This window comes from Corapipo altera, unplaced genomic scaffold (genome assembly GCF_003945725.1).
Source record: "Corapipo altera isolate COAL_440 unplaced genomic scaffold, ASM394572v1 75, whole genome shotgun sequence".
In the NCBI taxonomy this organism is placed as follows: Eukaryota; Metazoa; Chordata; class Aves; order Passeriformes; family Pipridae; genus Corapipo; species Corapipo altera.
In genome coordinates this window covers 5,379,238-5,515,879 of record NW_020884887.1, presented here as the reverse complement: position 1 = coordinate 5,515,879, position 136,642 = coordinate 5,379,238, and the positions used below count along the sequence as shown (strand labels likewise).

Below are 136,642 nucleotides of genomic sequence, written 5' to 3'. Positions count from 1 at the left end.
CCCAGACGTGCAGAGTGTCCAGAGTTTCTGGGAGGTGAACACCAACAATGAGAGCTGATGGAAGCTTGGAATCATTTGTGCCCTGTCTGAGTGCTGCCTGCAAGTGCCTCACGATTACCTCTGCATGTTCCTAGGCCAACAACCTGGAAGTGGTATGAGCAGACATAGACTGTGTAGACTGCAGAAGAAACACCCTTCCTCAGGCTTATAGAGGCAGTAAGCATCCCTTTGAAGTATCCAGTCCATGCTGCCATCAGCGTGTCTGATGGCTCTTTAAAGCTCCTGTTTTGATGTGGGGAGAAGGTGTTGCTTTGTATTTCCAGGCCTAGGAACTGGGACCGTTGCTGTAGGGGGAGGGTTGTTAAGCTGGCATATCAGAAAAGGGATTGTGGGTTGCTGTGATGGCCTCTGTGGGGTATGTCACTGCACGCTGCCTCTTACTACAAGAGCTTCTCTCTTATTTGTTCTGTTGACCATGATGGAAATACTATTAAGTTGCTCATTTTTGCTCGGCTGTATCAAATACTGTGTTGGCAGCATGTTATTAAAGTAATTCAGTTTGCAAAAGTCAGTGGCAATTGATTTTGTCCTAAAGTTGAGAACACAATAGGAACTGCAACAAAACTAAGCAGCAGCGATGCTGATCTTGGCTCTAAGGCAGCAGCTTTTGCCTCTGCCCATCCTGTCCAATCAAAGGCATCCGATGCAGAAGCAAAACTGCCTGTGCCATGTGTGGTCTGGATTAGTAAATTTTTATGCTTGTCCAAACACCTTGGGGAGGAAGAGATGATATTCCTGCCTGTTGCTTGTGGTTCTGCTGCCTTCAGACACAGTTATTTGCATGAAGCAGCCCAAGCAGAAGCTCTTTACCCCAGCAGGGACAGTGAAAAACCTTGAGGGATGCTACAGGTTTGCATATGCTAAAATACATTCACGTTCAGTTTTGACAGCTCAAGGTTCCACCTGGAATGCAAATATTGCGCAGTGTTTGATTTCAGATCAAATGTCTGCTTTTCTCTGCAAACGGTGAAGGAAAGGCAGATGAGGCTGGGCACGGCCCCTCCAGCCTTGACCTCCAGCCTAGAGTACGGAACAAAAACCTGGTGTTTTTAATACCGACATTGTCAGGGATCCTCCAGCCTTCCCAGCTGCAATTACCTCCCAGACACACCCGAACACCAAAACAAACATTGTGGAGGGATTTTAAAAGACTAATTTTTTACGAATCCTTGTGGTACCTCAGAGGAAAAAGGGGCCCTTTCTTCTGTCAGACCCTGTTGCAGTTTCCCTATCTGTGGAAAGTTTAAACTCACTTTTACCTCGCGTTACCAACCCTAATCAATCTTTCAACTTAGAAGCGTGACTTCCCCTGCCTGAAACGTGGGTTCCTCAACAGCGGAGCGGGTTCCTCGCTGCAGGGCGGGTTTTTTCCCCGGCTACAGGAACAGGAACAGAACCGGGGAGCCACTCTCCGCTCCAGCCATCCCGCGGGCCCCTCCTAACTCGGACCACACGCGGCACCCATTCGGCAGCGGGGCAGGGCGGGCGGGCTGAGGGGCGCGGCCCTGCCCGTCCTCCCTGCCCGCCGCTCCCGGCCCCTCGCGGGGCGGTGCCGCCGGGAGCCGCCGCGCTCGGTCCGCCCGTCCGTCTGTCCGTCTGTCCCACCCGCCCGAGGTCTGCAGCAGCCGCCGGCGGCCCCGCGGTGAGTGGCGAGGGAGGGGAGGCGGCCCGGGCCGGGCAGGGGGTCGGGGCGGCAGCGGCGTCCGGCTGCGGACCCTCCTCGGCTGCTGCTCACAGCCCCCCCGGGAGCGGCTCCGCAGGGTAAGAGAAGGAAAGCGGCAGATGGAAGCCGCGGGTCCATAGCGAGAGCTCCTGCCGAGGCGGGAGCGGAGGGGCTGGATGTGAAGGCAGTGAATGTTGTATTCGGGACCCTGCGGGTGAAAGTGAATGTTGCTTTACAAACTAAAATGCTGCTGTGACTTACTTCCCTTTCGCCCTCCCGGCGGCGTAAGTTGCTGGTTGGTTGGCTCCCAGAGCGACACACGAGCTCTCAGCAAAACTTCGCAGTTTCAGGAGTGTAAACAACGCGTGGGGTTTCTCTTCTTGGTGTCTCTTCTTCTTGCAGGGTTTTGTTAACATAAAAAAACCCCAGCCAGCTCAACAAACAGCATTCTTGTAAGCACGCCGTTACCCAGCACGATCCCAGTGCGCGGGTTTCCACTGGGAGCCGGACGGGCTCTCTCCCTGCTGCCCTGCGGATGGAGCTGGGCTGGGGCCGTGGTGGGCAGCTGAGCTGGCGGCCACTGCCCGAGGAAATACCTTTGGGCAGCTCTCCCACCGCCCATCCTCCTCATCGCCCGACACAGCAGCTCTTCAGTGCTTCACCTCTGCTTGCCAACGGCGAGGGCGGGAGGAGGGCCCTGACTTGTTGGAAGTACTTATTAGCAAACTCTCCGTAAAAAAATCCAGTTCGGATGGAACCTGCCGGAGCACTGCGCGAGACTGTAGCTGGTGTGCAGGAGGGATCTGCTTCACACAGGGCAGGGCAGAGCAGCCAACACACTCGTACAGCTGCTCTCCGAGGTGAGATGACCTTCCTGGAAAGGCTGGCTGCCCCCGGGGCTGCCGATTCCGTGGGATCTTCCCCAGAGATGCTGGTGAGCGGCTTTGCTGCTGCTGCTCAGGAGACCCGACATTTGAAGTAGGAGGAGATTACATATTTCACACAAGCGAGGTTTTGTTGTCTGGCTTTGCAGGTTTTCCCGCGTGATTGAATGGCTGGTGGTTATTGTGCCAAAAGTAAGGTCGTTCTGCTCCCAAATGTATTGCTTAAACATGGTATGTCTTTTTTTTGGTATTCACATTATTTTAAGTCCTTTGTTGAAGTAAATGTTTGTGGCTTGAATGTTTTGTTGGAGGATGTTAAGTATTTTGTCAAATTCCAAGGTGCACACAGTGCTGTTCCAGTGCTTATCTCGGTGTTATCATGGCAATATTGAATTTCCTTGTTGCTCCACTATAGTTAAGACATTATTTGAAAAAGGCTGTTGTCCAACAAAAGTAAGATCAGAGATTTACTTGTCAAAATACTGTGTTATGCTCTCCTTTTATACTCTTAGGGGCAGATTTTCAAAGGACCCAGAGGTAGTAGCCCAGCTCTGGTTCAGTTCATGGATTTCTGATTCACCTGCTTCTCCTTTACAGCTTTTCAGGAATTGTTCATGTCTCTTTATATCATGTGTTTATACATTCGTTTTTAACTTTTCATGTCTAGCAAAACAGGTACATGAGAGTGGGTAGTGATCACATACAGTGTCAACTCGTGCACATGAAATGTAGAAAAATAATCTGGAAAACTGAGATGAGTGTAATAGAAGGAATACTTCTGATTAACCTTTGATTTAGTTTCTGTTCTTAAATGCTCACATCTTCAGTTTAAGCTTGTAGTACATTATTTCAGTAGGTGAATGAGCTTCACAATCAATTTTTCCCTTACTGTCAAGTGACTGTGATCTGTGACAGAGGAATGTGGAAGCCAGCCCTGTGCTGCAGGTTGTGTTCCCCCAAAGACAGATGCCGGGCAGGTGGTAGCTCACCTCTGCTATGTCATGGGATCAGAAAGAAAGGCCCAGATGGGCTCCAGAAAGAGTCTGTAAAAGTCATCAGATCTCCAGAACTGCAGAACCTCCCCATATCTTTAGTCACTGATAAGTGACTGGCAGTCACTTATAAGAGAGAGATACTGGAAAATTCCTCAGTTCTGTGTTGTAGTCTTTTTCTTTTTATCTTGAGTAAAGTTTGTGGCAAACAGACACACCCTGAAGACCTTACTCAAGCCAAAAGGAACTGATAAAAGTGAATTCTAGGCATATGAAGTTGTACATAAATAGCAGCTTTCAAAATCAAAAACACAGTGGCTCCTTTTCCCATCTAAATATACAGAATATCCTTCAATGTCCTATCCATTAAACCAATGGGGTTTTCTATTTTTTTTTTTTTTTTTTATGTTTAGGAATAAAATCCAGTTTTCTTAGGCAAACTTGGGCTAACGGTTATAAAAATAACACAGAGCAACACTGAGGCAGAAGAGGGTGAAAAGGGGAGTTAGAAATTGTGTCATTTCCTTTTATCCTGACATGGGGAGAGGCAGGGACTGTGTGATGAAAGGCCCTTTTCATGCCACGTAGAGAAAGCTGTCATGCAAGTCAACACAAAGACCCAGTATATGCTCAGAGGTTCGTAGCCAAAGAGATTTTTACTTAGAACATTTCTCTGCTTTCTGGACATGACCACAACCCAGGCGTCATCTACCACACAAATGTTTTACAGCAGAACTAATCCGAGCTGTCTGGGTTTTGTGTTGGAGTTCCCTGGCACATTAGAAAACCCCAGGTTTAAAAGAGCTGTCTACAAGTCCTGCATGAGGGAGAGTGCAATCAGGAGGATTTTCATCACTAAAATCTAGAAATCAAACTCATTCAAATAATTTACTACACATAAAAGGTAGTGTGAGGTGATTTTTTTTTCTCCCTCACCTTTTACAGCTGAGCTTTGAGTGAGTGAAAAGCTTTTTGATTTGTAACTCTGTGCTTGTAAAATGAATAAAACTTCTTGAGCAAATACAACTCTAGAATGTGCAAACACAGGCTTTTGTAATACTTCATTCTCACCGTGTAATATTTGGAGGCAGTTTTGTGAGTGCTGTAAATTATCCCTGAGCACAGTTTGGAGTCCTGTAAAGGTGGGTGAGATTAGATACCTGAAAGGTAGAGGGGGGGATCTCCTCCGAGCGTGATCATTGTGTAATTTTGAGCATATAACGTCTTGCAGTGCATTTTTCCTCCTTGTAAAGATCCTGATTCTTCACATGGCTCTTCTGAGCCCATGATTATTCTAAAACACGTTTAAGATACTGAATTGGAAAACATTAGACAAGGGAAGTTAGCTTAAGCACCACACAGATTCACTTCTGTCACTTCTCCCCTCCCATGTTTTTGAGAGAGTTGCTGAAGTGATAGCAGCAGTGAGTGTTAGGAAAAATTTCTTCACTGAGAGGGTTGTCCAGCCCTAGCACAGGCTGCCCAGGGAACTGGTGGAGTCACCATCCCTGGAGAGATTTAAAAGCTGTGTAGATGTAGTACTTGGGGACATGGGTTATTGGGACTTGGCAGTGCTGGAGGAATGGTTGGACTCTGTGATCTTAGAGGGATTTTCCAACCTGAATGACTCTACAATTCTGTGATTTTATGTCTAGTTGTGAAATGGTGATTAAGTGAACATATTTCGAGGCAGACTCTTTGTGGCATCCTCAGCACTGTTACTTCCAGTAGCAATTTGGTAATTAATTCAGTGGTAAACACTGCACAGACAGTAGTTTGTTTGATGTTTGCGCTGCACAGAGGAGACATAAGTAGCATGTAAGAGGTAGGTTGTTACTGGCACTCTGGGACTGCAGTGGTCGAAAGGGAAGCCTGGCAGTGAGACTTTTCAGGGTTCTCTTGCTGTCTCTCACCTTGACTCCACTGTAGCACCAGGCCAGTGGGTTTCTGGCTGAAAGTTATCAACCTCAGAATGCTGGTTGTAGCAGGTATTGTGGCTGAAAGAGTTTTCTGGAGGATTCTGGATGCTTTCTGGAAATGGGAGTGCTGTGTAAATGCTGACAGTCACTTTTTACTGTCAACTTTCATTATAGCTTATCTTATCAAGACTGTGCTCTTTCATAGTCAGGCAATATGTTTCCAGTATTAAATGTGCTTTGTTATAAACACCCTGGTTTACTGTTTGTGGGCAGCTTGGACAGAGCAGAAGTTATAGTGGTACTGTTCCACTTATCTTTCCTTGTGCCCATTAATATGTTTTCCAGTGGTGTGTATTGTTTTAGTCAGTTGTAATTTACTTGAAAAACCAGCTTTTAAAAGGCATGAAGAACACTTTTTTCCCCCCCAGTGTGTCCCTGGCTGAAATAATGCCACGTCTCAGGTAACAAGTCTTTACAGTATTTGGCAGGTGCAATCACTGCATTAAAAAAAATAATCTACAAGAGATTTAGACCAAGCTGTACATTGCTAGAAATATACCATTTTTAGTTAATTTGCAGCAACTGTATTGAAATTTCTGTTGGACTACAATAAACCCTGTGTCTGTCTTTGCATGGTGAAACAGGCTGCAGATAAAGATTTTCTCAAGGAAGACTCCCAGAGGAGCAGTGCTGCTGCATTCCTTTCCATTTCACAACATTGCCAGCAGCAGGTGTATTCTAGGGGATATCAGCTTCCCTCCTAGGAAAGGTCATTCCTTGATTAACAGGGATAAGATGGGGAGGATCTTTCCCAAATTGCTTGGAAATTGCTTTCTCTCTGCTGAACTAACACTTTCAGCCCTTACTTTCCATAAATACTGTGTTCACTCTCTGAAAAATGTCTCACAGAGTACATTCATTTATGGTTTAATGCAGGTGGTCCTTCTTTGTGTTTTTAGTAAGTCCTCGCGATGGCAGCAATGACAGAAACCAACAACATCCATGCAGTGACTGAGGGGCTGGAAGGAGATGATGCCAAATGCAGTTTCCATCACAGAATGTTCTTGGAACCCCAAGAGAAGAAGAGGAGCATGAAGGCTCTGGTGGTTAAGCAAGCAAAGAAAACCTGCAGCTGCACTCCAACCAAAGTTAAAGACTGGGTTTTTGGTTTCTTTCCCATCTTACAGTGGCTTCCTAAATACAAAGTAAGGGAGGATCTCCTGGGAGATTTAATGTCCGGGGTGATCGTGGGGGTCTTACTAGTCCCACAGTCAATTGCTTATTCTCTCTTGGCTGGAGTGGAGCCTATTTATGGCCTCTATACGTCCTTTTTTGCGAGCCTTATTTATTGCATATTTGGAACCTCCCGCCACATCTCGGTTAGCATCTTTGGTGTGACCTGCCTGATGATGGGACAAGTGGTGGATCGTGAAATGGAGAGAGCTGGCTATGACGTGGAGCCAGCTGTGCTCAGTGTCCCCCCAGGTGCAGCAGCACATGTGAACACCACCCTTTCACCAGTGAATGGCACATGGCAGGAGCTGCTCTGTGACAGGAGCTGCTACGCGATTACAGTGGCAGTCACCGTGAGCTTCTTAGCTGGAGTTTATCAGGTAAGAGGAGGTGGACAAACAGGTATGATGTGGAAACAGTTATAATTCTTCTTTAGGTGGTTGTGCCCGTAAACACCCTGCTGGGTTTGCATGTATCCTCAATCTGTGTCTCAGGGCAGTGGATGTGGGGAGGGCTGGAGTTACTGTGGTGCAGGAAACTCCTCTGGGTGCTTTCCATTTTTTAACAGCATTTTGGGCTTTCATTCCTTCTCTATTGTGGACTGCAAGGACCTGCACACCCCACTTACTGCTCTCACAGTCTGCTCACCACCTTCTTTGCTGTGGCCTGAAGTTTTATTTTTTTTTTTCTAGCTTATAGCTTATACCCCCATTTCATTGGGCCAAAACGTACATCAGCTCTTAATTCCAGACTTCAATCATTTGCCTTTTAACAAAAAAAAAAAAATTTGGATCTCCAGTTTCTTTTTATTTATCACTGTGCTTGTAAAACTTTGCTGTTTGCCCATTTAAAGTCAAAACAATGCCATTGTATGGAAAGGACACTACTGAGAGGATACAATGTACTTGAAATGAAACTTCAAATTATTACCGTATAAAAATATATTAACAATATTTTACCAGTTCATCTCTACTTACTTCCTAGAATTCACTGCTTGCTGAAATTAAAGCAGGTATGTTTGTTTTACAGTGTCATGCATTAACCAGAATGGGATTAGTTTTAATGGTACTGCAGAGCTGTGGTATTTGAGTTTGTGAGTTCACATTCATTTGTTCTTAAATGTCCAGGGTGATAGCTAATTAAACTGTATGGGAGGGGAAAAGAAACACAGCTGTGATACTCTAAAACACTGGGTTTAGACACAACCTGGAACTTTTTCTTGTTCTACAAGTTCGAGTTGAGCAATTTCAGAAATATCCTGGACCTCCTGATCTGCACTGGCTTTTGTTTTTCATCACATGGATGAGGTTTTGGAGTTGTGAATTGCACTTAATATTCTTTGCAAGTACAATTAGGTTTCTTTATATGAAGAAGTTAAATTACTTTATATTCAGTCCCTCTGAATGTCAGGCATATTCTACTTGCTGTCTCCCTGAAGACCAACCAATAGGTCTTCACACCCTCATTTTTTTTTGAAGCTCCAACCAAAATCACATGTTCTTTGTAGCAGAAACTTTACAATCAAATCATAAAAAGCAAGTCTTCTCACACCAGTTGCCTACAACATAATTAGGTTATGCCAATTATTGTTAATGTTTTACACTTAGAAAAACCTTGAATTAATTTAATTACCAAGGCTGTAAGGGAGTTGGGTTTTTTTGGTTTTGTTTTTGGTTGGTTTTTTTTTTTAGAGCTTGGCTCTGAGCTGATTTCCTGTCAGTCCGGGTCCTGCCTTCTCTTCAGTAGTACTTTATGGTTCTCATGGAAATCCCAGCCTTCTTTATTTTTTGCCTTAACTACCTAAGGGGATATATCAAGTTGACACCTCTGAAAGTTTAATACCTGTAAGTTCTGGCCTACAGTCTTGAGATAACAGCCCCGTTGGCCAGCACAGGGAATTAAAATGTTTCTGCCAAATTGCTGTGAGAAGGTCCTTTCTCCATTTGGCATGAAGTGTGATGGGGAGGAAGGGACATTTACCAGGTGTGAAGAGGCATGTGCAGAGTAGGTGTCCATAAAACCAGTCATCCAATGAAAGACATTTGTCCATTCAAATAGCATTAATAAAAATTAATGGCAAGACACTTAAAAAATTATCTCTGTTTATATGATCTGCATCACAGGAGTTTGCAGCTCATATACTGAGTCAGATGCACTAAACCTTATGCAGTGCAAAGGACAGCTGTTACACCATAAGCTGTGGTTTTATTGCAGGCTGTGAACTCCAGTGTAAGAGAGACAAAGGCCACTAGAAAAGTTTTTAGATCCCTGCAGAGTTCACAGAGGTTAAAAGAACTGAGAGAGAAATGGAAAAAGCAGTCAGTATTTCAAATGTGGCGGTTTTTGCCAGGCTGTCTTTTTTCCCCACCGGGATAACCAGCAGTTACAGCTGGACCCATGAGCAAACAATAAACACATGTCCAGAGTATGAAGACCCCCCCAAAAAAAGCCTGCTTTGGTTGCTGGAGACTCTTTTCTCCATGCTCAGACCATGCCTTGTCCTCCAGGGCCGTGCACAGTAGGTTTATTTTACTGCAGCTCCCTCCAGAGCCCCACATGGACAAAATCCACAAGATCTGTGTCCTAATCTGTTGTGTGTGATCGACTCCTTCCAGGTGGCCATGGGTTTCTTTCAAGTGGGCTTTGTCTCAGTGTACCTCTCCGATTCGTTGCTGAGTGGATTTGTCACGGGTGCCTCCTACACCGTCCTAACCTCACAAGTCAAGTATCTCCTGGGCCTGGACATCCCACGGAGCGGAGGCATCGGCTCTCTCATAATCACCTGGATAAACATCTTCAAAAACATACACAAGACCAACATCTGTGATCTCATCACCAGCTTCTTGTGCTTTCTTGTGCTTATCCCAGCCAAAGAGATTAATGAACGTTTTAAATCCAAGCTCAAGGCTCCGATACCAGTTGAACTATTTGTGGTTGTGGCAGCTACTCTGGCATCTCACTTTGGGAAACTGAAAGAGACTTACGGCTCGAGCATTTCTGGGCACATCCCAACTGGGTTTCTGCCACCCCGCCCTCCAGATTGGACCCTCATTCCCAGTGTGGCTTTGGATGCTGTTGCCATCGCTGTCATTGGCTTTGCCATCACGGTCTCCCTCTCGGAGATGTTTGCCAAGAAGCATGGTTACTCTGTGAGGGCCAACCAGGAAATGTATGCCATTGGCTTCTGCAACATCATTCCCTCCTTCTTCCATTGCTTCACAACCAGCGCAGCTCTTGCCAAGACTCTTGTCAAGGAGTCCACAGGCTGTAGGACGCAAGTCTCTGGCATGGTGACTAGTTTGGTAATCCTGTTAGTCCTCCTTGTGATTGCACCTTTATTTTATTCCCTTCAGAAATGTGTCCTTGCTGTCATAACCATCGTGAACCTCAGAGGAGCCCTGCGGAAGTTCAGGGACCTGCCGAAAATGTGGCACTTGAGCAGAGTGGACACAGTGATCTGGGGAGTTACCATGGCAGCCACAGCACTCATCAGCACCGAGATTGGTCTTTTGGTTGGCGTTTGCTTCTCCATGCTCTGCGTCATCTTCCGAACTCAGAGGCCAGAGGCACCTCTGCTTGGCTGGGTGGCAGAGTCCGAGACCTACGAATCCCTGTCTGCTTACAAGAACCTGCAAACCAAGCCAGGGATCGTGGTGTTCCGTTTCGAAGCCCCGCTCTACTACATCAACAAGGAGTGCTTCAAATCCACCCTGTACAAGCAAACTGGGGTCAACCCAGTCTGGGTGAAGGCAGCAAAGAAAAAGGCAGCAAAAAGAATGCTTAGGGAGAAAAAGGTGGGTTCTGGTGACAACCAGACCAGCATCTCCATGGATTTTGTGTCTGAACCTCTGGAGTTTCACACAATAGTGATTGACTGTTGTGCAGTGCAGTTTTTGGACACGGCAGGAATATGCACGCTCAAGGAGGTCTGCAAGGACTACAAGGAGATAGATGTCCATGTGCTCCTGGCCCAGTGCAATCCTTCAGTGAGGAGTTCCCTGATCCGAGGGGAATTCTTTAAAGAGGGGGAGGACCACCTTCTCTTCCACAGTGTGCACCAGGCTGTGGACTTTGCATTGGGCACCCAGGGACACGGTGGGACCAGTGCTTCTAAGGACTAGCTGTGGAAAGACAGCAAGTTGGAACAAAGCCTGGGAAAAAGTGTCTGTGGGTCTGTATATCTATGCAATCAATATATGTGCACTCAGATAAAAAGGGCAGGGTGGTTCTTAGCATGCTGGTTGCTGTGCAGTCTGCTTAGATGCTTTAAATTTGCCTGCCAGGTGTAGTGATCCAATAAGCAGTACTGAACAAAGGCAATTCTTAGCTTGAATGTGGCTGATCTGTGACTCTTAAAGAGTTTTCATGCGGTTGTTCATCTCATCTTTCTCTTCTCTCTTGAACTTTCAGTGTCTCAGTTCCCCTCTAAGTTTTGATCATCAGCATTGAAGTTTTTATTGCAACCCTTTCTTTATGGTTGGGGCAGGATTCTAAAGTAGTCTGGTCATCCTGTCCAGCTGAAGAATGAGGCAGCTCATTTCTTGTCCCTCGTTTTGGCATTGCTTTTCCATCTCCACACCCTTATGTTTGCTAAGGAATGACTGACAGGGACTTTTTGCTCTGGTCTTTACTGTGCAGTGTTTGATTTTTTTAACCTTCCTGAAGGTAAATAACAGATAGATAAATCAAATCTAAACATGCATGAAAAGATCTTCATGAATAGCTTCTAACCAACCACCTATCACCTCCAGAGGCTTTGGCACTGTCTCCTAATGTAGCCAGGCCACGGGGGCATGGTTATCTTATTTTTCCAGGCCTTTATGTGCCTGTGCCTATGGAAATGTTACCTCTAGTTTGATTTTAATTATTTTTATTCAGAGGTGACTGCTTAGAAGTCTGGTTCAGTCAGCTGTTTTCCTAATATTTAGGAGCTCTTTAGGATTGTGGACATTAGATATGGAAAATATCTAGCTCTTGAGTTTCAACAGAAAACAGTCCCTTATAGGCAGCTTTATATGCCAGGCAAACAGAAGCACAGGCACCAAAATGGAAAGGGCCAAATAGATTATCCAATATCTATCCAAATGTGTTCATGTCACACAGACTTTGGGTGTGAATGCAGGTTTTATTGACCATAGACCCTTTGCACGTGCTCTGCCAGGGACTTTATGCAAGGGGGATGCACAGACCAAGAAATACAGTCATTGGAAAAGGAGCCAAGAAAAGTCTTTACTGAATTTTGTTTCACTAGGTCAGTGTAAATAGAACTTTTTACTTGGATTTTAAATTGTTCAGAACAGTGAAGAGTGCCTCTTCTTCATGCTGAAATACAAGCACTGGGTAGGAAGAGGTTCTCTTTCCTTACAGTGATAGAATACAATTATGAAGGCAGAATGGAGAGATTAACAGTTTTTGCTGAGTACCAGTTATACACAGCACACAGTACATCTTTGGAAGATGGTACTTTCTCCCAGGGGAGTTTACAGTCTGAATTGTAGGTGCTTCACAGCTTTCAAAAGGGAAAGGTGCTGTTTACTGACAATATTCTCATCCTTAATCATTCAAAAATAAGTCAGGAGTCAAAAAAGGCATAAAATGCAATATGAATTGTGAAACGTTTACTAAATAGGAATATATTTTGAGTTTAGACTGTTTTCTTCTTTTTTTTTCTGATCAAGGACCAGTAACTATTCTCTTCTTTCTATGAAAGCTGAATGTCACGTAACACTGTACTCTAGGAGGTGGGACCTCAAGAGAAGGACGAGACAGCAGGAAGATGAGTCCTTTATATGTTAACTGAACATGCTACATTTTTTTAGGACATCATAGCAGCCTATAGAAATACTGGGGGAAGTGGGGGGGTGGCTGTAGCACATATTGAAAAGAAGCATATAACTGAGATCTGTGCATTGCATGTCCTGGAACTTGCACTGTTAAGGAAAGAAGCCTCTGTGTATCAGAGAGAAAATACTAAAGCTTCTGCAGTATTCAACCCCCACAATTATTGTTCTGTTTGAGGCTTGTTTATAAGGAGATGAATCCCAAATTCTGCTGAATTTTCTCCTTTTCTGCGTGAATTTTTTTATTCTGGGCTAAGAATCCTTTATGCAGTTTGGGTAATTGTAATTACTGAATTGGCATTACCAGAGCAGATTAGCCTGAGCTGTATAAAAGCAGTGAGTGCAGTTAGTGCAGGATGGAATTTATGCTTTAGTTCCTAACCAAACCTGGTTTGTGTTGAGTTCTCAATCAGAGACCCTGGGTGGGAAGGTTGGTCCCCACAGGGGGCCATGGCCTGGGGGGGAGTCCCTTTTCAACACAGTTTGTTCACAGAGTCTCTGGAACTTTGAACAAAAGCCTCAGTATAATTTCTAAATGCTGATTTTTAACTACTATAATGCCAGAGGGCAGAGCAGTGCTAGAAACACTTAAAACCCTGATGAAAAATTACAGCATGTTGTTATTGTAATTCTCCTGCCTACCTGCAGCTACTTGTTCTCACTCCTTTTTCTTTCAGGCATGGGCAGGAGAGAGGGAGAGGAGGAAGGAGCAGCTGGCCAGGAGACTTAAAGGCTGGTCAGCCACAACTGGGACAGAAGTCAAGTAGAAATTTCTCTGGGTGATTCTTTCCTCTTTCCCTCTCTCCCGTACTCCTTCCATGCTGTCCAGGTGTAAATCATCTGATCTGTGACCATGCACAGGTTTTTGTAGCCAAATTCTAACTGAGAAGGGGAAAACCTTTATTTATTAAGTGATGTTTTTTCAAATCCATTTCTACCTGTGTCAGGAAGGGAGGAATAGCAGTGTTAATTTTAATGTTAATACTTTCTACATCGAGCAGAATAGGTATTTGTAGCTCCTGGGTATTTATTTACATAGAAGCTCAATAAAACAGCTATGAATTGATTTTCCCAATAATTAAATTACATTATAGGTAAAAGATACACTGAAGTGATTTATGTTTAACTAGAGCACATTGTATTTGTCCTCAGTGCTGTTTGCACAGCCATAACTGGGAATGCAGCTTCCAAATTCCATAAAGGCAAACACAAGAACTAAAATGCAACAGCAAAAACAGCCAGGCAACCCAAAGAAAAACTTCTAATGTTCTTATTTAAGATAACATCCAGAGGTCATAGTATTAATAAGTCTATATTAATGCACGCTGCCCTTTTTAAAAGGAACCAAAATAAATGCTATTTGCCAGACGGTTCAGTGTAATAGAATCCTTTGGAATTAACTGAAGATTAGAGCTTATTATGGCTGGAATTTCTTAGAACACTGGATTTCAGCCATTTCCTTTTAGGCCTAGAATAACTTTTTAGCAGTGACATGAATCTGATTTAAGCCTACTGGCAAGAAGCACATTTTGCTTGAATATGTTTATGGACCATTTAAAGTAATCCAATTTCATCTTTAGGAATCAGGGACCACTGGTTGAAAGCTATTGCCCTAAAGAATTTGTTTTATAAAGGAATTTCATATATATCCACACACACATCTATATGTGTATGTATATATTTGTGTGTGTACATATATATATATATATGTATCTTTTGCTGCTGTGTGGTGGTTGCAGCAGCTGTATATATCCAGTTATGCTTTTGTGATACTCCTGCTTCTGTCCTGGAAAGGGCTCTTCTGCCTTCTACTGTTCTAAAGGAACAGTGGCGAACATGTACCAGATTTTTTAAGGGGAAATCTCACTGCCTTCTCTCCTCCCTACCTCACAGCTGAATGTAAACTATGGGAAGAGGGACTCTCAGAACAATTGGGTTTGGGTTTATGCATCTGTCCAGAACTGGAATGTTCCTCCCAGGTGCAAACTTCAGAACCCCAAGCTAGACTGGAAGACGGTATAAATCATTTTATCTCCATTCCCAAAGGTACTAATCAGCAATTATCACTCTAAATGAAGAATTACGAGATCATTAGCACATTCATTAATGACAACAACATGGCATTATGGAAATTAACACTCACAGCCTCAGCTGTACTAAAGACTCCTAGAAATGTCTTTAACAATCTCCTGCTAAATGTCAGGCTCTTTTTTCCTCTTGTGTTGCTGCCATAGATAGTAGTGTCAGTTCCTCTTAACGTGGCAGCTGCACTAATAAAAGTTTCACTTGTGTGAGTGTTTTGACATGAAAACCATTTTAGGTCCACTTCACAAAACAGGGAAAGGCATTGCAGTGGTGCTTATTTTTGGATTCATAATGACATTGTCAACCTTAGTCTTGTGTGATTTAGTGATCCTGATTTCCTTGTGAGCCATTGCAGTTCCACCTGCTCCTAATTCACTCCTAATTCACCCACCTCCAGCTTCTTGATGCTTCTTTCTGTGTTTTGCTGCAAGACATTGCATATAGTTGACTGTAAATAGAAGAATCATTGGTTTTGTGTGTGTTGCTGTTACATGTGACCTGCTGCTCAGTTTTCATGGCAGATCTTTTGATAAGGCTAAAGCTCCTGAACAGAGAGAGGAAAACAACCCCAAAACCCCACGAATCCTGTGGGTGCTGGGACTGGAAGAAAGGGGGCTGTGGGCAGCTGATAGGGGAGCACTTCTGTGTGTGTCCCCATGCTGGAGCCTCAGCCTGGTTTGGGACTGGGAGAGGGTTTGTGTAACTGTTGGTCCTGTCCAGGAATGACAAATTAACCTTTAATGTCTTTATTATGGGGCTGCTGGGACATGGTGTTGTGCATCCCTTTGCCTTTCTCCACAGGGAGTGTAATAACAACACGGGACCTGGTTCCTCAGTGCTCTGCTCAGTTCCTCCTCAGTCACTGTCCTGAGATACATATGTGAGGGATTTCTGGTTTTATGGTTATTTTTTTCAGTCTAATTTTAATCTCAGTCTCTCCCAGGCAGGGCAGCAGAGCTGCCACAACTGCTCCATGCCCATGGAAGGCTGTCTCTCTTGGGAGAAAGCCCACAGCCACGCTTTTGGCTCTGCTCACTCCTGCTGGCTTTTGTCAAGAGACATTAAAATCCACTGACAATGGGTTTGAAAAGTAGAGGTGAGGTACTGCAGGCAGGAAAACATCCTGGCTGCCACACTGGGGTTTTAAGCTGCTCCATACCCAACTGCCTCCCACAGCCTTGTGCTGAGGTTGGCCCTGAACTCTGCCTGTGCTTGGTCCTAGATGTATTTGAGGGTGAAACTCGTCAGGCAAATAGTCTCTTTCAGGGCATTATCTTCTGTTTTGGGGGGTTTTTTACATGCTTTAGAAAAGTGATTTAAATGCTTGAGGTGATTTACATTTTTAATTTTTTTTTTCATTGACATAGCTAAGCCAGTGAAGCTGTGATGCAAATATTCATCTGCTGCTCATGCCGTACAAGGTGCTTTGTGTAGCTTAGTTGGTTCTGCTGAGTCTCAGTGTAGGATGCTGTTGTGAGACTTCAATATTGATTTAACTCTCCACATGAGAAGGGCATTGCATTTCTCTGCTGGCATAGCCAAAGGGAGTCATGTCTTTAGTGCAGACTTTGCACTGTGAATGACCTTGGTAAATCCCAAGAATTACTTGCACTGGGTCATCATGTTCATAAGCCTTTGTAGGATCAACTGCTCATGTGAAAATCAACCTGATCTTTACCATTTCAGTCAAATTCTGCCTGAAGTAAAAATAATTCTGAATCTTGTTTTTTCATTTGAGATCCTTGCAATGCTAGAAATGAGGCCTCTCGTTAGGTAAAATGGCAAATATTTTATATATATATATATATATATATATATATATATATATATATTTAGTTCATAGTATAATTAGTACCTTTCTATTTTATTTTCTAGAGATCTATAAGCTGAGGCATGTTGGTATTATTTAATATGCAAATGCACAAAATATTTCAGCATTGAATGGAGAATCAAATCTCCATTGAGGTAAATTTACTGCTAAAAATATTTGAATTGCAGCTCTCTCCAGCTCTGAAAGCACTTAGCTCTTAGTCCAGCTCCCAGATGATCCCAATAATCCACAAGAAGATAGGAAACAAACTTTGCTGAACTTGGGTCCAAGTTTTTGATACCTGATTTTTTACCTAAAGAAGTAAATTTTATGTATATTTGAAATGCAGCTGAAACATGGTTAAGGAGAGGTAAAATGTCACTTTTTCTGAAAAGCATGAGTCATCAGTCTTCTCTCCCTGACCATCATCTCTAGTACCTTGGTATATTCTGGGGTATGGTTTGTTGAATTATTTTAAATTCAGAATAATTTTAGATATTTGTGATGTAATCTTTTGCAGAACAAACTAAATGGCAAACTTTGCCAACAGGACCTCAGAACTGGAAAAGATCACATTGGTCAGCTGACCAGTTTACAGAATAGTTTATGTGTTATTTGAATAAAATGTGTGAAAGTCATATAATATCTATAAAAAGTCCCCTTATTTGGTGGCATCAGTTTTATTTTTTCAGTAGTCATCTGTGTTCTGCTGTCATTTCTGGTGTCTGTCCTCTGCGTGGTGTTGGCTCTCCTTTACAGTGTCTCTGTCTGAGCTGTATCAGTTGTTATTTTTAAATGCTAATGTGCCTTATTGCCATTGTAGAAGATTTGTTAGCATGAGAATTTTCTATCAAATATGGTAAAATCATTGGGTTTCTTTAGCACAATTAAAATATGGTATTTATGGTTTTTTCTGTTGTTGGATGTGTGCTTGATCACAGAATCACAGGATGGGGAAAATTTGGGAGGGACCACAGTGGGTCACCTGGTCCACCTCCCTGCTCCAGCAGGGTCATCCCAGAGCACATGGCACAGGATTGTCTCCTGATGGTTCTGGAATATCCCCAGTGAGGGAGACTCCACACCCTCTCTGGACAATCTGTCACTTGCACAGTAAAGAAGCTCTTCCTTGTGTTCATGTGGAACTTCCTGGGCATCAGTTCCTGCCCGTTGCCTCCTGTCCCATTGCTGGACACCCCCGAGCAGAGCCTGGTCCAACCTCTGAGCCCTCCCTGCAGACACTGACAGACATTGTTCAGGTCCCCTCTCAGTGTCTCCTCTCAGGGATGAACAGCCCCGGCTCCCTCAGCCTTTCCTCGTCAGGGAGATGTTCCATCTCTTCATCATCTCCCCAGCCTCTGCTGAACCTGCTCCAGGAGCTCCATGTCCCTGCTGTCCTGAGGAGCCCAGACCTGGACACAGCACTGCAGATGTGTCTCACCAGGGCTCAGCAGAGGGGCAGGATCACCTCCCTGACTTGCTGGCAATGCTCGTCCTAATGCACCCCAGGATACCATTGGCCTTGGCCCCCAGGACACACTGCAGGTCACTTGTTATCCAGCAGGACCCCCAGGTCCTTCCCTGCAGAGCTGCTCTCCAGCGGGTCAGCTCCCAACTTGTACGGGTGCCCAGGGTTGTTCCTCCCCAGGTGCAGGCATTTGCCCTTGCTGAATTTCAGAGGGCTCCTCTCTGCCTGTCTCTGTCTCTCCAACCTCTCGCGGTCCCTTGAAGGGCTGCACAGCCCTCTGGGGGATCAGCCACTCCTCCAGCTTTGTGGCAGTGAACTTGCTGAGGAGACATTGACCCCTTCATCTGAGTCATTGATGAGTAAGTTAAACAATGCTGGGCCCAGCACTGAACCCTGATGGACACCTCTGGTGACAGGCCTCTAAACTAGACCCTGATTACGATCCTCTGGGATCTGCCATTCAGCCAGGTCTCAATCCACCTCGCTGTCTGCTTATCCCACCCACACTACCTGAGTTTGCTGAGAGAAGGTGTCAAAAGCCTCCCTGAAGCTCATTAGACAATATCCACTGCTCTGCCTCAGAAGATGCTGCAGCTATAACTTTCGGAAAGAAGAGCCACACGTGTTTGGTGAGTCCTCAGTCCCTGTTTCCCCTGACAGGGTCCCTGTTGCAATGCATGGTGTACACACAGATGTGTGTTCTGTTCTCCCACACCATGTTGCACACACATAGGCACTCAGGGAGGTTCCCTGCCCACGTAAACCAGGGCAGTGATTGATGATTCGTGGCTTTCACCTTGTTCTGACCCTGCTGCTCTGTGCATCCCAGCTGTGGCTTGTTTCAGGATTAATAAACAGGTAATCAGCAATGTGGTGACAGTGATGTGCCATGTACCAGGGAGCAGCATCCTCCTGTGGGTCAGAACCATATTCCTAAAATGAAAGAAATGACAGAGTTAGTCAAGTTTGATGCTACTTATACTTTACAATATGTGTAGTTACAGCGCCTGGTATTACATACTCAGCCTTATGAAATTGCTGTCATGTATTTCACTGTTACTTGACATAATATGAAGCTGTCTCAGGGGAGGGTTAGGCTGGATATTGGGAAAAGGTTCTTCCCCTAGAGGGTGGTTGGGCACTGAACAGGCTCCCCAGGGCAGTGATCATGGCCCCAAGGCTGACAGAGCTCAAGCAGTGTTTGGTCAATACTCTCAGGGTCAGGGTGGAATTGTCCTGTGCAGGGCCAGGAGCTGGATTTTGATGATCCTTGTGGGTCCCTTCCTTTTGATTCTGTGATTGTATACCAGGTTATATGCCTTCTTCAGGTCATGGCCAGTAAGAGTCAGAGCAAAACTGAGAGCAGCTCTGCATGCAGTTCTGAGCAGTTACTGTGAACATTATGTCTTGCATACTGTGTGTCCTTGAATTATGGAAAAGATTTTCATGACCCAGCATGGCTCAGCTTTTACCCGAGGATACCTTTTACCTTAGGAGACCTCAGAGCACATGCTGCAATTTTTGTGTTGCCAACATAGTAGGAGCACTCAATTCTGGGGAATGCCTGCAGGAGCTTTCTCTTGAAAAGCACAGGACAGGCATTGCCTTGAGCAAAACGAGTCTGGTTCCTGCTGATACAGAGCTGAGATGACCAGATTCAGTCAGCAGCACCCTTTACCTGTGTTGTTTAAAGCTCTGCCTTACCTGAGAATAACAAATTCTTGCCATACATTCTCCTGTACTAGATGGGACCTCTCCAGCCCCATCTTCAAGGTCACAGCCTGATTGAGTCTCCTTGGGAAAAGTGTCCAGGAGTCCAGCTCATGCAAAGCCCTCCCAGCACCTGGAAAGCAGCAGGTTAGAAACTTCTTGAGCACTGAGACCTTTATTAGAACTTTTTCAGCACTTCTTCATGAAGCTTCCCAACCCCTTTTCTTGAACCTGTTGACTCCCACCACACCTTGTGACAGTCTGTCCAAACCTCTGAGCTCTGGGAAAAAGCTTCTCCTTCTGTTTGAAGTATCATAGCAGATCCAGTATTGTCACACAGCAGGTAGCTGGAGATTAGATTAGGTATTAGGAAAGAATTCTTTACTGGGTTGGAAGGGACTTTAAAGATCATCCAGTCCCACCTCCCTGCCATGGGCAGGGACACCTTCCTCTAGACCAGGTGTCTCAGAGTTCAGTCCAGCCTGGCCTTGAACGCTTCCAGGAATGGGGCAGCCACAATTTTTCCAGGCAACCTGTGCCAGGGCCTCACCACCCTAAATAATGCCAAGCAGCCTGGGCTGAATGCCAGTTCAGTATGAGAGAGAAATGTGTCTCCAGTTTTTATTGCACTGTATTTATCTGTAATCAGTTTAATCTGTTTGCAGATCCTTTATAGCATTCAATGATTAGCTTGATAATTTGGAAAAGAGTCAAAAGCACTGGACGTTTGTTGTGCAGGGAAAAACATGGAGACACTAACAAAGTGTTGCAGAAGTTGCCAAGGAATGTTTTTCGTCCTTGTTACATAAGTGGGGAGTGCTCCTTGAATCCTCTAGCTGATGTGGTTGGAAGTGATCTTTTTTTCCATCTTCTAGGAGCGAAGATGCTCTTTATCAGTGTTTATTTGTAGGTTCCTTGGTCCCTCTCAAATCTCAGAGTGGTGTGACTGCATTTCCACGTGCAATCAAAGGGTCAGTGACACTTTTGGCCTCACAATATTTGTGTTTTCTTTGTCCTGCAAGCTCTGCTGTGCCCCCTGCATGGTAGCACAAACTGCCCTGCCAAATAACAGGTGGCTGCAAAAGCTGTTCTGTTTTCTGGGACGTGTTGTCTCTTGCAGAAATGTGAATAATCGCTTCCCAAGAAACTACTGGAGAGGTTCTATTCAGCTTTTTTGTCCTCAGGTGCCTTTGTTGCATTTTGCCATATCTCAGCAGTGGGACCAATTCTGAGCTTGTCTCCTTTTCCTTGTTTTTTCCTTAAAAAGGATGATGTTTTGCAGATGTCTATGTATTGAAAATACATTTCCAAGCAGAACTGAACCAACAGCCATCTGAAAATACTGTCAAGTCCCAAATCTGAAGGTAAGGAAAAGCATCTGTCTTAGATACCTGGCACCATTATCATTTTTATTTAAATAAAGTTGCATGTGATCTGAATAATAGGGAGCAGTGGGGTGCATCCATGTACTACCAGTTTATAGCCTGTTTATGAAGCCAAGACATGTAGGATGTTACTTCAAAGGCTTTCAGAAGCTAAATAGTCATGAGGATATTTACAAACCTTAAATCAAATAAAAAATCCTTGTGCAGTGCAGTTAGCTCTGTTCCAAAGAAAACGAGATGCCAGCTTGTCCTATAAAACAAAAGTGATGCATTGGCACACCAGCAGAGACTTGAATTTGCTACATTTGCCCACTGCAAAATGCCTGAATAACAATCACAGACCCAGAAAATTTCTTTCTTTTTTTTTTTTTAACTTTAGGATAGAAAACTGCAACGGGCCACTACTGCATTTTCCTTGCACCTGGAGCTTGTTTCCACTGCTCTGTGTTCAGCTGGCCGCAGTGGCTGTGGCATAGATGGGTCTTAAATTGGTCACATACCATGCCAGGAATGAAAACTTGGATTTCATGATTCCTGTTTAAAAACCAGAGAGTGCCAGGCAACATCCTGTCTGCACTTGCATTGTTCAAGATAAAACCATGTGTCCAGCCCAGCCTTGCCCAGGATGGAGCTAAACAGTTAGATGAGTTTATAGTGGCAACAAAGAACAACCCTGAAAGATGCATTTGAAAACAAACAGTTTCAGCAGTCAGCTGTAGTGACCTTGCTTTGGAAGGCAGCACAACCTTGGACAGCTCAAGGTCACCTGAAGTTCTGTTGTGGGTTTCTTTTTTTAAGCTTTCAGCTACATATTTTCCAGAGCAAATGTGAAGTGTTTGCAGTTTCTGCCCTTGACTCACCTCATACAGTAAAAGTGATTTCAGGGATGTGCACAGTGTCACCAAGTATGTTTCTACATCCTCTCTGCCAGGATGGATAACAGAAAGTGGCCTCTCCTCAGTGCCCACAGCTGGAATTTCCAGCACAGAGAGGACCATGCAGAGAGCCAAACACCTTGGAAAGCCAGATGGGACAAGGAGCCTGAGAACTGCAGGGAAAATATGGAATATTTTAAAGCTAAGTATACAAAAGCAATGGGGAATTTGCACATAAGAAAAGGGAGAAAAAAATTTTAAGGAAGGATGGCTGGGGAGGTTTGGAGACAGAAGGAATGGGAAAAAGAACTGCTTACGAAAGCCTCTACCTTGGAGATGTGGAAGACTATGGCTATATCAAGGCTTACCAAGCTATATCAGGTGGTAAAGGAAATCATAGTAAACAAAAGAGTTCCAGAATATATAAGTGAGGATGGAATTTGGAAGAAAAAACAGCATCAGCAACAATGGCAGGGTGGAGGTTAAGGGTAACCCAGATACTGTCACAAATAAAAAAAATGCTTTGTCCCACTTTCATGGTGGACAAATCAGAGTCCAGAACTGGACCTTCCTAAATAAGATCAAATCCCACAGAGGGATTGTGCTCAGATGTGTTTCATCCCAGTGAACGAGCTGACTTAGAAGACCAGCCTGGCCAGCTCTTCAATGACTGACTCATCAGCTTTTCAGTGACTGAATTTCAAGATGAAGGATTAATACAGAAAATGGAATTTTGGGTCATTTGCTAAAGAAGAAGATGGAAAAGGAAAATGAGTGAGTAGAGACCACATCATCCAGGTCAAGGCACAAAATGAGCGGTAACTAAGAACAATTATGAAATATATGAAAGGATCATCTTTTAAGGACAGGAGGAAAGATGAGGCCAAGGAAAGATACAGTCTGTTACTGCGAGAAACAAAAGGGAGTTATCAACAATGCACCTTAAAATACGTGAGCTGTGGAGGAATGGCAGAGAATAAAGAATTGATATAAATAGATAAATACACTGAGCAGCTGCCTCCCTGCCATGTGCTCTCATTTTCTCTGCTGCCAGAGAGCATGGATGTTTCTTATTTATTTACTTCTAATTACTGAGATACAGACTGCCACTGATGAGATAAATGTAGCTCAGAATGCTGGTCTTCCTCTTCTCTTCCCTCAGGGTGTCTCCCCAGCATCTCTATAAAAACCTTGTGAAAATGCCACTTCTCCAGACCCCACACCATCTCTCCAATGCCCTGGCCTCTCAGCCCTCTCCCCAGTCCCAGAACAGTCAGTGCCAGGAGCAGAGGCAGAGGCCAAGCTGCCTGACTTCCAGGCATTTATCCAGCTGCATGAGGCAATGGCATATCCAGCAAAATCTAAGAGACTAGGTTGGTGAAAAAGAGATGGAAAAGAAGGAGGGGAGCATGAGAGGAATGGGTGTGGGTCTGATGTAGGTTGTTGGCAGGGTTCATAAGGGCAGAACAGTCACAGCTGGTATTTATGAGGCTGCTGTTTCCACTCAGGATGATGGGACGTTCCCTTTTTTCCTGGCTTCAAGTGCAATTGTTCACCTTTACATACAAAAAAACCAACTCTGCACTTTGCCGAATTGTGCTTATTTTGTGCAGTAAAATCCCTTGTTATCCATGCTAGTCTCTAAAAAGCATGCAAAAAATGTGGATTGTGCAAATTTCACACATACTGAGTCCTCCTGTCTGCCTAGAAATAACCTGTGTCATCACACCTTTGCTGTCTGTGCAGACAAACCTCTGTTTTACAGAGCCTCTGTGGTGGGTGCTGTGGAAGAACTACAAGGACAGAAAAGTCATTCTGGAACAAGTTTTGCTTTTTGGCACAAAAGCTTGTCCAGAATAGATGAAAACCTGAGTGGAGAAGCCCAGCAGGACTTGTGTTCACTCGGTTCATACAGAGCCAGAGCAGGAAGGTTTCTTTTCATTGTTCCCCTTGTTTAGCAAACACTTCTCCAGATACCAGCAATACTTTTAATCTGGCAGGAGCACTTTTGTAAACCCCTTCAATTACTCTTCATGTCCGGAGTAAGTTTCTATCAAAAATACTATCTCATAATAATGTTTGTTTTCAAAATACAGCTCTCTTTGTCCTGCTGCACTGTCTTCATTGGCTGGAGCGAGATAAAAGGGCTTGGCTGAGTAACTCAGATCTCAAGAGCAGCAGCACATGGTCCAGGTTCACAGTTGTCAGCCTTGTGCTTCCTCTGTTCAGGGTGTGCTGCAAGGTGGAGACAGGTCTGTCCACAAGGGGAGAAGCTCCAGGTAGTAAGAAAACTACCAGTGTGTCTCCTGGCAGCCAGAGGTAAGAGATTTGGGCTGGGACTAGTGGTGTGAAATGAATGTGTAGGGCAGGGGAATGAGATTTCTCATCATCCCAGTTCAATTTCCGAACTACAGTCACTCTGGGTCTCCTCTCAGGAGCATTTTTCTCTGTGTGTACCGTTCAGTTTTGACAAAAAGGTACATTTTGTTGCAGGTGCATTTTGGCTGGAAAGCTTGGATGAGCTCTGGAAAGTGTCTCTGTTACTTAACCAGACAGAAAAAGTAGGATGGTTTCATTCTGCAGATGGGAGCCCCTGTGATGTGCATGTTTGGTGCAAGCCAGCAATGTAATTTACAATTTTGTAGTGTTGAAGGAAAAATTATTTTGCAAATTACCTCCCTTACCCACATGCTGCATTCCTAAAAGTATCACTTGGAATATCTCAACATTTTCAAAATAGTTTTTGCTTAAGTAGAAGTGCCACTAAGAAACATAGACTTCCTGAAGGAGTTTTAGTTTCAGTGAAATAATATTGTCTGATTTTAACCCATTCTGCTGTCCTGTTTCAAAACAAGAGGTATGTTAGGAAGGAGCACAGGGGTCTCTGTAGTTCTGCCCCTGATGTGGGCACCTGTGCCAGCATGAATGTATTTAAACCATAGGCTCAAGGTTGTGGTTAATCAGGTAAATGACTACAAATAAATCAACCAGAACTATGGGAAAGTGCTTTTCTGTTTGGTTTGTCTGAGGTTATTTTCCTTTATTTATTTATTTATCTATCTATCCGTGGAATCTGCATGAGGCCTGGAGCTAAGCAAAGCAAATTGTGTACATGACTGCAGCCCTTCATGACTGCCTGCTCTCCTGCTTAGCTCTCTTGGTGCCATGGAGGACACATCCAGCCAGAAGTCCGGACCAAGCAAAGACACACTGGGCTCCCCAGTGCCACAGGAGACTCCTGCCCATTTCATCCACGTCAAGTTGGAGGAGTATGAGCCCACAGACTTCAGCACCAAGGAACTCATCCTAAAGAAAGCCAGAGCGGTCTGCACATGCAATCGTCAAACCGTCATCACCTTCCTGTGCCAGTTGTTCCCAGTGCTGGACTGGCTCCCCCGCTACAACATCAAGACACAGTTGCTTGGGGACGTCATATCTGGGCTCCTGGTGGGGATAGTCACCATCCCTCAGTCCGTCTCCTACTCCCTCTTAGCCAGCCAGGATCCCATCTACGGGATCTACACCAACTTCTTCTGCAGCATCATCTACGTCGCCATGGCCACTTCGCGGCACAACTGCGTGGGCTCCTTCGGGGTGCTGTGCCTGCTGGTGGGGCAGAGCGTGAACCGGCACCTGCGGCTCGCGGGGTACGGCGACGACAGCTCCGACAGCTCCCCACTGCCGGGCAACGCCACCTCCGCCGGCAACGGGACGGATGCCTGCGACAGGAGCTGCTATGCCATCACCGTGGCCCTTTCCTTAAGCTTTCTGGTTGGCATTTACCAGGTACAAATGTTTGCTCTTGTGCTGTTTCCTCCCTGTCCTTTCCCTGCTAGGAATTTCTCTGAGTTTAGGATCTCTAAGCTCCAGTCTTGGTTTGGACTTGTAAGTTGTGAGAAACGTTTCCTGGTGTGACTAGACCCCAACATCGTTGACTCCCTGTGAATGTAGTGATTTTAAAAAGTGCAAACACGGCCGAATGGGGGGGTTTGTTTCCCCCAGATCCTTGAATGTGTCTGAAACATCCTCATGATCAGACACAGCAAGGGAGGAGAGGAACTGTGAACCACCTTCCCACCCCCCAGTCCTGGACCTGGGCAACTTAGAGCAGATTTGGGGCTGACAAGAACCACCCTCAAGGACGCTGCCATGCTCCCTGGCAGTGTCCCCACTGCCTGGGCTTAGCTATCACTGAACAACTCCAGGCTTTTTCACTGGGACAGCTAAAATTTAGAGCATCACAATGGTTTTATGCCACTGAGTGATACTCAGAGCTGCTTTGGTGGGGCTTCTGCCTAAATCTGTGTTAACCATGTGCCCTTATTGCTTCTAAGAAGGAAGTAGCAGGGACCTTGTAGGCTTCTTTGTATGGCATCCCTATAGCCACAGACAGGTGTTAGAGGTAGGTCTCTTTAATTTTTCATATGCCAGATTAACTACTGAAGACAAAGTCCTCTACCTCACACTGAATGCTCATTAGACAGAGTAGCCAAAGCTGCTAAACTGGAAGCAAAATGACCTCTTCCAGCCCTTCTCATCCATGCTAAAGGTATGGCTGGTTTGCTTTTCAGATCCTGCTGGGGGTTTTACAGCTGGGATTTGTGGCTGTCTACCTGTCAGAACCTCTCCTTGGTGGCTTTGTGACCGGCTCCAGCCTCACCATTATCACCTCCCAGATGAAGTATCTCCTGGGACTGAAAATCCCTCGTCACGAAGGGGTGGGGTCATTCATCCTGACCTGGGTTGACCTTTTCAGATACATTCAGAACACCAACATCTGTGACCTGGTCACCAGCCTGGTTGCTTTGGCCATCATAGTGCCTGTCAAGGAGATCAATGACCGGTACAAGGAGAAGATGAAGGCCCCGTTCCCCATAGAGCTGCTGGTGGTCATTGTAGCCACAGTCGTATCTCACTACTTCAACTTTGAAACGCGATACAATTCTGATGTTTGTGGGGATATCCCCACTGGTTTCAGGAAACCCACTCTACCAGATATAAGCCTGTTTCCCAGCCTGGCAGTTGATGCTGTACCCATTGCTGTTATTGGCTTTGCCATGACCATCTCCCTGGCAGAAATCTTTGGCAAAAAGCATGGGTACACTGTCCGTGCCAACCAGGAGATGATCGCCATTGGCATGTGCAACCTGATCCCTTCCTTCTTCTACTGCTTCGCCAGCTCTGCAGCCCTGACCAAGACTCTGCTGAAGGAGTCCACGGGGACCCAGACCCAGATCTCTGGCCTGGTCACTTCCCTGGTGCTGCTGCTGGTGCTGCTGTGGATTGCCCCCCTCTTCTACTCGCTGCAGACCTCCATCCTGGGGGTGGTCACCATCGTCAACCTGCGGGGGGGCCTGAGGAAGTTCCGTGACACCCCCCGGATGTGGCGGCTCAGCAGGCTGGACACGGTGGTGTGGTGGGTGACCATGCTGTGCTCCACCCTGATCAGCACAGAGATCGGGCTCCTCGTGGGCGTCTGCTTCGCTCTGCTCTGCATCATCTTCCGCACGCAGAGACCCAGGGCCGCGCTCCTGGGCAAGGTCAGCAACACGGAGATCTACGAGGACCAGTCCACTTACAAGCAGCTCACCAGCATCGCCAACATCAAAATCTTCCGCTTCGAGTCATCCCTCTACTACGCCAACAAGGACTATTTCAAGACTGTTCTGTACCAGAGAACTGGGGTAAATCCTGTTCTGCTGGCTGCTAAACACCAAAGGGTGCGGGCCCAGGCAAACATAGAGACAGGCAACAGCAAGAGCTTTTTGGGCACTGGGTTTGACTGCCTGAAACAGGCCAAGAAAAGGGCTGAGAAGCCTCCAGCAGATACCTGTCCTCCCTCCATAGATATGCACACCTTAATCCTTGACTGCGGGGCAATGCAGTTCATAGATACTGTGGGTCTCTCTGTGCTAAAGGAGACATATCATGACTATAAGAAGATTGGTGTCCAGGTACTCCTGGCCAACTGCAACCCCTCCATCCGCCACCGGCTCCAGGAGGGAGGCTGGGCTGGCGAGACAGGCAGTGAGGGTCAGCTGGCTTTCCACAGCGTCCATGATGCAGTGCAGTTTGCTGAGCGGTGGTACCATGTGCACCAGGAGGAAAGCAAGGAGAAACAGGATGCTCTCCTGGACCCCGAAGACCTGAACGTGTCTTTGTAGACCTGTGTGTGGGGAATGATTTCTAACGGGGAAGGGCTTGGTATGTACTCGAGAGCAGCCTCAGTCTTTGTGCAGTCAGAGCGCGCAGGAGAGACTTGTGATGATCTGCCAGCAGCGGCATGGGGCAGAAGGATGGGGGGAGAGATTTGAGGAGACATTGGCAACAGGTAAATCGTCCGGGAGGCGTTTTTTGGGGTCCGTCGTGCCGGTGGGAGCCGGGGCGGCGTTTGAGGCGCTCCCGCCCTGCAGTGCCCCGCGGGGGCGCGGGGGGGCGCGAGTGAGACGCGCTCGGGGCCGCCTCCCGCAACCCCGGCGGGCTCGGGGAATCCCGGGATGGTTTGGGGGGAACAGACCTAAAGGTCACTAAAGGTCATCCCCTTCCAGCCCCCTGCCATGGGCAGCGACACCTTCCACTAGACCAGGTTGCTCCAAGCCCCGTCCAACCTGGCCTTGAACACGTCCAGGGATGGGGCAGCCACAGGGTCAAGATGGGACACTAAGGCAAAGGAAAGAGAAGCTGCAGGCAAAGTCAAGAGAGACATGGAGCTCCTGGAGTGGGTCCAGCGGAGGCTGCGAAGATGATGAAGGGACTGGAGCATCTCTCTTACAAGAAAAGGCTGAGGAAGCTGGGACTGTTCAGCCTCAAGAAGAGACACTGAGAGGGGACCTCATCACTCTCTGTCAGTATTCCACGGTTGAAATTACAGATTTTCTCTCCCCCCCAAAAAGGTACCGGAGATCACCAGCTGCTCTTCATAAACTGTAAATCAGGAGACCTGTGCCACAGCCTGCAAGAGCCACAGTTCTCCCAGTGCCTGGCAGGATCTGTGCTATATGCACTGCACATCCACATGTGTAGCTGGATCCTGCCCGCAGCTGGAGATGTGGAGCTGTCACTCCCAGCAGTGGGGCAGGGTTTTCTGGCACCTCCAGCACTTCCAGGTGTGCAGCTGGAGGAGCCTCAGCTCCATAGTGGACATGGGTACCTGTCCTTTCTACTGGACTGGGACAGGGACAGGCAGCATCCTGCTGGCCCTGATGGTGCACCCCAGGAGTGAGTGTGTGCTCTAAGCTCTGAAGGCTCTACAGCATTGCCAAGTCCCAGGATAGCTTTTCTTCCCCTAACTCCATCTGTAAAAACACCTTCTATGTTGAATATTTCTATGTGACTATTCCCCTGGCCTTATCCGAGCAATGCAGCACCTTCCTCTGAAGGGAGGCTTGGAAGCCCAGGGACAGGAGACTGTTGTAAATAAAGTGTATGGAAAAGGAATCCTATGTCTCTGCTCAGGAATATGTCTTCTTATGCTCAAAAGATTATTTTGAATGTATCAAAGAGCATGGTGTGCCCAGCTGCTTGCAGGTCCTTGGGAAAAAGCTGTGTCAGGCAGAGCTGGATTGACTGAAGATCTCGGTGCAGGACCTTGCAGGGCTGGATGTACTCAATGAGCTCTAGCTGTGGGTGCAAGCGGGGTGCAGCCCTCAAGAGCTGCAGCATCTCTCTACAACAGTCCTCTCAGGCCATCACAGCATGAGGCAACTCCCCAGGGAGGTTACATTAGCCATGACTAATGGGGCAGTTTTGTAGCTGAACAGCAAGTTAGTAAAGAAGTCTTGTTACCTGCAAGGATTATGACTATCCTTCCCCTTTGGAATAGCATTGCCATAATTTTCTTTATAAGACTCTTTATGGAGAAAATGAATTTGTTTTAGTTAGACTTTAGATGCATTTATGGTCTCAGTGGGGTCATAAAGCCACAGCAGGAAATAAAATCAGTGCTGATAATTCTTGGGCACAGCCTGGTACAGTTCAGAGCAGATGAGATTATGGTAAGAGCAGCAGGTCCTGCAGCCCCCTGCAATGGGACATAGCTGTTTTATGTGAGCAGTTCCTGATCCCAGCCTGCTCAGGGCTGGGAGAGCTGTGAAAATGACAGAGATACACAGCAGTTTTTATGGGATGCCTTCCTTGGAAAGGAGAGCTGGGCTGACAACCTCCTTCCCTCTCCTTTCCAGCCCAGAGTAGCCGCGATCTTGCTGGCAGGCCTTGCCCTGTCTGCTCGCCCATATCTCCCATCCCATCAACTCCAGCATCTCCTTCCAGCCTACAGTTCAAACATCCCAGGGACCATTCCTTCATTCCCCAAAGATTGCCAAGGGAGCTCAAGGATAACTGCTGTTTTTATATCAGTGAAGAGACCCAGGGTTGTACACAACACAGAGAAGAGACGAGGAGGGACGAATGACACAGTCCAGGGTCAGTTTATAGTCAATGTTGTGGAAGATCAGGCTGCTTTCTCATCACCTGCAGCTCCTGGTGGAGGCAGATGTGAGCAGGAAGGTGAGCAGGTGATGGCACTGGCCAATTCCCAGTGAGGAAAGGGCTCCTGGTGAGGACACAGGGCACTTGTGTGCCCCAGAACCCTGCTGCAACAGCCCAAGTCCCCCTGTTTGCCAAAGGGCCTCAATGTCTCAGCTGGGGATGGACCCCCCACATGTCCCACCCGAGGACCTGCCTCTGTGTCCCACTGGGAACAGGCTGCACTCCAGGCATCCTGCTTGCCTGTCCCTCCTAAAGCTTCACTAGGGGCCAAGGAAATGCCATGCAGCTGAAAGCAAATGTTATCCCCCCCAGTAAGCAGCTCACCTGTTATTCTCCTTCTCTCTCTCCCCCCTGCCTTGCTGTGGATCTATAAATACTCCAGGAGTGTGATAAACAGAGGATTGCTGCTAAGGCTTTGTCAGCTGCAGTTGGAGCTGACTGTGCAGCTGTTAATTATGCCTCAGCAGCATCTGGACAGGTTTAAATCCTTTTGATGCTTTGAAATGTTCCCTCTGGGGAAGTTTAAGGAGTAAAGATTGTGGCTGGTGCTGATTGCTTTCCCTTCTAGAAAGTGTTGGAGACACTGATTGCTGCACATGGAGGGCTGTTCTCCTTGCTCCCAGTGCCTGTTCCTGGAAACACACACTCTGTATAATGGCAAGAAGTTGCTTCTGCAGATCCCTAACTGCAGTAAAGCAGTTACTATGCTGCCAGCACGTGCTTATCTACCCATGTATGCTTTCCCTAGCAGACAAAACCGAGCTGGAAAGAGAAAGCAGTGAGCTGCAGGTGATGGCACTGGATTTTCTAGGATAAAAATAAAGATAATTGCATCACTGGAGATAGCCTGGTGATGGAGGAATCAGCAGGCAGTGGCTTGGGATAATTTAGTCTGGGTGGGAGTGAAGAGCTCCTGGGGAATTCAGCACAACCCCCCTTCTCCCCCAGCTGCCTGGGGAACTTGTCAGGCTCATTGCACAGTCCAGGCTGGCTGCAGGTTGGGAGAGGGTGTCCTTGTACATCCCTGAAAGGGAAAACTGTGCCACTGCCCCACCACCCGCTCTGCTCCTCTGGGAACAGTCACATCACAGCCTGGTTCCCATAGAGAAAACAATAGCACTCCAAAGGGACAAGCTGTCAGCTCTCACAGAGGGAAGGAAAAAGAGCGAGTGGGCAGAGCGTGGGTGCTGGGCAGCTCGTGGGGTCGGGGTCATGCAGGGACAGGGCAGCTCTGTTTGTGTCAAAAATAACCCAAAAGCCACACCTAGTGTTGTGTGGTAGCGGTTGTGTGGATGTGCCAAGGGGAGCGTGGGCTCACCAGCCACTGGATGGCATCGTTGTTTCACATGGATCGGAGCTCTCGGGCTGCCCTGGCCCCTGCCCTGGAGCTGCTGATGGAGGCTGGGCACCAGCTGGTTTTTGGGAGACTGTGGTTCCTCGGACGGTGGTGTGACAGTTCATGGCCTGAGTGATGCTGTGCATTGGCAGATCTGCAGGGCAAAGGGCACTGGAAGATCGTGGTCTGTGCCACGCTCAGCTGTCCCCGTGGGTGCCACCACTCCAGTTCCAGCTCCCTGACCTTGGAGGTCGGCTGGATGGTGACACAGCCTGGGGTCCCCTTCAGTGGGGGTGACAGGGGTGCCACCTTCCTGTGTGCCCTCTGCCATCCTGACACAGACCTCAGGGAGCTCACGCCACTGCTGAATTCCCCCCCACCATGTGGTGCCTTTGGAAGAGGGAGGACTTGAGACTTGGCAGCTGAGCAGCCACGGCTTAGGTCAGTCAGGGCCCAGGGGCCGGTGGCATTCATGTGAAATGTAGACACACTGGAGCCCTCCGTGTTTACTCAGGGCCTGTACTCACCTCATTCTACCCTTCCTTCCACACACACCTGTCGAAACCACTGTGCCTTAAAAGCAATGGGGTTATTCCTGCTCACGGTCCGTGTGCAGGAAGGGAACATCTCCGTGGGAAAGAGTCAGCTCAGACAGTGCAGAGGGAAGAGCCCAGCAGGTGGGAAAGTGCCTGCAGTGGGTGGGAATGTCCTTGCAGTGGGTGGGAAGGTGCCTGCAGCAGTAGTTGCAGCAGAGGATGCCAAACAGGTAACAACTAAAGGAAGAGAGACCTGCTCCTCTCAGTGCATTGCAGAGGACAGAGGCACACAGCTCACACCTTCACGTGCAGATTGGGAGAAATTAATATTTAAAAAGACTGGAGGGGTTGGTGATGCTTCCTTGGAGCGTGTAGGCAGCCCTACTGCTAATGCTGCTTTTTAACTACCTGCACAAGCAGCTCCTGCCTCTCCAACTAAGACTTACACCTGTTTATAGGCTCTTAGAGCTGTCAAGCTCCCCACATTGAGTGCAGATGAAAAGAGGAGCATTTAGTGCCTCTGTGCGTGTGCAAGCAGGAAAGGACCATTCCCACTTCTTTCCAACAAGGAGCGGAAAGCAGCAGCTGAAACAGGCTCCAGATATGCAAAAGGGCACATCACACAGGAGAATTAATGCAGGAACCCCTTGCCCCAGATGCCAAAATTGTGTTTGTAATGCAGCGGGAGCAATTAATGGAAGAACAATGAATTGAGGCAGCAGCGTCCTCTCTGGCTGAGGGATTTGTTTAACTGCACATCACTGGAGGCTCGGAGGGTGTCCCAGGGATGCCTCTGCTTGCCTGACCCTAAATGCCCGACTTCCTCTTAACCTTTTCCTTAGATATCAACTAGTAGCCATTATAGGGATAAGATATGGGATCAGACAGACCACTTTTATTCCCCAAGCACTACAATAACTGGGCTGACTCCTGTTGGGATGCCTTAGGCTCCTGTGGCCAGACCACAGGCAGCCAATTCTTTCTTTTCTTCTAATTTTTCCTCTTTTTTTTCCCCCTAGAAGCCTTGTTCATGCAAATAGCTGTGTGTGGCCTTCCTGCTGATAAAAGGTGATTTTCTCTTGCTGAGCCCTCCCACCCCTGTGCCCAGCCTGCCCTTCTGCCCCTTATTTAGCTATAAATATCTGCTGAGTTTGGGAAGCTGCAGAATGAATTTTCCTTCAAGACTTTGCACACACTGCAATGCATTTTTCCAAAACCAGCGTGGAAACTGTAGAAAGGAGATGTGAAAGTGGCTGAAGGTTAAACGTGGCGCAACAACAGAATTAAATTTGAGTGGAGAATTTCTGGTGTTCATTTCTTGGAAGGAAAAATACTTAGTTGTCTTCTGCATTTATTGGATACCAGACTAGTTCTGCAAATCCCAGCTGTGCCTTTCAGTCCCAGCCATGGAGAAGGACAAGCCACGTGTCTGTCTTGTCAAAGCCCAGCCCAAACACGGGGGGTATCCCAGCTCAACTTTTGTTCTGCTGAGCTGCTGCAGATCATTGAGTGTCATCCTGGAAACATAAAAGGAATGTTTGAAAGCACCATTTTGGGAAGGGCCAGCCCAAACACAGGGTGCTGGAGGACAGGAAGCCCAGGGGGCTCAGGCACTTACTGCCCTTGGGCACGGGTTGGTTGTACCTGTGTGCTGATTGAGCATGAGATGGCCAGAAAGGGTTTACAAACCACCTGCAGGCTCCAATCTGTTCCCATGTCCGTGAAGAGCTCTAAACACAGAATCTCCTTCTTTTTCCTTTTATACTTTAAGATTTTTTGATGGGGAATTAATGGTTAGAAATAAGTTGTTCCACTAAGCAGGTAGTGCTTAAGAACTTAGGAACTTAGGAAATCAGTTTTGCATCTCCAAGAAGAGCCTCAGTTTTCCTTCCTGAGTAGCCAAGAGCATCCCAGGGTCCCACCCTCTCCACTGGGACCAGCTTCCACTTGCTAAATGGCCTTGGCTCCAGCAGGCTCCTGTCTCATGCTGACCTGAGCTGACCTGGCTGTGTGGCTGAGGCTGTGCAGTGCCCCAAACACCACTACCACTGCTCACACAATTCCAGCAGCTCCAGGGGAAAGCCACAGAGTCAGCCTGTGGTTTTCAGCATGAAGCAAAGGGTGAAGGCTTCCCAAAGGCCAAGGAGCAGGACAGAAGAACTCACTCTCAATGTCTATTTTTGTATTTTAGTAGTTGTGCTGCTCGTAAGTGGAATCGTCTATGTGCTGCCATGGAAACAGCAGCTTTGGTCCCCAGCATGGTTTGCAGTCATCTACAAGGAACAATGGTTGGTCTGTTTGTGTAAAATCATCCAGGGTGGTGCCGGGTGGCCGAGGAAAAGCCGCGCTCAGACAGGACGGGATGTGCTTGTCACACCGAATGATGGGACATACAAGTGCCCACAGACAGGAGTGGGGATGTCTTGTCTGGAGATGTGCAAAACCAGTGGGAATCCAATGGGTTGGAGCGTTTGATTCCCAGGGGCTGCAGCACTTTGCCTGGGACGCTCACTGGCATTTGCACTGCCAGCTTTTTGGTTCATGGGAACATGGGGCTCTCTGTCCAGGAGGATGTTGTCCTTCCTCTGCTAGGAACAGGTGAGGGTAGACCTGTGTCCAGTTCTGGGCTCCCTAGTACAAGAGGGACATGGAGCTCCTGGAGCGGGTCCAGCGGAGATGATGAAGGGATGGAGCATCTCCCTGACGAGGAAAGGCTGAGGGAGCTGGGGCTGTTCATCCCTGAGAGGAGACACTGAGAGGGGACCTGAACAATGTCTGTCAGTGTCTGCAGGGAGGGGTCAGAGGTTGGACCAGGCTCTGCTCGGGGGTGCCCAGCAATGGGACAGGAGGCAACGGGCAGGAACTGATGCCCAGGAAGTTCCACATGAACATGAGGAAGAGCTTCTTTACTGTGCAGTGACCGAGCACTGGAACAGATTGTCCAGTGAGGTTGAGGAGTATCCATCACAGGGGATATTCCAGAACCATCAGGAGACAGTCCTGTGCCATGTGCTCTGGGATGGCCCCTTGAGCAGGGGGGTGGGACCAGATGAGCCTCTGTGGTCCCTTCTCCAATCTGACTCATTTTGTGACCTGCTGGTTGCCAGTAGAGGCCAACCTGTCCGCCCTTTAGAGACCCTTCAGCACCATCTGGGCAGATATGGGCTTCTTCATCCTTGGGATCTGCCTGGAAGGCCCACACAGGCCGTGTAGAGGCTCGGGACTTTGCCTGATTAGTCCATGGAGAAGCTGAATTCTCCTTGTTGGCAGAAAAAGCAGCTCAAACAGTCTCCTAACACATGTGTGCATTGAACCTGCTGAGCTGAGCTTGTACACCCGTAGTCCCTCTCCCAACACTCCACCAGCCAAGCACAACCCTGTCTGAGCCCTGTCCAAGTCCTGTCTGGCAGGGCTGACAGTCATTCATTTGAGCAAACTGGTGAAACCCTTTAATTTCTGCTTGTGCTCCTATCTTGAGCTCATTTTCCTCTCAGATCCCCATGACTACACTTTATATGTGTGAATGTTCAGGAGAAAGGATTTTGAAGCTCCTGAGCTCAGATGCCAGAAGAGAAGACACTCACTTTCTGGGAGAGTTTGCAAGGGTTAACCTGATTGCAAACACCTCATTCAGCCAAGCAAAGAAGAGAAAAATTACTTGGCTTTAATTTACTTTGTCTTCAGAAATATTTCATAAAAGAGGGGAAAATAAATTCAGGGGGGCTTGTGGGCATCCTGAGAGCAGAAAAAGAGGTAAAATTAATCCTATCAATAATCCATGATGAATGATTCACTCAGCTTTCTTATTCAGAGTTGCATATATTTATCCTTATTCACGCGGAGATGCAGAACTCATGGAATTACATACAGGCTCATATGCATATAAATGAGGAAGCCCAGCAAGGGCTCCATATCCCAGCAATTCATCCATGTGCTCTGTTGGGGTAAGGAAGGGAAGGGGCCTGTGTTGCCCTCCCTCCTGGCAAGGAACAGTGATAAGAAGGGTTCCAAAGCCAGCCTGTCCTGGTGTCCAATGTGCTCCTTGCTGCCTGTGGGAGAGGTGACACCGATGTCCCCAGCCCTCAGCTGCCTCCACGCAGCTCCCCTGCACTGAGGCTTTCCTCCCTTTTGCCGGTTTTTACTGGAATCTTGTCTCTGGTTTCAGTGGTGTGGTCCCAGCCTCCTGGCAACAGCAGCAAATGTCTCCTGCAGTGCAGAAGGACAAACCCCCGCTGGCCCTTCTCAGCACGGGGACATGGCAGGAGGCAGGAGATGGATTTCTACCTGCTAGGCAGGTCTTTTTCTTCTAAAATTTCTTTGCAGGAGAAAAGAACCAAGTGGAAAATTTTCATTAGAAATAGGACTTTTAAAAAGCAGTTAAAAGAAAATTATGCTGTTCTGTCACATTTCTGTGGCCTACGGAGAGAGGATTGAAATGGCATCTCCCAGGAGGAGTCTCATCCTTAAATTTCTGATGGATTGTTTAGTAGTTTCCAGCTCATGGACTGTAAATGTGTAATTTGCCTCCAGCTCTACCTCTCCAGCTGTGCAGATATGGTTACCCCTTTCTCTGGTTTCATCTTTGGTCCCAAGATAATAAATATCTCAAAGGTTCACTCTGAGAGAGTGTTTCAATGCCTGCAAAATAATTTTGTGACCCTCAGATGAAACCTGAACTATGTCAGTATTACAAACAGTGGGAGTTACACTGTTAAAAATGAATGCAAATATTCTCCTTTAAGGCTAAAAGTCAGACCTGCCTTAAACTGGATTTTAGATCGTGTATCTAGGTAGTGTTATAAATAACATATGTTGAATAGATCAAAGGGCTCTGCAAATAGTGATATTTCATACCAGAGGTGTCAGAGTTTGATTATTTGGAGGCCTGTCTGTGTCAGTATTATCAGTGTGACCCTCTTTTTGATTGCTTCGGATTTGACCTGCTTCTCACCTTTGCTCAGCTGAGCACTTTTACCAGGAGTCTTGGAACCTGGATTCATGGCAATGCTGTGGCATCCAGGACTCTCCCTTGGCTGAATAATGAATAATGTGAAGAAAGGAGCTGGTGACAGAAGAGAAACATAACTCTATGTAAGGATCAACTCTGCTGATGCTGTAAATCAGATGCAGACCAGAATTTTCCTCCTGCCTCACCTCTTCACAATGGTCTCCCTTGCAAAATGGACTGGGATCCAAACCATTGGGAAATCCCAGGTGTTCAGTGCTACATCCAGCTTAGCTTGGGGTACAAATAAGTGCCATGGCCCAGGCAGAGTGTCTGTTTCAGGGGCAGCCTCCCAGTGAGAGCGGGTAAGCTTGCATTTAAAATGTAATAGAAAGGAAGAAGTTCTTTCCTCATGGAGTGGGAGGGCTGTGTGATCTAACGCCAGGTATAACCCTAAGAAACTTAATTTATTCAAGCTCTCTTCTTAATAAAATCCATCCCACGCAGCTGGGCAAAGGAGACCATGCCGTGTTCACAGGGAACACACCGTGCACACCAAAAAGCTTCTCTGTTGAGTTGGTTTTATCTCCCTCTCAGTGCCTGAAAGTGCAGCCAGTGATCTAAAGCAGCAACGGAGTTACACCCGCAGAAGTGAAAGCAGCAAATTCCACTGCAGAGTGACTGTGATTCAGTCCTGATGAATCACTCAGCCACCTTTTTTCTCAACTAGATCTTTGGATTTATCATTGTTACTGATGGAAAAAAAGGAAGAGGGGGGAAAAAAAGAGAAGAAAAACCCCACTGCTTTATCTCCCTCTCTAATCCTTTCTAATTTTCCTTTCTAAAAATTTAATTACGTTTTTTTTAGGCGTCCCATTCAGGTTGAATAAATCTTTGATAATCCTGGAGTGGAATCTGCATTAAAGGGAGTGGGGATGGAATATGACCAAAAGTGATGACAGCACTGGGGTTTAGCATGACCTGTTCTCAGGTTCAGAACACCCAGCAGTGGAAGGGCCTGGAACTCTGCCTCCTTCACACTCCAAAATCCCTTCCCTACTTCACAGTTTGCACCTGTTAAAGCAAAGAGAGTGCCTGGATCCTGAGGCCAGGACTGCAGAGGTGCAGTACCAGGCAACCTCACTGTGCTCAGGCACTGCCCAGTCTTGGGGATCTTTATGCAAGAGGCTCCCTTTCGTTCCAGCTTCTCCCTTGGCTCTTGATCCACCCAGACCATGCTGCAGGCAGCAACAACACTCTGCTGCTCTAGGTTTTGCCTGGATGGAGAGATGGCTTTGTTTACATCTTGTACTCGTGGTGTACAATATTGGCAATACAGACACCTCAAAGGGTCAGGAGGGAGGAACTGGGTGGGACCTGGTGCTGGTGCAAATGGGTGGGCACAGGCTGGGGTTGCTGCCCTGTCCTCCAGCCAGACACGGCCAGAGCCCTGACAGCACAGTGTGGTTTAGCCCTGGGGCTGGGGAGGTGAGTGCCTAAGATGTCAAGACTCCTCGCCAACTGCAAGATTAGAATCTGCCTCCTGACATCCAGGTTGCAAAGTGTATTTCTCCAAGATTGCCATGAGCACAGCAAAGCTGGGGCAGGAGGTCATTGCAGTCCCAGAAGGAAGGGGATGCTCAGTTCTCTTTTCCGTCACTGTCAAATTTGATGGATGCAGGTGAGCAGCTTTAATCCTGACCCACAGTGTTGCTGGTCCTCAATCTAGTGAAGCATTTAAACACCTGACAGGAGAGCACATAAACCCATTTGACTTCAGTTCACCCACTCATGCAAACTGCAGGATGTGCTTGGCTTAGGGCTCCACACTCTGGCGTTTCCCCTTTTGTGCCATGAGACTCAGTAGCTGCTGCTGGAGATCCTGACTGAGAACACCTGGGAAGGTGAGTGGCTGCTCCGAGGACTCAAATCTTGTCAGAAAGAGCTACAACTGCTTGCTCCATGAAGAGACATCAGGCCACCTATATATAAATTCAGCATTAAAGCTGGAGGATATACTTATGAGTAGATACTACTAGTGTGTACTATTGGTAGATACCAGTAATGTCCAGAAAGCTCACAGTAATATGGAGGAGAAAATGAAGGCAAAACACAATTGTTTCAGGAATCGTTTAACTGCCAGTTTTAAAATGACCCATCTCAGCTCCACCTGGACCAGCTTCATCCCCTTTGTCCTCTGTTGTGCAAGTCTGAGAAATTCCAAACTATGGCAAGGTGTTTCTTCATGGATTTTATATGTTTTACTTTTCTTAATGTTATTCTTTCTCCGTCTTTCAGTTACTATAGTGATGGACAAACACATGAGCAAACACGAGGCCTGACAGCCTGGGAGGGTGTGTTTGCCCGCAATGGCTGAAAATGCCACCAATTTTTTGATAAATCTACTGAAAAATCTTTGCCCAAAGCCCACAGATCTTAGAAAAATGGGTCCTATCAAACAAGTTGAGATGTGTTTAATATACTTTTCTTTTTCTGAAACTTGATAAACTTGATGTATTTTGTCAGCAAGCAACATATATTGCAGTTCTGTGAGTGCTCTCATTTCTCCTCCATCTACACACCATTGGAGATGTCCCTTTTCCAGGTGCAAGCACCTTGGTTGTGGTTAAAGGGGATGGAATGAATAGCTACAAACCAAATTACTTCTCTTGTGTGTACTCTGGATCACCCTGTTCCACTGCAGTTCTGCTCTGACAAATCCCAGCCTGAAGATCTCGCAGTGACATCCCTCAGAGTGACCCCCAAAGCCCCAGAGGTGTTGTATGAGTGCAGAAATCTGCCTGAATCCATGCCATGGAACTCACTCAACAGACTCAGCCTCTTGGAGTCAAATCTGCCCACATTTGCAGCCAGAAGTTACATCAGGACGGAGAGGCCAAGCTGAAGAGCTTTGCCCTGTGAGTTGGGTTTCAGTTTGTGAGTTACCCATCCCTGCAGTGGCTTTTGGGCACAGCATGGAGCCCAAACACTGACAGAGAGGGAGGGAGGACCCAAGACTCACATGGACCTGGAGGTACTAGTGATCAAGGGAATCCAGCAAGACCCTGGAGCTGAAGCTGAATCTGAGTGCTGGGGGTTGGAAAAATAGCCCTGCATTTCCAAAAGCAGGGCTGGTCAGAAACCCTCCCTGCAGCTTTGAGTACCAAGCCTCATGTTTACGTGGGACGTTCACAGGCACTTTCCAAAGGAGAAGTGGCACGAAGGCACTGTAGTTTGACACCCTAGACCCCCAAAATGCAGATCTAGAAGTGAAAGGTGAGCATACCTGGAGATGGAGCTGCTCAGATCCCGTGTTTATGCTCAGTCTAATATTGCAATGGGTATTTACAAAATCTAGATAACGAGCTGGTTGTAGTGTCCTCCTCTGCCAAGACTGAGGTTTATTAGGGGTCTCAGGGCCAGATTTCAGCTGCCAAAGCTCTAATAGTGTCAAAGGGGCTGGGCTGACACTGCAAGTGAAAAAGCACTTGCAGTATGTTTGGAAATATTGCCAATGTCGTGTGGTTTTTTTGGTGTTTTTGGTTGTGTTTTTTGGTTTTTTGTTTTTTTTTTTTTTTTGAGAAATACATTGAAAGAACTTTGCCAAAAACCCCTGGGGTCTTTAAAAATTGGTCCTATCAAACAAGTTGATAATAAGATGGGCTTGCTCCACTTCCCTTGAGCACACGAGCAAAACCACAGATCCCTGAAGTTGCTTTGAAAGCGGGAGAGCAAACCGTCAGTATTTGCCGGGGTGAAAGAAGATGTGCCCTACCCACAGCGCTCACATGAAACCTGGGGGACACGGGCCGGGGGAGAAGCGAAGGGATTCGGCTGCCGGGGGGACGGACCCGACTTTCCCCAGGCGGGGCGGGCAGGGGGCCGGGCATCCCCCTCTCTCCGCGCGGGGCGGGCCGGGGGCGGGCGCTGCCCGCGGCCGCGGAGCGCTGGGGCGGGAGCGCAGCCCCGCACCTGGGCACGGAACCGCCACAGCCCCGCACCTGGGCAGCACTCACCTGAGCCCCGCACCCGGGCAGGATTCACCTCGGCTCCGCACCCGGGCAGGAACCATCACAGCCCCGCACCCGGGCAGGACCCGGCGCAGCCCCGGGGGCGGACAGAGCGGACCCCGCGTCCTGCCCCGCCGCCGCGATGAGGAGCCGCGCCGGGGGAACCGCGTCGGGCGCCGCGGGGCTCTGGCCCGGCCATGGTAAGGAGGAGGGGGAGCAGGCGGCAAGAGGGGGCAAAGCGGGGGCTCCGCTGAGATCGGTGACAAACTCGACCGGGCTCCGCTCCGGTGCGGGTTCCCTGTCCGTGTGCGCCCGTGGGCATCGCCCCGGGGCTGCGCGGGGGGCGCGGGTGCGGGTGTAGTGCCCGGCATCCCGCGGGTGCGGGCGTGCGGCGGCGCCGGAGCCTGTGGGTGCCCTTGGAGGCAGCCGGAGGGAAGGTTGGTGCGGGTGTGATGTACAGACAGGTACAGGTGGAGCGGTTTTGTGCGGGTGTGAGCGAGCAGCATCTGCGACCGTCGGCTGCGGTGCCGCTGAGCTGCGCGACTCGGCGAAGTGCTGGAATGATCAGTACTGACCCGCAGGAAGGAGAGAAACGTGATTGCAGCTGGGAGGGAGCAACAGCCCGGTGGCATGGGGAAAGTCACCGGGCGGAGAGGCTTGTCGGGCTCTGCAGGAGTAGGAAACTTTGCTTAAGTGAGGATGAATGGCTGTCCCTGGAAGTGTTCAAAAAACAGTGTAGATGTGGCACTTGGGGAACATGGTTAGTGGTGGCCTTGGCAGTGCTGGGGGAATGGTTGGACTCGATGATCTTAGAGGTCTTTTCCAACCTTAGCAATTCTATGATGATGGAAGGTGTTTTCCAGGACTAGAGCTATGGGGATTCAGGCAGCTCTGTGCTCTGACACTTGTGTCCCAGTGTCCATAGTGCAAAGCCTTCCGGTCATATCCGAGCTCTCCAAGCTCTGTATCCGTTCCAAGCTCGCTGAGGTCAAGCATTTTGTTGCTGCTGAACCTTGCTCAGACTTACTCCAAAGCTGAGGGAAGTTTGCAGGAGTCCAGCTCATGTCTATGTGCTTTGATTCAGATGCTGGGAGTGGAGCAAGTTTGTGGATCTGACAGCAGGAGAGACAGAGATGTGTCTGTGAGTGAGAAACTAGTGTCACTTCCTCAAACCCCCGAGGCATCTTTCCTTGCTCCAAAACAAACTTCAGGCATGGAAACTTGATGGGAGGGTGAGTAATTAAACCATTACACAGCTGCAGTTTCTGCTGCTTCAGGGAGGCAAGGAAGGAGTCAGTTCCTGGTTTGCCAGGTTTAAGCTCCTAGACAGTGGTAGTTGGCCGGGACTGCACTTTGATGTGTGTGATGTCATCATGACTTCATTTCTTCTTAAAAATAAAATACTTTTAATGGGAGTATTTCCATGTGTGTCTTGAAGGAGAACCATTTTCTCTGATCCCTGTTACTGCAGTTGACTGTTTTCACTTGGCAATGGCAAGGTAGAGTTTTTTAGAAGATTACTTGGATTTTGTCATTGTAGCAGGGGACAATGGATAGCCTGGCTGAGGTCAGTCTCTGGGGAGATATCTTGGGCTGTACAGCAGTCTGTGCAGCACCACTCTTTGGGGGAAGAGCAGTAGTGCAGGAGCCATAGGTTCCTCCACCCCTGCTCCCAGGCAATGGGGACCCCGGGACCCTGTGTCGTTCCCACCAGGAAGGGGACTGCTGTGATGGGCAAGGAGCAGCATTAGCATTCCTCTCCTCTGAAGAAATCTTCACTGCTGCTTTTTTCCTCTCCCAGCCTGACCTTGGCACTGTCAGCACTGTCCAATAATGCCGTTGAAAAACAAACATATGAGTCAACCTGTGTGCTTGCTTAAATACTAAGTACTTATACACCAAGGTATGTTTAACTTATTTCCTTAAACAGGCTCTGACTGGAGATAGACATAAATACTTTAGTTTCCTCGGGACTTTGTAAACATTGATTTAAAAGTGAGAGGAGCAAGTGCTCTGACAGTGCTTCTTGGCTCATTAAAGCCTTCTAGGAAGTCTCCAAATTGTACATGCAGCTCCTCTGCACCAACTGTGTTCCTGTGAGTACCATCAGTGGTTCTCCCCCACCTCCTCCTCCCAGTCCTCTGGAGCCAGCTGGCGTGTCTTGAGTTTTCCCCGTTTGCTCCCCTTTTCCAGGTATTTCCTATCTCCAGGAAATCTGGAGACAGGCAGAACAAAGAACAAGTGCCTGCCAGCATAAGTCTAAGCCCTCTGGGTGACAACTGTCTAGACCTGGTGGAAGGGGTTGTCAGGTGAATGCAGGGGAGATACAGCTTGACCTGGGACAGAGCAGGCAGAGGCTGTGTTATGAGCGGGGCTGAAGAGGAGGAACTGGAAATTCCTCACCTCTCCTATAAGGACACCTCAGGTCTGTCCTGCTTTCCACACTTCTCTGCTCCTGGAAACAGCAAGACACAGTGCCTGGGGGATGTGGAGGGCAGGGTGAGGACCACAGTGTCCTTTGTGGGGACTGACTGTGCTTCCTGCTGACTCCCACACTGTAGAAGGAGCAAACGAAGGGTGTGGAATGTGTGCCAAGAAGGTGCCAGGAGGCAACGTATTGCCTTGCACATCCAACTGTCACACTACACAATATGGAAATATTCCCTGTGGGTTTGTGTTTGAAACCACAGCTGTCATTTGAGGGAAAAGCAGGAAAGTGCCGTCCTTCCAACACTTGCTGGTGTGCAGGAACAGAGAAGCAGGGTAGGGTTTAGGGCTGCTCTGTGCTTGGGTTGATTCACAGAGGCACGAGTAGAAGTAATCTGAGTCATTTCACTGAGGAGCCACGCTGGTTTCAGCTGCCTGGGGATTTAGCACAAGGGCTCAAGTTGTGTCAGGGGAGGTACAAGTTGAACACCAGGAGGAATTCCTGCACAGAAAAGGATGTCAAGCATTGGAAGGGGCTGCCCAGGGAGGTGGTGGAGTCACCATCCCTGGAGGTGTTCAAGGAATGACTGGACGTGGCACTCAGTGCTCTGGTCTGGTTGGCAAGGTTGGACTTGACTGTCTTGGAGGTCTCTCCCAAACTAAGTGATTCTGTGATTCTTTGATTCTATGACTGTAGTGCACATTGGTATAAATAGTGAGAACTCTGTGGCTGAACATCGGGGATGACGGTGTGCCAAGTCGATAGAGCTCCTGTGTCAGGGTATGATGATCACTAAGCTCCTGAGGGTTAAAGAAAATCTTCCCTCATGCGAAAACTACTCATTAATTATCCACTTAGGGCTTCCCCAGCCCATTTGCTGAAAAAGACAGTAGTGAGTGTCAAGTTAAGAGACCATCTTCTGTTCTGATGTTGTCATTCCTGTGCTTCATTCCTCACATAGCCTCTCAAAAACAATTTCCAAATCTAAAAAGACCCATACAACAAATTAAATGGTATTGATGTTTCTTTGTTGGCCTGGTTGGTTGCTCTAGGAAGCCGAATTTGTTTTACACTGACTGTGAGGTTGCTGAGTAGCAGGGGGACCTTTTCTACTTGCCCTGCACTGAGCCCTAAAATTTTCACCCTCAGCCAGTGATAGCAACTGCTACCTTCAGGCCTGAACTTGTGGTCTGCACTTGCCCTCAGCTGTTGTAACACGTCATTCCCACACTGATCTAGGAAAAAAAAAACTGTTGCATCATTTCTTGCCATGAATGAATGAGCTCTAGGGTGGGAAAGCAGGGCAGTTCCTTCAGGTCTCCAGAGGACTGAATGCCAGCATATTTTCTGCTCCTGTCTCCTGTGTGTAGGTAGGAATAAAGCCATAGGAAAGGTAAAATGCACATGTAGCTTAGGACCAGCTGTGTGCGTGGGCACATGTGGCTGCAGGTATTTGTTGGGGCAGGTGGCATTTAGTTGTGAAGAACCTTGTTGTGATGCAGTTTATGGGCAAGAGGGGGACAGGGCTTCATGGCTTTTGCATTTAGCCTCCTTGCACTTCTGTTTCCTGGGATTCCCTGCTGCATTGTTCTGTGGGCTGCTGTTATTCTGAAGGAGCTGGTGGTTGTCAGCATGATCTAACCTATGCCTCAGCTGGGGCAGAGTGTGGGTTACCTCCCACTGGAGCCTTGATGATGAGGTCAGGAGATGGGAGAGGGATGAGCCAGATGCTTGTTCTCTCAGCTAACATGAAACCAAACCCAGTATTTTCGAAGCAGCTGACTTTAATCTGGTCTTGTTGTGTAATTCCATTTATTAGAACAAATAATCTAATTCGGGCCCCCCTCAACCCTGATGTGTTTGAGTGGCTGCAGACACAGGGGTTACAGGGAGAGACAAATGACTTTGTAGGAAGGCAAATGGAACTTTGGCAATTTTATGTGATTAGGGAAACAATTAGAGAAAATAGCTGGAGGTGCATTTGCCCAGTGGATTCATGTGCTGGTGGAGATGGGTGGTGTGGTGGTAGTTGCTCTCCAGGGTGAGAGTCATCTCTGAGCACAGGGCACAGTGGTGTCATGGTGCAGCAAAAGCTCAGCTGAGTCCTGTCACCAGACTGGGATGGGGAGATAAGGGTGAAAAGCTGCTTTCTCCCCTCTCCCCATGCACAGGGGATGCTGAGGTGTTATTCCCATGTCCTGGTGCAGATAGGAGGGTTTGCTTATTCACAGATGGGTTTTACAGAGCCATGACTTGGTATTGTCTAATGCAGCAGGGGTTGAGTCTGGACCTGTTGCACAAAGTTGAGCAGGGAGATCATTTTCCTCTGTATTCTCCCCTTTGCTCCCAAGATGGATCTGTATTTCACAGAGCTGAGGCAGCAGTTCAGAGCCCTGCCTTCTGTGTGTCTCATCCCCACCTACTCCACCTTGCCCTCATCCCTTCCATCTGTAAAGGTTCTCACCCCCACAGTATTGTTTAAAGGCAGTGAGTTTGCGTAGGCTCGACGCCTCTGACAATCAGGCCTGCATGGTCCCTCTCACATCCATTCCCACTACCCCCAATGCTGCCACTGCCTTCTTCCCTAACTTGGTTCCTGCCTTCTGGTCCTGGCTGGGTGAGAGCCGAGTTCCACCACACACTGTGGAGCCGAAGCCGTGTCGGTGGCTCCGTTCAGCAGCAGCTGTGACTCAACTTATAGCACAGGCACAGGGCACAGGTGGGGACAGCACAGCAGCAGGGTCAGGGCTCTGTCCCAGCCCAGGGCCAGTGTGGGGTGAGGGCAGGGCACCCACTCATCCGTCTGCTCGGAATCACGTTGCTGTGAGGGTTGTTATTTGCTTTGACTTCCATCTCCCCCCCCCCCCCCCCCCCGCCTTTGGTTTGAGATGGCACAGACAAGTTCTGCCCTTATTATAGTTCCCATGGAGACAGATTGGATGCCGTACATTAAAGGGGGTGAGGCACAGTCATCTCTTGCCTGGGCCAGCAGCTCCCCCCATTCATCTGCACAGCATCTTTCCCAGTGGGAACCCAGGCGCAGGTCCCTTTGTCTTGTGAAACCCTAAACCATGTCTCTCCTGTTTGTCTGTGGAGTGTCTGACTGTGCCTGCTGTTGGGCTCTGGGGATACCTGTGCTGTGGATAGTCCTGCCTGAGGGACTTTCCACCCTTATGCTTGAAAGTCCTCCAAATGAGTAATATATGTCATTTTCTTGTTCACCATCTAAGCAGCCACTCTCAGAGCATCCAGGAAAACTCGCAATACCATCTTCAAGCACAGAAGAGTTAATTTGGACTGATGAATCCATCTATTTTATGGTGTGCCATGGCTGCTTTAACATGAAGAAGGACATATGTGCCAACACTAAAGCATTTCTCAGAGGTCTCCCTGAGAGGACTTGAAGGATGTGGCTGAACATTTGGATGCAGGAAATGAACTCTTCCATGCATGAGTCCTTCCTCACTGGAGAAGTTGTTGAGGTGTCCTGGCTCTTGTGTGGCACCTCAGCTGAACAAGAGTGTCTATAGCTGGCACCTGGTAGTGAAGTGATTGGCAAGGTGAGATCCAGGCTGGTTTCATATGGACCAGAAAATTTTGAGGAGAATGTTTGTGGTGATCTGTCTCTTTTATGGTGACCATGACTGCTTTAACATCAGTGAAGTCAAAGCTGCCATCACTAAAGCTCTTCTCAGAGGTCTGTCTGAGAGACCTGGAAGGCTGCAGCTGATTTTAGATGAGCCAAAGCAGTGGAACATTCTTCCTTTTCATAGGCCCTCCATGGGCTTGTTACAAAAACATGTTTGTCCCTAACAGGAAAACCTGCCAAGCAAAATTTTTATCATTCAGCAGAGAAGGGAAAAAAGAAATAAAACAGAAACCCAAAACCAGCCAACACTGTCCCCAGAAAAATAAGGGAAGGTTGTAGCAATGAATATAAATTAGGAGTTGGAACATGTAGGTGTCTGATAAGGGAAGCTAAAGGAATCAGTGAAATAGTAATGAGCAGGAGGGTTAAGGATGAAGGGAAAGCATCTTCCAAGGACATTAGGGATCAACAGAATGTTATGTTCAGAGTAACTGCTTTGCTGGGTTCAAATGGTAGAGTCAGAACAGCAAAAGACAGAGTTAAACTCAACTCCAGCATAAAGGTTATTCTCCAAATCTCCCTGGCGAGAAATACCATCTACCATTGCCATCACCAGACTTCCAGGTGAGAAAAAGTACTGGCCATGTATTCAGGGGACAAAATTGTCATTATTAGAATACCTTGATCTTAACCTAGTGCATTTTTACTCAGTACACTTTACTGAAGGCAGCGATGTCATTATTTCATCCTTTTACACAGAGTGCTGAGAGAAGAGAGGATTTATCTAAATCAGAGTCTGTGATAGGACCAGGTATAACCCCCTGTTCTGCAGAGCCCCAGCTGCTTGTCTGTGCTTTAACCATGTCCATGGCACAGGTCATGTGCCCTGTGTTACTGTGGCACTGATTTGTGCTAGTGAAAGGAGACTCATGTGGAAAAACAGATTCCAACAGTTGAAAATCTAGCCCGCCCTGAAGCTGACAGTAATATTATCACTTATTTAATCTGTGTATTTTTAAAGCCAGAAAAGGGCTTCTCTGATTGTCTCATCTGCTCTCGTAGCTACAGAAGAAAGACACAGACAAAAGAAAAACCATAGCTTCATGATCAATTCCAGAAATATCAGATGGGGAATAATAAAAAAGAAATAAGCCAGTTGTTTTCTTTAATAATGAAAGAAGACAAAAAAATACCCACAAATCCTGTTTAAATCCTCACTTGACTGTGCGGATTTGGAAGGTTTGGAAGGACAAAATAAAAGGAAATTATTCCAGGCAGTGGTTTGACCCCCTCAATGGGGGATGATGGCTGCTGGAGACATGACCTTCATGCCACAGGAGGATATCTCAGGTCTGTCCTGCTTGAACTTAGGTAAATAACTGGTGTCCTGCTACTGCCAGTGAGAAGAAATAGAACTTTGGTGCTTCAGTTTCTTGCTTGAAATGTGGCAGGAAGAGCAAAATAGCTCTCTGGGAGTGGTGGGAGCTGCTTGTCCTGCAAGGACTCTGATGTGCACAACCTTCATGCCTGGAGGGGCAGAAGAGGGATGAAGTCAGAGGCTGAACAGGGCAGGTGACCGAATATTTGGGGTTTGTAGTGCCCTTCTTAATTTCAGGAGATTTCTAGGAAAAGAAAAGTGGCTTGGGATTTTTTTAGAAGGGAAAATACAGTCAGCACTCCATGGGACTGTACAAGAGAGTCTTTAGGGCTGGATTTGCTTGTCATGTGCAATGCTGCAGGTCTGGATGTCGCCCCTCTGCCCTCGTGCTGAGGAGAGCAGGTGAGAATTCAAAAGTAAAACATGACCTGTGGCAAGCATGTAAGAGCCAGTTGCTGCTGGTGGATGATGAAGTTCCCTTTCCCTCCTCCTCTTTGCCTTCATCCACTTTCCATTCGGGAGTTATCCATGTTCTTGGGTCTGACTTTCAGGTCATGCAGCACATGGACCCGCTCTGAGAGACTCAGGGAATTCAGCATCTGCAGCTTCCATAATCTTTCAACAGGAACCAGGCTAAATAATCCAGCCTGTTTTGTACCATAGGGACATGTCAGAGAAGTGCAGAGTAAGCATCTTGTTGCTGGTATAAGTTTAGGAGCCTTGTTGGTCAGCAGAAAATCACAGGAGCCGATAAAAACTAATTGCAAAGATGCCTTTTATGAGTGCCCGTTTTTCCACATGCTCTGCTTGGCTGCGTTATTTTATCGATTGGATCCCTTCTATTACAGCTCATGGAAGAAAACAACCAGCCCTTCTGCACTTCTGTTTACATTTAATAAAATACAGCAAGCGAAACTTGCGCTGTGATGATTAAAACACAACCAGGAAAGCTGGGAATTGGAGGAAGAGGGGGATTTCCTCTCTTCTGCCCATTAAGTTCAGGATTTCCCTGATCCATTGAATAACCATTACCACTGCAGGAAGTAACTGCTGAAAGAGAGGAGAGAGCTGGGTTCTTCATGAGACACCACCCCGTGTCAGACCTGGGGGTGACAGTCTGTTGTGAAGTCAGGGCAATGTGAGTAAAAATATCTGTGAAGGTGGAAGTGCAAGGGAAATTCTTAGAGAAGAAAGCATGTGAGCCAGACAGCACAGAAGGGTGAAGGAAAGGCTTGGGGCAGATGAAGGGTTACCAGGAGCCAAGCATTCCTGCTGTTTCCCAGTCAGTTCCTATCTTTTCCACTACCACATTCCTCTTCTTTAGCAAACATCTGATCCTTCACTACTCTTTGGACCCCCAGACATTTATTATTACAGCTTTTGTTTATTTAAAAAACAAACACACAGAAAATTAACAACGAGAGCCCAGATCAAGGATCCAAAAATGGGAACCCAGGAGAGACTGAAAACTCTAATCTTGGCACACGAACACATTTTTAGGTGATGAAGACTTAACAAAGCCCAGCTAAAAGGAACAAGAGCAGGAAAAGTGCCCCAAAGATGTCTGCAAAGAGAAATGGCAAACACAGTGGCACTGATTACCATCCTTCACTGGAGCTCAAACACCAGACCAAACAGTGCCAGGCTGGAATGCTGTGGCACAGCTGGCACTGCACGAGGCAGCTCATGGCAAGACATCCCAGTCATACATCCAGGCTTGATATAAATACAGATAGTTTTCCTAAACAGATTTTAAGATCACATTGCCTCAGGGAGTCTGCAGAGCATTCCCTAACACGAGGCAGGGCTTTCCTCTGGGAAGTCAACAGCGTCCGCAGAAATCTGTCACTTCCACTGGTGTGTTGGCTGTGCAATGGCCTCTACCGTGGGATCCAGTCGGATCCACTGCCGGAATTCAGTCATTGACCATGAAAATTTGCAGGAAGGCTCTTGGTGACAAGTTTTCACAACCCAGTTGCAGAGACATTCAGTGTCCAACATCAGAAACTGGGTGCAGAGGGTCTGCTTCCTCCCGGTGGGAGTCAACCTTATCCCACCCGAATGCCCACATCTCCTGAGTTGTTAGGAAGATGGATCAAGTGCAAAACAGGAAAGATGGAGAGAGACTAATTACAAGGGCCTGGAATGACATGACAAGGGCGAATGGGTTCAAACTGACTGAGAGTAGGTTTGGATTAGATATTAGGAAGAAATTCCAGAGAAGCTGTGGCTGCCTCATCCCTGGAAGTGTTCAAGGCCAGATTGGATGGGGCTCTGAGCAACCTGGTCAAGTGGAAGGTGTCCCTGCCCATGGCAGGGGGGTGGAACTGGATGATCTTTAAGGTCCCTTCCAACCCAAACCATTTTGTGGTTCTGTGATTGGTGAGGAAGGTATTGCATGGGAAAGGACATGGATGTTATACACAGGAAACAGTGAATCAACAAACCCCACCAACTAATGCTGAAAAGGAGCAAATACAGCAGCTGTGCTTATACAGGGGAGTGTGATGTGGAAGGCAGGGGATGGAGTCCTTCTCTGTGCTCTTTTCAGGTTTGGTAATTTCACTTCAGGAAAGCCATGGGAGAGATCAGGGAGCGCTCTCAGGAATCAGCAGGAGGGAGGAGCAGAGCTGGGCAGGCTGGGCTCTGTGTCAGTAACAGTGTGGCCAGGGCTGATTCGTGGTGCAGCTCTTCAGATGCAGCAGCAACTGCAGAAAGGAGAGTAATAAATAGATTTCGGAGTCTGCAGGGGTTAGGAAAAGAAATCACAGCAATAAAATGCAGCAAGAAAGATTTAGGATAGACCCTAGAAAAATCCCTACATGTACTTCCCCTGGGAGACTGCATAAAGAGAATGTGGAATCTCCATCTCCAAATGTCATCTACAGCAGGTTAAAATATAGTTGGGTCTGATGAAACAGCTCCTCAGGGTCTCTGCCAGCCCTTTTTCTCCATCTGATTTTTTCTCTTCGTGGCCTAAGAATCTGTTTTACAGTCTGAAAAAAACCTGGGAACTGAAACAACTAAATGACAGATCTAGCAGATTTTCTTGGTAGAGGGTTGTTTTTTTTTAGGTGACAAATGGAAACTTCCCGTGGGAAAAGTCTGATTTCAGTGTAATCTGATTTTTCTGTGAAAAAGTGAAGATCATAAAGAAAACTTGTTTACTGCCTGGATTTGCTGCCTTGATGGTGTTCAGAGGTTTTATTGGATTTACAAAGTTGGTGCTGACGAAAGAGTTTGATGCCGTTTTCTGTTAGGATGTTCTTCCTTCAGATCAAAAGCATGGTTAAATGTAATAAACCAAAGGTACAGATAACAGGGGAGGAGATTGTCTCAGTCCAGCATTTCCTGCTTCCCTGTAATCAGCCACTTCATTCTTGTTGCCACTGCTGTTTTTGAAAGGTATGTTGTAAGCACAGGTACTCCTGCCCTCTTCCCGAGTGCATCCACGATGCACATCCAGATATTTCTTGGTTTCCTGGCATCTTCCCCCTTCCTGTGAACCCAGACCTACCTGTCAGGTAGAGAAACAAGGACAACCTCAGCACATGAGAAGGGTTAATCTGAAGGGAGCTGATAAAAGAGATGGAGACAGACTAATTGCAAGGGCCTGGAGTGACAGGACAAGGGGGAATGGCTTCACACTGACAGAGAGTAGGCTTAGATTAGATGTTAGGAAAAAATTCTTTCCTGTGAGGGTGGGGAGGCCCTGGCACAGGTTGCCCAGAGAAGCTGTGGCTGCCCCATCCCTGGAAGTGTCCAAGGCCAGGTTGGACAGGGCTTGGAGCAACCTGGGATAGTGGAAGGTGTTCCTGCCTATGGCAGGGGGTTGGAACAGGATGAGCTTTAAGGTCCCTTCCCACTCCCAGTCTGGGATTCTGTGATTTGTGCTGCTCCTTTCCACAGTGGGCTTTGGCAAAGCCATTCCTCATCCTATGCTTAGCTGGCTCCAATCCCAAGGCAGGTGGAGCCACTGGCTCCTGTGGGAGCGGGCAACTGAGGAGAGCTGTGGGCTGCACTGCACATGGGACTGATGCAGGGAAAAGCTGGGGAGCAGAACCTGGGCACTGTCCCTTCATCCCAGAGAAATGCCATGACAAATTACTTTCCTTTTTCTATTTCCCTGTAATTTTTTACTTTATGTTCACCATCGTTCACTAAATGGGGGATTTTTAGAACACACCTCTAATTTCTATCCTTAGCAACATATGTGCAGATGTAAGGTTTTGAGCAGTCACCAATCACACCACTTACTGCTCATTGTGATGCCTCCACACTTTCCCTCCTCCCTCACCATCCCAGAGTAATTAAGAGGAAATTCAGCTGCTGCCTGAATGGACACATTTTCAGCAATCTTCCTTAATTCTTTATTTACTGTAAAATAAGCAGGAAAAAAAATGCAACATCAGTTCCTCTTCCAGGGATGGATTAGTTCTCTCGTCACATCTCAGACTCTCTCCCTTGCCCTTTCCCAGCTCTATCCCAATTTCTGATGAGCTGTGATGAAAAGCAGTGGGGAAAACATCTGATTGCTGCCCGTGAATTCCTCGAGTGAACACATTTCCGAGGTAACTAGTGTGACAAAAGCTGAGCTATTCTGGACCAGCCCTTGGAGCTGAGTGTCCAGTCCTGCATTAGACAAGGACTTGTACTAAGTGAGCTGAAACTTCACTTCTGGATCATTCATAGCAGGACCTGATGCCATTTCCTGCCAAGCAAAAAGAAAATTAAATGTCTGTTGCTTTCAATAAGGAAGGTTTTTAGCAATGGGAATAGAATATGGTGAAGAAGCAGAGGGACTGGCTGAAGCAGGAAGAAAGGATACTGGAGAGGGTGAAATGAGATGGTGTCTGACCTGTACCTCCCTCTTTCAACAGAGCCTTGAACAACTGCTTCAGGAATAAAGTACTCTCTGCTGTGAGCACAGACATCAAAATCTGGCCTCACAGTGAGGGGATCTCAGAGATCCCACTGACATTTCCTTTTGATGCTCTGCACAGTTGAACAAACAGTTCACAGGTCTGTGCAGCCTCAGAGTTACACCTGAGGGAGCACCTTCCCCTGCTTTTGGAAAACAAAGGAGGAGGGAAGGAAGATGTCTGTGTTGCTGAAAAGCTTTAAGCCAGCTCTGGATAAATGAAAGGCCCAGAGGGCTCTCCCAGACTTTCATCCTGCCCTTGTCCCTCTCCACCAGCTGGAGCCCAGGTTGGAGCAGGAGTAGGAGGAAAAGGAAGGGAAAGAAAAGGAGGAGGAGGAGGAGGGCTGCACCACTGCACAGGGATGCACCAGAGCTGGGCTGCAGGTGGCACTGAGGGCTTCCCAAGGGCTCCTGGGGGAAAACTGGGGCCATGCTTGTAATTCAGGCACCTCTGGCTGTCTCTGCTGAACAGAGGAGAGCATCACCTCAAAATGTCATCTGTCACCTTGAATCAGAATTATACAGAAATTATTTAAAAAAAAAGCGATGAAAGCATGATGCACTGCCTGGGGTACAGCCCACCAGTGCTTCAGCCCACAACTGGAGTCCTCTTCGCTTCCTTCCCCTCCTCCTTGCTTATTTTATATTTGCCTTTAGACATGAAGAAGGTTAGGTCCTTATTCCTGAGGCAGGAAAGAGTTGTTTTTCTAAACAAAATATGAAATTTGGAGTTAAGCAGCTCTGGTTTATCCCTCCAACTCGTTTCAGCCTCCTTCTCTGAAACACACACACTCCTGGCTGCCCTTGTCCTCCCTGTTTGGCCAGTTCAGCAGAGTGCTCTGAGCTGTACTGTCCTAGTCAGGGGTTGCTGTTATCACTTACAGCTGACTAAAACCCTTCCAAAAGAATATTTCCTTTGTTACAGAAATGCAAACAGGCAGGAATTTTGAATAGCTGTTCTCTGCTCACCGGTGGCTGTTTAACAGGGTTGTCTTGGCTAGAGCTTTGTATTTTTTCTGACCTGTGTAACAGGTCCAGGTGGGACTTCCTGAAAAGGGAATTATTCCCTCGTATATTCTCATTTACTCTGAGGGATGTGAGGCCCTGGCACAGGTTCCCCAGGGAAGCTGTGGCTGCCCCATCCCTGGAAGTGTTCAAGGCCAGGTTGGATGGGGCTTGGAGCAACCTGGTCTAGAGGAAGGTGTCCCTGCCCATGGCAGGGGGGTTGAAAGGAGATGATCCTTAAGATCCCTTCCAACCCAAACCATTCTATGATTCTGTGTTCCTAACTCTCCACCAAATCAAGTTTGTGTCCCAATTGGAGCAGCTGAGAGAACAGTGTGAAAAAAGAGGTAAATGGACCAAAAAAGAGACAGCACAGAATTCTGAAGCTCAGACCATTCATATCTTTGACATCATTTAGGTCACAGCTGTAAAACAGCTGGATAACTTAGTGTGTATGAACACTTTAAGGATCCTGTGTTCTATGTCTCATGGTCCCCATGTAAAGACTGGGGGAGTAATTACCCAAAGCTTGTTACCTGTATGGCTTTTGCTTGTGAACAAGAGCCACATGAACCTCTAGAGGTGCTGCAGAAGTGGGACTAGCTTGGGGAAGTTAGTTCAAATTACGCCAACACATCTGGGATCTCCAAGGTCAAGGATAGGGTGGATGTGGGCTAAGGTCCAAAATTCCAGTGAGACACATGCCCGGACTGTGCTTTTTGTTAATTCACAGTCCATGTGGCTCTCGATCACAGTGAAAAGCCCTACCCATAACAAACTGCTCTGCAAGTCATGTAGTGACCTTGATGAGCCATTGTAGTAGCAAATCCTGCAAAAATGCTTTCGTGCATCAGTATGGATGTTAGAAAAGATCTTGGAAGTCAGGTGTGCAGGCAGGTTTATTACAGAAGATCCAATCAGTTATAAATCCACATTTAACTTTAACAGCGAAGTGCAGACAGTGTGACCTTGCCTGTCCCTTCCCAGCCTCTGCTGTAAACCATATGCTCCACAGTCTTTTTATCTTCTTTTTTTTATGATTATTTGTCCTTTATCACAGTTGTTTTAAAGTGTATTTTGTCTGTAGGAGCTTCCAGAGGTAGAGGAGAATGGCAGGATTGTACCAAGGCAGCACCATTGTGCAGCAACGTGCCAGGAGGGCAATTTTCTGCACCCTGGGCAGGAGGCAGCTGGTGGGCAGGGCAGCTCTGAGATGGCAAAGGGCCAAAGACTGAACCAGAGAGATGTCCCTAAGGCAGCTGAGAGCAACATCCCTGTCTTTTCCTCATCCTGAAAGTCAGTGAAGAACAATTTTGCTAATAGAATAAACGAAAGCATCTGATTCAGTTCACTGTAATTACAGGGGCTGTTCTTCATGAGCATCTTCCAAAAATCTGGAAGTTTTATGTATTAGGAAGGATCTGAAAGGATTGGGTGTAGCAAATAGCTCATGTGCTGCTCAGGGGCAGAGGTGATGGGAGATTTCAGAGAAGCATAATTAAACTTTCGTTGGCTCCATCTGGAGAAAAAGACAAGTCTCATCCTGAAGAGTTTTTCCAAGAATGACAAGTAGGAATGAAAAAAAGAGCAAAATGACAAATCATTAGTTTTGAGTGACTGTGAACGTTTCCTTGGCTTGGGAGGCTGCCAGATCACTTTGGGGACCAGCAGCCTCCACTGATTTGCCTCCCAGCCCTGGGAAACATTTCCAGGGAGTGTGAAAGAAATGTCTCTCAAGCAGTCATCAGTTTTTGTTTCAAGAGACAGTTCTTTCCTCATATCCAGGCTGCTTTGTGGACCCTTAAGTGCTGCAGTTTTGGGTGGAAGTGGTCTGAGACACACCTGGAACTTGTTTCCCAACAAGGACATTTACTTTTGGCTAATTTAGTACTTTGCAACTTCTTAGGGCAATTTTTTTTTTCATTTAATTTATGATGTACTGTGCAAGTATGAGTAAAAGTTGGATATTTCGCTAGCAGGGAAGAAAGTAAAATATATTAAAAAAAGATCCTTTGGCAAACACCCACATCAAAGTTTTAAAAAGCAGTCTGAAAATACTAAACTGCATCTGTAGGCTGCAACTGCTCCTTCCCCACTGTCTATCCCTATATTCTGTAAAGGGAATACAAAATGACAGGAAATCACAATAGCAACTTTTAAAGCCACTTCTTGATTTTTTATAAATAGCTACACTTAGACCCCAGCTGATGAATATTCATTGCAACAAGGGTTTGGCATAAGTACTGAGACCATGAAATAAAGGAGCTTAAACAGGTGAAAGTAAGGGAATATTAGTGAAAAATGCCCCAAAGTAGCTTGCGGATTAAGAAGATTTACAACCCTTCTGGCCAGCTCTTGCCCTGTGTCAGATTTCTGTCCCAAAACGAACCCATGAAGGATGTGTTCTATTGCATATTTTTCAGAGACAAAAGCTGAGAAATTTGAGGTCTTTCCTAAGCTGGTTTATCTGTTTAGAACTACAGATTTTCAAAATAAAGACCTTCATTGATACTGCTTGTGCCCTGATGCCAAACTCCCTTTCCCATGTCACAGACCATCCCATCCAAATATCCCATCGAGTCCAATGTATAACCAATCACCATCTTGTCAACTAGACCAGAGCACTGAGTCCTCTTGTTTCTTAAACACCTCCAGGATGGTGACTCCACCGCCTCCCTGGGCAGCCCCTTCCAGTTCCTGACAACCCTTTCCACAAAGAAATTCTTCCTGATGTCTGGGTGCAGGGGTCTGGCTAGAGCAGCTGGTGACACTGGGGACTGCTCACAGATTTGAGTCAAGGCTGAATGGGAAGTCAGTTCTGTAAACACTGCCAGAGGAGAGTGGATATTATTTATTTAGTGCGATAATGCAACAGCAGTGGGTTAATCCAACAGTCATTAGCAACAGGTCATGCTCTAATTAGGGAGTCTGGTGCAGTTGGCTACCTCTTACTGAATGCCACCAGCAAGACATCAAGTGTCTGGGGTAAGTAGGGGATTAATTTGGGAAGCAAGTGCTTTCAGGCACAGTTAGGACTGCATGCAGATCTTTTTCTTTGCCTCCCTTCATCCCAGCAATTAACATAACACAGGGCTCTGAAGTGGCACTCGCTGCTCTCTTAGTTGCATGAAATCTTGAACAAAAGCTCTAAACAGCTCTCTTGAGTAATTAAATCTCATCTGAAAGAGCTTGACGTCCCAGGGGGTACAAAGGAGTAGTTCTTTTTTCTACTCTCACAGAAAGGGGAAAGGAAAGTTCTGCTCCTCAAGCACAGGTTTATATTTTCAATGGGTGTTTTTTTCCTTCTTCGTGCTATTTTAAGAAACAAGTTTCCACAATTCTATTGTCTGAACATCAGAAGTTTCTCTTCCTTCGACAGGCAGTGAGATTCTGACACCTCATATGTGAAAGGGAAGAAAATACCTTGATCAAATAACTGCATTCAGGGGGGTTTGCTGAATCTTCCATTGAATGACTTGCTCTCTTTAAAGAATGAAGGACTGAAATCAGTGACTGGAGGTGTCAGGTAACTACTGGAAAAATGCCACACACATCACTCTGGATACAGTACTCAACCTTCACACTCTTGGATGCTTCTGCAATGCCTTCACATTGCAATTCATCTTTTCAGTCATAACTTTCTCCTCCATCAGCCTGACTGTCTGAAGAGACTCCCAGTTCTGCTCTCTGTTCATCAGATCAGCTCACAGTTCATCAAATCAGGGAATCACAGAATCATAGAATGGTTTCTCTCACTACAGTGGGTTTAACTAACCAAGATCCTATATGGAGTTGGTATAGTCCTGTATCAAAACCTCAAATCAAATGCTTTTCTGAAATCAGGGAATACAGCTACTTATTACAACAGTATTGTTGTTATCACTGAAAATATCAAGGTGGCAAACTCCTCTAATTCCCACTGATTTGCCGAATTCTATTCCCCATCTTTAATTCCTGATGAATTGTATTTTTTATGAGCTATTTTATTATTGTGCTGAATTCAATCTTGGATTGATAGGCTTATAATCACCTAGATTATCCTCTTTATTCTTTCAAAATATTGTCAAAGTTGGACTTGATGATTTTAGAGGTCTTTTCCAACTTAAATCATTCTGTGATGTCCACGTAGAAGCCTTGGCCAAATGCACTCACACTCATTCTTTCCCCTATGGGATACATCTGATGAGGGAATAACCCTCAACCTGTGGAGCTGATGCCTGGTCCAGCATAACTACTGCTTCAACAGTCTCATCCTCAGTGGGATGCACATCCAAGGGTCCCTCCAGTATCACCAGAAATGATGGGTGAAGCCTTCTGTATTCAAGTCCTACCATAACTTCAGTTCCTTTCTTCATTTGGGGAGCTGCTGATTCCCTGCAGAGCTGAAGTAAGCAGAGGAATTAGGGAACTTGCACTTCCCAGCAGTACAAAGCAGGATGCCATTACCATCCTTTCCCCACGAGGGAAGCAATGGCACTTGGTACATCAAAGACAACCTGACAGAAACCAGCCTACAGACATTATTCAGGGAGTAACAGCCAGAAACAATCAGAATTTGAAAAATGCACTTGTTCAAAGCATGTGTGCTGTTAGAAAGAACTGTTGTCTGTGAAACCATTGAAAATGAGCCACATGGCATCTCATTGCTGCCAGGTGCCTGGTGCCAGCCACAGTTTGTGTCTGGACAGCTTGTTTTACCTGTAGAGTCTGGCTGATGAGAACTCACAGCCCACCTAAGTATGTCCTGTCATTCTTGCTTTGGAAATAACAGTTTGCAAGCAGCTTGTCTTATAAGCTCATTTGCCCTTGTGCCCCTTCCCATCAGGAGCTCTGTAAGGCTCACAGGCTCAGCCCACCAAAACACAACCTTCAGGGTCACAGCTCCAAGTTTATTTTGGTTTCTTCACTTTTAATGACTCGATAAGGATTCAGTAATTTGGTAATTTGATGTAAAATAAGTTGAAAACATCAGCAGCATCTTGGAAGGTGCTGAGCTCAGCATAGTTTGGCAGGGAAAGACAACTCCTCCACATCCATGTGTCTTAAACAGGGAAGGACTGGACCCAGCTTCTGCTCAAACCCTGCCCATACAGCTGCCCTGACTTACAAATACCTGCTCTGTGATGGGGTCACTTATTGCTTCCACTTGGGATGATAAACTAGCAAAGCCTGCAGCAGGGGCACAGGCTCTAGTTTGGGTGCCCTTGCCCTGCTTTTAACTGCTTTCTCTCAGTAAATGTTGTGTTCCAGTTGATCCCCTCTGACCATCACCAGAGCAAGTCATTGCTTTATTGCTCCAATTTGTAAGTATCTACAGACATCTTTTAAATTCTTCCCTGGGGGGGGGGTGGTGAGGCCCTGGCACAGGTTCCCCCGGGAAGCTGTGGCTGCCCCATCCCTGGAAGTGTCCAAGGTCAGGTTGGACAGGGCTTGGAGCAACCTCATCTAGAGGAAGGTGTCCTTGCCCATGGCAGGGGGCGGAACAAGATGATATTTAAGGTCCCTTCCAACTCAAACCATTCTGTGATTATATGATTTCAAAGTAGTTCTGTTACTGCCATGAAATATTTGGAGCAAACTCTTCTGTATGTAACATCAGAACCTGTGTGGAGGGAATGTTTTATAGCACATTCCCTCTTGCATCATCTCAATCTTTTTAAAAAGTAATTCATTAATTAGCCTTTTGACTTTCCCTAATGGCATCAACTTCTTAAGCAGAAAAGATGATGGCTGTGCACTTTATGTATCTTGTATGGAACTGGAGGATCACATGGTCTCTTGGGGACTGTGATTATTTTAGCTTGATGCTCAACTAACTGATTTTTTAAGTGAGCCAGAGGCAGCTCAGGTTTAAGATGAACACTCTCAGCCAGTTTTCTCCTCAGGAGCTGTCATCCTTTAATGGAGTGTGAAGAAATGGCAGCAGAGGCATGAGTCAGTTGGGTTGGTTACAAGTATGTGCAGCTCAGAGCTCTGGCAATTTTGTCTCTGCTTCATTTTCTAAAATGTCCTGTGGATCCACAGCATTTCCATCCCAGCACAGGGGCAGCAGAAACCTCCTGGCTCTGGTCTGCCTGTGGCAGCCAGGAAAGGGGATAAGACAAGCGGAATGTGATGCAATGTGTTAGACCATGGGGGACCAGCACCCTCGCTCAGGGATGGGTCTGCTGGCAGCAGCTTCACATGTGTGTGAGTTTATTTGGCTTAACCTCCCAGTGTAGAGAGTTTTGGGGAGGTTGTGTGTTTCTTTGTGCTCATGACAGCCTTGACAATGCTCATGTGGGAGTGGGTCTGTTGGCACACTTGGGCAGGAGCGGGGAAGGTCTGTGCCTGGAGGCTCTCATACAATAGGTTATAGATTTCCAGGTAAGCCTCTGTGACAAGTTCTCTGCTGCAAAGGTATTCAGACAGATGCACCCCAAAGCTTCCCATCAACAGTGAGTTTGGTCAGACAACAGTAACAAGGAATCTTTAATGCCTGAGATTTAAAGCTTCACCTAAACCTTTTGCACAGCTGAAAGCACAGAAGGTATAATTCAGCACAACCCAACTGATTTCTTAGTCATAGTTACACAGCAAAGCAAAATACCCAGGCCAGGAGATACTGTTGTTTCTGCTGAAGTCCAGGGGTTGCAGAACTATGAACACACTGACTGGTGTGACTTGGCACCAGGCTTCAAACAGGAGCTTATTTCCTGCTTGCATTTCATCACCATAAAACCAGCTTATGGTAGCAATAAAAATAAAACAGAGGAGTTTTATTCCAACACAATAAAGTTATAGTTATGCGTGACCTGCAGATGGGGAGTGGAACACGTCTACCACACAATAACCTGTGTAGGGAATTGGGCAGGAGCTGCAGGTAGTGCAGAAGGTGGGTTATACTTGAGTCCTCCCATTGCCCTATGGGTGAATCCCAGAGCCTGCAGTGCAGTATCAGCCACAGAGGGCCCCTCTGCAGTGAGGAATCTTTCCTGGCTCGCTCATCCACTGTGACTCATATTCCTCTCCTGGGCCTGGGTGATGCAGTGCTACCCAAGTGGGTTTGCAGCAGGAAAGGGACCCAAACGAGGGACAGGAAGAGGTGAGAAAGGCTCGTCTGCACAGCTGGCAAAGCAAGGAATTCCTGTATTGAAACGTGGTCGCTGGGGGTGACTCCAGGCTCTCCCTGAGATGTTTCAGCTCTCTGCCCAGGAGGGAGATGGATCCTTTCAGTGCTCTTTCCCTCAGCTGTCCCAAGGTGGCAAGTACTGGCTTTTGCATATTAGCAGAGCCCAGAATAGCACAGCAGTGTATCTCTGTGATAAGATGGATGTCCATGGCAATGTGCATCTTCCACGGGTCATTTTCTGCTTGCTTTGAAGTAGGGAAGCTTTTAAACAAGAAGCTGGAGCCTGAGGCTGCTGAAACCAGAGGGTTGCCGTTGAGTGTTCTGGTCTAGTTGGCAAGGTTGTGACTTGATGATCTCAGAGGTATTTTCCAATCTAAGTAATTCTGAGTGCCACAATCACTGCCCATCACTGCCTGCGACAGTCTTGCTGGGGTATGAGCTGACCACTGCCAGGGGAGCACGAGGACTTGTCCCTAAAGTTTGTTTGCAGTAGGATGGCACTATTCTGGCTAGTGATTTATTATAGACTTGGTAAAAGCACAGATCCTGGATCAAGCGTAGACCTGCTCTCAGGGTGTGTGCAGCTGTCTGCAGAGGCAGAGCTGAGTCAGGGATGGCGCTGAGCATCCCACAGCTCCTCCAGTGAGCTGTGAGTTACTGTCAGTACCACCACACCATGTCAAAGCTGAAGGATTTCCGTATTTTCTAGCATTTATAGTCTGTGATCCTCTGCTGTGTAAACAACAACGGTTTATTTGACTGCAGGCACAGAAAGCACAGCTGGTGCCTTTCTGGGGCAGTAGTTTCCATACCCTGTCCTGCTGTTAGAAGAAGAGAAACTGGAGAGTGTGTTTTTAGGAAGGGAAAATCTACAGTGAGTTATGAGGAAGTTTTATGACACGTGAACAAGAAAGCGACATGGTAGCCCTGCACAAATCCCTGTCAAACACAGATGGTGACAAAGGACTCAACAATCCTTCTTGCCTTCAGTTGTTAAGTGATATCTCATACTGTATTATGTCTCTTTTAAGAGACCCGGGATCCCATGTGGGATGTTTCTCTTGGCTTCCTATGCTGAGATTTGATAGTGCAGTTGAAGACTTGGAGTGCTTTGGTTACCAACTGGCAGTAATTGCTAAAGGTGAGAGCAGCGAGCTGTGAAATTTCATAACACCACTGTCACAGCAAATAACCCCTCAGGTTTTATAGCTGCTTTCTCTCCTCAGACCTCTTACACAAGCATAGCATAGTATAGTCAAGGATCTTGTACAGATGTCTCTGCTTTGGAACAAAGTCACCCTTGAGCAACCCACAGAAACTTTACTGCTGTAAATATTTGATCCAGGAGAACAGGTAGGCATTGCTGCTTCCCCGTGCCCTGGCAAAGGGAACAGCCATTAGACTGTGTGGTCTGTTAATATTTTTTTGGTACTCAGAGACGGAATTTAAACTCTAACATTTGACAGCATAGAATACCTTGGTGCAAAGCTGAAAAGGCACAGAGGTTACAGCTCAGAGCTGTGAGGGCCAGACTGGCAGGAAGGAAAGCCCTTCTGTCTGCACACAAGGTCCTGGCTGCTGCTGTGACCCAGGTGCCACCCACTACTTCTGCATCCCTTGGAATCATGAACCCACTGAACTCAGTGCCTGTGGTTTGGGTTGTCAAGCCAGAGACTTTGAGTTTAAAGAGCTGTTTTGAAAAATAACCCTTCAGTGAAAAGATATTTCTTCTGTATTTGCTATTTAAAGCTGGACTCCATTTTATTTTTTCAGGAGATGTGTCATGTCTATCTTTTAATTTTTCTGTTTAAGTAAAGTGCTACATTTTAACCTCCTGGAATGATGTTTGATTAAAATCAGACCAGTAATCTGTCTCTGCTGACAACTGAGGGACTTCTTATCAGCTTTGTCCTTCATAGAGAGAAAAGAGACAGCAGTGACAGAGGACAGAGAATGCCAGAAGTGCTGTGGGAGGGGGCAGTGCCTTTGCCAGAAACGGGTGGTGAAAATGAAGCCATTTTATCTGGGAGCTAATAAAATTAATCACTCTGGTATTTCTTATTCCTCAAGTGTTGTCTTAGGCAGGATATTCTCTTACAAAACTCAGAGGGTTTTGGGCTGCTCTGCAGTCATGATCAAGAAATTAGCTTTGGATTGAGGTGACTGTCACTTCACAGCATCAGTTTAACATGGCCTGGGAAAATCTTTCCCAGGTAGCCTCTGCTAACAACCTCTTTTTCTCTGATAATGGTGAAGATTGAGCAATGAGAAAAAATCACACCCCCAAATGTGAAATGTGGTGGGAATCAAGCAACGGCTTTTTTTATTCAGTCTCAGCTTCAAATTGGCAGATGTTCACTACAGAAAGTGAGGAGCCTCCTGAAATCACAGGTTTAGATAGTAGTAGTAGTAGTCTTTATTTATGTTAGAGTGATTCTTCTTGCCTCAATCAGGAAATCACAGATACTGGATGAGAGCTAAATGACTCCCTGTACTTCCAAGAACTTACACTCTGAGATGTGGAGGACGGCAATTTCCAGGGGAAGGCTAAACAGGCTTTCTAAATGTCTGCAACATCTTTTGCTCTGTGTTATTCAACAATGAGTGTCTGCCAGGCTGAAGTCAGAGGCTGCACCAAGTCATCATCACTGCACACCACGCTCTGCTCTAAAAAGACAAAGCTGGCAAAGGAGGGCGGGAATTTTTTTTTTTTTTTCACTTTACACTTGTAAAGAGAAGAGTGAAGTCAGAGAACTTTTCTTCACAGTCCAGTTCTTCACAGAGAGCATGAGACACTCAGAAACTTAGTTTATTTTTATATCCCCCTCCCTCCTCTGTGGTGCAGCAGAGCATGCACAAATGGGTAATTTAGATCACTTAAAAAGTCATCATACCAAAGGTATTAGCAGAAGTGGGTTTAATATGGTGTTGTAGAAGTACAACTCAACAAAATTTGATGGCAAGGTTCACTCTATTCTTTACTACAGGGATGAAACATCCAAAGGAAAATCAAGTTAAAATTGAGCTGGAATGATTCACACAGTGACCAGACACACAGAAGGGTAAGGGAGACCCTTCATGGAGTTGGGAGGTTCGGGGTGGATCCCCTTGCTCTTTAAACACCTGATGGAGCTCAGATGTGGCTGTGTCCAATCTTAGTCTCATACTTGGACAAAGGTTTATGTCTAATGGAATTAGCTACATGAATTTCATTAGTATTAATTCAGCAACTGCCAGTCACTCACTGACAGTCTGTGGTGAATGAGGGGGTCTCTCAGCCTTGGGTAGGGAAGGATCTCTTAGGTAAGGAATCTCAAGCCTTGAGAGGTGTCCCAGCTCAAGGGGAGATCACCTCAAGGGAGGGCTCAGAGAAGCCTCACTTAAGATGTTGTATTAAAGGAATAATTTTGGCTTCTAGTCAAATTGCATACAATGGGAAAGGTAGGCATGAGACTCCGTGTACCCACAACCTTCTTTGTTCCTTGATATATGAGTCTTGGTAAAGCCACCCCACTGTTCATGTGTTAATTGCACGATTGGTGTTCCAGGCTGAGATGCATCAATGCTCTGACATATGCTCATATGTCACTGTTCTCCATCGTGGGTTTCCTGGAGGAGTTCTTGGCCCAGCTCCTGCTCAGGCCTTTACCTCCTGTGGAGCCTGTACCAACCTACTGCTGGTTTGGTTAAGGGTTAGAATTCATCTGTCACAGAGCAGAAGGGACAGTGTGATAGCTGTAGGTGAAAGGAAATGGGCTTTTCAGAGTGCTCAGTCCACCTTAGATGTGGCTTCATTTAGGGTGTCAGAAGTGGTGAAGCAGCACAATCCAGCACTGCAGGAAATGGGGGTGTTAAGTTTTCCAGAATGACTCAACGCTTCTGTTGTCACCAACTCAGCAGTGACAGAAAGTGGAACTTGATGGGGGTTGAGTGGGATGGAAATAAATTGGATTAAGAATGTGTCAGTGTCTCAGTTAATTGGTGCTTGCAAGGAAGATGGTTTGGCCACTGCTGTCATCTGATGGGACATTTTCATCTCTACAGAGCAGATCAAGGCCACCACATAGAGCAGGTGAGTTTGTGGTCCCTTAAGAGAGAGGGTTACCTGCTGACCACCAGATAACTCCTTATGGTCTCTGACAAGTGAATTTTTTCTCAATATCTTAAAGCCACTGAGTGGCCTTGAGACCATCTTCCAGGACGTTCTTCCTACCTGTTTGATAGGCAGCTGTCACAGTAGCTTGTGGGGCATTTTGTACTATGGAAGAACTCCAGAGCAGGAGCACAGGAGAGAGTGGGTTTTTTCCCCCAAATTAAAGTTGGAGGTCAGGTGTTAGGGACACAGAGGTGACTTGATCAGAATCTCTAGACCTCTCACCCTTGTATTTGCAATATACAGCAGTAGTCTTTAAGTCACCAGATCCCAGAGTGCCCTTAGAAACACCAGTTGAAGGCTGAAAGTGCACATAGTGGCCAAGTTCTGTGTGCTTCCACCCTCTGATAAAAATATCCTTTAGACTTGAGTAGATTTTGCTGGCAAAACAATGTATAGTCTATACCTCCTGAATTACTGCTCGTGGTAAACACTGAGCCAGGTCTGGAGAGTGGGGGTTCATTTGCATAGCAAACCTGGCATGGTGTCTAGGAAGGCTGAGGCAGGGTTATTACACCCTTCTCTTTGAAGCCAAGTAACCACAATGGCATTATTACATCTGAGTTGATATTAATAGTGTCCTGGTGGTGGCATTATCCTTGGCTCTCTAGAGACTCAACACCAGGAGCAATCAACAGCCTGAAGTGCTCAGAAATTGAGCCTGTTTTTTCCACTGGATTAACAGCAGCAAATGCACAAACTTATTATTAAGATGGTGCATTCATTTCTTTGGAGTTATGATGGAATCTTGATACAGTTAAAAATCCCATTAATATTTACATCACTTAGTGTTACTGTAAGTAAGTACATTTATTTTAACTCGAGCTGCAAATTGTTTAGTTCTTTGTAATTACAGTACTGCTATTAATTATTCATAAGGTTGTACAATATAGTGTCACAGGAAACCCGTTTTAATTTAGTGGTAAATCAATGTTTTAGTTTTGTGTAAAAACAGAAACTAATTTACCAGCCCTTCTTGCTTGTGTTTTCCCAGATGGGTTTTGCAAACCTTCCTCAGCTGCTTCTATTTAAACTACTTTTTGTAGTTTTGAAAGTTTACAAGTTACTGGGAAAGTCTTAGGTGCAGTTTATAGGAGTGCAGGTGATTTTGAATGGTCACAACAACCCTCTGCAGTGCCCATGCTTCTCCAGGGAAGAGTGGTTGGAAAACTGCCTGGTGGAAAAAGCTGCTGGTTGACAGCTGGGGTCTGTGAGAGATCCTGTAACTTATACCTCTCCTTTCTAACTCTCTCCTCTGCAGGATGAGGTCTCTTCTGTGGACATTGAACTCCCAGCTACCTATGCCTATTGCCTGTGATGGAAGAACTGGATGTTAATGTGAGGTAGGATAAATGACACGGCTCCTTTTGTACCACATCTTGTAAAGCTGCTGAGCTGCAGAGGGGCAGAGGCCCCACGGTGTGTTTGTAAAGCTGCAGGATGGTATTTTCTGTTTGCTTGGAGATGAAGGTCTCTGCTCATGCAGCAATGCCTGGTTTGGGGATTCTTGGAGCTTCTGTGAGGATGTGGTGTCACCCTGGTATGTGTCAGATGGGACATAGACAAGTCAAGGATTTCCTTGAAGTAGGAAACGTTAGGAATTTTGCAAAGGCTGCAGTTTGAGGTTAGAGAGACATTCCTGGAAATTTTTGACAGTTCAGTTTGGGGCTTGTATTTGTCACAGCCAAGGGGGGTGGCAGACCTCATTTTCTCTAATTCTAGAGTAGAAAAATAAATGACCCGCAAGTATTTAATTTTTATATTTTATTGAATTTTTTAATTTCATGTGACTTGGTGATTACTATTGGGCACATTTATTTTAGGCAGTAGGTTAATGAGATGCTGTCAAGTGGTTTGAAATGAAAACTTGAAACCTTAAATTGGTTAGAGAAACCTAGAGAGGACAAACTCTGCTTGTCTTGGGCACTTGCTGGTTGCAATCGTACCATGCACAAGGTGTAAACAATGGACTTGTGCAAGACTAGTAAAGCCTTCTTAGACCTTTGGTAAGACTTTCATTGTATTCCTACAGAGCATTCCCTGTAGCCAGGAATAAAGTAGAGCTCCCAACAGCATGAGAGCCCCTCCTTATCTTACAGGAGCTAAATCTGACTCCCTTACACTGTTGGAGCACAGGTGACTCTTATCTACACCAGTTCTGAATGGCATTGTTGGCCATTCTTGTGCATTTTGCCATTCCTTTCTTGCCTTTTCTTCCCATTTACTGCAGTGCATCATGTTGGTAAATTGCAGTTTGATGAGTCTGAACATTGCTCAGAAGCTCTGGGCTGGTTTTCACGGGCTGGCTGCTGTTTCCATTGGACAAGCACTTAAGAAGTAGGCTTTGAGAACTAGGTAGTTTTCCAGTTCTCTCACTTAACTCTTTGTAGGTCCTTGGGCAAATTCACAAGGCTGATGGGTTCTCCCCTCTGACACCTGCAATCCAGCACTGGCAGCTCTTGTTGCTCTTCAGGTCCATAGCTGGGAGAGGAGAAGTGGAAGAGCAGCTGCCTGGCATTTACAGCCAGGACTGGGTGGGCAGAGCTGTGGTTCTGCAGCTGGAGCTCTTCTCATGCTCTTGGGCAACAAGGGGAAACCTTTGCTATGTGAGTAGGTACTTCTGAGTGTGGTCAGAGCTGTCCTGAGTACTTCACACTGTATGAAGGGTTTTTGCTTCCTTAGATGTTTGGGAGAGGTTATGCTTTGAGAAACAAGCTTTTGAAAAAAATCACCAGCATGTTCAGTGCAGGTAAATTGCTTTTATAAAACCCTTTTTATTGTAGCTGCTGGTGAAGGCAGAATCCCTTTGCTATATCAACTATGGAGAAACAATGTATTATTTGATTTTGTCACAGCAGTAATTGCTTTTTATTTTTAAGCTGAGCCCCTAAACCAGCTGAATTTTAGATTGATGTTAATTGCTTCCAAACTTGGCTTTATCAGCTTTAGTTTTCTCAGTTTGTTGCTGGAAGTATTTTTGTGGCTTGGAAACCTCTGAAAAGCGCAGAGCCCTCCAGCAGTTCTGTGTGGGGCTCATTAATCTTACCTTGACTTTGAGAAATGAGAAGCAAGGTGAGGGAACAAGGAATCAAATTGGTTGAATTAGTTGTGTTTGTTTTGAAGCAAAGAAAAGATCCCATTTTTTAACCCAGCCACTCTTCTCAAAGCCCTTGTACAGAGGCACAGTGAACTCTAGTTCTGACCACAGATGTTCTTGATCATATGCCCTCCGGAGTCAAGTTGCATGTTTGAGTCAGTCTCAAATCTGGAACCTTGCTGTGTTGGTCCAAGAGGCTCCTTTCCCTGTGGATTGCAAGAAGTGGAGCTGTTAGTGACTGTCTCTAAGATGGATTTATTGCCTGTAGGTGGTACAGTGGCAGGAGGGCTGATGGCAGAAAGGGCAAAGAAGTTCTTGGGTATCCTCTCTCTATCCAAAGCTGGGGAGAAACAGGAGCAATAGTCATAGTGGGAGAGAGAGAGAACCAAAGACTCATCTGGAGCCCCAGGGATGTCTCAGGAGAGGAATCTGTGTGTGCCCTCGGTCTCCCCTTCATTGGACACTGGCAGCCAGTCATGAGCCCAGAGCTGGGCTGGGAGGCAGGACAGGCAGAAAACTGGGCTGAAAACAGATGTGACTGTTTGGACAAGGAAGAAGCTGTGCTGAGTGGTTGCAACAAAACACGCATCATATTTAATGACCCAAAGCATAGAAAATGGAAGGGGTTTAAGAAAAACCTAGTATGCTCCAAGTGCCCTGTCAGTGAGGACTCATGGATAGCAAACAGCTTAAGATTCCTCCAGCAGGTTCCAATAGAAGTATTGATTCTTAGCCTTTATTCACAGGCTCTTTTCAAAACCTCTCCAGCTTCTACACTTTAAGTCATTAAATCATTGTTTATCTCAAGTTCTTTAATCACATTTTTGTTTAGGTGAGAAATAGCAGGCTATCAAATGTCATTTAGCAGGCAAGAATCAGCCTAGAGCTCTCTTCCTAGTCCCCTTTCCAAGGGAAGATCAACTCTAATCCTCCTGTAATACCTGCAGCATCCATCCAGAAAGGGATTTGTTCTTGCATTTCTGCAGAGACAAATGTGCTGATTGAGAAGATTTTTGAGCCCTGTCTCCTCCACCTGGTCCCCGCAGCAGGGACAGTGCAGTGATCAGAGGAGCACGTAGGTGAGAGCTGAGTGCTTTCATCCCTTGGTGTACAAGTGATACAAAATCCTGATTCACTTACTGAGCTGATGTGGTTGAGTGCACCTGCTCCTGAGGGTAATGGCAGGCAGTGCCAGAAAAGACCAAAGTAAAACGCTACAGATCCCTTATGGGGCAGGATTTAACAGTACTGATCTACATCAGCTGCAGATATGACCATGTATAAGCTGAATGAAATAGGCACAGCAAGAAGGACACTGAGGGGCTGGAGTGTGTCCAGAGAGGGAAAGGAGCTGGGGAAGAGTCTGGAGAGTCAGTCCTATGAGGAGCAGCTGAGGACATTGGGGGTCTCAGCCTGGAGAAAAGGAGGCTCAGGGGGGACCTTCTCACTCTCTACAACTCCCTGACAGGAGGGTGGAGCCAGATGAGGGTCGGGCTCTGGTTCCAGGGGACAAGGGACAGGACAAGAGGAAATGGCCTCAAGCTGTGCCAGAGGAGGTTCAGGTTGGACATCAGGAAGAATTTCTTCCTGGAAAGGGCTGTCAGGCATTGGAAAGGGCTGCCCAGGGAGGTAGTGGAGTCCCCCTCTCTGGAGGTGTCCAAGGAACAACTGTATGTGGCACTCAGTGCTCTGGTCTGGTTGATAAGGTGAGGATCGGGCACAGGTTGGAGCTGATGATCTTGCAGGTCTTTTCCAAGATTCTGTGATATGTTATAAGGACCCAGTTGAAAGACAATTGCTGGGTTTGCCGGGTTTATCCTCTCTGTGCCTGGGCGTGCTGGGATAGTCAGGTACAGCAGGGACACTTTGGAAGGAATCCACAAAGAGCACTAAAACACACAGGGTGTTTCTGAATCTGGAGCCGTAGACTTTACAGAGCATTTCCCACCAGCCAACTCAGGGTGCAAGGAGAGGGGCAGAGGAGGGGGACACAGGGAAGCAAGGCACAGTAAAGAGCCTCACTTTCACATTTTAGGGCTACCAGCCAAAAATCCTCAGCAGCCAGAAGATCCTTGGAAAAGAAGTTCTCTTTGCCGAATGCTCGCCATAGCCCAGGCACTGCTCTGCCAGAGCAAAAGCCGTTATCAGCCTGGGTTCATATTGTTCAACTTTTTCTCAGTTTCTAGGGAAACACTTTAAAGCACTATATTTATCGGAATGTCTTTCCAAACACCTCCGCCAACACTTAATTAATGGAATTTTTAAGCCTGGCTCCAGCTTCTGCAAATTAATAGTGTGCTCCCTTACGGCAGCAGGGGAGCAAGTGAGACACGGATAGTCCCATAAATAAGTTGGAGGGTGCAGAGGCAGAGGGGCAGCTCCTATTTGCCTGTGTGTGCTCAGCCCCCCGGGGAGGTAAGGCGGTCACACACTTCTGTGATGTCTCATCTGCTTTTATTAGTGTGCCCTGAGGAATCTGTGCAGATGAAAATGTCCTGGATAAAAAGATGGGCCATAAAAATGAACTTTTTGGTGTCTTTCATCACGTCTTTAGCGTCAGTGTCTCTGCACAGAGTGGCAGCTAGGGAAGAACTGGAAAAGGCTGTGGAAGGGTGAAAACCATCCTAAAAGAAAGGGATATCCTGGAGCAGACTTGGCTCTAGCACTTGGCAAAAAAGGGCACCTGCCCTAAAAAGCAGCAGGAAAATGGGCTGGACCTCATTGCCAGCTTTTCCCATGCCAGCTGCCTCAAAGGGCAAAGCTGGCAACTGCAGTGCCAGGGCTTTCCAGGACATCCTCCTGGACTTCTGAGGGCTGAATCTCAGCATTAAGCAGGCAAAATTCAGTTTGTCTCCATGTCTGGGAACTCTTGAACCAGCGGTGCTCAGAGGTGGTGAGTAAGGAAGCTGGGAAGGGAGTATTAGGGTGTCTTGAGAGACAGGACTGCAGCAAAACCAGAGCTGTGCAGGAGATGCTGGACCAGATGTGTGGGGGTTCATAGGGCACTGTGAGTCACATCGACAGACCTGAGGTTCCTTCAAGATCAAACATGATTTTATGTCTCAGAACCAAAGGGGATTGGATGTAGGGGGAAATCTGGTGGCTCTGCTCTCCTCTCAGTGAGTTAAAATTCCATGAGCTGCTTTGGGAGAAGTGCAGAAAGGCAGTCCTGAGGTCCTGGTGAGATGTCTTTTCTGAGAATGTGGTCTGGGGAACAGGACTGTGGTGCTGAGTGCTCTGGTGAGCTGTCACCTACTCCAGGTGGAATAGTATGTGCAGCTGCAGAATAAGACCTTTCAGTCACTGGCAGGAAAAATCATAGACCTATGGCACCCAGCAAATCAGGGTGTAATTTATTTGCAAGTGATCAATTTTCAAACTTAAACAGATTTTATAATCAGTCTGTGCTGAGACAACTGGGAGAGCCAGAGACAGTTCCCAGCTGTGGATTGGACTTGAAGCTCACAAAACCTGTGAGTGGAGTGTCCACAGCTGATGCCACCAAGAAACCTCTAGGTCATTTCACTCCTCTATGGGGAAGAACTTTTGTCCCTTTGCATTGCTCTCTTCTCCAGGAATGACTGTTTCTAGAAATCTTTGTCAAGGGCTTCTGCAGATGAGCACACCAAGACATTCCTCCTGGAAGCTCTTGCACTTGTTTGCTACAAGCTAAACACAATGAACAAACACTTCCAGAGCTTCTTAGGCTGCCCTGAGAGAAATGTGCTGGTAGTGACTCCTAGGTGGGATCTGGGTTCCGTCTGGGCTGAGTGTCTGCACTTAACATCCTCAAAGCAGTCCTCTGTCCTGCTGCTTTCCCAGGTTGACCTCCTCTCTTGTTTATTTGAAGTGAGAAATGTGATGAGGCTTTTGTGGAGAGTATTCAGAACATGCACTTAGTTGGAGTTGTGAAAGGAGGTTTAAATAAAACAAGAAATTTAAGTGCTCTGTTCTTGAATCAAGGACTTTCTGTGTCCTTGCTTGGAAAGGACACCTGTCTGGAGCCTAAATACATGAGCAAGGGTCATACAAAATGAGCTGGTGAACACATACTCAGGGACTGGAAGGTTTCTGGCTGCTACCTCTGGAATTAGCTTTCAAAACTTAGTCTTTATGGCAGAGCTCAAATTGAAGTAGCAGAGCTGGAAATACATAACATCTCAAAGGTGACTTCTGTCCCTCCTGACTGATGTGTTTTGTGTCAGGGTACAGTGTTGGGCAGTTCAGAAACTGTTGCACTGGAGAAGTGGTTGAGGAGATTCAGCATTCCCTGGGGACACGAGGCAGCCACTCAGTCAAGTATTCAAGGGGCACACACTGTGGGAGCTGAACCCATGAACCCCACCATGAACCCCCAAAACTCCTTGGGACATACAGTTCTGTGTTGCCTTCAAAAAAGGAGCGAAAGTACCTCCTGCTACCATCTGATAACGAACGAGCTGGGAACTGGTTTCGTGTGGGGTATCTCAAAATGTGTTCCAGAAATCAGTGTATTAATTTGGCAATGTCTGCGCCAAGTCTTCCATTAGCAGGGGTAACAGCAAGAAACTCTCTCATTCCTCTAGAGTCTTGAAACTGGGAAACTATCCAGGAAATATTAGAAGTTAGACAGCCAATAGCTGTATTTGTCTCTTATTGTCCAGGGTGTAAACAAGCACTGGGAAAAGTGCACAGCCTGGATATTTTAATATACGGCCTGATGCCAGGACTCTTCAATTGGTCTAAACTAAATGCCTCTCATTTAACAATATTTCCCTAATGGCAAATATTGCTTGAAAAAGCAGAGAAGGATCTTCATGCTTTCAGATTTGAAAATCTTGCAACTTCCCTGGCTTTTGGCAAAGATGGGACCAAAGGTTTTCCCTGGTTGGAAAATGAGAACTCAGTACAGGAATGCTGATAAAGAATTGCCATTATGGTGTTTTGATAAAATGTTTTCATTAGGGAAGCAAATCTGTGGACTTTTTTGTGGTTTTGTTACAGGAAAAGTTATAATAAGACAGGACAACGAACGCTTTTAGCCCAGGAGCAGCAACTCCCTTGAAGATTTGTGAGCTTTGAGATCAGTCTCAGTGCACCCCAGTTTTGCAACTGGTTTTTGCAGGAGGCATCACACAGATTTCTATGAGAAAATCTGGGCACTTGGAGTATGTTTAACATGAGTCTAAACCTTGATTTTTTTCACAATTTTGTGCATCAAGTTACTCCCTGTTTCTAAACTACTGAAGTAAAGCTTGAGACTGTCGTGTGTGTAACAGTGATGTTTCTTACGCCTCTGTGAAGTAAAATTCTTTTGTACAATAATCAAATTACAAATATTCTTGTTCAAAAGTACATACTAAAGCCTGCCTTCAACATCCCTATAGAATAGGGAGATGAATGACAATTAATGAGAATACTGCTGGGAAATAAGGTGTTTTATTACATCAGCTCTTCTGAGTGTTCCTATATGGTGTTTGCCATTGAACATGCAGCCTTCTGAATGACATGCGATAGGCAGGAGCCACTTAGAAAATAGAAGATAATCACATTATAATTATGGAATATACACCAAAAGTCAGGATTATTTCTGTGCTTCTTTTATCATCCTCTGTTTGTCACTAGACTGACATGTAGTTTGGTAGATGCAGTGGGTTTACTTCTGAGGAGCAATTCTAATTAGGAACTGATCAAGACATTTCTGATTAAAGGCATGTTTCATCTTTGGTTTTATTCTGCATTTACAAAAGAGAAATGATTGTTACAACATCACTGCTGCACTTTGTAGTGTGTCTAAATCCCCAGCTATGCCTAAGTCACAGATTTGCATTTTTCATCATTGCAGAGTATTTGAAAACTCCATTAAAATACTCTGGCCCTGCAGACAACCACAGAATCCAGGAATGGTTTGGGTTAGAAGGGACCTTAAAGCTTATCTTGTTCTACCCCCTGCCATGGGCAGGGACATCTTTCACTAGACTAGGTTGCTCCAAGCCCTGTCCAACCTGGCCTTGAACACTTCCAGGGATGGGGCAGCCACAGCTTCTCTGGGCAACCTGTGCCAGGGCCTCACCACCTTCACAGAGAAGAATTTATTCCCAATCTCCCATCTAACCCTGCCCTCTGTCAGTGCGAAGCCATTCCCCCTTGTCCTGTCGCTCCAGGCCCTTGTAAATAGTCTCTCTCCATCTTTCTTGTCAGTTCTTTTCAGGTGCTGGAAGGCCACAATTAGGGCACCCCAAAGCTTCTCTTCTTCAGACTGAACAATCCCAATTCTCTCAGCCTCTCCTCACAGCAGAGCTGCTCCATCCCTCTGATCATCTTGATGTCCTCCTCTGGGCTCACTCCAACAGGTCAATGTCCTTCCTGTGTTACATATCTGAAAAGTATTGTTATGTTTATGTGAAAATAAAAGGGAAATATTCAGCACCTGAAGGGGACAGTTGGAATAAAATTTGAAGACTAAAATTTGAAGTATATTATCAGGAACAAAGCATAGTGCCAAGGTGCTGCAGACTCCAGGTGGATGTGAAAGGGTGTGATCTGTGACTGCAGAACAGCTCTCCTTGGTAGTCGTTTAGTGGATACAAAACAAAGTAGTTGCAGCAGGGGCCCTTCGCCCATATAAATACTATGCTCTTAATCTAAGGCTAATTTCAGAAGTTAATTTTAGCTTATATTTAAGGTGACAGTCTAATGGGTTTTTAGGATTGTACTTACATACATCAACCCCGCAGTGATATCTGTTCATATGTGGGTGTAAATTATGTAACTCTTGATCTGCTGCCTGGGAAAGAGCAGAGCCAGGGTTTTATCCTTCCCTGTAGGAAAAGTAGAGACAGACCTGTCTGCTGAACTGCCTAACTTCCCCGCAAGGGGAGAGGCCCAAAGGCTTAGGCAGCACCCAGAGGCTCACCAGGGCTGGGTTTATTTCCTACCTCATTTTCCACGTAACTGTGCAAACTGCTGTCTCACTCTCTCCATCTCAGACGTTCATCTGTATGAAAATCATGATGAAGCATCACATTGTCCAGGATCAGTTTTCAGCACCACATGGAGTTTTCATCCAACAAAGGCAAAAACTGCTGCTGCTGTCAGCTAAGGAGAGTGCATGAAGCAGCTGAAAGCTCATTTATTTCTGGGTTTGTTACTTGGAGCCCTCATGCCCTGTGTGTCAGCCTGTCTCTGGGCTCTGCTCTGCTCTGGTGTGGCCTCAGAGTCCTGGGGGCAGTTTTTGGCACCACAATATAAAAAATATCTAAAGCAGTTAGAGAGCATCCAAAGGAGGGGCAGGAAGATGATGAAAAGGGTCAGGGAGGGGAAGCCATAGGAGGAGTGGCTGAGGGCACTTGGCTTGTTCAGCTGGAGGAGACTGAGGGGAAACCTCACTGGGGTCTGCAGCTTCCTCACGAGAGGCAGTGGAGGGGCAGCTCCGATCTCTGCTCTGTGTGACCAGTGACACGACCCCAGGGAACGGCTGGAGCTGTGCCAGGAGAGGGTTAGGTGGATATCAGGAAAAGGCTCTTCTGCAGGAGGGTGGTTGGGCACTGAACAGGCTCCCCAGGGCAGTGGTTACGACCCCAAGGCTGACAGAGCTCAAGGACAACACTCTCAGGCACATGGTGGGATTGTTGGGGTGTCCTGTGCAGGACTAAGAGTTGGATTGAATGATCCTTGTGGGTCCCTTCCAGCTCAGGATATCCCCTGATTCAGTCTCAGAGCCTGACGTACATGCAGAGATGGAGCCATCGCTCTGGTCCCCATGTCCCTGAGGTCCCACAGTTTTTGGCAGCTCCAGCACACACCTGCTCCCAAATGGGAGAGCTCCGAGCAAGTACTGATTGACTGTGCAACCCCCACACAGCAATTTTTAAAACATTTAAATAGCCTGTCTTCTTTGCTTCATCTTGACAATTGGTTTTAATCAGTATTATCAACTGCTTAAAACACTTAATTCTCTCAAGCACTATAACATTCAGCCTCCAGCAGATACTTGGAGCGGAGGTGCAGGATTGGGGATGTTATCAGTTTAGTTTCAAACCAGCATGAAAGGAGAAGAAAAATCATCCTTTCCATCCCCCCCCCAATTTATTTTGTTTTTAAAAAAAGGCACTCAAATAAACTAATCATATGACTGAGTTATTTTGATACGTGGAATGCTGTTTATTTCTGGCTTGTCAATACTTTAATTAATTTCAATCTGTTTCTAAAACAGAAGTGAAGTGCATAATTGACTTGAATCCTTTAGGAGTTGTCCTGCCATCTGCACGGTCTGAAGCGAAGCAGCACAGGCAGTGTAGCATTTAAAGGCATTAGAGGAAATTATATGCTTCTGGATTAATGCTGACTTCTGATTAATATTTTTAGGTGGCAGTAGAAAAGAATATGGTAACAGCTGGAAAGCCATAGATCAAATAATATCTTCCCTATTGTCATGTTTCTATACTGAGACACACATTGTCAGGTTTACTCATAAAATAGCTTATCTTGATTTTTAAGTGTTTAAGACTCAGCCTCCGATTTTATGCCTAGGAACAATCAGTGGAGTAGAAAAGAGGAGAGGCAAATGACAGCTTATTTGTAGTTAAAGACCTCCATGAAATATCACGTCAGCTTGAGTTACAGAGGGAAATGCCATGGCTTGGTTGAAAACAAAGCAAAGCAACTCTTCCATGTATTCCCTGTACACTGAGGGCACTGTTAAATCAAGAAGAAAGCTCTTTCCTAGGCTACCCCTGCTCTCAGCTTTTAATCTTCTTCAGTGAGAACTGTGCACATCTCTTGTTAGAAAGTGCTCTCTACAGTCCCTGGTTCCCTCCAGGAGATGCCCCAGGTTACCTGTGCAGGCAGAGTCATTGCCCTCCGGTTCGGAAAAGGGCCATCCAGCCACCTTTTCATCAGCTGTGCTCCTCTGCCCCCAAAAGCAGAGCATTATTTATCCAACCCTGACTCTCTTTCCCATCTCTCACTCCTGCAGGAGTATCTGTGCAGTGCCTGAGGTGCTCCCAGCACTGAGCTGGTTATCAGTGCTTTTTCCTGCTGCAGTGGTGGGGAGGTCAGGGTGTGATGTGTGATGGAAACCAGAGCAATGTGCATGGTCTGACCAACATGACATTTCTATGCAGTTTAAATGCTTCACAAAATATGCAAAAGCACTTGAGTTCATTTAAGAAAGCTGGAGTGTTTACAGGAAAGTGGAAATTGAGCTTGAAAAAATAATTATCCCTTTTTTTCCCTTTGCATTAATGGCTATGCAGAAAAGCCTTTTAAATATGTCCATATGTGTGTTTTAAGCATTCATTCCACACCAGTATTTCACCTTTTTCCTTAAATGATTTCTATATTCCTACTAACCAACAATCATTTTGCCTGAAGCTCATTTCTTTGTAATAGCAAACCCATCAATCTCTGCTTTATTAAACAGGGAAGCAAGCTTGGAAGCCAGAGCACTCAGATTTGATAAAAGATGTTATGCAAACCATTGATTTTAATTTACAGCAATATCCACTTCTTCCATTATTAACAACTTCGAATTACTAAGACTGAATAATTAACAAGTATTTCTACTTGATGATAGATTATCCAAAAGGCAGATGTACAGCAACACAGCCCAGATGAACATCCCTCCTGCACCCTATGCCTATTTAATGTTCCCCAGGGGAGCAATGCAACACGGCATGAGAGAAATACTCTCTCTGCTTCCAAAACTATTATCAGAACAAACTGATAAGAGTGCCAGTGTGTTCCTGATCTGCTGGTCTCTGCTCAGAGCCCTGGGCTGTGGACAGCCAAGGCAAGTGATGCCACCAGGATGCCACCACCCTCAGGGTAGGATCACGTGTGTGTGCACAGGATGGGAAATGTGGGCTTAAAACATGGCCCTGTTCCTGGCTGAAGTCAAAGAACACATCAGTCTTCAATCAGGGCAACATCTGGTGAGATTTGGCTCAGGGCTAGGCGTTTCCAGAGATTGTTTTGATGAGTAAAGACTCAAAATCTGTGCACCAAAGAAGACTCAAGAGGAGTAATTCTCTACAGTGTCTATTAATGTGCACAGCTCTTGGCAGCTGACAAGGCTGGAAGGGAGGGAGGTCTCTGTACAGGGCAATAGGCTTTTTCCCTGGAGAGGATGTCCCCTTCCAGGGCACTGCATGCTGGTGTGAGAAGCCCCATCCACACCTGGTGGTCAGCTCACCCCCAGCGTGGCTCAGGGATGAGGGAGCTGTCTCTCCCATCTGTACACCCTGCAGATACAGATACAAGGTGCTCAAATAACACAGCGATAGGAATTGTTTAGGAACAGCAGAAGGACGGGCAAAGCTAGATAAGACAAAATATAAATCTAACTCAGCCTGGCTCTGTATAAACTAAACCCTCATCATCCTCTTTGCTGCTGTGCCAGCATGTATGTGCTGCCACGCTCACCTGGGAGGAAGAGGAACATCTTTTGTGGGTGCTATTCAGCGTGGTTTGACATTTTGTTTCACAAATGCAGCCAGGCAGCAGTGTCAGCCTATTGTGAAGGTTATTTGGGCAGGTACAATTACAGCTCTCAGTGAAGGTGCCTTTGATCCCACCATCCCCATTGTTCCTGAGGCTTTTCATCCTATCTGGTATCCAGCTAGAAGGGCTGTGGCTGAGACCCGACTTTGAAATTGTTTCTTTTCCATTTCCCTTCAATTTTCACAGTGTCTTTTTCAGCTGATGAACATCATTAATGAAGGCTCTGGCATTCAGCTGTGCCAAAAATACTGATGCTTGTCCAGTGTCTGGCCCTCCCCAGCTGTGCAGCAGCCCCTTGCAGAGGAGAGCACACAGTGGGCCCCGGGTGGTCTGTGTGTCCTGCTGTGCATGGTGCCCACCAGCTGCTCATCCTTTTCCAAAGGACTTTGCTGCAGTGCAGGTTCATGTGTCAGCAGCTCCCATCTTCCGCCCTCCCCAAACCTCCAGTGAAGGACTGAGGAAAATGAGGTCTTTCAGATCAGATGTATGTGAAGATGGATGGGAGAGAGAGAGAGGGTGATTTCTAGAGAGGGGAAGGAGTGACGTCCTATTCCAGGAGCAGCTGTGACCAGTGGCCAGTTCTGTTGGATGACAACCTTGTAGAGAGGTGGGATACATCCAACTGTCCACTCTACGTGACCTTTATTAATCTCTTAGTTTTAACACAGAAGATTATGTGGAATTAAGAGGTGCCTATGCTCTCACAGGTGAGAAAGCCTGACAGTTAAAAGTGCTTGGACAGTGCTGTCAGGCACATGGTGGGATTCTTGGGGCTGTTCTGTGCAGAGACAGGAGTTGAACTTCCATGATCTTGTGGGTCCTTTCCAACTCAGAATATTCTATGATTCTCTTTCTTATTATACCCATATAATTGCACATGGTTTGGATCCTGCACATATCTGCGTAGTGCTGGGTTTTTCTGTGAAACTGGTGTGAATCCAGGGCCTCTCCTTTCCTCTTCTTTTTTTTCCTCATAAACATCCTCACCTACCTAGATGAACCTATACCCAGTGATGTAAAACATCAAAAAATAAGGAATTCCTACAATATTGTTCATACTCCATATGAAGAATCCAACATCAGCAGGCTGCAGTCTGCCCCACTGAGGCAACTGGCAGTGGGAGGAAAAGTCATACTCTGAGTGGCTTTTAGGGACAAAAATGGGGATTGTGATTAAGTGGGTGTTCTGCAATGCAGGCTCAGGGTAAAGTCATTCTCTAGAACCTTCTTAACATAGCACAGGCAGGACTTCAGCAGCCTCTAATCATTTTTAGCTTTGCCCAGATCGGGAGAATTCAGTGAGATAAAGTGTAAAAGCCTGGAATGTTATTTAGTAAATAAAAAGTGACCCCAGAGGCAGTTAAAGTAAAACAGAATAACAGTTCAATTTTTCAATTACCTGAACAATCTCTCAGCATTAATCCTGGGTGTCGAATATCAGCTCCGTACGCTGAGAAGAAATTTCCCTGCTGAATTAGTGTCAAGTGCTGCTCTTAATGCCAGTTTATTTCCAGCCACACTTGATAAGACGAACAAACACCCATTCTCACCTGGGTAATGTAATGGGGAAGGTTACACAAGCAGGTGAAGGTCTAGGATGCATTTCATTCTGAATACATAATTACAAATAGTTTTAAGGGAAAAGTGGCTCGAACGTTTGTAATAAAACCAGTTTTATGAGGAATTGGACACTTTTTATTGCATGCTGTGTATTACCTTCCTGCTTTGCAGGCTCTGAAATAAACTTCACCGGTAATTTCTTTGAAACATTTAGCAAACTATTTCTAGAAATGCAGACTTAAAATATGTGTTTTAATGTTATCCTTCCTTTTTCTTTTCTTCATTAACTGAAAGAAATTTTTGATCTCAGGGTAGGGGGAAATTGGGCATGCACTGATAAAACATTTTATTTCCTTTCCCTTCTGGAAAAGTTACCAAGTGAAAAAGAGAAAAAAAAGATGCCGGGCTGCCTCTTCTTTTGTGGCAGAGTGAAGGAAGGAGAGAACAAGGGAAAATATTATGTAGAAGATTTCAAAATTTAAGATGTAAAATGCTCACTTGAGGAAAGTTTGAACCCAGTAGTTCTTGTCCTATCAACTCAGGAACTGTAGCAACAGAAGGAGTGATGGGTTCAAACTGAAAGAGGGGAAATTCAGGTGAATAGAAAAAATTCTCCCCTGTGAGGGTGGTGAGGCCCTGGCACAGGTTGCCTGGAGAAGATGTGGCTGCCCCATCCCTGGAAGTGTTCAAGGCCAGGTTGGATGTGGCTTGGAACAACCTGTCTAGTGGAAGGTGTCCCTGCCCATGGCAGGGGGTGGAATGAGATGATCTTTAAGGTCCCTCCCAAACCAAACTATTTTGTGATGCTATGATACTAAGACCTTGGGGACAAAAATGGAAAACAACAGAAAAGAAACCCAGAATACTTCTGCATGGAAAATAACATTATTTATTGGGGTGAAAAGAGAATGAAAACATTCTTGTCCAGAGGCTCTGAACTGGACTGCCAAAAATCAGGCACAGCTCACTCCAGATCTCATAAATGGGCTCCTCCACTGTGGTGGCTCATCCAGCTCTGGGAGCTGTGGGCACTGCAGGCATCCTCCACCTGTAGCCTTTGTGCTGATGGATGGAAATGGATAGAAATGGACATGGATAGAAATGCTTTTTGTTCAGGATCTCGGTGGGAAGGTCTCGCTGTGACAGGCACGGGAGGCTGCTCTCACCCTCACCAACACCAGTGCCTGTGGCTGGCACCGCCTGGGCCATCCCCTCCCAGTGCTGCTGCAGCTTCTTTTCTTTTCTCTTTTATCTCTGTGTGCTCCCCAGTTCGAGTGAGGGCTTCGGCATAGCGGAGAAGATCGTGCTGCTCACCTTCATCTCCGCCGTCATTCTGATGGCCATCCTGGGGAACCTGCTGGTGATGGTGGCCGTGTGCCGGGACAGGCAGCTCAGGTGAGCCCACCCAGCCGGCCACCACCTGCCCTCCCACGGGGAGGAACAGGGAAATCCCCCACCTAAAACGCCCTGTGCCTGCAGCTGAGGGCATAAACTGCGACGACAAAGGGTGTCTGGCCGTTCGTTGCACCACGGCAGTGTCAGACTCACACTGGCCTCGCGCGTCCCCCCTCGCACTTGCACTGTGGTGGTGGCATCATTTTAGTATCCATCCTCGACATTTTTAACATTCTCAGTGTAGAAAACCAGATAAATCAGTGGAAACTGAGCTAAGCCGCAGTTCCTTGGAGAAGCAGGTTGGCCTCTACCCCTTTTTTCCATCTCATAGTTCCCAACACGCCCATCAGAAAATTACGAAGATCAAGGTCCGGTTGCAGTTGTGTTGCACTGCCTCAGCTTGGCAAATGTTGACCATGATTTTGGGGGGGGGGGGTCACAGACAAAATTCCTGTTTTCCTGTTTCGATGTTGCTGCTAACCCTGGGAATTGTCAGACCAGCCTCAGGAGCAGAGTGAGGTATTTAACAGCCTCTGTTCATGTTCTGCGTGGGATTTTTAATGGATTTAATTCTATTTTATTGTTGTGATTTAAAAAGTACTCTTCAAGTTAAAATTACAGCTTCAGTCTAGATTATTCTCAGTGCTTTCTGGAAGGATTTTATCAATTTACAAGTTAAAATAAAATCCCCCTCTTCCACCCCAAACTCTAGTGCAAGCTGTGAGGCTGAACCACATGCAGAGACCTGTGAGCATCTATTTGCCTCCTCTGTGTGAGCAGAAAGATGTGTTTATACAGAGGACACAGTGTATATTTAGCTGTAAAGACCAGCAACCACCTAGAGGTGACTGTATAAAGTGAGGGGCATGTTAGAGACGACCTTTTAGTGTGATGGAGCAAATTAGGCCCAAACTCTGTCTGAAATCTCAGTGCAGATCAAATCTTCAGCTGCTGCACTGAAGTTATCCCACTCTAATTTTGTGATCTGTCTTACAGGAAAATCAAGACCAATTATTTCATTGTTTCCCTTGCCTTTGCGGACCTGCTGGTGTCAGTGCTGGTGATGCCCTTCGGAGCCATTGAGCTGGTTCAGGACAACTGGATCTATGGAGAGATGTTCTGCCTGGTCCGGACGTCCCTCGATGTCCTGCTCACCACAGCGTCAATCCTGCACCTGTGCTGCATCTCGCTGGACAGGTACGAACAGGAGAGCACAGGGAATAGTTTTAGTGCTTTAGTTCTCTGCAGTGCCTTTGGTTATCTGGAGCAAACAAAGGGCAAAGATGAACCTGCCGGGCACCACAGAGCAACAAATCTCTCACAGTGGCTGATTTTGGAGAGAACTGTCTGAATCCTGTGAGTGCAGAAAAACTTGGAAAGGAATGAGATATATGCTGAGATCAAGCTAGGGGCTTGGTTTCTCTTTTACTGTTGTCTGCAGTTTTCCAGGTTAAAGGGCAGAACTTCCCAAACAGAATAGCAAGAATTTTTCACAAGATAAATAGTTGGTAGAAAACATTCTGAGCTGCTATTCTAACAATATTTACAGCTTTTGTTTGAGTTCTGTGTGGGGATTTCAATACCGTTAAAAATACTGTTACTGAGTATTACTAATATGGCTGAAATAACCATAATCATTCCCATCATTGTGACAACTGATATTTAAAGAGCATCTTTCATCCAGAGAGTCTGTGTGGAGCCAGACTTCAAAAGATAGTTGATTAACCTCCCATTGATGGGCAGCACAGCTCTGTGGTGGGAGAGGGGGCACCAGCATGGGCAGTTTTGTATCTAGAGGAAAGCTGACGTCAAACAGCTACGGCTTCTTCCCTTATCTCAACGTTTAGATGGCTGGAACACAAATAGGAAGCTTGTTATCTCAAAAATGTTGACAAATTGCCACTTTGAGACAATTACCAGGAAAGCAGATGTTGGGCACTGTGCTCTGGATGTGACCTTGCTCTATAAAATGTTGGACTTTGATTCTCCAGGCTCTTAATTAGCTACAGGGGGTTGTGTAGAGAAGGGGGCATGAAGGGAAAATGTTATTTCACCCCCTGATCTCCAACACCTGCAGGGGATGAGGAACATCCTATGTGGGGTGCACAGAAAGGAGGCTGTCCCGTTTCTCCTGCCCTCTTGCAGACCCCCACCATGTCATGAGCTCCTGCTCCTGCTGCCTGTACCCACTGGTCCATCATCCTGAGACAGCCTTGTCTGGGGTGGCAAGGGGTTGGGACACCCTTGGCAGTCAGAATGTGTGGCTCAGAGTTAATGCATTAGGGATACAGACCCCAGACTTGGGCTTTAAAGGTTGCTGGTAGAAACTTCAATTTCTTCCACAATTTTTAGTTGTTTTGGGGATGTTTTTTTCCTCAGTAAGAACCCAAAAAGTGCTAAGAGGACAGAATAGATGAGGAGGTGGAAGTGGATGGCCCTGAGAAGAGCAGAACAGGTAGATGAATGACTAGGTTTCTGTGAAGGGAAGGATGACTCAGCCCATTACTGATCTGTTCTCCAACCCCAGTGCTTCTCTGGTCCTGGCAGGTGGAGGAGCACTGGCAGCTCTGCTTCCTTCACAGGGTTTGATTTAATTTTTGCTGGCTGTTGCCCTCGTGTTCATTCAGACTTTATGGCAGTGTGCTGCTGCTAGTTGGTATTTTTTCCATGATTCATCTATTTCCTGCCTTCTGTTTTGTTTCAGGGCATACAACTGTGAGTTTTGAGGGTTTTTTTAAGAAAACTGGGTGGTTAATCTAATCCTCAGGACTCAATTTGGAAGTCATTCCCTTTAACATTTTCACAAAGTTAAAAATACTTTTCACAAGTTGAAAATACTTTTATCTGATAATATCTTGTATCTATTTCCACTGCTGCTTCCGGAAAAGAAAGAAACAAGTCAGCATTCCAGCTTTAATTCTCAAAGGCATTTGAGAAAATCTGGAGAAATCACCACAGGATAAACTGATTTTACTGCTCAGGGAGCCAAGTACTGCAGAGTCTTAGAGCCACTTCCAGTCTCAGCTGAAAAAGGGTTTTTCCAAGGTAGCAGGGGGATCTCAGGGCTCACTGAATCCAGAGTTTCCAGCCACTGTGTTATGCTCTTTCATCATCTCTTTGATATTCTAATATAATAGAAAGATTTATCCTTGAATTATTTATTTATTGCATGTTTTATGCATACACGTCCATTCTTTGTGCCTGTGCAATAAAAATAATTGCACTGCATATAAGCAGACCAAGAAGCTCTGATAGTCTCCAATACAGTTAACCTGTCAGGAAAGGCAATTTTCTTCTCCAATATTTGCAGTATAATTTGCAATACAGTTACTTCTCGAAAGTCTTGGGTGGGAGGGGGAAGCAACAGAGAAACAAACAGAGAAACAAAAATGTCTGTGTTGGGCTCTCTGCTTCATCTACCCCCCTGGCTGTATCCCAGCCTGGGAAGCTTCCCCCAAAGGCTGTGTCTCTGCTGGGCACTGTTTGCCTGGTGTGTTCCAAACATTTGCACACGACAAACCAGCCCTGACTGTGTGTGTTTGTACATCCAACGCTCGTCTTACCGGAATTCAAACATCCCCCATAATCACTGCTAAATAAGGGCTAAAGCAAAGCAGATGTATCCAAAGGGTGTTGGAGCACCAGAGTGACAGATGCTTGTTGCGCCGTTTACAAACATTAATTAACATTAATGTACTGTTCATACATCAAATTAGCACAGTCCCTTGAGAGAGATGATGTTTTAGAGACTCCCAAGCCCTGATGCTCTGCAGTGGCAGTCCCTGTGCCAGGGGGAAAGAAGCATGGTTGGAGGAGCACGTCCAGGGGCATGGGGTGGTCACTCCCTTTGCCTGCTGTACCTGCCCCTCCTGCTCCCAGGGCTCCAGCACATCACTCCGTGCTCATCTCTTCTGCACCGTGTCACAGACAAGGCACGAGGGATTGATTTCATAGAATCACAGAATACGCTGAGTTGGGAGGGACCCACAAGGATCATCAAGTCCAACTCTTAGCCCTGCATCGGACCATTCCCAAGAGCCATTTGCTCCCCAAAGGATGCCCAGGCCATGGTGGGGCTTAAGGTTGGGAGCACAGTGTCTTTTTCCAGGACAGGGAGAAGCAACTGTGCCAGCAGAACATCTGCTGGCTGTCCAGGGGGACGGGGAGGTTGTTAGTGGGGAGACTTATTAGGCTTTAAATAGCTGTCAGTAAGTAACGATTAGGCAGTCGGCAATCTGATTTTCTGACACAAATTCCAGCTAAAGTTCTGAGACTATAAATCCCTGTGCCTGTTTGGGTAAAAAGGCATATGATCTTGTGCAGCTCCCAGATGTGCAGGTGGAGGAACAGAAAGGCAGCATGGGAAGGTTTTAGCCCGAGCACATGGGGACTGTCCACGAGGCTGTGAGAGGTGACACGTAACTGCAGAGTTATCCCTGTTGGCCAGAAAACTAACCCAGGGTTTGCAGAATTCAGGTCCGAGAGCATTAACAAAAATACCAGAGCAGATGGCCATGGCACAGTCTGAGGGATGCACTGTCCTTTATTAATCTTTACAAACCCCCTAGAAATCTGGTAATTTATTTTGCCACTGTTGCTGCCAATAACCCTCCATGCACACCAGCCACACAGGGACCATGGAGGAGTCCTCTGTCTCCATTTGGCAACATACGTTTGTTTGTATTCCTGGCTAAATTTATCCAGTTCCAATTAACTGTTCTCTTTAGCATTTTTCTCAGTGTAATTATCTCAACACCAGCAGGCCGTTGTTTTTCTAATAAGAATTTAATTTTGTTAGATATAATCATTTTAGGACATTTTCTTTTTCTGGACCGGTGGTGCATAACTTTGTTTTATTTGGCGCAGTGAGAGCCCAAAGCTTATTTGCTCTGTGGGAAAAAGAAAAATAGAAAGAGCTGTTCTTTCCAAAAAAATGTTAAAATGTGGTTGTACAGAGGCCAGAACCTGGTTTCACTGAAATATCAGCAACACCAGTAGTGCTGTTTTAATTTCACACAGGCACAAATAAATTGAGATCGTGGCTCCTTAGGTTCATCACTTGGTCAGGGTTCAGCTGGAGAGTTTGTCCCAGTCTGGATGCCCATGTGGGCATGGCTGTTGTACCATAACTTTGGGAGAGAGCCAATAGCACCCACAGTTTTCCCATTCTTTAGTCTTCTTTTTCCTAGGTTATTTAAGGAGGGTAAACTAATATTCAGTATGAGTGTTCAGTAAATGTTCTCATTTTGGTCCCAGTGATGATATAGCATATGGTATGTATATAATTTTATATGTACACATGACACCAAATGGTTTTAAATGTGGACCACCCCCAGAGCCAGTCTGTTTAGTGAAAGTGGGGGCGTATTTGTCTGTCTGTGATATCTAAAGAGCTTCTTGCAGGGTAGTGTCTACATGCCCGTAACTCAAACAAAATTGCACTGCAAAACAGGGAGATACTTAAATTTTTTTCCCAGGGCAAGGAATTATCTAATGCAGCTCAGTAATTATATTTCTGTAATGCCCAGAAGGCAAAGAATGAGCGGTGTGTTGTGGTTGGAGCATCACTGATCCTGAGGCAGAATCCGAACGCTCCAAGACTGCTCTCTGGAGAGGTGCCCAGGGCAGCTTTTCCACTGACATGGGATTGAGGAGGTGCTTGGATAAATAAATAACCATCCTTGCTATGGACCACAGCTGAATTATGCTGCTGTCAGTCAGATCCAGGTCACCAGTGTGTTGGACTGCAGTGCTGTTTCTAATTGTGGCCTGGAGGGAGCCTGCAAAAAAGATGGAGAGAGACTGTTTACAAGGGCCTGGAGTGACAGGACAAGGGGGAATGGCTTTAAACTCACAGAGAGGAGGTTTGGTTTAGATATTAGGAAAAAATACTTCCCCTCAGGGTGATGAGGTACAGGTTGCCCAGAGAAGCTGTGGCTGCCCCATCCCTGGAAGTGTTCAAGGCCAGGTTGGAAGGTGCTTCCAGGAGCAACCTGGTCTAAGGGAAGGTGTCCCTGCCCATGGCAGGATGGTCTTTAAGGTCCCTTCCAAGGTTTTTGCCCTATGATTCTATGATTCTGTGATATCTGCAGTGGCCATGACAGCCATAAGTAAGGCCATTGGAGCCATGGATTTCTTCTTTTAAGGCATCTGTGAAATGTTAGCACTTGATTAATTCCTGTGGCAAATGTGTGGTAGAGAAAAGGAAAAGTATTATAATAACCTTTGCTTTATGGTGCTACTTGGAAGATCCACAGCTCCAGGAAGGGATTCTTGTATTTCCCCTTCAGCAAAGAATGCCATTGCAGAGGCAAAGGAGAGGATGTGTTTCACATCATCCACTCTACTGTAGGTAACAGGGAAGTTAACATTTTCAAGGAACTGCAGAAACATGGATCTTGACTGATAATAATAAGAATTAATATTTAATTGAACCTGGACATTGTATTAATCATGTGTATGTATTGCATTTTATATTCATCCATCACACCGTTGTACCAGCACATAATAGATATTCTTTATGAGCCCAGGAAAACAGCTGTAGCTTGAAAGGAAGCAGAAATATAGAGTATGTCTTTATTTCAGCCTTTGACTGAAACTATTGATAATCCTAAAGTCATAATTACTTTTCTCCCAGTGAATAAATAGCTGCTTAAATGCTCAAGCCATCACATACATCAAATCACCAGCTACTGCAAAAACTGGTGTGACTTCAGAGACTTCTATTGGCATACAAAGATGTCTATTATCCAACTCCCTGGGCTGTCAGAGGGAAATCCTGCTGGGCTCTGGAGAAGTGGACATTGTCCTTCTCTGCTTCCCTCCCCATCAGCAAAATTGTCACCCACACTCCGATCACGGCACCTTGTTACCCCTAACAGTGACACTTGCTGAACACAGGGAAGCTCTGATAGCAGCACTAGCAGAAATGAAATAAAATAAAATCTTTTGACATGTAAGTGGAGGAAAATTGCTGCTGAATCACTGGGAGGGAAGAAATATGAGAGCTTAAGATGTCATTTTTACAGGCATAATTTTTACTCTAATGGCCTTTAATAGCATGAACAATTCAGTGTAAGGCTGTCAGCTGCAGAAGAGAGAGAGGTACAGAAATGTGATAACTCAAACTGCCTGGAAGAATTGTTTTCCTGCTGTAGTTAATTAGCAATGTATTGTGGTTTTCCTTTTCTGTTTGCTTATCCAACTTGTGAGAGGGTAACTGGTGTCTTGGCTGTTCTTATACTTTTATTAGATTTCTTCTTTTGCCCTTTCTGCAAATAAATGGAGTATCTTGTGACTTGCAATAACTTGCCTTTGATGTCCAGCGCTGGGCAGCACTTTCCAGTAGGTGACTTTCAGATAATAAACAATTAAATATGCCAGATGTAATTCCCTTGTGTTGAGAGAGGAGCAGCTGCACGTAATGCCAAGGGAAGCACCATCTGTCCTAGTAAACATTGCTGAAAATACCTTTTTGAATTCAAAGGTCGGTTTATTTCCTGGGAAAAGGAAATCAGGGGTGCAGGGGGAAATCCAAATGCAATAAGCTGCAGTGACAGAGGGCAAGGTCACACAAACACGTTGTGGCTTTTATAGGGAGGGTCCTTATCCCAGGAACAAAGGAAAGGTTTATTCTATCCTCTGAAATCATTTACATATTGTAATCTGATCGTAATGGTCCTCACTGTCTGATAGACTCAGAAAAATGTAGGTTGGAAAGGACCTCTGGAGGTCTCTGATCCAGCCCCTCTTCTCAATACAGGGCCAAACTCAAATGCATCTTCCTTCAGTGAGGTCACTCAGGGCTGCGCCCAGTTTAATTTGGAAATCTTCAAACTCATGAGCCAGTGAAGTCAAGCTCCAAAACTAAATCCTGTAAATTATCCAGCCTCTCCATGTCCCCCATGGGAGGGATGTGAGGGATGAGCATCACTGGCTGCTTTAGCCACAAGAGGAACATTTCACCCACTGATCTAAAAGAACAGTTCCTGTCAAACACACCATTTCTTTGGAAGTGAAACTTTTCAGAGGAACAGCCTGATTTTCATGCATGCACGAAACCAGAAGAGAATGTAGGAATTATCAAATTGCAATAGTTGAATGCTTGTTTCAACATTTTTCCCCTGTGACACTTCGAATCTTGTTTCAAAGTGACTTTTAAAAAATGTTTTCTTTTGACACTTTGATATTATTTCAACCCTTTGTGTGGAATATATCACCTGATTTTATCAAAATAAAGCAAGTCAGCTGACTCCACATGACTTTAAAAAAAAAAAAGTCTCAGAAAAAAATGGAAATTCTTGTATTTTTGTTCCTGTTTAGGACGAAACTCTTGGTTCCCACCCAAATCTTGATTAAATAAATTGTGCATCTCAAAGGGCACCTCTCCAATAAACACACAAACTGTGTGTATGTGTGCATTCACATATGTCTTATTTTAATGTGCTGTTAGCACTTAGAAAATCTCACAGGCATTTCCTGAGGTTCATAGTCCAGCTTTAGTGTGGGGTTAATTTAATTTCTCTAATTCATGATTCTACTGACCTCATAAAATTGACTTTTATGGCCATTGAGCAGTGAGCCTCCCTCTATATACACATTATACCTTATGTTGAGGCTTGACTCAAAAAAAATCTCTGACAGATCATTCATTCCTTTTAGAAACAGTTATTGAAACTGTGGCTACTTCCTCAATGCAGGGTTCGTATCCTATGAGGCACCATGTTGCATCATTTTTCTGCTTCCCAAATGTGGAAAGTATATTTTCCAGTAGGTGATTTTCAGATAATAAACAATTACATATGCCAGATATAGCTCCCTTGTGTTGAGATGATGATCATCTCTGGGATGATCATTATTCATCTGCTAAGAAGATGTGTTCCTCTGGCATATTGCTGAGTAACATGTTCAGTTATTTAGAAAGTCTGAGAATTTGTGGGCTCATCTTGTGTCTCTGGACCCAAGTCCTGTGGCAGGTCTGGGGACATCAAAAATCTAAATATCAAAAAAAGTTCATTGGGAACCTGAGAGAATGTCTGGTCAGGACCACCAAAAGTCTGCAACGGGATGGTATTTGCTGATCTGCTCTGCTTATAAATATATAAGATTTTCAGAGCAAAGAGATTTCCAGTTTTAGGTTAGCTGCACCTTCCTGATGCAGAAATCCACCTGCAGGTTGGTGGCACAGGGACCAAACAAACAGAAGAGTTGGTTTCTTACCTCTTTCAGAAAACATTTTTAGTTCATAGCTAGTTGTTATTTTAGGATATGTTGTACTTTGTTGTACTTTGAATATGAATGGATCTGGAGGAGGAAGGAGAGTGCAAGGCACATCCCCCTGATGATGCAAAGACTAGAAGCCCCATGCAGATATTTCCCTGTCCTTGTGGCAGAAGGTTAAAGCCCAGCCAGACAAGAGGTAGATTTCTGGGCGGCAGAAAGGGAGCTCGGTTATGGGAAAACACATTTCATTTTACTGACATTTTCACAGCTTTGAAAGACTTTGCAGTAACAGCTTTTAAAGCCTTGTCAAAATAAATGTCCATTGCAGTTAGGAAAGCCCCAACACTGGCTCAGTTAAGGCTGAATGGAAGGAAGGGAAATTCCTCCATTGCAGTACAGAGGGTGAGGACTCAGTGACTCAGTGCAGGGAGCGAGTTGGGCTGAGTATGGACTCGCTCCCTTGCCCTGCAATCTCAGACAAACCACAGCATTAACCTGTGCCTCATCTTCCCTGTCTGGAAAACAGAAAACACTGGTTTTTCCTTGTAAGTCACTCTGAAACCTTATTTACTCATGCTGTGGAAATTTCCTGAATTCCTTGTGTAAGAGGGAATCAACAGAAATAGACTCCTTTTTTCCTCTGTTTTGAAAGGCAGGAGAAAGAAGCTGGAGAAAAGGCTTTACAATTCTATTTTTAGAAGACTTGGAAGGCTCTTTTGATGACAGTGGCTCTCTCCCTTTTCTCCTTGCAGGTACTATGCTATCTGCTGCCAGCCTCTGGTGTACAGGAACAAGATGACCCCACTGCGCATCGCTGTAATGCTCGGAGGGTGCTGGGTAATCCCAACATTTATTTCTTTCCTCCCTATCATGCAAGGCTGGAATAGCATTGGCATCATTGATCTGGTGAGTAGCTAAGGAGATACACCGCTCAGATATCTTTGGCACTGTGTATTCTTCTTTAAAAAGCAATATTCAGGGAAAGGAAGGAAAAGGAAGCTGGAGGAGAAACCTTGTTATCAATGCAGAGGGGCTGTTGTGTCTTTGGAGGATACCTTTAAGGGGGTTTCAAATTACTCTGTCTGAAAGGACTGACACAGGGGCAGTGGTGATTCTGGGAGAGGATTTTACCCTCCTCTATGAATCAGTTCTGTGAGTAGTCCCTTGAAAACACGGCAAGCCCCAGCTGGCTCCTGACAAACACCTCAGGAGTCCTTGGTTCCCCCTGGCCTCTGCAGCTCTCAGGAAGTTCTGGCCACTGCCATCGCAGCCCAAGGGTCCCTCCTTGCTGTGCAAGGGATGTATGGAGAGCCAGGAATCCCAGACTGCCCCAGAAGGGATAGTGCTTTAGGCCAGTCCTGCCAATATTCCCTGTCTTGGTGTGAGCCTCAGCAGGGGAAGAAGATGAAGTAAGAAGAAGACCTGTGTAAGTAATTTCAGCAGGAGTCAATTTTCCCCGCTGCACTCTGGCTTCACTTGCAGGTTCCTGCCTACAGAGAAAGGATTTCAGTTGCAAATCTGCTCTTCTTCCAGTGTAGAGTTGTAGGAATTAAAAATGGTAAACTGTGAAAACACCTTATTTGGAAGAGCTTGTTTAAAGAGATGTGGCACCTTCTCTGCCAAGTCAAGGACCTATGAATACTTTTTGGCTCGTGGAGAATAACAGGTGCAAGCTGCTGTCACAAGGTGACAAAGCCAAAATTGCTTCCCATCAAGCACCTTTAGAATGGGCAACTGGTAGGAAAGGGAGGTGCATTTTGCTTATTTTACAAGCCATGCTAGGTATCTGATTTCGTTCACTGATGTCTTACCCCACCTTTCCAGAAAAGGCACCCAGCTGTCTGTACCAGCTTTTCTGAACACCAGTGCAAGCCCTGCCCTTCCTTCTAACTTGCTGGTGTTCACAGATACCAGTAGCTGCATGTTGAGAGGGAGTGCAGGGTTCCAACACCAACTGGTGTTTACTTCAGGTAAACTTCCTTACATGCCCAATTAAATAATTTTGATATTGTAGTTGTAAAGAGGAGAAAGGATTATTCTCTTGTTACAATAAACAAGAGCATGTAGTGACAGGACAAGGGGGAATGGCTTCAAATTGACAGAGAGTGGGTTTAGATTAGATGTTAGGAAGAAATTCTTTGCTGGGAGGGTGGTACAGAACTGGGACAGGTTGCCCAGAGAAGCTGTGGCTGCCCCATCCCTGGAAGTGTTCAAGGCCAGGTTGGATGATGCTTGGAGCAATCTGGTCTAGTGGAAGGTGTCCCCAAGGCAGGGGGATTGGAACTGGATGACCTGTAAGGTCCCTTCCAACCCAAACCATTCTCTGATTCCATGATTCCGTGATTCTAACTTCTTTCCTACTTCCTTCTCCTTGTCCTTCCTCCTGCCACCCCAGATTCAGCAAAGGCAGTTCAACAAGGCTTCCAACTCCACCTACTGCATATTCATGGTCAACAAGCCATACGCCATTACCTGCTCCGTGGTGGCCTTCTACATCCCCTTCTTCCTGATGGTGCTGGCCTACTACCGCATCTACATCACGGCGCGGGAGCACGCCCGGCAGATCCAGGTGCTGCAGCGCGCAGGGGCCCCCACGGACGACCGGCAGCACCCCCCGGACCAGCACAGCACCCACCGCATGAAGACTGAGACCAAAGCTGCCAAGACCCTGTGCATCATCATGGGGTGCTTCTGCCTGTGCTGGGCCCCCTTCTTTGTCACAAACATAGTGGACCCTTTCATAAACTACACGGTGCCGGGGAAGCTGTGGACGGCTTTCCTGTGGCTGGGCTATATCAATTCAGGGTTGAACCCTTTCCTCTACGCCTTCCTGAACAAGTCTTTCAGACGTGCCTTCCTCATCATCCTGTGCTGTGGGGATGAGCGATACCGAAGACCTTCCATCCTGGGGCAGACGGTGCCCTGTTCCACCACCACGATAAATGGATCGACGCACGTGCTAAGGTGAGTGTTTTTTGGATGCTGCAAGATGCCTGGAGTCACTAGAAAGAGGATTTTTCCATAGCTTTCGTACTCAATTGGTTTTGCTTTGAAATGTCTTGATCGATTAAATGTTTAGAAAGGGAAGGGGGCAAGAGAAATCCTTAGGGTGCTCAGGCAATCTGGGTTTGTAGATAACAGGTACTTGCTGGCATGTGCACTTTCTGCAGGGGTGTGCTCAGGAAAGAGTTGGGAGAATGCAGGAGTCGTGTGTGCATTTTGGTAGTGTTGTTTTGTCAGAGGGGAAAACTTGACCCTACATGGGGAGGCTGCCTACTTCATCTTCTCTAGGAAAGGGATCACAACCCTCCTATAGCCCCTTCTCAGGTTCTGCCTTTGTAGGCCCTCCAGCCACTGCTGCGTCCTCTGAACTGATAAAATGGAAAGGATGAACTTCTGCAAGCACCCTGACTGTAAGCCATTCATTCCATGGCTCTATGCAAGGAGGGGTGTTACCACTTTGTCTTAGCAACTTGGAAAATGCCTTTTACTGTAGCTCAGCCCCAGCCCACCCAGCCCTGCAGGAGCCCAGGGTGCCTTGTGTGGGCCATGGTACACAGTCCTGAGGGTTGGCAGTTTGGGGTTCCAGTGAATTTGAACCCCACACCTCACATCCCCTCCCTTCTCTGATTACCTCAGTGTGTTCACTGCAAGAGCAGAGTGTGTGGGCTGCGCACTGGGTGGGTACAGAGGGGCTTGGAGGACTCTGGGATGGGACACTGCTGCCTTCTCACCGAGCACAGAGGTGGGAGGCAGAGCACAGGAGGAAGGGAGGGAAGTACAGTTAACTCCTGTAGTATCAGAACAAACTGCAGTCTCTGAATAGAACCAGAGGTGTTTCTATACCACTGTCTAGAGGAGATTTTGGTTTTTTGGTAGATGGGTACTGGAGTCTTCACACACGGATAAGGACTTGGTAACTGTCTTAGTGTTCAGAGCTGAACCCTCCCGGAGACTAAATCAGACACAGAGCACTTCCCAGCTGGGTCTTATCTGCTGGTTTGCCCAAGCTCCCTTCTGCAGAGATCTCTGAAGTTTTAGAAAGAGTCCTGAGCCATATAATGGATGGGGGATGTGGCAGGGCTTGTCACAACCTTGAGACAGACCTCTCAAGCTTTCTAAGTCATGAAGGACATTACAATGTATTTATCTCCTGCTGATTAAAAACTGTTTGGTGACCATGATCCCATGGTCCCAGAGCTCTCTGTCAGTGATGGATGTGTGGCACTGTGCCATGCTCAGTCTGTATTTCTGTCAGATGCTCCTCTGCTGCAGTTAGGAGTGAAAGAGCAGCCCTTGTTGGGGACAGCTCTCCATCCCACAGCGAGTGAGCCGCTCCCCTGGCTGGGGAGCTGCAGGTGTGAAGGCTGAAAACACATCCCTGCAGGGGAAGAGAGCTCTTGCTCCCATCCCTGGCTCACCAGGGTAGCTCTGTGCTCTCAGGATTGTACCCAGTGGATGCAGGGACCAGCACAGTGGCTTAGGCACAGAGAAGGAGAGAGTGGTGTCTCTTTTGGATGGCAAACACAGCAACAGGATGGTTTTTGCTAAGTAGACAAGGCAGAGAGAGGGCACGCAGCCTCTCTCCTGTGAGGCTTGGAGATACAGAGGGCAGGGAGCACATCAGCCCAGAAGCTGAATTGCTGCGGTCTGTGCAGGTGTTTGATGTCCGAGTGTTGCAGATGGCAATGCCAGTGACTCCTCAAGCCTCCAAATTGTCTCATTGCTTTTTCACTGTTACCTCACTGTGAGACTTCATTTTCATGCCTTTGTCACGGGGACAGGAAAGCTCAGGCCAGTAGAGAGCTGGGCTCCAGAGAGAGTGATCAAGCAGTCTCTGAACACCTCCAGGAGGGCTGAGCTGCTGCTGGTTTCCTTCATTCTCTGCTGAGTGTTCCTAAAGCTGACAAAATCCTCATTTTGAAACTTTTTAAACACATTGATGTCCCTGTGGTGGCCAAAGCAACTGTGAGGAGTTTCCTCTAAACTCAGGGGTGCCAATGGTCTCAGCCATCCTGGCTGACTGGGGAGGCTCTGGTGCGCTGCAGGAAATAGTGGATCCCACCATGGAGCTGACAGCGCGCTTTCCTCTTTTCCAGCTTCTCCCTCCCACTTGTACCCCTCTATTCCCACATAGAGTTTATCCATGGAAGTCTAGACAATCCTGCCAATCCAGGTGTGACACCCATTGGAAAGACTCAGTAAGAACCAAACCCACACAGGGCATTGTCCACTTGCAGCTTTTACAAGTCCCGTTACGGATAAGAGGGTATCAACTCTCTCCAACCTACTCACGCTTGACTTAGATTATGTCCTGCCTTTCCATATCACTCCAGCCCTGCAGAAGGCATTCAGTTCCCACTGCTGCATTCCCTCCTCCCTCCATGTGCTGGAGGGAGACAGCTCTGCACATCAGCACTTCAGAGAGCAATTACATTCTGTTTTCCTCAGCTTCGTAACTGATGAGAAAAGTGTGGCTTCTTTTCCCAGTGCAGATTCTGCATTGATGATGGTGGAGGTATGGGGATTAAAGCCAAACCAACTAATTGTAGTCTGTGGATAGAAAATCTCACTTGAGAAATTTTTATTTCTTCAGTGTTTCTCTCTTAAATGCCAAAAAGGTTGGATCTAGCACGAACGGTGGAGGAATTTAGTAAGGCAGGTTCTCTCAAGACATAACATACATTTCTTTGCTAGCTTTGAAATACAAGGGGTTTGTGCCCAGCAGCTGAAATATTGAAACCTTCCTGTATGGGCTGGCTTCCTACCAACCCCACTGAGGAGCTGCACTGGGGACCTGACTCACACACTTCTTTTCTAACCTCAAGTTGTTTCTTCCCAACCAAGAGCTTCTGCAGCTGGGAAGTTGTGCAAGTGGGATTTTACAGCTGCTTTTTGTACCCTGGCAGAGGGTGCAGTGCCAAGAAAGACGGACCTTGTGGGCAGAGTTCCTGTCCCAAAAGCCACAGAAATTTGCCATTTATATTAAGCTGACATGAGCCATTTATCCTGAGAGGGAGTCAGGAGTGGTTGACTGTAAGTCTGGGATTTCTGACTCCACTTCCAATCTTGAGAGGATCTGAACTTTCCTTCAGCTCTGCACCATTCTGTCCTTGCTCACACCCATCTCACTGGTGCATTTGCAAGTGCAGGAATGTGTTTGTCACTGTCAAAATTGAGGCTCTTGCTCTGGGATGCATCTGACCTGGGAGTGCCTTCCAGGCAGGGAAAGCCTTTCTTCTTTTTTTCTTCTGATAACTTTAGTGTCAAAATTTTCTGACATTCCCATTTTGGGATTTTTCACATTTGTATTAGAAATGGGGGGGGTGGGAAAGGAGGAGCAGAGCTCAATAAAACACAGCAGTGAGAAGAGGCTGACAGCCTGACCACACACAGATTTGACTACTAGGGAAGCAGTTCTCATTCCTTCATTTGTTTCAATTTATTTTTAAGTAGTCTGTGAAGATTGTGATGTTCTGGGTGACCCAGGCAGGGAGAGACTTTTTACAGCACAGCTGGGGCCAGTCACAGCCCCAGTGGAGATGGGGCTGAGGAGCAGAGACTGCACAGAGACCATGATATGAGGGTAATTACAGCTTTCTTAATGCCATGGCAACCACCCCACTTTATACCTAAATTATGAACCAGAAGATGGGGAAAGGATTTCCTGTCAGTCACCCATGTTGTTCTTGAACTCTCCATCAGCTAGTGTGAGACATCCATTCCTTGAACAGGGCAAGACATGGTGCAAAATGTGTTTTGAGGATGTCATGAACAGTCAGGAGACAGATCTTGGTTGGAGCAGTATCTGTGTGTACAGTGGGAAAGTGTATAAGAACTAAATATTCAGCTTCAACAGAAGATTTTGATTTGTCTGTTTTCCAGGTTTGCTTTCTGAAAGTGTAGGAATTGCCAGAACCCCTATTTTTATCCCTGGATACTCATCTATTTCAACTCTGATCTGTACCATCAGAATTCAGGCAAGACACGTGCAAATGCTGAATTGAAATCTGCAGGGGTGGGTACAATCTGAAATTCATGCCCAATTCATTTTTCAATGGCTGAGATTGCAACTCATGTCACAGACAAAGGTTTATTTCTCTGGCTGCAGCACAAATTGCATAATTCATTTTAAATATTTGCAATTCATAGTTATAATAACCTATGGTTTGGAATATTGTTCACTGAAAAGACTTGGGAATAATTCTGGAAAATGAGTGAATAGGAGAATTTACAATGAGCACTCAACTAATGTATGGCAAAAATTAGTACAATAATGAACTGCAATAGATGCAGTTTCTGGATGGCTGTACCATGTGTTCAGGAGTCCTGTGCACCACGAGACTGAAAGAAAAATTCCAGAATCATCTGAAAAATGTTGTCTTGCCCTTTAAACAGATTGTTTGTGTATCGTTTGTCATGCGTAGATATTTATTCAACACAAACCAACAAACTCGTGCCTTCATGAATCATTGAACCCCATTCTGCACAAGTGGGTGGGAACCCAGGCCAGCATTGCTTGAATTCTTGGATAAAACAAGTTTTGAAATTTTGCTGCAGCAAAGAGGATGACTTCGGGTGAAATATGTTTGAGCAATGATCAGCGTAGACAAACTCTGGAACATTTGGGTCAAGGAGGTCACTTTGGTGTATTCCCTATTTCCTCTCAGAACTGCAGTGCTCAGCACAGAGCACTGTATTAGTCTCTTCAGGGAAAGCTCTAGTGAGAGATTTATTTACCACTCATTTTCCATCACAGAGAGGTCTTCTCAAAATGTCTATTTTATTTCTCCAAAGTAAAACACATCCTGATTTTTCTCTTAAAAAAGCCCAAACTAACAAAGCTGGGAAAAAAAAGAAACATGCACCTTGGAGCTGGAAGTTCATTGTCTGCATAATACAAAATCAGATAAATAACCCCCTCAGCCCACACTCGTGTCAACACTCTGGAGGGGCAAAAACCCTGGGAGAAGTGTGCAGTAAATCCTGGTGTGCAGCTGGAGCACTGCTGTGCAGGGTTATTGGTCACTATAGGGATCATGAGTAATTGTGCCAGTAAATCTCCCGAACTTCAGCGAGCTCTGGTGTTTCCCTGCTCTGTTGGAACAGGCACCTCAGCAACTCGGGTCTCTGGTTTTTAGAAATTTAGCAACTCCACACAGATCTGTGGGAATAAAAATAAATCCATGCTGGTTGTAGGGAAGAGAAGGTCAGAGCTGCTGTGGAGCAAAAGGATAACTGATTATAGAATCATAGAATGGTTTCTGATTTGTGGCTCTCAGCCACCCTTCCCCAACAGCTGTGCACAGAGGTGGTCCTGGGGAGCAGTGATCCCTTCCCACCTGCCATGGTGGGATTTCTTGGGCTCCAGTTGTGGCTTAACTCAGAAAACACACAGGTTGTTTACTCAGAGCTGCTTTCTGATGGACCCGGCAAGTCTATTTCCAGGATCTGGGTTTTCAGGTAAAATATCTCCTCCCATTCCTGTTCTCTCTGCTCATTCTTTAGGCCCTAAGACAGAGATCACAGAGCTTCCCGAGGCAGAATAACCACTTGTCCTGCTCTTCCTCCTCCACAGCCTTGGGTGGTGCCAGTGATGGGGCTTTTCCCTCCAGCCCAGTCCAGCCCAGTCCAGCCCAGTCCAGCCCAGCCCAGCCCAGCCCAGCTGAGCCTCCAAACCAGCCTGTCCTCTGCTCTCCTCCTTCTCTTCCATCTCTCCCAAGGCAGAGCCTCCCATGGTGTTTGACAAGCCCCAAGCTCTCCCAGCACAGATGTTTTTTGGAGAAGGTGCATGCCAATTATTTGCATTCCTCATTCACTCTGCCAGGTTGCCTGGAGACTCCTCCAAATTAGTTGAAAAGGTAAAATCCAATATTTATTGGTTCTTGCAGAGTTTCTGAAAGGTTTGTTTTGTTTTGTTTTGCTCTTAAGGAGAAATAGGGAAGCAGCAGGTGGGCACCTGGGTGCACAAAACTCACAAACATGCCCAGCAAGGGAACAAAACCCATCAATAACAAACATGTTATTTGAGCTTGGTTTGACCAAATTTAAAATTGGAGGTGAATCTTCACTGTGACTCAATTTTTAAACACAAAGGATGCACATCTTCAATTTAATTTGTTTCTTTGCTTTAGCTATAATTGCAAGATAAATGTGCTTCCAATGGGTTTTCCCCCTTTACACAAACTGTAGATGTTGTATGATTCTTTTTTTTTCTTATCACTAAGGTATCATTTAGAAAAGAATTTCATTGACAGGATGCTGCTGCCCTAAGCTATAAAGACCTTTAGTACAAAGCCATTCCATTAGGGTTAAACTTTCTGACTGGCTGGAACTGCCTGGGAATTTTAATGGTCCTGCAAGATGGATCAGAGCTTTGATATATGTTAATGTCTTCTTTACTACAAGTTTGTTAGCCCCAAGACAGATCATTTGGACTTGGTCTGCTCTTCCCTCCATTGCCTCAGCCCTTGGTGGTTCACACTGGATTTGCACAGGTCATTTTTGGAGGCATTTTGGACTTGCTCTGCTTGTGGGACTTGGAGCAGGTCCAGGTTGCCAAGGTTTAGGGTCTGTGATGTCCTTTCTCCAGCAGTTGCCTTATTAATGGGACTGATGGGCAAGAACTGGCTCCCCTTTGTGAAGGTGCTGATAAAGCACATGCCCACTAAGTTCTTTTTGGAAAGTTTCTGAGCAAAACCTTGAGAAACACAGCAAATGATGCACATTTGAAAATGGGAACTTCAGTGTTATCTCACTCATTTTGCCACAGCCCCAGGGCTGAGCCCTCTGGGCAGTGCAACCAGGGGCTGCTCAAGAAATGTTTTCGGTTCAAGTATCAGTTCCTTGTGCCAGGAGAAGCAGTTCAGGACCACAGGCCCAGCACAGTTGTCTGGTTTCACCTGGCAAATGCAGGCTGGGAGGAGATCTGATTGCTGTCTGTAAATGCTAATGTTGTTAACCTTATTCAGGAGATAATTTGGTTTTCACTTAAATTTCATTAGCTGCAAACCTGAAAAGGGATTCTATAAAATATAGGAGATGATTAGACTCAAGAACAACTAAAAAAAGAGTTTTGTCCTTTTTTGACAGAGCTTTCTTGTAATTTTTTTGTGAAGCATTGCCAATATTTACAATCAAACTTATGTTCCAACTTCCCTGGCATGATTTTACAACTTGGCATCAGCCTTCTCCACAGTCACAGCCTTCTAATATTCACAAACACCGTGACTGGAAGTTGTGAGGGATTGTGAGCAGGGCACAGAGAGCTATAAATATCAGTAGGTACATGATAGCTCAGACAGAAGATATGGGCTGAGTCAGGGAGTGCAGGGGAACATTATACAACCTGCTGTGCAGAATCCACGAGCAGAGGAGCCCTTGGGTCCAGCAGTGTAGATGTTCCACAACAGCTCAAGTTATCACCGTAAAATAGAATTGCTCGTGTGGCAAAGGGCTTGGTTGTGTGTTGTTCTGTGCAGCATCAACCAACCTACAAACTAAAAGATGATACATGATCCCCTTCTGCACAGCTGTCTTCTTCCTTTCCCCTCTCCCTCATCCAAAGAACGCTGTGTGTGTTTCTGTGTCTCCTGACTTCTACCAGTATGTGACTGCACAGGGCACCCTGTGGCAGTGGTCGGCACAGGAAACTCCTCCAGGTAGCTGATGTGGTGCCCAAAGAGGCTGAATCCACCCTAGTCAAAAGCATTAGCAATGGTCAGGACATACTTCCAGCCTGGCAGCGCACATGGGGATGTGCAGAGAGTCGAGCAGCCAAAGCTGGGGGGATGGGAGGCTGCAGGAAGGGTCCTTTCCTTTCCCTTCCCTGATTTCCTATGCCCACCTTCCATGTCCAGTCATTCCTTGAACACCTCCAGGGATGGTGACTCCACCACCTCCCTGGGCAGCCCCTTCCAATGCCTGACAACAATTTTCAGTGAACAAATTCCTCCTGATGTCCAACCTGAACCTCCCCTGGTGCAGACTGAGGCCGTTTCCTCTTGTCCTGTCCCTTGTTCCCTGGGAGCAGAGCTCGACCCCCACCTGGCTCCCTCCTCCTGTCAGGGAGTTGGAGAGAGTGAGAAGGTCCCCCCTGAGCCTCCTTTTCTCCAGACTGAGCCCCCAACTTCCTCAGCCACTCCTCTTAGGACTTATAAAGAAGTGAGGCTCCAGCAGAGTCTGGAAAATAACAAGCAGGATTTACACTATGAATTGAAGGCAGAGAAGCTGTGAGGGGGTGGGAGCTGATGGCAAGACATGGCAGTGGGGAGCTGCTCCCAAGCTGTTCTCACTGCCTGAGATGCAGCCCCTGCTCTGCCCCTGTTGTGGCTCTGGGAAGGCAGAGCCTGTCTGTGCTCACAGAACCAACCACGACATTCCCACACACTGCACCTCCAGCTCGTGTGTGGGAGGACTGTTGTTTTTTTTTTTTTATTGTGGGTGTTTGCTGAAAGTATTGCTGAAGCCTTTCTTTGTATTTGTAAATGCAGTAGGCTCGTTGTTGAGGTGGGATTATCCCCAGGGTAGAAGTCGAGACACTAATTATTTGTCTCTCATCTGCCATCTGAGAGGTTTGGGGTAAGGTTCTTCCTCCTGCCCCTTCCCTGCTTTTTCTTTCCTAGGGATTTGTGCTATATTTAGGAGCTGAATAGTTTAAAGATTTTTTTTTTCTTTTGACACTTCAAAATTCTTCTGAAAAAAAGGTTGAAGAGTGGGGAGAGGGCACAGGGTAACCTTGGCTCCCCTGCCCTGCTCAGCATCCCTTTGGCTCCCTGGGATGGTGAGGCATTGCTGGCACCTCGCTGGGCTGTGTGTCTGTGCTGCACCCTGTGTCACAGGAACCTGGTACCTTTCTTCGCCCAAAACCTGTCTGCCAATAACCAGGACACTGCTGAAGCCTTGTACACTGCTCAAAAGGTGCCTCACCAGAGGAAACCGAGAACTTCTGATAAGATAAAAGCTTCTTGTAATTGTACTGAGTGAAATCAAGATATTTATCTTATCTGCTACAAAGGAAAGAGGGGATTAGGGTTTTTAAATGCCAGAGTTTCCTTCAATTTTAGTAAGATAATCTCTTTCAATATGTCTGTATATTGGAAAAAGAGATTAGAGTTAAGCTAAACCCCTTTTTGTTATTTGGCCTAATACAAGATTCAAGATCAGAACTTCTCTTCTGCATCAGTTTGTTTCTGGTAGGGAAACCAAGGCATTGAAGGGCACCTTGAGCTTGGAAGCGATTGAAATATCAACTAATTTTTGTCTATTTTTTATTGCCCAATCTGTGCTTTGGTAACAAAAGCAAGGGTTTTTTTCTGGTCTGAGATTTACTTTTGCTGTTGGTTGCTGTGGTTTCTCTCTCCCTGTGGAATGGCTGACCCCTGGTTTGGTACTTCCCTGTTTGTGGTATAATTCTGGAGGTTTCCATGAAAGCCCTTTCTGCAGGAAGCAGTGGGGATTCTGTGCTCCATGGGCTGTCCAGGGAAGCTGGGCTCGTCCAACTGCCCCAGTGGCTGCCTGCCCATACCACCCTGTGTCCTGCTCAGTCTTTGTGTTACTACTTACAGAAAATGGAGAGCAATCTGGTTTACAGAAGTTACCAGCTCCTGGTAGCCCCTCCTGTGCTGCCAGAGGATAATGCTAGAAGGAAGGATTCTGTTAGAAAAAGCAGAGAGAAGAAACCACAAGAATGGGATGACTAGTCCTGCTGCAGGCCAACATTCCTTCTCTGTGCAATTATTGTTGGGTTTCACTTCACTTCACTGTCTTTCTGATTCAAATGGAAACTTTAAGTAACTTACATTAATTGTTGTCTTTTCCAATTAAACCTCTTCGGTCTCTGACATGCACGACTGTTTCTTATTTCCCTCTGCTTTGCATAAAGAACAGCATGTCCCCAGCTCTGTGCTGGCCTGGAACAGGAACAAGGTTCCCACAGGCAGCTCTGGAGAGCTCACGCTGTGCTCTCAAGGGCTTCAGAAACACCTCCCTTGCTGTGATGCCTTGGCATCTACTGCCCTTCTGCTTCCCTCTGCTCCAGCATCTGCTGCTCTCCTCAAAGTTTCCCTTCCTCATCCCTGCGAAAGGTAGTGCAGGGAAACAGCAAAGGGAGTGTGTGACAAAAGCAGGGAATTCATCTGCCCCGTGGGTCTCATTCACTAAGGATGGGTTTGGTTTCCACATGTACTTTTTCATCCTTCCAGGTCTCCTGACAGTAAAAGCAAACAGCTCCTGTGCTGCACAGAGTGATCTGAATGCTATTTTTCATTGCTTTGGAGGCCTTGATGAAAAAGCAGGACATTATCTGTTGGGAAAAGCTCTAATCTGATTTCACTTGAGTCCTTATCGATATGGAACACCTTTATTGGACTGGCTAATCTAATCCCAACTTCCTGAATCAATGATATGATGCCAGATATTTACTCAGGTTCATACACCTAAAGTGGAAAGTGTCTGCTGAAAAATTAATTCTCTCTCATGTAATGATATTTGTCTCAGCTTCTCAATGTGTCCTTTGTTGGGAATATGGGAGATGCTGCAATAGCTGGTGCTGGGAGTGGTGTGATGAGATGGACAAAGAAGTGAGTCGATTCTCTGCCTTCCAGCTGTAATTAGGAGTCCATTGGCCAGAGCAGAGCACTGCTGGCCATAGTGCCATGCTCCCTGCAGCTGGAATGCCTGACATCTCCCCTGTCATGTGACAAAGTCCAGACCTGTTGGAAACATATCACGTAAATAATGGAATGCAACTGAAACACTGGCATTTAGATAAATACACACATCCCTCATAATACATGTCAACATACAGAATCTGATTCCAAGTCCTTTGGGACTTTCTCCATTCATTCCAGAGATCCAGAATAGGGTTTAAAACTAATTTTGGTACCTGAATAAACTCTATTATGGATAGCAATTTGCTATCCACCTACTTCTCTTCTATTCCAGCTGACCTTTGCACAGCTTTGATGAATGTGTTGGGCTGTTTCTCTCCTCTCCAGAGATAATATGTTTTATCAGTCAGAGTGTTTTCAGACAATGCAAATCAGCATTTGCAGAGAGCTCCACATGCCTTAGGGCCAGAAATGCTATATAAACCTAAGCAATTACTGTCATGTTCTATTATTCGTTGTGGCAGCAGACATCTCCAACTCAGAGCTAATTGTTTAAGTGCATTTTAATTTTAGGTTAACTTCTTTTTTCTTTTTCCTTTTTCAATAACCCTCTTCCTTTCTGATTGCTGTAGGAGAGTTTATTTAAGCATTATATGCACCACCTCTTCCTCTGTAAACTCACACTGTGTAAAAGCTTCCCTGTTGCATTAGTTAAAATTTTTTCTAAGGCTTTTGGGGTGCCTGTGTCAGAGAAGAGTCAGTTTTTCTCAAGAAATTTTGGTCAGCTGTATGGGATTTCCAGGAAAGAGTCAAGGACTTTCAGTACATCTGATGGGATTTGATTGTCTTTTACCAATTTACCACTTTTTGGATCCTTATTTCCAATTGCTGTGTGGCTGCTGGTGCCATCCTGCCTGGGTCATGGGCTTCAGCAAATGTGGGTACCTGCTAACCCTGCTGTGATCGTGTCTGCAGTGCTCACCCCTCTGGGATTTCAGTCCTCAGTCAGCTCTAAACATCTTTATTTTTAAATTGCCCATTTCAAAACAGAAAATTGGCCATTTTGAGGTTTTTGGTTTTATTTACTTGGCATAGCAAAGGTTATCCCTGCAAACATCTGCTGCTCAGTAAATATGTGCATCTTAAAGACATGACCTGACCTGGGAATTGATACAGACACGGTAAAGATGCACTGTTGTTTTAGGGATGCCTTTGGGAGTACATTGTGCCTTGCAAATGCTCCATCCCCCATTACATCTGGCTGAGTGAGGCTATTCCTGCATTAGTTGGTGATTTCCAGGCCTTACTTCTGCATTACTCTGTCTATTTTCTGGCCATGACAGGCAACTTCAGCCTTACTATCACCTGGCACACAATGAAGCAGTTTTAAAATTCAGGGAACCAGATTTTGGAACCCTCCAGGGACTCCTTCCATGGTCTTCTGCTGGACTGCCTTTAAATTTGATTTCAGAAAATACAGAGTCATAGAGGCACAGGCTTAGAAATGAGATTTGCACAACAGAGCACTCCTTAGGATACAGCTTGACCAAATTACTTTTCCTTGCTTCAACAGTACTGTAATGGGAAGGAGGAACATTGCCAGCAATGTTCCATGTCCATCCTGCATTCTTCCTTTTCTCTGATGCTGCTTTCACTCATCGAAGTAAAAATAACCACTTTGCTTTATTACACCTTTCTCAGCAGTGACTGAATCAGTAGTTTCAAAGTCAGTCATGTCCCTGAAGGAAGTGTGTGGATTCTGTCTGACACTTGGTGAGTGTCACTTGTCACGAACAGACTTTGCAGAGATATCCTTGCAGGCTTAGCAGAAGGGATGTCAATTAGGCTGTCGATTTGTGTTGTTCCATAGGCCCATCAAAGCACAGCACTTCAATAACTGAAGAGACAAGGTACTAAAGAGTATTTAGCCTTATCTCTAAAGTGCTTATGTTGTCATAGAATCACTTAGGTTGGAAAAGACCTCCAAGACCACTGAGTTCAACCTGCAACAGATCCCCACCTTGTCAACCAGACCAGAGCACTGAGTGTCACATCCAGTCATTCCTTGAACACCTCCAGGGATGGTGACTCCACCACCTCCCATTTTTTATGCTTTGCCTTGGTATTATATCACACACCAAATAATCTGACATCCACACAGGAGCATTATAATGCTCTGAAATCCTTACCTCTCTCAAAAGGAAGTATAGCAAGTCCTTTAACCTCCAAGTCTTCCAAGGTCTGAGTCCTGGCAGCACTTTTTCCTCTGCTGAAGTGAATCCACCTCTGAAAAGTCGTGTAACAGCTGTTTAAGTGTCATGGTTTTGGATTTTTTTATTAAAGAATTGAAGGAAACACAATATGGATTTGTCATTTTGGAAGGCTGCAGCGTTGCTCCATGAAACAGAGAGAAGCCAAACAGGCAAACTCAAGTACTAGTACCAAAGAAAGGAAAAATCAAGAAGCTGGTCATGTCTTATGTTAATAGTATGTATAAGTAATTTTATCACTGATTGATCTGTCATCTGCCTGGCAGTGCACAGAAACAGTCACAGTTTGCATTGATATATTAAAGGCACATGTCATGTGTTCAGTGAGATTCATGCCCTGTGGTGCTTTTTTGACAAGTTTTTATAGCAGCGTAGTTAGTATTTATTAACAGTGGAAGCACTTTATAACACTTTGATATAACATTTGAGACAAGAACTGCACAGAGCAACTACTTCATAGGCAAGAAAGCAATTAGGAATGACACTTCCAGAAGTGTTACCAAGAGATCTTCAAAGAGCTCCATTCCAAACCATTGGCAGCACGGTGCTTTAGCATGGAGGATGGGAAGATTTGCTTGGCTTCATCCCAGCAGGAGTGGCACATCCACCTCCCCAGCAAGGAGATGCACCTTCTGCAGCACCTCAGCATCCCCAGAGCTCCCTCATTAGGCACAGCCCATTCAGCTTTATAAGGGAGGAGGAAAACCAGGCACCCATCTCTGCTCAGTGTGACCAGTGACAGGACCCCAGGGAATGGCTGGAGCTGTGTCAAAGGAAGTTTAGGTTGGATATTAGGAAAAGGTTCTTCCCCAGAAGGTGGTTGGGCACTGAACAGGCTTCCCAGGGCAGTGGGCACGGCCCCAAGGCTGCCAGAGCTCAAGGAGTGTTTGGACATCACCGTCAGGGATGTAGTGGGATTGTTGGGGTGTCCTGTGCAGGTCCAGGAGTTGGACTCAGTGATCTTCTGCATCCCTTCCAGCTCAGGATATTCTGTGATTCTATAAAAACAGGATGCAAGAGAGTAGTTCATAAAAAAAAAATCTCAAAGAACTCAGGGAAATGATGCAATTCAGTGACACACCATTTCTTTTTCTGTTTTTGAAAGAATCTTTCTCCTTGATAAATTTTAAAACAAGCCCATAAACAAAGCCGTAGGCTAAACTAATTTCCTTAAAAGCCTCTTACCCCTACGCATTGGTTCACATGGGTTTGCCTGGGAAGGTTTGGCTGTAAAATTGTGTATGCTCACCTTGGGCTTCTTATTGTCAGATAATTAATGGTTGAGCAGCACAGGCTTCTAGGCTCTCCTGGAGTTACCTGCTCCTCTGTCCTACCTTATGGGCACATCTTTTTTGCAGTCACAGGGCACACACAGACACACACACACACGAGTTTTACATGTACACGTCAGAGCACCTCAGACTCAACAGAAGGGCTTTGATTTTTCAACAGTGCTCCTCCCCTTGGCTTCCAGTGCAGACCTGCAGCACCTGCAGTGCTGAGAATTTTGGAGGCAATTAGATTCTCAGAAATATCAGGCACATTAAAGGACAGTTCTAGTTTATATTCTCATGACATATGGAAAGTTGTCTAACTCAGATGAATTTTTAGATGCCTGAAACTTGATTTCTTCACCAATCCAAATTCTCAGTTGTTGTTGCCAAAGTTTTTGTCCAGCTATGACAGAAATTGCACGAGGTCAGAGACAGCCTATGTGGTTAAATTAGCCTTACAAAGCTTTCATGCCCAAGCAGGCCAATTTTCAGCCATTAATTATGTTGTCACTGCCATGATGCTATGTCACACCACTTCTGCAGTCTCCACAGCCAATTCAGTGGTTTTTAGTAGAGGAAAAATGGCCTCCACATCAGAAAATTTTCTTTTTCATCTACTGTATCAGGATCTCGTTGGCTAGTCAGGAAAAAAATCAGGACAAGGAAGGGGGTTATGGCTGGTCAGTGCATTAAGAGGCACTGGCAATTGTCTGTTACACTTCAGAGGGTTGATGAGAGACCAGTAGCACCTTGTTCACAGCCAACAGTGATATATTTTTAAAGTTCATACCAGGTGCTGGCTTGCAGCCAGGTACAGTTCCAACTTTACTAAAGATTAAATAGGAACTGCTGTACTCCTGCACTGCAGTCTGACAAAGTCAGGGAGCTCAGCTATTTCTCCCCATTCTGTACTTAAAAACCCAAACCGACATTTCCAGCACACTAGAGCTGTCAAAAGGCTCAAAGATCACCAGCCAGGGATCTACAGCAGCTCTGCACTGCCTCTGTAAATCAGATTTCTTAGCAGTGACATGCCAGTTATCACATTTAGAAATTAAGAGGCCCAGGTACTACTCCCTGGACTTTTCTTTAAGAGGTATAAGTGTCTTCCTCAAAAGAGGATCCTCAATCAGACTACAGGGGCTTGTTGGTACTCATTAAAATTAGCAGGAGGAAGGCAATATCTAGGTACCAAATTCCTTCCTAGAGCAATCCTGAAGAGGTTGTGGAAAATAGGCTTAACAGAGCATTGTTGCCTAAAACCATATCAGTGAGACAGGAAAGGGATATTCTTGAAAAGCAGAATGATTCCCAAAAGGGTATGAAAGGACTGCACCTGATGCCTCATACAGTTCTAACACAGTTACCACCACTCCTCTAGAAATCAGCTTTCCTCTTTAGTGGGAGGTTTGGGGATGTGGCTCTGACCCTATTGGAATACAACTGCTCAGTGTTTGATGTTGGGCTAGTGCAAAGCATTTTCAGATTAACCATCTCTGTGTTTTTTCCTTTCCCCCCCTTTAACTACCTCACTGTGTCTGTCTTTCCTCCTTTCTGCACTAAAAGTGGCTGTTCCTCTGTCTCCAAGCTCCTCCTGCTCTTCTGCAGCAGACCAGCTCCTGTCTAACCATGAACATGCTCTGTAAGTCCTTTCTTTTATTACTGCAGCTCTGTGTCTGTTCGCTATTTACTGCAAAGCAATTTGAAGCCTCATTTGATTTATAGCTGAAGATTTGTGGGGTAGAGGCAGAAGCCCCAGCTGAATGGGGATGTTTCACCCCAGGACATGGAAGGTGGGCTCCTGGCTGCAGGGTGCTGTGGACAGCAGGGATGCTGCTTTTTGGGGATGGTTGTTCTAGGATGGTTGTTCTCACTCCAAGGACGATGGTATAGCACTGCAGGGTCCCATCAGTGGGCACCACACAGAGTAAAACAAGAGAGAGAGAGTAGGTTAAGATTAGATATTAGGAAGAAATTCTTCCCTGTGAGGGTGGGGAGGCCCTGGCACAGGTTGCCCAGAGAAGCTGTGGCTGCCCCATCCCTGGAATGTGTCCAAGGCCAGGTTGGAAGGGGCTTGGAGCAACCTGGGATAGTGGAAGGTGTCCCTGCCTGGGGCAGGGGGTGGAATGAAATAAGATTTAAGGTCCTTCCAACCCAAACCAGTCTGTGATTCTATGACAATAACAAGCTGGGATTAATTTCACATTAGAGCAGCACAACCTCCTCCTTATGTCACACACTGTGTTCAGGATAGGAGAGCTCTCTGTGGCCCTTGACTGGACCAAGTCTGATCCATGCATGAAGCATACAGGACTTTTAATAATTCACAGAATCAAAGAATATTCTGAGTTGAAAGGGACCCACAAGGATCATTCAATCCAATTCTTAGTCCTGCACAGGACACCCCAGCAATCCCACCATGTCCCTGAGAGCGTTGTCCAAACACTCCTTGAGATCTAGCAGCCTTGGGGCTGTGCCCACTGCCCTGAGGAGCCTGTTCAGTGCCCAACCACCCTCTGTTTTGTCTCAACCACCCTCTGCTATTCCTAGAGTTTAGATACAGCCATGGGATGTGGAAAATTCCAGTACCTGTCTTTAGTCAGTTAAGCCTTGTGACAGCTCTGAGGCTTCCTCTTCCCTCAGGTGGTGTGCAGAGCTCCAGCTGGGTTCCTGCCACCATGGGACAAGCATCATGGGAATGCTCCAGGGGCCAGACACTTGCAGACATGCAGCCCCAACGTTAAAAAGAAAAACGGAATACGTGTGAAATTGGCTTCCTGTTCAAGATGTTTCTGGAAAGAGGGCAGGAAAAAGGAGCAGTGCTCATTCCAGCACTGAGAAAATCCTGGGGCTCACAGTGACAGTCTCCCTGTCTTGAAACTGGGATGACAAGTCACAGGGGCTGATATGACCAGCCTTTTTCATCTTCCATGGGGAGACATATAGAAAGCATCTGGCCCTTCCATTTCACACCCTCACAACAGCTCCAGCATCTCAATGTACCAATCCCTTCACCTGTGCCCCAGACTGTGTCCTTGGCATCCAGCTGACAAAGCCACAGACCCCGGGGAGATTGCACAGTACCCACAAAACCTCCAATTATCCCAACAGATTTGTGGCAGGCAGGGGGTTTCCTCTCCTTTTTCCCTTCACTGCTTTTGTTTATTCCTCATTAGGACACTCAGATTTTGAAGAGAGGCAACAGATCTCAACAGTTGCTGTAAGACAGCAGAGTTCAAAGCGGAGAACGCAGTTTCTGTTTCCTCCATCTGTGATGTTCCATAGCCAGGTTCCCTGGGTAGGATGGAGCAGACATGGAGTCAGAGCTGTGATCAGGTTGCAATCTGCTACCTGTATCAGCCCTCAACCTGCTTTTGCAGTTTTGCACTCCAGAACACCCAACGACTGATGGAGAACTAACCTTCAAAGTCTGGAGGAAATAATAGAACCTCAGACTGGTTTGAGCTGGAAGCTTAAAGCTCATCTCATTCCACCCCCCTGCCGTGGGCAGGGACACCTTCTACTAGACCAGGTTTCTCAGAGCTCCATCCAACCTGGGCTTAAATACTTCCAGGGATGGGGCATAAAGGACATTTCTCAGCAACAAGGGATTGCCAAAATGTCTTTTTGAAAGCAGCCAGTGGGAGTTGCATAAGGTGCTAATTTGAGGTAGGCAAACACTAGTAGGGTCCTCAGGCACAACCAGTGTATCCCTGCTAAACAGGAAGGGAACACTGAGTACGTCTTGGAGAGCACATTGCCAGGAGAGAAGAAAACCCACAATAACTTCAAGAATCCGATACTTCCTGGCCACCACTGAAACTTGAAGGATTAGGAGACTCTGAGGTGTTTCAGAGCTGGTTGGATTGTGCCTTGGATACACTTGCATGTACAAGAGCAGCCATGAAGCAGAGCTCCTCAAAGGAGAGATCTTCTGGCCCTTTGCAGTGTCCAGGGCAGGGAGAGTAGTTTCCCAGTATCACCCCACACCATTCCAGATGGACTTGGTTCCTACATCTCAGGAGCTGTAAACAGCAGCTCTGGTTTTCAGCAATATTCAGACCCTTTCACCATGTCCTGTCACCTTCTGGAAGGCCCCTGGGCTCCTTCATGGCTGAGAATTCTAGATCTGTTTCTGCTCACTAAGCTGCTGTCACCAATGCCAGCCTGTGTGAGCTGATGGGATGGGGCTGCACAGCTCAGACTCACTCAGACCCAGGTTAGGAGGCTCCTGAGGATTTTGCATGAGGCAGGTTCATAGCTCTTCTGGGGTCTAAGAGGCTTCACTGAGCCCTCTGAGCACAAAGGTCTAAATTGCAGCTGGAGGTGTCTAACATGCCTGTTATTCCTTCAGTCCTTTGTGTCAGGTGTTTGTGAAATGTCCTTGTGTGAGTGTTTCTGTCTGCTTTCATCCCTCTGGCAATTTCTCCAGTGTCATTTCCCATCATATGGCCACATGTTGTTAGCCCTACAACATCCCTATGTCCATCACTTTATTGTAATCCATCTTGGTTGCAGTTTTTCCAAAAAGCCCAGCTGAAGAGAGGAAGCAGATGTGCTCTACAGTCTCCATCTCTGTGTGCTGCTATCTCTACTTTTCAGTGAAATTATTACCTCTGCCTGGAACAGTCCAAGCTGAGGTGCTGCCAAATCCTGTGACCCACTAACCCTTGAACATAACACTGTTCTCCTTGTTCTGCTAATCACAGGGAGGAACATCTTGATTTTCCACTATATCTATGCTAAAATATTACAAAAACCAGTCTGGTCTGGTAAGACTTTTACATGATCTAGAGACAGAATTGGGGTGATAAAACTGCTGTTCTTCTGCTTCTCTCTTCATCCTTATTTCTATCCCTCAGTTGATTTTGTCACAGTTGTTATTGATGAGATACTCAGTGTGGCTGCAGGAAAGTTATTTGAGATCATGCTGAGGTTTTTTTAAGGCTAAAAAGCACTGAGAGGAAAGCTGTCAGTGCCTATCATAGGAACACAGCTGATTCAAATACTCCAGGCATCAGAAAAAGTATTTTCCGTTTGTAACTCAAATCTTTTCCCACAATCATCCTTGGAGACTGCAGGACGTCACTGCCAAGGAGAAGGAAAAGCTCCTTTTTGTCTTTCTTCCTACGTTAACAATGCATTAGTGAGATGAGGATAATCTCTGGTGGGAGTTATGGCTGTAGTCATACAATAGTTGTCTTGGAAAGATGTTTCAGCAACAGAAATGAGGGGCTGCACAGTTTTCCAAAGCAGTTTTGAAGAATGATCTCAAAGAACAACTGGAAATACTGAGCCTAGAACAGGCTTCCAGCTGGAAAGGGCAATAGGAATGATCAGTCCTTCCTCGTAAGCCTCACACCAGGATTGACTGGGAAGTGTATGTCTGGCAATTTGCTCGGTAGGTGCAGCACGTCCTCCCCTGCGAATGCCATGTGCTTTTCTCCAAGAGAAATGAACTCCAGTGCTGTGCAGTATATCCAAGCTGACCCTGGAGGGGAGGGCAGTGCAACAGCTCAGCTTGAATCCAAAGGGAAGGAAAGTAAATGTGCCATGGGGGGAATCAGGAAAGAGAGGAAGATCTCCCTTTTTCTCCTGGGTAAAAGAGGAAACCGGCACATGAGTGTGTGTGCCCGTGTCACTGGATTCCACTGCAGCAGCTTCCTTGGCCCCTGCAGGGAATATCATGCTGGGCTGATGCTTCCCCAACTGCCAGAAGCAGAAAACTGTGGAGCCAGCACCTCTGAAGGCTTCTCCTCCAGACAACCTCCATGGGACCTCCAAGAGTGCTCTTCCTTAGGATGGCAGGGATTTCTCATCCTCATTTATTCCAGCCAATGACCCTGGAGTTGTGCCGTGTTTTAGCCGGACACTTGGAGACGCAGGGCAGGGACAGGCCCTGCAGAGCCACGTCCTGGGATGAGCCGCTGCACCGTGGTGCAGATGGCAGCGCCATTTCCAGAGCTATAAACAGTATCATTGTCATAGCTCTTTGAATGGTACTGCCATATGTACTGGACAACCAGCATTTATGCTTGTGAGGGCTTTGGGCCAGCTGGATTTTCCCTCCATTGGGATGAAGCCAATTCCTGAAGTATGAATGAAAGTTGCATGCTTCTCTGGAGCAATTCCCCCTCAGTACTTATGTTTGAGTCTCCAAGGATCATCACGCACTCATCAGCATCCTAACTCACAAATTCCAAGTGTCCTGCACGTGGAGAGATTGCTGATCCATCTAAACCTCCCTGATTGGTCCAAGAAGAAGCAGAAAGTTCATGGGAAATTTGAGAGCAAACCAGTCAGGCTCTGCATGTTTGCCTTTAGCAAGTATTGCACTTAAAACTGAAGTGGATTTGACTGTTTGTCTGGGTGGGTGAGTGGAAAGTGTTCATCTCAAACAGTCGAACTCAGGGGCTGTGTACCTGTGCTGCCCTCTGTTTGTATTGCTGAAGGAACAACAGCCATTTGCAGCAAAGAGAGAAGATCATTACGACACAAGTCACCACAAGTCAAGTTGACAAGCAGAGCAGAGCTCAAGGAGCATCAGGGCTATGCCGCCCTGGGAGCTTGGGGGCCACAGGAGGCTTGGGGAAGCCCCTGCCTTTGCTCTCCTCTGTCCTTGCTGCAAGAGTTTTGCTGCAATGTCCCATTTTTTGCCAGCTTCTTTTTTTGGCAAAGGAGAGGAGGAGGCCAGCAGCTCTGAGCTTTGCTGGGCAAAGAAACCAGTATGGACACGTGAAGACACATAGGCATGTGTTAGGGGAGGGAGTGCCCTGTTTCCCATGGAGCCTTCACAATTATGGAGATGCTTTTCCAGGAGCAGTGGTCCTGCTGGTGTGCCCATTTTCCTGGAGTGTCAGTCCCTTTGGAGGGCTGGGTCAGGCCACGGGCCGTGGCTGGGGATGCAGAGAAGGACCAGGGGATACAGAGAAGGACCAGGTCAGAGGGGGAAAATGCTTATGGAACCACAGCAGAGCTGTAAACTCTACTGGGCTGTGGCTGAGCCTCTCAGCTGACAAATGCCAGATACTAAACATTAGTCTGATTTCTACTTCAGAAGAGGCCACAGAGATCTGAAAACCCAGCACCAGGAAATGTGTTTTTGAGTCTGTGTGTGCAATATCAGTAATAGATTCCGATGACTAACGAGTCCAGGCATTTGTGACAAATATTCCATTTACTTGGCCACCGGTTTGGAGACATATTCTAAGAACTAATTAATTCTTTCAGCTTTTGGATTAAACTATTGTGCAAAACATCCTATCAAACAGAGAACATTATATGGTATGTTACTGTAATTAAATAAAGAGATAACTGAGCTCGAGAGATGCCCACAACACTTAATTAAGATTAATTAAGCAACATGATTTACAGCTGGAGAAGATGAAACTGAGCAATTCAAAACTGGCTCGGCAAAGTGGCTGTGACGTGCTGGATTCATGAAAGCACATACTTTGTTTTTCAGAAGCACTGTGATGGCAGCCTCCCCAAGCAAGTTTGTTTAAAGAGGTTGGGTTTAGCCCCTGGAACACACCCATTCTCCTGACCAAACACAGGCATGTCTGTGAAACAGGGAGGAGTTCATACCTGGATGGCTGGAGGCTCAGTAACACACCAAAATATACACAAGATTTCCCTTACAAGCCCTCTCTGAGACAACAGCTAGATTAGTGTGTTCTTAATTTCTTAGAGTCATAGAATCATAGGATGATTTGGGTTGGAAGGGACCTTAAAACTCATCCAGTTTCATGCCCTTGCCATGGGCAAGGACACCTTCCACTAGTCCAGGTTGCTCCAGGCCCCATCCAGCCTGGCATTGAACACTTCCAGGGATGGGGCAGCCACAGCTTCTCTGAGTAACCTGTGCCAGGGTCTCACCACCCTCACAGCCAAGAATTTCTTCCTAATATCCAATCTAAACCTACCCTCAGTTTGAAGCCATTTGCTAAATCATTGGGCAAAGTGCATCTTAGGTTGCCTCAACTAACACACAGGATTGTAGGTAAAAATTGGGTTGATTTTTTAAGAGGATGGACCCCTGATTGTTGCAGTAGAGCCCAAACTTAAGTCAGTTACATTTGAAACTTGATGGCTGAAAAGCAATTTTCTGTTCCATTTGCTACATGTATCATTGCTTTTCTTTTCCTCAAGAAGGAACAAACATAAATTTGAGCAGCATTTATTTACCAAAGCAGAGGCTGAGTTGGGGATTTATAGACTATGTTGTCTCCTCTGAAGCAGAAAATAGAGAGGCCCAGGGGCAACTGAGGAAAGGGGATGGCACAACCTTCAGAAGTTTGAACTTATTTGTTTGCTTCTGCACTTCAGATTTGAAGGCAACATATAAAACAATGGACAGGGAGGGTCTGCCAGTTGTTGTGGCCCTGAAAGATATTCATATCTGCAGAAGGACTAGAAGAAAGCACAAAATAACAGAAATAGCCTCATGTTAACAGCAGGTATATACAAATAAGGGTTTTATACACACGGGTACAAACACAAAGAGACATAGAGTGCTGGGTTCAGTGGTGTATCTGAGTTACTGCACAGTGTAGGACTGTGGTGCTGTGGGCATCGGGTTCATAGGTTGAAGGCCTGGGGCCACCAGTGAGAGATTCATTATGTGACAGGGAAAAGAAGCTACTTCTGTGATCAGCCTGGCCCAGGAAAACAGCTCTGCCTGAAAGAATCGACCTCCCAGGCAGCACGTGAAGATATTCTCAACTGCAAACAGAACAAAAAGGCACCACCTGATCTCAGAAAAAAAGTTGAGGTCCTTACCAGAATATGCCCAGCATGTTTTCACAGCTATGTTTGACTGTCAGAGCAGCATTTTTCTCTTTAAACATCCTCCTTCAGCCTGGGAATCCCTTGGGCAGCCACAGGCTCCGAGATGCCATTAGTTACAGACGGGCAGAGCTCAGCCAGGTGAGCAAATGTTGTCAGGGAAAATGCTGCATGGACATGGGCCAGGTCCCACCCTGTAAAGCAAACCTGACCAAGACAGCCTTGTTGACTAAGGCTGAGGGACCTAGACCAGCATAAAATGAGGAAAAACACAGTTGGGGTTTTGCTTTCTTTATGTCTGTTTTCGGTTTCATATTTTAAATATTCTTTGTTTAAATCAAATACCTATATTTCTTGTGCTAGGTAAACTCTAAAGAAATTCTAATAACAATTCTCATGTGGGGAGAAGTTTTATCTGTGGATCCAAGGGAGATTCTGTACCTGAGGCTTGCTGGGACAGCCCCTCTTCTTTCCAGACATGTGCTGGGTTCATGGACTTTCTGAACTGCTTGTGCTGTGAGAGTGGTTGTACCTGTGCTTAGGAGTGAAACCTTGATAAAGCTGATCTTACAGAACAGAATTTGGCATCAGATTTGGTGACTTTGTGCTTATTTGTCCCATCTGAGCATATTGCTCTCTTGATTCTGAATTGTGATATTTAAATCATACAGTAACTGTTGCCACAGCACAAATGACAAGTATATTTATGATCTGTCTTGCCAGCATTCAGATTTAGATGCCCACTGTTGGGGTTGTTCTCTGTCACTTGCAGGTGTAACTATGATATGTGACTTGAATGCCAGTGAAAATATGTATTCCACAGTCCCATTCCAACAAACTTCAGAGCTTCACATATGCTTAAAGGACTCAAACTTGGCTGAGTCAACCCAAAGACTCAATATTCATAAAATATTTTTGATTGTTTTCTGGCAGCATTTCATTTTATGTCAAGTAGAATAAATGACTGGTTTCACCTGAAACTTAATTTTCCCACCTTGTATTTCTGCAAGGAAACTGCAAACTTAATTGTGTCAGCAGGGGAAGGAATATGACTTGATCAGTGATTATTGTGTGCTTTTCTCCCAGGTGATTGCCAGATATTTTGATTGCACAAGTTACCTCCTCCTGTGATCAAAATCAATACATCGATCAATGCAGCTCTGAAGTGTCATGTTCCAATCTACAAGGCATTTCTCTGAGGAACAATCTCAAAAAGAATTGCTGAGGGCTGTTTTTACTCTATGAATCCCACCAGAGAATAAATATCTGCTTGATTATGATCCCTTATTTCTTGGGTTTCCCTCATCCTCCCCCCAAAAATATAAGTTGTTTGCAGCTATGCAAATCCTCAGATTTTTGCCTCTCCTGACACTTGGAGAAGCATCCTTGGACATGGCATATTCAAATGTTCAGACTGAGCTTGACATTTTTCTTTTGGACATCTTCAGGAGAGATGAAGTTCTGCTCATTAGGATGCTCTGATGAGAAAATGTTTTCCTTAGGTCCTTGTTGCACACAGAAGTTCAGAGGGTCCCTGAGCCTAGAGGGGAGCAGTAATTGGCATCTCTTATATGAGATCCTCACAAGCAGATGTCCAGGAACAACTCCTGTTGAGATTGGAAAGGCTGAAGTCAGATAACAGGCTACAAGCACAGGATGTTTGGGGATAGAGCTGACAGAAAATGGGGACTTAGCAACCTCTGAATCACATCAAAATGAAGAAGCTGTCAAAGGCACCTCCTGTCCTCCCCAGTACACTCCTTAAGATGATCCATCCTGACTGTGAAATAGCTCTTGGCAGGGAAGGTGGATGAGCAAAGGAAGCATCATCCTTCCTGAAGAACAGGGGAATGAACACACAGCCAGCCAGCAATATGTACTTACTGGCTTGGCTTGGGACCTGGTTTAACCAAGCTAAAAATGAGAAGAAACTGTCTATGAAAGCGATGAAGGGAATTAATGTTTGCAAGTGGGGTCAATATGGGGGAGCAGAGTAGGATGGGGAGCATGGAGGGTCTGCTGCCCTCAGTGCACCAACAGGAAACCTGGTGTGCATCGATCCAACCAGGGCTGTATGGAGGAGAATATGGAGATTTTACTCAAATTAAGCACCCACTTCCCATGCCCCCATCTGTGGTATGACTTTTATTCTTAATAGAATGCTTGAAAAATATGACTAGTTAAGATTTTGCCATGATAATATTTTCCATGATATGACATGTAAAGTTTAATGAATTCGTACCCAGTGGGTTGTCAGAGAGAAACAGTCTAAAGTCAGGAATGTGCTACTTAATACATACCATAGAAATATTACTTGAAAAACCTGGAGTCAGAAGGAAAGAGGAGAGGAAACTTCCATTCAACACAATATGGTGCTTGCTCTCTGAGCTGTCCTTCCTTGGGAGCACGATGGAGAGCTAAGGAAAGGCAGCCAAATAAACTTTACCTTAAGTTTGTAAGATTTAGTACAACTTAACCTACAACATCTCAACTAATTGAGATGTTAGAGGCATCAACAAGAATCTTTATTATTAATTTTGGTCTGGGTTTTTTTTGTTATTTGCTTTCACTGTGATTAAATTAACTGTTATTTAACTGGGGGTTTTATTATTTAGTTTTTGTGCCATTACTACATTATCAGAAAATATATTTTTCAGCTTTTCCCCTTAGGTGCCTTAAGATATGAACACTGCACAAGGAAACAGCCTCAAGTGGTTTTTTCACTATTTCATTCCACAGTCTTGACAAATGGCTTGTGGTTTTTTTTTCATAGCAGATGAAAGGTCTTATTATACCAGTGGTGAGACCTCCATTTTAAAAAAAATCATTATGTTCCATTTGAATATTATTAATTGATCCTGCTTGTATTTCAGTAATTGAAACACCTTACTTAAAACCAGAAGCCTATTATGAGCCATCCCATCTGTGGGTAGTTATGAACTGCTCTTAATGTGCTGCTGTGTATTTCTAATGTGTCTGAGCACTTCCAAGTGCTCTCCTAATTATCAGATTTGAGCCTCTTATGAATGTTGCATTAATTATGGTGCAAAAAATGAACTCTAGGCCAAAATCTGTAGCTAATTAGAGCATATAATGTAGTGCCAAGCTTAACATTAATGAGAGAGAAATGGAAATAGAGAGTTAATGTGAGAAAATGGGGAAAGTGCTCATTTTCCACAATGTGACACTGAATGGCCTCTCTCATGTGCTTACTTGTTTACCCTGGTGTTTATAATTAGCAAATGGATTTTGCTCACTGAAAACAAATAGCTCTTTAACTGATTTTAAAGTTAGCTTAATTTCTGTCCTTCAGTGCCCAAGTTGCTTTTTCTCATGTGGAAACACCAACTTTTACAACATTAACAAGGAAATCTATAATGGAAGAAGTTAGCAGCTCTGGACTGATTCCATCAGCTTGGTTGCTGTGTGGATCTGATGTTTTTCATCACCAGTTGTTGTCACATAATACCCAAGTCCAAGGGTATTTTTTGTTCATAATACCCAAAGTCCAAGGCCTTTAGCTAAAGCTGAGCAGGACATCCTGCAGTGGGAAATAGGAAAATTATAAACATCATCCAGGTCAAGAAGAAGTATAAGGAGACTGGGAAAAGAGAAAACAGTGGTCAAATTCAGTAATCAAAGTGAGGGAGTTGGAAAGGACCACAGTGGATAATCTGTGAAATTCATTAATGGAGCCTGGCAATAAAAGGAATTAAAAAAAGAAAGATGAAAATGAGCACTTGCCGTTCCAGGGAAACAAACTGATCAGGTCAAATGCAGCAAATGTTTTCAGCAGGAGAAAACAAAAAGGAAACAAGATGCTGAAGTGTTTTGACATTTCATTTCGAAATTGTATTTCAGGTTATTATTCACATGCACATTTAAAGATGCTCCTTAAAAAAGATCTGCATCTACTTAAATACAAAAACAAAGGAACTGGAGGGGATTTCAGTCTTGGTTTGCCAAAAAGAAAAAGATAAAAATTAGTTTTGTACATCAACCTAAAGCAGCAGTGCTGGTGTGTCAGTGCAGTCACATACCCACCAGGCACTGTTGCAGTAATTCCTTGTGTAGCTCCAGTGACTTCCCTGGATCTGTGTGGGAATGCTGTGGCCATGTGTCACTGGGATGGTCTGGGAACATGTCCTGGAGCTGCAGGTCATTAAAGCAAGTGGCAGCCAGAGCTGGTTTGTAAGAGTGGGAGAACAGGTGAGCTTCATCCTTCAGGGATGATGGAACAATGGAAAAAGAAAGGAGAGAAACAAACATATTGATAGGTGCTTTCTGTGTTTCCTGTGACTTGTCAGAGACAAAGAAAGTCTCTTTATTTTTTTTTTTTTTTAACCCAGTGTTATGTTTCTCTCATTCAAGGGCTTTGCCTACTTGGAGAACTGGCTGCTAATTTTAAATCTGAGGAGGCATGTAGAAGTCTTACAAAATATAGGGGAGGCTGCATTATGTAGGCTGGAGACAGATGTTTTTAAAACCTCAAACTGAAACTTAGTAAAAAATGATGAGGGCTTAATTCCAGCTCACAAGGTCTGAACAGCATTATTTGACTTAAAGATAATTAAGATATTCAGCATAGCTGCTCAAGAGTGGAAAAAAAAAACACTTGTCGTGAGACAGAGACAAATTTGTATTTAGATTTGACTACAAAGGACTTTAAATCAACATTGCTGTCAGAGCCATACAAATAATTTAGCAATCCAAATGTTTTCCCAAGATCTGGATTTTTACCATTCAGCTGCAATGGGAAAACTGAATTTTGATGGTATTTCTGTGGATTTTACCCATGTTCTCTCCAAGGACTGCAGAGGTCCACTGATATTTGCTTCTCTTTATGACTTGTTGGTCACCTCTGGGTTGCAGGTTAATCTGATGCAGCACGAGGAAGGGACACGATGAGTTTAAACCTTATTGCTAAGAAATCTTGGAAGCACCTTGCTCATCTCAGAATAAGTGAGAAACCCACAAACAAACAACAGGAGCTCTTCATCCTCAAAGGATTAGATCTGTTGCTAATTTTGCAGCATGGCATATCAAATTAGTTTATGTTGTTCAGCAATGTTGATACACATTCAATCAAAAGAGTTTCTAATTTCTGGCCTATTTTGCCCCAGGAATGATGGTGAGTAGGTAGGGGCTATTCTTCTTATCCTACTATAATGATTTTCTACTGATGGCCAAATGCAGAAGTTCACTTTAGTGGCTGGAATCATGACTCATTCAACCCAGAGTTTACAGAGTTACTGGGAAGCTTTTAATTTTATGGAGTCTATGAATCTGGTAATTGAGAGAGAGGGAAAATTCTACACTCCTCTCATGAAAATTTAATATGCAGCTGTATTAAAAGCAAATGTTTTGTGAAATTACATTTGATTTGGCCTATGTGTATTCATTTTTTTCAACAGAAAATGAAAATAGAACAATGTATTTTATTTGCATTTCCTTTTGACATTTTGTGTATTTCAGGTTTTAAAATTTTGTTTTCTTCTTTCACAGTGAAAAAAATATCATAGATTAAAAGAGTGAATTCCAGACATTGCTGAATTTTATGTTTACACTCTTCTCAATTTTCTGACTGTTTCCCAAGATTTCACAGTTTTCCAAAATGTCAAAATATCTTTTCGGGGAGACAATAGGATTGTTGTCTTTACCTGGAGCCCGTGTATCCCTGGAAGCCACTCCAGGCTCTTTCCTGAGTTCTGAAAAACATGCTCACATTTTATTCCTGGACCATTGAGATTCAATCTGTGTGATCTGTCCTGTGTGGTTCCGACATGGGGAAACAATGATGCCAACCAGACACTGTCCTGCACTGAGCAGCACCTCCGTCATCTACAGGCAATAGTTTACCAGGGTTAGTGACTGCCATAAAATACAGACTTAAAAGACTCTTTTCTGCCTGCTGCTGAAACAGGAATAAAGTAAGCAGATACATCACTGTCTGGGATAACTAACAAACAGTCATCTTAAGCCGTTCTCTCTTCCCCTCTCTTTTATAGTGCATTTATGAATTATGTTGTTTGCATTTGTAATTATGGAACTGAACAGATGGTGAAAGGCTTATTTCAGAGTGATGTGTTCATTAAAATAACCTGCTCTCCTCTGCCAAGTGATTGTTAACCCTAATCCCAATTTGATATCAAAGAGACTTATTTGTTCTTTCTCTTCTAAGTTTGTCTGAAAGAAACAGAGCTTTGAGAAACAGACACGATATTGAGTGTGGAGCCACAATAGTGGTGCAGAATATATTCCAGAGGGGGAACCACTGAGGAGCTTTGCAGCTGTGAAAGAAAGATGCTGGGAAAGATAAATTGTGGACCAATGCAATGTCAAATCTAAGAAAAGTTTAAATTCTTCATTCAGTTTGGAAGCTCAGTTCCATGTAAAACTTCTGCCTATGTGCAAACTCTAAGTTCTACCATATTAGGTGGTTGAGCATAATAATGGTAAATCCCATTATTAAAAATTTGACTCTCTCTTCACAGTTTATCACATCTTACAAAATAACATCTTACCTTCTTCTATTCCCAACAAGTGTTTACTGGGTGCTCCCGCAAATAACAAGAGTTGCAAATAGCACCCGGCACAAACTTGGGAAAAGTTTCAATGCCATGAAACCTGCAGAATTATTTCTTTTCTTATTAGTTTAGATTTTCAAGAATGCCACAGTTGAAACTTGTTCCTTGCCTGACTCTGCCATGCCCAGGTTCCTTCCATCAGTCCTGTAAGGTGTCACCAATGAATTGGCAACAACAGACCCCAAATTCCAGGACAGGGATGTCCAAGGATCACAGTTTCATTTCAGTTAGGTATAATTTTCCTGCACTGTGTGAGCATGGGACCAGGAGGAGACTCTTCACAGTCCAGCTCATCCATGAGGTCACTGTTGCAGCCAGTAGTGAAGTGTGTTACAGGCTTCAAACAGTGTAATGTGAACAACTAAGAACAGCACAGAATTTGATACAAGGATTTTCTCTTCTATTCTTGCATTACCAGGGGTATTTATAAACTCTAGCAGTAATTAATTTGCATTTATAATATAAAATTATAAAAAAAAATTTCACAAACATAACGAAACTTGGTGCTTATCAGCTTCTTGCACAGTTCATGTCTAAACTTCCCCAGACTTTGCAGCCATTTGTGCACCCAGCTGAGACCCAAGATACCCTGGCAGTACCAGTAACAGACATATACACCATAAATGCACCCACCCATCCCTACTTCTGCAGAAACATTGACCTCTCAGCGTCTGAATATGTCTGCAAAATCTCTTCTCTACCTATTGACAATGGGACCTTCATTTTTTGATCAGAAGGGGAATGGGTTTAGTGGCAAAAGTCCCAGGGAGCACAGAGTTAACAGTTCTTGTACCTCCCCTGCACAAAACCCAGCCCAGGGCCAACTGCAAAACCTCACCTCAGTCTTCAGTGAATGTCAGGACAACAGGAACCACCTTCTGCCTGTCCAAAAAAGGAAGCAATTAATAATGGAAACTGGTGTACAAGGAAAGGATTATTAAACAGAGAGCAAAGGCAGCTGTGCACCTGCAGCAGGTTTGGGATGGCTGTGGCTTCCTCCCATCACACCTCCTGCAGTGCAGCTGAAAGCTTTACCCTGCTGGGGCAGTTGTGGGCATTCAGTTTATTTGTGATGGTGAGATCTTCCCATTGTCTACAACTCCCTCAAAGGAGGTTGGAGCTGGGCAGGGTCGGGCTCTTCTCCCACATAACAAGCTCATCGGGAGACCCCAGGCTCTGGGAAAGTGGTGAGTGGTTTCCATTACAGTTCAGGGAGCCAGAGACCAGCAAGTTTTTGGCTTTGCTTTCTTAGTAAATTGTCCAACTTGGTGTTAGAGATAGGTCTGCAGGGAATGAAAGTAAGCAGCCACTGCACCCCCTTGGTGTTTTCTCCTTGGCTTTTGCTGAGTTCCCACAATAATGCTGGAGCTCCCTGTTCTGGTCGTGGGCCATAAAACCTCCTGTGCTGAGAGCTAATCCAACCAGTTAATTAAAGAGTCCACCGGACTTTCAGAAACAGTGGGAGACGCAGAAGCAATTATCTCCAAATTGGCCATCATCACAAAGTGCCATTTGGCGAGTAGGGAATAGTCTCCAGCAGGTCCCTTTAGGGGTGGCAATGCCTTTCCATTATTGGGCTTTACTGCTGGGTGGTGGTTGTGATCTGAGTAAAGCCTTGGGGGAAATGACTGGAACACTGTCCCCAGTTCTGGGAGGAGTCAGATGCAGAGGGCAGGGGCGTCAATTTGTAATTGAGCTTGTTGGTTTAATGTGCCAGCATGTAGAAATCCCATTGAAGGAACCCATTAGAGGCAGGAAAGCTGAGCAACTAATTTGCTGCTGATAATTTATGTAATGCATTTAAACCTTTTCATGTTTTTTTTCCTGCTCGCATACTATGGCTTCCTCAGATGTATTCATTACTCAAACCTACCTCGTTATTTCTCTTGAAACATTCAGCCCACACATGGAGGGTTTGAGTGCTGTTTTCTCCTTGCATTGTAAGATAAATCCTTGGTGTCTCCATGGGGTGGGAGCTGAGGCATATCAGGTGTGTGTTCCTGGAGTGAGGCAACACTGAGTTTCAGGTGTAGCTGTGCCTTTTCTCTGAACCATGCTTGCAATAAGTCTGATGCCTGAAAAATGAATTGTATTTTCAGGGAGCAGATCAGTTAAGTCGTGGGGGTGTGAACAAAAGCAGGGGTGTTATAGTCCCATCTTTTATCCAACACTAAGTTGGTGCTCTGCAACTGGCAGGTAGCTTTGAACTTCTGTTTGAAGGGAAAAACTGCAGCATGAGAAAACAACCCGAGTAAGACAAAAGCTCATCAGCAGAGGACTCCTTTAACAGATTCCTGGAGATTTTGGTAATGTTTTTACAAATGATGTGCCAGAACCTGAGCAAGCCATCACCCTGCAGAGCAGCTTTTCCACCCTGTGTAGGAATGCTCTTTCCTCCTCTCCTACCAGTCCTCTTTCCCCACAGGGTAAACAGCTGGAAGTGTTGAGCTAACAACTGCCAGAGGCTTCAGACAGACACTTTGTGCCACACGAGATCCCAGGACACCTTAATGACTTCTCTTTAGCTTAATGCATCTCTGTAACAAACGGCATCACCTGCTATTGCTGATCTTGCACCACTTTCTGACTGCTGCAGAAGAACAAGGAAGGTTTGGCTCTTTGGATATCCTGTATGAAGTGAGCTTTCAGTCTCTGTTGCGCTGCTGAGCAAGTCCTGAGTTGCTCCGAGCTATGTCTGCCCTGCTGATGAAGCAGGGGGTCTCCTGGCTCTCATCCTGTGTATCCCCATTAGTAGCAGAGACTTTGCCATGCCAGAGGTCTCCTTGGTGGATCATCTCACACAGTGTCCCATGTCTGACTTGGTATATCAAATTAAAACTACATTATGGCTTGTATTCTTCATGGTCATCTCATCGGAGTGTCTGTTCAGTGTTAGATGCAAAATGTCTTTTCTTGTTTCTTGCATCAAGTCTGTAATTTGTTGGGAGAACGAGCACATTTTTAAAATTTATTATCCTTATTTAAAGTTGATTTCTAAATTTATTATCCTTATTAAAACTGGAGTATTAAGGGTGCATGTTCGGTGGATACATTTGCACATACAGTGACTTGCAATAAATCAACCAAGCCTGGCTGTGTTGAAAACCAGCATCTAGTACATTAAAGGGTGAATTTCTGCAGGAATAATCACCAGAGCAAACACAGACAGGCAGTACAGTTCATACCCCGGCTTTCATTTTGAGGCCATGCCTGATCTCTTGGAACTAACGGATACATAATTGGTAGGATATTCAAATCATCTACTTCAGACATTGCAGTGGCATTCCAAGCACCTCAGTTAGGAGCCTAAGTCCCAAAAATGCTCAGTGATTGAGAAAGAGATGCATCCTGAGTAATAACACCGAGTAAACTGATGTCACAGTATCAGTTTATGAACATGTAGAAAAAGTTCCTGGCTGTTTTTAGTGATTATTCAAACAAACCCTAAGGCTGACAGTACTTCACTCTGCTAACAAGAAGATAACTGATATATTCCTCTATTTTCCTGGGCTTTTTTCTTTTTTATCTTTATTGTGATACAGATGTTTCAGGTATGTCTTGAATGTTTGTTACTAAGAGAAATAACATATCTACATGTCTAAACATTCAGGAGAAAAGTCTTAACAGAGACCTGATTTCCCTGATATGCATTTGAACAAGGGGAAAATATGTTTTTACAGTTATTTTTGCAGCTTTTTCCTCCTAGACCTACTCAGAGGATGGTTTAGTTCAGCTTTAGTTTAAATTAAACAGACTGCCAAGGGAAGATACTTGGCTTGCTCTGTACCGTTCAGGGGGGTTGAAAGCAAGAATGATTAGATGTAAAATTCAAGAAAGATGTGCTAAATTAATTTTACTCCAGTTAGCCAACAGTTTTGCTATCACCTCAGATCTGCTTATTCCTGCAAAGCACTGCACACCATTTAGGGAAAACAGTTGCATGTCAACAACAGATTCAATCAACAGTCCTGTTCAGAGATTGGGATGAGCAGCAGGAGATGGGCTGGTAGATGAGGCACACGGTGAGAGATAACATGGAATTCTTACAGCGCAATTCTGGTTTTCCATATCTGGCCCAAAGCCTGGAGAAATATCATAAAAGTCATGATACCTCCAAAGGACATAACACCTGAACAGCATTGGTTTGATAAGACATGCTAGAATTGGCCCTGGACTGAGATGACTGTCTTTTTTAAGTGGAAATGCCCTGGAATGTTGGTCTTGGTTTCATCTTAAGCAGCATTCCCTTCCCAAGCAAGTCTCAAATGCTTGAACTGAAGACATTAACTGAAGTGCCTTCAGCTCAGTCCACCCACAGGTGATCAGTGTTTTTTAGTTCCTTTGTCTGGATTCCTCTCATCCAGCTCACCTTAGACACATGAAACCCAGCAGGTTCTTGTTTTTCAGGGTTTGCCTTGACTGCTTCAAACCAAAGATTTGGTTTCCTGTCCTGGAACAAAGAAGGGATTTGCTTTGCTTTATGTGGGATCTGCATATTTGGAAGGTGCTCTATCTTAAGATGTACTTTGGGGTTTTCAACAACTCATTTTACATAAGCAGGTAATCAGGTCCTTTTAATTGGCACTAACCAATTTCTATGTCTCTCCACTTCCAGGTACACTGTTTTACGCAATGGGCATCATCAGGAACATGAGAAGCTTCCCATCCACAATGACCCTGAATCCCAAGAGTCCTGTTTCTAGTCATGGTCCTAACAGAGGAATGGTCCAGCTGAAAGAACCTTTTAGGATATCCAAAGGATTCATGGACAGCAGGACTTGTTGAAAAATCATTCATCTGCTTTGTCATGGTGCCTCCTACACTGACTTCACATGGGTGTCCAGCTGTGAGAGGGATGGAGGGTACAGGACTCCTGTACCTGCAGGGATGGCTGGACCATGGCTATGCCACAGCTTTATTCCAGGAGGGGGTTATTCCTGTCAACGTAAGGACACAAAACAAATACAAACCACTCAGTGAAGGGACTTCTGCTCTCCTTTCCAGCTGCCCTCTGTGTACAAGTCATCTCTCTGTCCTGCAGTCTTAGAGATCACAAGGTCTGGCTGAAGCCCTATCAGGATTTGAGACTAAAGCCCTGCTTTATCTGTGCGAGATCCTGCCCATGGTGACTGGATGGTCAGGGGAGAAACAGCACTATGTTTTCTTCAGCAAAATAAGGGGGAATGTTTGCCCTTTGATTATAGCTACTGGTGAAGGGTCAGCACGAGCTGCTGGTTCACCCAACCCTGCAGAGCTTTGTAAATGCTTTTATTCTGTTTCCTGGCCACGTTCATTGGTGGAAGCCTGACAGGCTGGAATGGGACCTCTAGAGACATCTCACCTCTGACAGGGCCCTGTCAGCACTGCTCCAGTCCAGCCCATGGGCCCAAAGCCTTATCCATCCTCTGCCATTTGGAGGCCAGTGGACAGGATATGGCCCTCAAACCCAGGCAAGCTGCCAGTGCTGTGCTCACTTGAGCAAACTTTAGGCATTCTGACCCAGAAGAAAGGTTGGCCAAGAGACAGTCAGTCTGTAATAGATCACTAAGTGCCATCTTGAAAACTACACCATCTAATAAACTTTTCCAGCTACATTAGGAAGAGAGATTTCCATTTTCCACCTTTATTTTTGTATTTGTTTCGGTCCCCTTCCAGTTGAGGCAAGAAGTTTCAAGATTTTCAAATATCACCATATGCACATCTGCTTGGAAAGATCTCAGTCCTCAGCTGCTTCCTGCATGTAGATGTTGCCATGTTCCTTGTGAGCTGCTTCCACCTTTGCATGGAAAGGGTGAGCAAGGCTGTAGACTTCACAACTTTGGGAGAATGATCTTCATGCAGTAGGAAATATGCAGGATCAAGACTATGAGCCTCTACCCTTTTTAAATGAAGATTGAACCCAGAGATGCCACCCTGAGCCTAGAAAATAAACTTGTACTTTGTTATACTGTGTAATCATGTACAGCTATTTTTAATGTAAATAGAAAAGGTGACATTATTTATTATTTTTTATCAGGAACATGTGTTTTTTTCATTAAAAGCTTCTAGACCCAGGAGCTTAACATTATATGTATTATTATTTAGTAATATTTCTGTTGCTATGTGACAGGTATTTACTATAAACAGACAAATCCTGCTTTGAACAAACAAAAATGTTGCTCAGTAGGAAAAAAATTGTGCATGATAAGAACAAGTGGCTTCCCTGCCATGGTGTCTGACTTCTTTAAATACTTCTTCCACATAAAACTCACTGACAAAACTTCACAGCATTTTCCTTTAGGTTTCAAAAGGACTCGGGGGGGGGGGGGGGGGGAATAGCTCTAATTAGAAGACCAGACACTTACCAAAGTAGAGAAGTGCTGGCAGTTAGAAAGAGACAAACTGTTGGAGTTTTCATGGAAGGTGCTCCTGGTTCATTAGGACCTGTTTGGCAATGACCTGTTTTTACAGGGCTTTGTTTCCAAAACAACTCTACTGTTGACACCAAAACAGAGCAGGGAGTGAAAAAAGAAAGGTCATTATTAAAAGTTTGGAAAAAAATCCATCCAGGGCTGCTTGAGTCCTGTGATCCTTACCCTCTGTGGGACTGCTCACTTTGGTTATGTCAGGATTTGGGTACGTGACACTGCAGAACAGGTTGTCTTGGTTTCACCTCAAGTGTCAAATTTCTTAGAGAAATCCTAAACTTTTCTCTGTCCCCATTAAAAGGCATCAAAATATTGGTGTGAAATTTCTTGGAGTGATCTGAAATCAGCAGCATGGGGATGCTACAGTAATGGTGTTTTTTGTTTCTGCTGTTGTCCTTGAAGTGTTGTTTTCTCCTATGTTTTTGTGTGCATTAGTAATATATCTCTTCTTAATTTAAAATTAACTCCTCAACAGGCAACATTCTATCAATGGTCTCTATCAATGGGAGCAGTATCTCACTAGCCAAAATGGTCAACAGCTGTGATGGGAAAAAATTCCAAACACTGTATTTGAATGAAAAACCAAACACGAAATGTCCATGTTCTGTGTCATTTCTGACAAACTGTTTGTTGGACTCAGCAAACCTGTCATGAACCACCTGGCAGCTCCTGCTTAGTAAGTCAATAATCTCAGTAAAACTTCTGTGAACCCAGCAAATGACGTCTGTCATCAGTAATGGTAGAATTTCTCTGGAAAAGGAGCTGTCTCACAGAAAGGACCCAAACTCAATTTCCTTTGCTAAAGGTGGCTGCTCCTTCAGCCTCTCAGTTTGGCTTCCCATTGACCCTCTTGGCTAGTGGTATCAGAGCCTTTGCCTGTGCTGAATAATGTGTAATGCATTGGCTGTTTCTAAAAATAAAAAATCTTCTGTGTGCACTGCAGTGAACTCCAGCTCATGCTCATTTCTTGGCTGTTTTCACTCAAAACGTGATGTGACCAAGTTACACTTTCTTGCCTTGCAAGACACTCTAACAGCCAGAACAGGGAGGGAGAATCTGTCCCTTCTTTGCTTTTTCTACAACTCCCTGACAGGAGGGTGGAGCCAGGTGGGGGTCAGGCTCTGCTTCCAGTGAACAAGTAACATGACTAGAGGAACGGCCTCGAGTTGTGCCAGGGGAGGTTCAGGTTGGACATCAGGAGGAATTTCTTCACTGAAGGGGCTCCCACACATTAGAATGGGCTGCCCAGGGAGGTGGTGGAATCCCCATCCCTGGAGGTGTTCAAGGAATGACTGGATGTGGCACTCAGTGCTCTGCTCTAGTTGGTAAGGTGGGGATTAGTCAGGTTGAACTCGATGGTCTTGGAGATCTTTTCTAACCTTAATGACTCTGTGAAAATACTGATGAGCCCTTGGATTGTAATACCCATTCCTAATTGTTATCTAGCAAAACAATCCTGCCTCCTGCACCAAGTTCTCATGCACTGGCTCTTTATCCTCACTGATTGTTTCTGAGCCCTCCCTCCCTCTCCCTTACCTGTGCTGTGCCCACTTGATCTCTCACATCTGCCCTGAGAGCTCTCACTGCTCTGGGCACCCCACTCAAGACAGGCATTTACAAACAGGGAGTCAAACATTATTTTGTGCAGCTCTGTTTCTCTGAGTTTCCCAGTGAATCTGACTAAAAAAGGAAGCTTCTTTCTTCCTTCCTTTCCATCTCTTTCCAGCCACCTTTCACAGATTCACTCTAATAACTTTGTATTTATTTCTTCACATAAATATGCTAGTACTCATCAGTGAGTGATCACACCAGCACTTTATGGTCTGGGAACACTTTACATGTTTTGGAACGCAGCAAGCCTTGGAATTGTTAAGGATGGTGCCTGATGGAGCTGTTTTCTTGGATTACAACTCCTGACACTTCTCCTCGCCAGAGGTAATGTGCTGGCAGAACAGAGAGCTAATGAGAAATTGGCTGGGCCTTTGCTAAACTATCTTCAGGAGGCAGATCTGTCAACACAGTTGTATTCCCATATTTCTGCATTTTTGTAGGCTCCAGAAGCGTTTCTAGGATCTTGCATGACTTTTCATAGCAGGGCATGGGCTCAGACAAGGAAATTCAAAGATGCATTTAGGTTGCTTGTGCTGAAAGAGGGAAGCAGAGCGACAGGCTGGCTCCTTCCAAAGGCAAACAAAAACATAGCCTAAGGCTAAATCTGTGTGCCAGTAGGCCCTGGGCAGTGTCAGGGTGCATATCCCCATGAGCTGAGCCATTCTTCCTACTGCCCAGTTTCCCATGTTTCCAATACTCAGTTTACTCAGACAGAAGGAGTCGTGCTGCAAAGTAAAATTCAGAGCTGTAATAAACAAGACACCAATAGGAAGCAGCGTTCACCAAACAGAAGCTTCCAGGAAGGGTGCAGAAGAGGCCATACATTTAATTAGCTGATGTTTAAGACTGTCTGGAGGGATGTGAAGCAATAACTGGATGATACACGCTCTGTAAATGTCAGTGCTTGAGGCAGGCAGCAGCTGTGTTGCTTAGTGAGATGTATGGAGATATGGCTGCAGCCCAAGAGTACCAGCAGGTCATGCTCATAAACACCATGCAGACAGCTGAATCCTTATGGGGAAACATCCCTTCCACATTTATCCTTCAGTTTTTTCAACACTGAATATATCTTCAGTTTTTAATCTTGGAGAGGTCAATGGAAAAAAAAAAGTAGAAACTGTCTCAGTAGAACAATTTGCAAAATGTTTTCAGTAAATTCTCAAAACCCTTTTAATTTAATGCAGAAATGTACAATGTGACCTGCTCCTATTGCAGGATCTGATGTCTGTATACACACAGGAAGAAGTGAAAACATTTACTATAGTGGCTTAAAAATGAAGGCAACAGGTTCCATCTGCATGACACCCCAGTATGTTGTAGTGCAGCGTGTGAGCAGAGCTGAGAAGGGGCTCACAGTGGGAACTGAGGGAGTGGCAGTGTTGGATCTGAGGGATAGTTGTAGAGGTGTGTGTGTGGGAAGCCCTTATTCAGAATCACAGAATCATTAATGTTGTAAAAGACCTCCAAGGTCATCAAGTCCAACCTGTGCCCAATCCCCACCTTGTCAACCAGCCCAGAGCACTGAGTGCCACATGTAGTCGTTCCTTAAACACCTCCAGGGATGGGGACTCACCACCTCCGGGACAGCCCTTTCCAGGAAGAAATTCCTCCCGATGTCCAACCTGAACCTCCCCTGGCACAGCTTGAGGCCATTTCCTCTTGTCCTATCCCTTGTTCCCTGGGAGCAGAGCTTGACCCCCACCTGGCTCCACCCTCCTGTCAGGGAGTTGTAGGGAGTGAGAAGGTCCTCCCGAGCCTCCTTTTCTTGAGGCTGAGCCCCCCCAGCTCCCTCAGTCGCTCCTGGTGCTCTAGACCCTTCCCCAGCTCCTTTCTCTTCTCTGGACACAGTCCAGCACCTCAGTGTTTCTCTTGCTGGGAGGGGCCACAGAATTGGACACAGCACATGAGGTGGGGCCTCACCAGTGCCAAGCACAGGGGGACAGTCACTGCCCTGGTCCTGACTGTCTCTCTGCGCTTGCTTACAGAGGTTTTGTCCTATTAAGCTTATTTAATTTCTAGTTATGATTTATTTGCAGTCACAGGAGCCCCACCTTGGCCTGGCACATTACCTGAAGGAGGCCCAGGTTGGAGGGGGCACTGCGGTGCTGGTCTGGTTTGCAGGAACAGTGCAATCCAAATGGACTCATATGAGCCATGAAAACCATTGTTAGAGTCACCTTGATGTTGAATAGCACAAATCCCTTGCTGCAGAGTCTCTTTTGGCAAACTCTGGTCCTCCATGAGTCTCTGTTATAACAAAGGACACTTGGGGGAGAATGTATATTGGAAATGTGTTAGGTAACCACAAAAAACCTGAACATGAGTCAGAGCTGAGAGAGCTAAATTATACTCACCTTGCCTTTGACTTCAGCACACTTCAAAATGGTTTTTATTTTACCCTACATTCCCCCACTGTCCCTAAATGGGATCTGTGAATAATCAGTAACAGTACTTAAATTGTACTTAAATGTTTTTGCACAACTCAAAATACCTCCCAATTTAGGTATTACTAACAAATATCTTCAGCCTAAAGATCATCTCAGCAAAGGATTGTGGCTTTCAGAATGGAATACACTCCAAAATGTCTTTGCTCAGCAAAGAAAAGGAAGAATCAAAAGATATTTAAGGCATTTATTGACGTCAGCCTGTCTTAATAGTGTGCAACAGAACCAACCCATTGGGTCCAAATCGTGTCCATTTAATTCTTAGCACAGATGAAAAATACAGAACAGCTCCAGCCAAATGATGGTTTCTTGGAGCAGGCAGCCCACACACGGCAGACTCTGAGTCATTCTGAAGAGTTTTCCTCACCCATCTTTGTAAATGCTGAAGCCAAGGAGAGCATTTTCATTCTGTAACTGTCAGCTGTAAATCCCTCCATAGTTTAAGATCCCATCTTTTTCTCCACATTTGATTTCCTGAGCCCTCTCTGAGTACTACCACGACAAAAGGCGACAAATCTGTTGTTTTCTTTTACTAATATGAACTCAATAAAATATACAAAAGCTTTTAGTTTTTTCAATTTTTGTATAGATTAAATCTTCCTGAATAAAAAAACAAACCAGTTAATCTCCTCTCAGCACCCAGTGCCTGTTAATGAGCTGATGGAAACCCTCCAGTTGATGGGCACTAGTTTTGGCTGTCCTGTTATCACATGCAGTGCACACATGTCCATACAATTTCCCTGTCATCCCCCTCACAAGGGATTAAATTTGAATGGCTTGAACTAGCAGGAATCATGGTCAAGGTATGAGTTTGTAGTTGCTTCTAACGCACTGAAAAGCTCAGAGACCAGAGTGAGGGTAGAGGCAACATTCCTGTCTCTACCATCAACCCCTTATAGCTTTTTCTTGAATAAAAACACACTTTCAAAATCCTTTCAAAGACCCAAACAGTGATTTTGTCTTCCTCCTAAGTCAGAGAAAAAAAGCAAGAACCAGCATAGTGCCCACCTCTGAACACAATGTTTCATGCTCCTCTCTACCCTCCCAAGCTCACTTTTTCCTTTATCTATTTACCTTCTGTACTTTCTGTTTAGATGACATTTCTCAGGCACTTGAGCATCTCCCAGCTGGGATCACTGCATCCTCTGTCAGGAGGAGCTGTTAACCCTCCTTGCTGTGGGCAAAGCAGTTCCAGCACTTGCCTGCAGTGGCACAAGCCACCTCAGACTCACTTCCCAATTAGTGGAGAGCTAATCAATACCTACCTTTGCCCAGCTGAATTAGGCCCTCTAAGTGCTCATTTCTCTTCACTGACTGTAAGAGGACACCTCTCTGACTGGTTCATCTGCACTAGAGGCACATAAATCCAACAAAGATATAACCTACCCAGGAAATGTGTTGTTGAGTCAGACCTAACCTAGGGAAGATAATCCTTCCTATTTAATCCTTTCCCTGAAGGCACATGAATGTGAAGCACGTCAAGGAAGCAGGGGACAGAAGTGATACAGCCATATCAGAGTTTCCTTTATCATTTTCCATACCTATCAGATTAAATGTTTGCAAAGCTGCCTTTGAACTCTAGCAAACAGCTTCCTTATATATCCAGATGCAAATATCACTGTTTGTTAAGTGGGCTCTAAATGGATTTCATAGTTCAGCCCAAAGCTGCCACACAGGAGCACAGTAAAGCTAAAGCCCCAGCTGGAGTTTTCTGTGTTGCAGAAAGAAGAGCAGAGCAGGATCACTCAGTCACCTTATGTGCAGTGACAGCAGCCTGTCCTCCTGCCAGAGAAAAACAAGAGGAGTCAAGCCAGACTGCAGTGTGAAGAGGGAAGCCTGTCACACAGAGAGAAGACATCTGGGATGCTCCCTGAGAAACGTATAACAACTGGGCAGGCCCACAGAAAACCTCCCTTGCCATGGCAGTTGAACAACAGACTGCCCAAAACAAACAAAATGCAGAGACCGGGAAGCTCAGACACAAAAGATCACATCCCTTTACGATCTGGAAGCTGTACTCCCCGGTGTGTCCCCGTGTCCCCTGAGCTGGGGGCGGTCAGGCACAGCCAGGTC

General features: G+C 45.7%; 3 protein-coding genes across 9 annotated transcripts; all 3 read left to right on the top strand.

The window, feature by feature from the left end:
- Positions 1-1,610: 1,610 nt before the first annotated feature.
- LOC113947124 (sulfate transporter-like) lies at positions 1,611-17,399 on the top strand. 3 transcript variants are annotated; one of them, XM_027643385.1, is made up of 4 exons: positions 1,638-1,702; positions 2,801-2,804; positions 6,478-7,131; positions 9,367-17,399. In XM_027643385.1, exons 3-4 carry the CDS (start codon positions 6,490-6,492, stop codon positions 10,870-10,872), a joined length of 2,148 nt encoding a protein of 715 aa, XP_027499186.1. In that variant the 5' UTR covers positions 1,638-1,702; positions 2,801-2,804; positions 6,478-6,489; the 3' UTR covers positions 10,873-17,399. The 3 variants fall into 3 exon arrangements, with proteins under 3 accessions (XP_027499188.1, XP_027499186.1, XP_027499189.1); XM_027643387.1 differs by lacking the exon at positions 2,801-2,804 and having other exon boundaries at positions 1,611-1,702; XM_027643388.1 differs by lacking the exon at positions 1,638-1,702 and having other exon boundaries at positions 2,567-2,838.
- Positions 17,400-20,675: 3,276 nt separating this feature from the next.
- Positions 20,676-28,522, top strand: LOC113947123 (sulfate transporter-like). Of its 3 annotated transcripts, XM_027643382.1 has the most exons (4): positions 22,440-22,742; positions 24,021-24,243; positions 25,077-25,710; positions 26,496-28,522. In XM_027643382.1, exons 1-4 carry the CDS (start codon positions 22,736-22,738, stop codon positions 28,086-28,088), a joined length of 2,457 nt encoding a protein of 818 aa, XP_027499183.1. In that variant the 5' UTR covers positions 22,440-22,735; the 3' UTR covers positions 28,089-28,522. The 3 variants fall into 3 exon arrangements, with proteins under 3 accessions (XP_027499185.1, XP_027499183.1, XP_027499184.1); XM_027643384.1 differs by lacking the exons at positions 22,440-22,742; positions 24,021-24,243 and adding an exon at positions 20,676-21,028; XM_027643383.1 differs by lacking the exon at positions 22,440-22,742 and having other exon boundaries at positions 24,132-24,243; positions 25,007-25,710.
- Positions 28,523-41,226: 12,704 nt separating this feature from the next.
- On the top strand, positions 41,227-131,454 carry HTR4 (5-hydroxytryptamine receptor 4). Of its 3 annotated transcripts, none has more exons than XR_003527670.1 (8): positions 41,227-41,438; positions 67,085-67,166; positions 82,232-82,357; positions 83,354-83,554; positions 92,332-92,485; positions 93,975-94,543; positions 126,533-126,716; positions 128,723-128,824. XR_003527670.1 is itself a non-coding variant. In XM_027643715.1 (8 exons), exons 2-7 carry the CDS (start codon positions 67,141-67,143, stop codon positions 110,358-110,360), a joined length of 1,137 nt encoding a protein of 378 aa, XP_027499516.1. In that variant the 5' UTR covers positions 41,227-41,438; positions 67,085-67,140; the 3' UTR covers positions 110,361-110,375; positions 128,723-128,810. The 3 variants fall into 3 exon arrangements, 2 of the variants coding, with proteins under 2 accessions (XP_027499516.1, XP_027499515.1); XM_027643715.1 differs by lacking the exon at positions 126,533-126,716 and adding an exon at positions 110,300-110,375 and having other exon boundaries at positions 128,723-128,810; XM_027643714.1 differs by lacking the exon at positions 126,533-126,716 and having other exon boundaries at positions 128,723-131,454.
- The last annotated feature ends 5,188 nt before the right edge of the window (positions 131,455-136,642 follow it).

What these genes read in the sequence shown, in the direction of transcription:
- HTR4 (XM_027643714.1), top strand. Translation starts at nt 67,141, where the DNA reads ATGGAAGAACTGGATGTTAATGTGAG. An exon ending in GAACTGGATGTTAATGTGAG is followed by an intron (nt 67,167 to 82,231) that starts GTAGGATAAATG and finishes TGTGCTCCCCAG; the next exon opens with TTCGAGTGAGGGCTTCGGCA. An exon ending in TGCCGGGACAGGCAGCTCAG is followed by an intron (nt 82,358 to 83,353) that starts GTGAGCCCACCC and finishes TCTGTCTTACAG; the next exon opens with GAAAATCAAGACCAATTATT.
- LOC113947123 (XM_027643382.1), top strand. An exon ending in GTGTCTCCTGGCAGCCAGAG is followed by an intron (nt 24,244 to 25,076) that starts GTAAGAGATTTG and finishes TCTCCTGCTTAG; the next exon opens with CTCTCTTGGTGCCATGGAGG. An exon ending in TTCTGGTTGGCATTTACCAG is followed by an intron (nt 25,711 to 26,495) that starts GTACAAATGTTT and finishes TTTGCTTTTCAG; the next exon opens with ATCCTGCTGGGGGTTTTACA.
- LOC113947124 (XM_027643387.1), top strand. Translation starts at nt 6,490, where the DNA reads ATGGCAGCAATGACAGAAACCAACAACATCCATGCAGTGACTGAGGGG. An exon ending in TCTTAGCTGGAGTTTATCAG is followed by an intron (nt 7,132 to 9,366) that starts GTAAGAGGAGGT and finishes GACTCCTTCCAG; the next exon opens with GTGGCCATGGGTTTCTTTCA.